General features: G+C 38.2%; 2 protein-coding genes across 2 annotated transcripts; both read right to left on the reverse strand.

The window, feature by feature from the left end:
• Window positions 1–24,924: 24,924 nt before the first annotated feature.
• Window positions 24,925–25,602, reverse strand: LOC127104707 (uncharacterized). The gene has a single exon (XM_051041876.1). The coding sequence runs from the start codon at window positions 25,600–25,602 to the stop codon at window positions 24,925–24,927; it is 678 nt and encodes a 225-aa protein (XP_050897833.1).
• Window positions 25,603–25,687: 85 nt separating this feature from the next.
• Window positions 25,688–114,929, reverse strand: LOC127104708 (uncharacterized). The gene is made up of 2 exons (XM_051041877.1): window positions 113,271–114,929; window positions 25,688–25,876 (listed from the first exon to the last, which is right to left on the reverse strand). Exons 1-2 carry the CDS (start codon window positions 114,927–114,929, stop codon window positions 25,688–25,690), a joined length of 1,848 nt encoding a protein of 615 aa, XP_050897834.1.
• Window positions 114,930–144,179: the final 29,250 nt, after the last annotated feature.

Raw genomic sequence — 144,179 nt, forward strand, 5'->3', positions numbered from 1 at the left:
TTAGGCGTCAAAAGTCTTTTGGAGAAACTTGGTTTTAAAGGAAAGTTTCATGAGGTATAAATCTAAAGAGTTGTGGCTTAAGGAGGGGGACCATAATTCCAGGTTTTTTCATAGGTCTATAAAGGATAGGTTCAGGAGGAATTTTATCAATGTTGTTGAGTTGCATAACGGTAGAGTCGAAGGAGTGAAAGAAGTCAAGGAAACTATTTTGAGTCATTTTGAGAACTTTTTCAAAGAATCCAACAACTCAAGACCTATTCCTGAAGACATTATCTTTTCTTACGTTTCTGACGAAGACAATAGGAATCTGGAAGAACCTTTTAGCGAGACCGAGATCAAGGATGCGGTTTGGAGCTGTGATGGGAGAAAGAGTGTGGGGCCGGATGGTTACACTTTTGATTTCCTAAAGAATATCTGGGAAGTGATTAAAGGAGATGTTTTTTGTTTTGTGAAATACTTTCATAGCAAGACCACTCTTACTAAGGCAAGTACTGCTTCTTTTCTCAAGCTTATTGCAAAAGTCAAGTATCCGCAATTTTTATCAGAGTATAGGCCAATTTGTCTAGTTGGATGTCTTTATAAAGTTCTTGCAAAGTTGCTGGTTTGTCAGTTGAAAAGCGTTTTAGGTAATCTCATATCCAAAAACCAAACATCGTTTATTCTAGGAACAAATATCTTGGATGGGGTGTTAGTAGTGAATGAATTTATTGATTTTTCTAAAAGGGAGAAGAAGAGTTGTTTTGTTCTGAAAGTAGATTACGAGAAGGCTTACGATAATGTTAATTAGAATTATTTGAGATTTTATCATAATAAGATGGGTTTTGGGAATAAGTGGAAATGATGGATGGAGGCGTGTGTTTTTAAAAGTTCTATGTCAGTTTTGGTCAATGGTAGTGTAACAAAGGATTTCAGGGTGGAGAGGGGTTTAAGGTAGGGCGATCCGTTATCTCCGTTCTTGTTTGTTATGGCAATGAAGGGGCTGACATGATTGATGAATAAAGCAATGGATATATAGGAGTACTCTGATTTTCATTTAAATGAGGAGGTTTTAGTCAATATTCTTCAATTTGCAAATGATACTGTCATCTTTGGAGATGGTAGATTGGAGAATTTATGGGGGGTTAAAAGCTATATTAAGAGGTTTTGAATTAGTTTCTGGTTTGAAGGTGAATTTCTTTAAAAGTAAAATCTATGGGATCAATATGAGTGAGAGGATCATGAATACAACTGTTTCTTTTTTATCTTGTTGTGAAGAATAATTTCCTTTTAAATTCTTAGAGGTGAAAGTAGGAGATAGCCCAAGAAGAGTGCATATATGGGAATAAGTTATCAACAATATTGCGTCTAAATTGGAAGATTGGAAAAACATATTTCTATTTATAGGAGGGAAAGTTGTGTTGATTAATTCTGTTTTGAATTCAATTCCCATTTATTCATTATCATTCTATAAAGCACCAATTAAGGTATTAAAATAAATAAGAAGGATTCAAGCTAATTTATTATGGGGTGGAGCAGAAGATAAAAAAATTTATTCATTGGGTCAAATGGGAATCGGTTTGCAAACCAAAAGATAAAGGGGGTTTGGGCATCAAGAATCTTAAACTCTTCTACAAAATTTTGCTTTATCAAATGGAAATGAAGGATAATTAAGGAAAAGGATGCACTATGGAGTGAGATATTAAGAGTTACATACATTAAATCCGGAGTTGAAAATGTTTACCGATGGTGGTAGTAAGACAAGGAGAGGAGAATATTTTTGGTGGAGGGATTTGTTAAGGGTGGAATTGAAGGATGAGGTTCACAAGATTTTTTTTTCTAACAATATTTTTTGCAGGTTGAAGAATGACAATGGTATTTCTTTTTGACATAGCAATTGGGCAGCAAATCAATCTTTGAGAGAAGCCTTTCCTGAAGCTTTTTCAAAGGCTAATGATCAGGTGTGTAGTATATCAGACGCAAGCTACTGGGAAAGGAACGTTTGGGTCTGAAATCTTCCTTGTAACATTGAGGATTCGAATTTTGAAGTAGCAGCGGAAATGGAAGGAATTTGCTGGATTTTGGATGATGTAGAACCACTGAAGGATGAAGAAGATGAACTCTGTTGGAAGGCGGATAAATTTGAATGATTTACCGTTAATTCTTGCTACATAAAGATGGATCCTTGCTTGACGGATCTTACACAAGATTGTTTGGCAGCTTTAGCTATTATTTGGAAGTTGAAGGTTCCACCAAAAATTCAAATTTTTGGATGGAGATTGACTCGTGATCGGTTATCGACAAGAGATCAACTCCTTAAGAGATGAATTTCTATTGTTTCTAGAGATAGTTGTTACTTTTTCTATTTGCAGGAATTAGAAGATTCTAATCATTTATTCAATTCATGTGCGAAGACTCCGAGGATTTGGGAAGCGGTGAAAAAGTGGACGGATATTCAATTTGGTTCAGTTTTTAAGGGAGTTCCTTTTCTATTATCAACAAACAACCAAGTGAAAAATGAGATTGGTAGAAACTTGTTACTCATTATTTGGTTTGCACCTATTTGGAGCATTTGGTCATCACTTTCAAAGATGGAGTGTTTAGCTTTGAGGATTGTTTAGCATCCATTAAGTTCATGTCTTGGAAATGGATGGGGTTGAGTAACAATTCTATTTTGTGGTGTAATTATTTGTACTCCAGTTTGCTTTTAATATATCATTGCTTATAAATTTTTTTTCCCTAAATTTGTTTATTCTTTTAAAATATCAATACAATTTTTGTTAATTATTTTTCTTAATAGGCAAAATAGAAAATTTTGCTCCCTTAACTATACTCTTGAATTCAGATTGATCCCTTAATTTTTTTTCGTGTCAGATTGATCTCTTAATTTTTTAAAATGTGTTATGTTAGTCCTTTTGATATAATTATCGATGAATTTAGCGATCGATTTTTGAATTTTTCCGTGATTAATTAGACGAAAAAGATTAACATGATAGATTTTGAAGGTTAAAAAACCAATCTGACACGAAAAAGTGATCAATCTGAACTCAATATCATTTTACTTAAATATTTCTCGCTCAACAAAACTCCAAAATAAAAATAAATAAAAAAGTAATTCATACATTTATTAGTATCTAGAGGAATTTCCTTGTGGAATGCTCGACCAGCGAAAGATTTGTTAGGCCAGTTGGAGCTCCATATGTAAAAGAAAGGAAGAGTTCCATCCAAAGTTCAAATATTTGGCTGGAAACTAATCTTGAACAACTTTCTGTAACACATTGTCTCTGAGAATAAATCCAAACAGCTGGGTCTGTGCATTGTGTAAGTCAGCCTCCAAAACATAAGTATTGTCTTTCTCGATAAATATTTGGAACTTTTAAATACTTCGCAGTGGTGGTTAGGAAAATTCTCTATATCTAGTATGCCATTTTGAAGGCACAATATCAATATCAATAGTAGAAGAAAAAGCTTTGAGTCACATATTTCTTTCATTCAAAATTATATATGAAGCTTTAACGATTCCGTACTCACTACGCCAAATAAGGGAAAAGAGGGCGCTTATTTTGGCCTATAACAGCGCTTTTAAGCGCCCTCTAAAGTGGCGCTGGCATAGGTAAAGACAGTGCTTTGTTTTCCTGGAGAAAGCGCTGTCTAAAGTGGCCCTTTAAGGGCCACATTATAGTGCGCTTTCAGAAAAAAGCGCCCTCTGGAGTGGTCCATAAAGGGACACCTTAGAGGGCGCTTTCTGGAAAAAGCGCCCTCTAAAGTTGTCAATGTAAAGTGTTTAGAGGGCGCTTTCTGTAACACCCTTCTACCCAAACGACATATTTATATATATTATCAGAGTACAACATGTAGAAGAGTTTACATTTCTTTAAAACATAACACTTATCGCATCACAACATAAAACATATTATTTAATTTATTAACACTTCGCAGCGGACAACAACACAAATATTATAATAATGTTTCAACATTATCTCAACAAAACATCTCAACATTTAATCAACATAAACAACGTAAATAATAATAATATGGCTATCGAATCCCATAATCCCCGGTGTCACATGACCAGAGCATTGACTCGACTCTGTAGAATGACTCTACTCTTATTCTTCGAACCTCAACAATAGCTACTCCACATTATCTGCACATTGCTCATCATAGATGAACAGAAACACATGCAGAAGGGGTGAGAATTACATTATTAAATAATAATATAACGACAGAAATATAAACATAAATATATATTTCACATAGGCACACACAACTCATCATCATCATCAAAATTAACAAACTCATGAACATCAACAAAGCAACACATCAAATGCAATGCGCAAACCCATGCATGACTCAACACGACTCGGTATACCCATTTTGTGATCAACTACAGGATCACCACTCCCAGATTCATCACCATAGAATCCGAGTCCCCCGTAAGGAACCAAGCCTCTCAACAAGCCCGGAGTCAACAACATCATTGGAACTCATGTCCGTTCATCACTAGGCATCGGCCTTCCATGAATGCATGCACACCAAACATGCATCGTAGTCAACATCGCAAAACACCGCAACAACAACATCATATGATCATGTTATCTTCATCATTAATAGCATGACATACAACTCAACAAAACAACAACAACATTACATCTTAACACATGGATTCATCACAATCAACCACAATAGGCCAAATCACCATTTCAACATAAAAATTAGTCATTTTTCAATACTGGAACAGTGTTAACCGGTTAACGCCACAGGTTAACCGGTTAACGCAGGCAAAACTCACTTCTGGGCAAAACGCAACAGTGTTAACCGGTTAACGCTATAGGTTAACCGGTTAACGCAGGCAAAACGCAACATTTTCACAATAACAACAGTGTTAACCGGTTAACACCCTGGGTTAACCGGTTAACGCAGACACAACAGCAGTTCCTGCGCTAACACAAGGCAGAATGCAGAGTTCTCCGCATTTTCCGCCGTCGGAGGACTTCCGGACCTCCGATTCAACTTCCGTAAAAGGCTACGCGTTCGGGAAAACGTGACTCACACAACTACGGATTCAATTTCAGCTTAATTCGACTTATTCATCATAGTACTAAACGACGGTAAACCCCAACTTCCCCAATCTTCCTAATTCCCCAAAATCCATCAACAATCCTACATAAATCATGAAAATGCTCGCATATTATCATTTAATAAGGTTCAGACCCCTTACCTGAGATAATTCGGCAACTCAATGCTTCCGCTTTTCCGCTCTTCAGCCTTTGCTCTACAGCTTCTCCCTTCTCTGCAGCTTCTCAACTTCCACGTAAAACTCTTCTGTTCCAAATGAGAAACTTTTTCTCTTATCCCAACTTATATATTTTCCAATTATTATTATTCCAAATAATAATAATAATAACAATAATAATAATAATAATAATAACCCAATTTATTTAATTAAATTAATAAAATAATATTATCAACTTAATTAAATAATTCTTTTACTTTATTTGGGGTGTTACAACTCTCCCCCACTTTAGAAGTTTTCGTCCTCGAAAACATACGTCAAGCAAATAGAGTCGGATACGACTCCTTCATCTGATCTTCACGCTCCCAAGTCAAGCTCTCACCAGCTGGACCTCCCCAAACAACTTTCACTAGAGCAATCTTCTTACCTCTCAGGGTCTTCTCTTCTCGGTCATCTATCCGAATTGGCAACACATCAACGGTCAAATTATCCCTCACCTGGATATCATCCAACTGAACAACATGCGAAGGATCCGCAATATATTTTCTCAACTGAGATACATGAAACACATCATGCAGATTAGAAAGCGACGGCGGTAAAGCTATCCGATACGCCACTTCCCCAACTCTCTTCAAAATCTGATACGGACCCACAAACCTCGGAGTAAGCTTTTTAGACTTTAAAGCTCTTCCCACACCTGTCGTCGGAGTAACTCTCAAGAACACATGATCTCCCTCTTGGAACTCAAGCGCCTTTCTCCTATTATCATGATAACTCTTCTGACGACTCTGAGAAATCTTCATTTTCTCCTGAATCATCTTAACCCTTTCAGTCGTCTGCTGTACAATCTCAGGTCCGAGTACAACACTCTCACCTGATTCATACCAACACAATGGAGTTCTACACCTCCTACCATACAATGCTTCATATGGAGCCATACCGATACTAGCATGAAAACTATTATTATAAGTAAACTCCACCAACGGCAAATAACTATCCCAAGAACCACTCTGCTCCAACACACAAGCTCTCAACAAATCCTCCAAGGATTGGATAGTTCTTTCAGTCTGACCATCAGTCTGAGGATGATAAGCTGAACTCAACCTCAACTTGGTCCCCAACGCTTTCTGCAAACTTTCCCAAAATCTAGAAGTAAATCTGGGATCTCTATCAGACACAATACTGGATGGAATACCATGCAGCCTCACTATCTCCTCAATATACAACTCTGCCAACTTCTCTAAAGAGTGATTAATCTTCATCGGCAAGAAATGCGCCGACTTAGTCAACCGATCCACAATCACCCAAATAGAATCATTACCTTTCACCGTCCTCGGCAATCCCGTCACAAAATCCATGGAAATGCTATCCCACTTCCATTCAGGAATCTTCAAAGGTTGCATCATACCTGCCGGTTTCTGATGTTCAATCTTTGACTTCTGACAAGTCAAACAGGCATACACAAACTTAGCAACATCTCTTTTCATACCAGCCCACCAAAACAACTTCTTCAAATCCTGATACATTTTAGTTGTACCTGGATGGATACTCAATCCACTCCTATGGCCCTCTTCAAGAATACTCTTTCTCAATTCAGACACCTCAGGAACACAAACTCTACCTTTAAATCGCAGGATGCCATTCTCATCAATCTCAAAATTACCACCATTACCCTGGTTAACCATAGTAATATGATCAACTAGAGCGACATCAACTTGCTGACCATTCCGAATATCTTCCAGAATTCCACTAGTCAACTTCAGCATACCCAACTTTACACTATCAGCGGAAACTTCACAACCCAAACTCATATCGCGGAACTGTTCAATTAACTCAAGTTCCCGAACCATCATCATAGACATATGTAGAGACTTTCGACTCAGTGCATCTGCAACTACATTAGCCTTACCGGGATGATAACTCAATTCAAAGTCAAAATCCTTCAGTAATTCTAACCACCTTCTCTGCCTCATATTTAACTCTTTCTGATCAAACAGATACTTCAGACTCTTGTGATCACTGAACACTTCGAATCTGGAACCATACAGATAATGCCTCCACATTTTCAGCACAAATACAACAGCTGCAAGTTCTAGATCATGCGTAGGATAATTCCTCTCATGAACCCTCAACTGTCTAGAAGCATAAGCTACAACTTTACCATTCTGCATCAAAACACCACCAAGACCCATCAAAGAAGCATCACAATAAACAACGAAGGACTCACCAGGATTAGGCAAGATCAACACTGGAGCACTGGTCAACCGCTTCTTCAACTCAACAAAACTCGCTTCACAAGCTGCATCCCACACATACACTTGACCCTTCTTAGTCAACTGCGTCAACGGCAATGCCAACTCAGAGAAGCCCTCAATAAATCTGCGATAATAACCAGCCAACCCCAGAAAACTGCGTATCTCAGTAGCAGACTTCGGAGTCTCCCACTGTAATACGGCATCAACTTTAGCAGGATCAACGGAAATTCCACCACTCGAAATCACATGGCCAAGGAAACTCACTTCCTTCAACCAGAACTCACATTTAGATAACTTTGCATATAACTTCCTTTCTCTTAACACCTGCAAGACAAGTCTCAGATGTCCTGCATGCTCTTCTTCAGTCTTAGAATATATCAATATATCATCTATGAACACCACAACAAAAGTATCGAGGTACGGATGAAATATGCGATTCATATATTCCATAAACACACCTGGAGCATTAGATACACCGAACGGCATCACAGTGTATTCATAATGACCATACCTCGTACGGAAAGCAGTCTTCGCAATATCATCTGACTTCACTCTGATCTGATGATAACCCGACCGCAAATCAATCTTACTGAAAACATGAGCTCCAACCAACTGGTCCATCAAATCATCAATCCTCGGCAATGGATACCGATTCTTGATAGTCACCTTATTCAACTGCCGATAGTCGACACACAACCTCATCGTACCTTCTTTCTTCTTCACTAACAATACTGGTGCACCCCAAGGAGAAACACTTGGACGCACAAACTTCTTCTCCAGCAATTCCTCAAGTTGCTTCTTCAGTTCAACTAATTCAGTTGCCGACATTCTATAAGGAGACATCGACACTGGACTCGTACCTGGTACTAAGTCAATGGCAAATTCGACTTCACGTTCTGGAGGTAAATCACTTACATCCCCCGGAAACACATCCTGAAATTCACAAACAACGGGCAAATCTACACTCACCACTTTCTTATCCGCTTGCAGAGACGCAAATAAAGCGAATATCTGAGCTTCATCTTTCACAAAATCCCCCACCTGCCTAGCAGATAGAAATCTTGCCTCATCATTCTCACCAACTTCAGAAAACCGCACCGTCTTCCTGTAGCAGTTGATAAACACGCCATAGAATTCTAGCCAATTCATTCCCAGAATAATATCAATTTGGTGCAAGGGTAAGCACACCAAATCAACCACGAACTCTCTTTCAAAGATCGTCAAATGACAACCTCGACAGACAACAGAAGTCTTCACAGAACCATTAGCAGGAGTATCTATCACCATACTTCCGCCTAGGGACGACATAGTCACACCAATCCTAGTTGCACACTCATATGAAATAAACGAATGAGTAGCACCAGTGTCAACAATAGCAAGCAATTCAACATTATTAATCAAGCAAGTACCTTTAATCAGATTATCTTCTTTAGGAGCTTCAACCCCACTCAGAGCAAACACCCTACCAGTAGTATGAGCTGCAGTAGCCGCCTTCTTCGGTTTCGAGCACTGCGAACTGATATGGCCTTTCTCGCCACAATTAAAACATGTCGGACCAGCATCCTTACATTCCGTAACTCTATGACCAGTCTGACCGCATCGGAAACATCTCAGCACTTTCTTGGTACAGCTATCAGCACGGTGGCCTGGCTCGCCACACTTGAAACATTTACCAGCTATGGAAGATCCTCCCCCACTTGGCTTCTTCTCATCTACCATTTTCGGCTTACCTTTACCATTCGGAGATGCATAAGGACTACCACGATCCTTATTCTTCTTCTCACTAAGACTTTTGTAATGAGCAGTCCTAGCCTTGCTATCTTCCTCAAATATCCTGCACTTATTAACCAATGTAGGAAACCTACGAATCTCCTGGTAACCAATGCCTTGTTTGATCTCGGGACGCAACCCGTTCTCAAACTTGACACACTTGGATCCCTCAGCATCAGCATTATTATAGTGAGGACAATACTGCACCAGCTCCTCAAACTTCGAAGCGTAGTCAGCAACAGACAGGTTACCCTGCTTCAGTTCTAGAAATTCCATCTCCTTCTTACATCGCACATCAGCAGGAAAATATTTCTCCAGAAAGGCCGTCGTGAACCTTTCCCAAGTCATCTCAGCACCTGGTACTTCAATTCTCTGGCGAGTGTTATCCCACCAGTTTTCAGCCTCTTCAGATAACATATGCGTACCAAACTGCACCTTCTGTGCTTCAGTACACGTCATCACCCGGAAAATCTTCTCAATCTCCTTCAGCCAAATCTGAGCACCATCTGGATCATAGCGCCCTTTGAATGTAGGAGGGTTATTCTTCAGAAACCTTCCCAAATTCTTAAACTCGTCGACCGGCGGATTCTGCTGCGCCTGCATAGCCTGCGCCATAGCAGCCAAAGCCTCAGCAATCGCACGGTCATTTTCTCCAGCCATACTCTGCACAACACAACCACAACCGTTAAATATCGACAGTGTCATTTACACTAATCGACCAACAGGGAAAACATCACATTACGACTCGACTGGACTGACCATGCTCTGATACCACTAATGTAACACCCTTCTACCCAAACGACATATTTATATATATTATCAGAGTACAACATGTAGAAGAGTTTACATTTCTTTAAAACATAACACTTATCGCATCACAACATAAAACATATTATTTAATTTATTAACACTTCGCAGCGGACAACAACACAAATATTATAATAATGTTTCAACATTATCTCAACAAAACATCTCAACATTTAATCAACATAAACAACGTAAATAATAATAATATGGCTATCGAATCCCATAATCCCCGGTGTCACATGACCAGAGCATTGACTCGACTCTGTAGAATGACTCTACTCTTATTCTTCGAACCTCAACAATAGCTACTCCACATTATCTGCACATTGCTCATCATAGATGAACAGAAACACATGCAGAAGGGGTGAGAATTACATTATTAAATAATAATATAACGACAGAAATATAAACATAAATATATATTTCACATAGGCACACACAACTCATCATCATCATCAAAATTAACAAACTCATGAACATCAACAAAGCAACACATCAAATGCAATGCGCAAACCCATGCATGACTCAACACGACTCGGTATACCCATTTTGTGATCAACTACAGGATCACCACTCCCAGATTCATCACCATAGAATCCGAGTCCCCCGTAAGGAACCAAGCCTCTCAACAAGCCCGGAGTCAACAACATCATTGGAACTCATGTCCGTTCATCACTAGGCATCGGCCTTCCATGAATGCATGCACACCAAACATGCATCGTAGTCAACATCGCAAAACACCGCAACAACAACATCATATGATCATGTTATCTTCATCATTAATAGCATGACATACAACTCAACAAAACAACAACAACATTACATCTTAACACATGGATTCATCACAATCAACCACAATAGGCCAAATCACCATTTCAACATAAAAATTAGTCATTTTTCAATACTGGAACAGTGTTAACCGGTTAACGCCACAGGTTAACCGGTTAACGCAGGCAAAACTCACTTCTGGGCAAAACGCAACAGTGTTAACCGGTTAACGCTATAGGTTAACCGGTTAACGCAGGCAAAACGCAACATTTTCACAATAACAACAGTGTTAACGGTTAACACCCTGGGTTAACCGGTTAACGCAGACACAACAGCAGTTCCTGCGCTAACACAAGGCAGAATGCAGAGTTCTCCGCATTTTCCGCCGTCGGAGGACTTCCGGACCTCCGATTCAACTTCCGTAAAAGGCTACGCGTTCGGGAAAACGTGACTCACACAACTACGGATTCAATTTCAGCTTAATTCGACTTATTCATCATAGTACTAAACGACGGTAAACCCCAACTTCCCCAATCTTCCTAATTCCCCAAAATCCATCAACAATCCTACATAAATCATGAAAATGCTCGCATATTATCATTTAATAAGGTTCAGACCCCTTACCTGAGATAATTCGGCAACTCAATGCTTCCGCTTTTCCGCTCTTCAGCCTTTGCTCTACAGCTTCTCCCTTCTCTGCAGCTTCTCAACTTCCACGTAAAACTCTTCTGTTCCAAATGAGAAACTTTTTCTCTTATCCCAACTTATATATTTTCCAATTATTATTATTCCAAATAATAATAATAATAACAATAATAATAATAATAATAATAACCCAATTTATTTAATTAAATTAATAAAATAATATTATCAACTTAATTAAATAATTCTTTTACTTTATTTGGGGTGTTACACTTTCTGGACAAAGCGCCCTCTAAAGTTGTCAATGTAAAGTGTTTAGAGGGCGCTTCCTACAGAAAGCGCCCTCTAAAGTGTTAGTTATTTTAAAAAAATTTGTTTGAAAAACAGTGGATATTTAATTGGTAACCTGTTCGCATGCTACAAAAGTGTAAAATTCATATTGATTTCATCCTTTAATCCAATGTTATACACCATTAATCCATTGATATATACAACATGAATCCATTTATATACAACATTAATCCTCCATATATACAACATTAATATATGATTCTTTGATCAACAATATACAACAACATATTCATGATTTAGTAAAAGTACAACAACAATATACAACATATATACAACAACAGCATACAACAACAATATTCCATACATATATGTACAACAATATACAACCTAGCTATATGATTCTTTGATCAACAATGAATTGACACAATTCATCCTTCATTTCATCCAAATGAGCTCTTGAGTAAGATTTGTATTCTTCAAAGTTCTACAATTAAGAGAATAAAACATATTCATGATTTAGTAATAAATTAGATGAAATATCCGATAATATTAAAATAAACCCTAAGTTATTATTCCATACCATTTTTGGGATGTCTATACGATTCAACGCAATGATATCTCTCATAAATCTCAATACAAAAAATCCGCAATCGACCGAATTGTTTTGCTGAGGACACTACACAGAAAAACAAACAATATATATATAGTTAATTTCTTACAAACACTATTATAAGCAAAAAAACAAACACTATTATAAGCAAAAATAAGATACTTAATATATACCTGAACTCTGACCCAGGTAATGTCCTTCCTATTACGGTAATTCTTTTTCGATCTAAATTTTAGTATTGCCCTAACAAAATAAAAACGTATATTGAGATCAATCTGACAGACATAATTAAATATACAAATACACACGAATATTTAGGGGAATTTCACTTACGCGTCAACCGTCTTCTTCATACTCGGATATTTACTCCAATCACCCGATAACGAATCGAGATAATACACCATTAGTCTCGAAAGATCCATAGCAACCAACACCCAGTGACCACTGTAAAATAAAACAAAAATTTAGATGCATGAAAATTTTCTACGTAAAAGATATACATAGATTAGAATGAAATTATTAGAAAGAAAATCTAACCCGTTGCCAGAATTAAACGGTAAAAAATACAAATTGGGTGTAGTATTATCGCCGGCCGCCATGAATCTATCGACTAGTTCATTCTTTACGGATGTTGGATTTTTCGTTATAAACATTGTGTTGATATGGAAAGCAGCAATAAAATTGAATCGGTTACACAATTCAGTTCCCCGCATCAATGTTACATACATATACCTTAAATAGAAACATAATAAACATTAGACCACTCATTGAAATGTGTAAATAAATTGTTCAACTAAGTAAATAATAGATTGATCGGAGTACCATATGTATGTATGAATGACAGCGATGCCCAATTCTTCGTGTTCGAAAAGTTGTTGCATGTCCTCCTTTGCAATTATTTCGGAATGAGCAATTCCGAGAACACCTTCATCAAAATCTACACTACGGATGCTACCGTGCATAATATCGGACTCTTCCACCATTTTCTCAAGACGCATCATAATTTGAGAGTTTGTCCCGGACGTCGTTGGAATATCGTTACCAGCTTTTTTCAACTTTCGACCGGGAACCTAAAAATTCATATAAATTAAATCATGACTTTTTGTGATGCAATAGAATCGTTGCGTATATAATTCAATGGGTATATATATTTGTACCTCTTTTTGAGATGCAACCGACTCGATGCGTCTTGAAATCCCTTTACCAGCTTTATGTGTGGGTCTTGTAGGAGTCTAACATTACCATGTAATAAGGATCGATTAAATATCATAATTGTAGCTGAATTGAAATGTGAATACTAAATATTCATAATCATTTAGTACATATATACCTCGGCATCTGGGAAAATTAGATCTGACGGCCATCCAACAAAGGATCCGACTGCATCTCGCATCAACGTTGTCTCTGAAACAACGTCAGGTAATGGTAGAAGCGCGTCGGTATCTAATACAAGGTCAACCGAAACTTTCATATATCCCACCGGGAGGGGATTATGGTGAAGTAATTCACCCGAAGTGTTGTGCACTTTTCCCTTGCCAACTATGCGATAAGTTGGTGACGATAGATACAGCTGACAAGGTGTAATGCCCTAAACCAATAATAAATGTTATTGTTAACGTGTATATGTGTCAAGTAAAAAAATGCTATTTTAATTTCATAATAACATATATAATTACCTCGGGAAATTTCGGTTGACAATTGATACTAGCTCGGTCACTAGTATCTTTTGGCTCGGAATCGCACCTTTCCTCTCTATACCTTGCATTCTCCTTTTACAGTTCGAGTACTTGTGCCCTTAACTCCGCCAAGGTCTCCATCACCTCTTTGTTGGTAGGATTTTTTGTTTTTGGTTTTTTATAAAATGACGACGGAGTCACACCAAAACCCTTACCCCTCACACGACCGGAATACTCAGGAACATTTAGTACTCGACTAAGTACGCTCCTGCAATCCTGGACCTCGGTTGAAGGTAAGGTTTGGGATAAAGTCTCCTGAAATATTATTAGAGGAGATTAAAAATGAATTATATGTCTAACAAAATTTTCGATATAATTAAAGAAATAATGTTACATATACTTACACATTCGTCATAAACATTTTGAACCGCTTCAACGACAGCCCCATCCTTCCCAACCCGAGCAGCCTTCCACAATACGTGCTCCGGAAGAGATGTTGCGTCACTTTTCTCCTCAGCTAGCTACAAATTGAATCAGATTATAAGATCATCAATTATAACATATTGTGACAATGTATAAGCTCATAGCATTTGAATATACTCACAATTCTTTGTTGTAACCGTGCATATCCCGTACGCCCTTTTTTGTACGGATACGCGGGTTTTGATGCCCTTTTCCGATTTTTGTCGCTTACTTCCTGGATAAAAAAGTTTAAGGCATATTAGAACCAAGTAACTTAACAATTGTATAATACCATAATTAATAGACATTACATGGAATTTTTCGTTTCTTCGTTTGGCGACAAAGTTATCCCATTCTTCGGCTGAAATAATCTCCGCATACTTCATTGGCCGTTCTGCTTCAACAAAGTTTCCTTCCTCATCCTTGAGAAATTTGTTGGACAAAAAGGATCGAAATCCTCGGAGTCTTTTTCCGGCCAATTGAATACAATATTTTTGCCAGCTTTCATCGATGTGAAAGGATCTCTAAAAATCATACAAATGGAGTGTGTTATTATAAGTAATATTATAATAATATATGGTCAACAAATAGTCAACAAAAAAAACATATAATAATATATGGTAAGTACCTGTATCTCGGACCATATTTTTTCTTTGCTAACCTTCAATTCCGGACTTCTCCAATTATCACATGTAATCGGAATATGTTGTCGAACAAGGGAACCAATGTAACTTGCCAACATTGAACCGTTAGGCTCAATTAGTTGGTCTTCAGCACTCCAATGTACTTCGAATTTTTCACCCTTGTCTCTTGCACGAATGATTGACTTCATAACAGTCAATCCTCGTTTGATTTCTTTTTCAACATTGTTACGTGATCCACTAGCGTCATGGATATCGTCTTGGTTAGCCATTTTATCTGTAATATAGAAATGATTCAATAAGACCCAAGTAAGACAATGACCATATTCGTGAAGCTACACAAAAAACACATTCATATACCTTCCATTTCTCTCATGTTACAACAATCTAAACTCTCTCTTTTTTTCATCATTATTGAATACAAACTCACACTCACCTACTGCATACAAAAGACCAATGCAAACTTATGGTGTTTGGAACATGAACAAACTTGCATCCATAATCATCAAACTTCCAAGCACAAGCTCAAACACACTCCAAATGACATCAGTTTTCAATCAGAAATAAAAAACCTTACAACAAGGTGCTCATGAACACCATATAATGCTCGTTTGCCCTAAACAACATTAATCAACATAATGCACAAAATGTAAAACTCAGTTTAGAAAATGCCCTAATCAAACACCTGAAGAAAGTGAACGGTAACGATGGAGAAGAGAAATACCTTCAAGGTGACGGTAACGATGGAGAAGAAAGTGAACAGCGACGGTGGACGCAGATAACTCAGTGAACGTGAACGCAACAGCAGAAAAAGGAGACGGCGACGACGACGGTGAGGGAGGGAGAACGAACGGAGGACGAGAGTAATCGCAGTAGAGAGTAATCGCAGTAGAGAGAAAACCCAGTTACGTAAACGAAATAGCATATAGAGAGGGAAAATAAAGAGACATGCAGTATATGTTATAATTTTAATGTTTACTAAAGGGGATCTTAGAGGGCGCTTTTGTAAAAAAAGCGCCCTCTAAAGGGGGCCTAAGAGGGCGCTTCTGAAAGCGCTCTCTAAGGCTTTCCAAAAGCGCCTTATAAACTGGAAATGTACATGGACTTAGAGAGCGCTTTTTTAAAAGCGCCCTCTAAGGGTACCCTTAGAGGGCGCTTTCATAAACGCGCCCTCTATTGGTGTCCCTCCATTTCCTCATTATTTTTCCCCTTCATTTTAGAGGGCGCTTTGTTACAAAAGCGCCCTCTAAAGTGCGTTGCCTATTCCAATTGTTCGCTCCTTATTTTTTCTCTTCACTTTAGAGTGCGCTTCTTTAAAAAAGCGCCTTCTAAAGGGGGCCTAAGAGGGCGCTTCTGAAAGCGCTCTCTAAGGCTTTCCAAAAGCGCCTTATAAACTGGAAATGTACATGGACTTAGAGAGCGCTTTTTTAAAAGCGCCCTCTAAGGGTACCCTTAGAGGGCGCTTTCATAAACGCGCCCTCTATTGGTGTCCCTCCATTTCCTCATTATTTTTTCGCTTCACTTTAGAGGGCGCTTTGTTACAAAAGCGCCCTCTAAAGTGCGCTGTCTATTCCAATTGTTCGCTCCTTATTTTTTCTCTTCACTTTAGAGTGCGCTTCTTTAAGAAAGCGCCCTCTAAGGTGCGTTGTCTATTCCAGTTTTTGGCGTAGTGACTCTTCATGAAATGTAGTCAATTTTGTATATAAAAAATATTATAATCGAAGTGGATGACATGGTTCTTGTAAAGTTAAAACCCTACCGCCAATATTATGTAGCTTTAAGACGTAATCACAAGCTTAGAATGTGCTACTTTGGACCTTTCTCTATTATGGAAAAGATTGGACAAATTGAATATAAGTTGATGTTGCCTCTGACTGCGAAAATACATATGGTGTTCCATATTTCCCTTTCAATTACAATAACTCTGCAGTATTTCCATTTCCAAAAACATGTTGAATGAATTAATCAATTCTTTCGTAGTAGCTTCATTGTATTTGTTTGTAATAATGAAGTTATATTGATTTCAATTATTTTTGGATATCGTTGCAATCGTTCTGTGAGTATTGTTACATTAAATTGGAGGAGTTTTTTTATCAGGGACTATTGAATAATGTGAGATTTTTTCTTTTCAGAGCAACACCTTTTTTAGAGACACACCACATATTCACCAAAAATCTTAAGTTGATAGGTGAGTGGGTTCTCTCACTTATTCACCAAAAATCTTAAGTTGATAGGTGAGTGGGTTCTTTCACTTATAAATACTCAAGTATTAACATTTCAAACCAATGTGAGACTATTACCCACACTACTCACACTTGCTACATTCTCAACACTCCCCCTCAAGTGTGAGTCCACAATGCTCTCCCTCCATTCGAAGTTCTTCTTACTTCCACAAATTATTGTACCGCACAAAACATTTTTTATTCACCACCCTGACACCGTTGACATTCTTCAACGAAATATATTTTACTCACCGCCCTTGTGGCGCCGTTGATTTTCGATACAAGTAAGTCGGTCCTTTCCTCGAATCAAAGGCTCATGATACTATTTGTCAGGGGAGTTTTTTATTATGGAGCATTAAACATTATGTGACTTCTTCTTTTTAGAGAAACACATTTTTTAGAGACACACCACATATTCATCCAAAACCTCAAGGTGATAGGTAGATGAGTTCTCTCACTTATAAATGCTCAAGTCTCCATATTTCCAACCAATGTGGGACTATTACCCACACTACTCGCACTTGCTATACTCTCAACAATTCGGTCATTCTTGTGGTTGTTGAATTATAATTCCTTGTGTCGAAGCAAGTAGTGCTCGTCAGAAACAAGGATGTGTCGAAACATGTAGTGTGTGTCAAGTTGTATTAGATATCGTAATGTCAAAGCAAGTTGCTTGACACAGGATTTCGACTTAGACTAAAATAGGTGTTTTGGGCCTTTGTAATTTTTTGGGCTTTAACTTAGGGAGCAAGCTAACTCAATTATAAATAGAGGGAGTAACCCATATTTTCATAACAATCTTGTAATAACCTGCAGTTGCAAAATTAACGAGATTTTCCACGTGCTGTGGGCAGAGAGAGACTCTATAGAAATCATCTTCTTCCCTAATTTCCGTCAAACACTAATATTCTTTTTATTCAATTTTCTTTTTGTGTTTTCATCATCATTGTGCAGCGATACAATCTTGCAACCAGGATTAGTTGATTCACTCGAGTGAAGAGTGAAGAACAAGAGAGAATTTGATTGGTTGATTGAATCTTGTTCATCAAGATTGACTCGGAATTACTCAAAGTTTTGGGTTTAATTCCAACATCTTGTATCTAGAGCACTGGCTGAGCGATTCGTGGGAAACACAACACGATGGTGATGAATCATCTGAACGGGTATTTTCTGACAAGTCTCCCAATTCTGAAGAATCAGAATTACGAGAATTGGTGCAAATAGATAAACTCTGATGAATCATCTGAACGGGTATTTTCCAACAAGTCTCCCAATTCTGAAGAATCAGAATTACGAGAATTGGTGCAAGTAGATAAACTCTGAATTGGTGCAAGTATACACTTCATCAAGGATGCAAGAAGCAAGTCGAATGCAATCCTTGAAGTCATATACTCTGATTTGTATGGTCCTATCCCGGTGGATTCGATTGGAGGTAACAAATAATTTGTCACATTCATAGATGATTTCAGTCAAAAACTGTGGACTTACCTGATCAAGAAGAAAAGTGAAGTGATTGAGGTATTTTCCAAGTTTAAATCTATGGTCGAAAGACAAAGTGGTCGAAAGCTCAAGATTCTGAGGGCTGATGATGGTGGAGAATATGCGTCGAAAGACTTTGATGCATTATGTGAGAAAGAAGGGATTGTGCATGCGGTGGTGCCACCCTACACTTCACAGGAGAATGGAACTTCAGAAAGGAAGAATAAAACCATCATGAATATGGTGAGAAGTATGTCGAAAGGCAAGCATCTATTCGAAGAGTTATGCGGAGAAGTTATGTCGATAGCAACATATATTTTGATTATATGCACGACAAAGAAGCTAGAAGGAATTACGCTAGAAGAATGTTGGTCTGGTGTTAAGCCTAACTTAAGTCATATGAAGGTATTTGGATCTATAGAACATAGACATGTTCCAGATCAATTGAGAAGAAAACTAGATGACAAATTGAGTTAGATGATCCTAATAGGATATCATTCGAATGGAGGTTACAAGTTGTTCAACCCAGTGAACAAGAAAGTAGTGATCAGAAGGGACGTGATCATAGATGAGCTTAAGGAATGGGATTGGACTGAAAATGTCAAGAAGGATTCAATGAGAGTCTTATTTAAAGAATCATCAATTGTAGTCGAAAGAGAAGTTCGACAAGAAGAAGTCAGAGGTCAAGCAAGCACAAGTAGACCTCAAAGAACAAGACACATGCCTGCAAGGTTGCAAGAATGTGTGATTATATCAGATGATGTGGTCGACGATGAAGGTGAGCCGGTATGATATGCTTTCTATGCAGATGTCGAACCAGTCAATGCAACTGAGGCATTGAAGGATTTGAAGTGGGTGAAAGCAATGAATGAGGAACTGAAGTCCATCGAAGTCAACAACACTTGGTCACTTGTCGAATTTACTCAAGGCAAGAATGTAAACGATGTGAAGTGGGTATACAAGGTGAAGTTGAATCCAAAATCTGAAGTAACTCGACACAAGGCAAGACTTGTGGCAAAAGGATTTCTTCGGAAGGAAGGAATCGACTTCGATGAAGTTTTTGCATCTATTGCTAGGATCGAAACAACCGGGTTGGTTGTTGGTCTAGCAGACATGAACATCTAGCACACGTGTCATATGGATGTGAAATGTTCATTCCTGAATGACCTCTTAGATGAAGAAGTTTATGTTGCACAACCAGCTGGGTTTGTGAAACATGGCAAAGAAATCAAGGTATACATGCTGCATAAAGCCCTATATGGACTTAAGCAAGCTCCAAGAGCTTGGAATAAGAAGATAGATAACTCTCTAAGGAAAAAGGAATTTATGAAGTGAACAACTGAGTATTGAGTATATGCAAGAAGAAGCAATAATGAATTGCTTATACTATATCTCTATGTCAATGACCTGTTGATAAAATGAAGTTGCAAGAAGGAGATCGAAGACTTCAAACATGACCTAAGTGAGGAGTTTGAAATGTATGACTTGGGAAATCTCTCATATTTTCTTGGCATCGGATTTTACAAGAGTAGTAGAGGTTTGATGATGCACAAAAGAAGATATACATGCAAAATACTCAAGAGATTTGAGATGCAAGATTACAAGAATCAGATTGCATACATCATGACGAAGGGAGTGCAGGTCGAAGTGTTTAAGAAGTTAATTTCTACGATGAATGAAGATGTCTTAGACACAATGAATTAAGTGGTTTGTTGAATTATAATTCCTTGTATCGAAGCAGGTAGTGCTCGACAGAAACAAGGATGTTTTGAAACATGTAGTATGCGTCGAGTTGTATTAGATGTCAAAGTGTTGAAGCAGGTTGCTTGACACAAGATTTCGACTTAGACCAAAATAGGTATTTTGGGCATTTGTAATTATTTGGGCTTTAACTTAGGGAAAAATCTAGCTCAATTATAAATAGAGGGAGTAACCTTTATTTTCATAGCAATCTTGTAATCACTTGCAATTGCAAAATTAACGAGATTTTCTACAGACTGTGGACAGAGAGAGACTCTGCAGAAATCATATTCTTCCCAAATTTCCGTCAAACCCTAATCTTCTTTCTTATTCAATTTTTTTTCCTTGTTTTCATCATCATTGTGCAACGATACAATCTTGCAATCAAGGTTGGTTGATTTATTTGAGTGAAGAACAAGAGAGAATTCGATTGGTTGATTGAATCTTGTTCATCAAGATTGACTCGGAATTTCTCAAAATTTTGGATTTAATTCCAACATGAATTACATTGAGTGAGATTCATAGATTATGCATAAAATGATTATTTTTCAATTGAAAAAAAATCATAACATAATTCAATTTAATTACACATATTTATAACACTTAAATGAGATGAAATATATCATATAATGTCTATTAAAATTCACTAATATGTCATAACACTTAATATTTAAGTTGCACATGATACAAAAACCAATAAACAACAATATTTAGTCCAAAAATTATATAAACTCGATGTATTAATGATGAATAAAAAATTAGGACAAAATAATGGTTTGTAGTCATATAATAATATTGTTTTTTATTTAAAATAATAATAAAAAAATTACTAACGTTCCTACAACGGATTGGGTAAATGAGTTTATAAGTTAAAAAAACTCAAATCAAAATACCAAACCTAGGCTTTTAGTATAGTCACGGGTTGAGTCAGATATATTCGTAAATAAATAGATTCAAAAAATTATTTAGTTAATTTAATTTGAGTCGGTAGATTCGCATGTTAGTCAACATTCATGAACACCTCTATCTCAAAAAAGTCAATCAACTTGTTTGATTATACAAGCTATTTAGTATATATTTCTTTATAAACAAAATAATATTTAAAAATATTATAAGAAATACTTCAACCCGATAACTATTAATATCTTTTATTTTTTGTTTTACTCTTCTTGTTTTACTTCTTGTTTTGGAGAAAATATTTTTTAGTCTTACAAACCTTTCACATACGTTATATATATATATATATATATATATATATATATATATATATATATATATATATATATATATATATATATATATATATATATATATATAATTATAAATTAAGGAGCATGTTTTTCGTGCACCATTCAAACTCTTTCTGTTAGATTAAAATCATGCGTTATCAGTTGCCTTGAAAATTAAGCAGTTCATCAAAGGGAGAAAATTGAGGGAGAAGAACTTTAGAATGAATTGTATTGTGATTGATATTATCTAATACAATAGAGAATATGGGTTTATATCTCAATTGTCACTTCCTAGCTGACTGACTTGTTGAGAAAGTAAATTCGTAAAGTTAGTTTCAACCCCTTAACCATATTGCCTAACAAACTAATAAGAACAAACACAATTATTTAGTTAGCTTATGAAATAAGCTTTGATGTAGATGTAGGATTATATTTATCAACACTCTTTTTTAATCTTAATCTAATCAAAGGTGAGCATTCAAATTTCTCGTCTAAGTTTTAGAAATTAGTCTGTTTTGACAATTCCGATGAATAAAAATGTCAATTTATCTTGAGTAATGCAATACTTAACTATAAGTTTAATTTTATTTACTTGAACTTTAAGGTAATGCAAATTACGAAGATCTTTCATATGAAACGGTGCTTGTAATTGTTGTTTAAGGCTTTGAATCGAAGCATGATCAGAATCAGTAATAATCATATCATCAACATACAGAAGAAGTAGGACGATTCCAGTAGAAGTTCAATGAATAAATAGAGAAGAATCATATTGACTCTGAGTAAGGGAGAACCCAAGTAGAGTTGAGCGGAAATTTTCATACCATGCTCTAGGCGCTTGTTTCAAACCATATAAGGAGCGTTTGAGCTTGCACACACCCTTAGATGACAAGAATAAACCTTGAGGAGGAGTCATATAAATATCTTTCGTCAGGTCACCATGAAGAAAAGCATTTTTCACATCCATTTGATGAAGAGACCACCCGTTAGAAGCAGCTATGGAGAGTATTGTACGAACAGATGTCATTTTGGCAACCGGTGCAAATGTCTCATCATAATCAATTCCATATTCCTGCTTATTTCCTAAGGCAACCAATCGAGTCTTGAAACGATTGAGAGACCCATCAGAATTCAGTTTCACAGAATACACCCATTTGCAACCTATGGGTTTGATATCAGGGGGACAAGAGACAATATCCCATGTAAAATTCTCTTGAAGAGCCTGATGTTCCTCATTCATTGCTTTTATCCAGCGCATGTCTTTAACAGCCTGCGCATAACAAGTAGGAATAAATATGCTAGACAGTGAGGCGGTCAGAGAAGTATGTGAGGAATCATACCTGTCTGGTGAATATCTATCTGGTGATTTAGATATTCGACTAGAACGTCGTTGTTTGACCGGTTCAGGATCAGGTGGCGGATATGTGTCGGGAGGGGCAACAGGAACCTGTTTTCTGCGTTGTCTAACATATGTGATTCCTGGTTTGTAACGTTCTATAGATCAAGGCATAACAGAAAAATTAGGAAGAATAGCAATTTCATTTGTGACAGGAGAAAGAGAATGAAACATAAATTGATTATCAAAAAATGTAACATTCCTAGAAACTCGAAAGCGGTGATTAGACACATCATAACACACAAATCCCTTATGAGAGTTGTTATACCCCATAAATGCACATTAAATAGACTATGCTCCAAGCTTATTTCGTTCAAACTGAGGTAAGTGAACAAAACACACACATCCAAAAGTATGTAAATAACTATAATCAGGCTGAGTTTTAAAAAGACGAAAGAAAGGAGAATCAAAATCAATAACCGTAGAAGGAAGACGATTGATCAAGAATACGACTGTGGAAAGTGCCTCTACCCAAAATTGGGATGGCACAGAAGCTTGAAGAAGTAAAGTGCGCGTTACATCAAGCAAATGACGATTCTTTCGCTCTGCCATCCCGTTTTGTTTGGGGGTATTGGGACATGATCGTTGAGATAAGATCCCTTTTTGTTGAAGGTACTCCTGAAACTCATGAGACATATACTCACCTCCAGAGTCAGATCGAAAAATTTTCACACTTGCTTGAAATTGAGTTTCAACATATGTCAAAAACTTCTGAAACATAGAAAACACTTCAGACTTAGATCGAAGAAAATATATCCAAGTAAAAAGACTGTAGTCATCAATAAATGTGACAAAATATTTATAGTGAGCATGAGATGTTGCAGGAGACATTCCCCACACATCACTATGAATCATCTCAAAACAAGTGGAGGCACGATGAGCACCTGATGGAAAAGGAAGTGTTTTACTTTTAGCCAATTTGCAAACAGAACATGAAATAGAAGCAGTACAAACATGTTTATTGCCCAACAAACCCATTTTAAAAATAAATGAGACAAAACAACAGAATTTGGATGACCCAATTTTCTATGCCAATCCTCATAAGAGTTCAAAACACTATTACTAGCAAAAGATAAATGACTAGAGCTAAACTGGAGCGGAAACAATCTTCCCACTTTAGGCCCCTTCGCGATCACCTTCCCTGACACCTGCTCCTGCACAAGACAACCAACACGAGAAAAATTAACATTATAATTGTTATCCACCAATTGACCAATTGACAATAAGTTGGAAGCAATTCCGGGTGATACAAGCACGTCACGAAAGTTAGAGTTTATGTCACCAACATCAGTGATAATGAGTTTATTACCATCAGCAATTTGAATTTGCTGATTTCCATTATAAGAATGTAAATTGTGCAAGTATTCAGAGGAGCCCGTCATGTGATTGGATGCGCCAGAATCAAGAAACCACGGTATAGAAACATTAGAAGACTTACCCTGAATTCCGAAGGCTGAAAGAGCAGAATGTACCATTTGTTGAATCATTTCAGGTTGTATAACACCGCCATTAGATGCACCAGTACTGAGAGGACCAACTGTAGAGTTGGTAGTGGCATGGAATGCTTGGGCTGGACGTTGTGTTGGTTGGGGAGGACACGTGGGATAGTCAGAGATGATATGACCCCGTTGTTTGCAATAGTTGCAAAACTTCTTACTGCAGCTGCGAGCAATATGTCCAAATTGTTTGCAAGAAAAACATTGGACTTGTCGCATATCACGACCCTTTCATCTGCTCTGAGCAGCATATGCAATTGCCACGGGTTCGGAACTGACAACATCATGAGACATAGCTCCTTGAGTAATCAGACGTTGTTCTTCCCTGAGAAGTTCACCAACACAAGTATCCAAAGAAGGAACAGGATTCCTATTTAGCAAAGCACCTCTGACAACCTCAAATTCTGAACGAAGTTTCATGAGAAATTGATCTTGCCCACTGGTGTTGTAAACTTCTTGAACAGCCGCGAGGGAGGTCTTGGGAACCTTAGCGTGTATAATAGCGGAGTGTTCTATCCAGAGATTTAGAAAACCAGAATAGTATTCTTGAATAGACAAGTCACCTTGTTTATAGTTGGCTATGTCTAGCTCTAACTGAAACCGTTTTTCCGAATTGTCCTGGTTATAAACGCGCTTCAAATAATTCCATATTTCTTGAGCAGTTGAAAAAGAGCGCAAATTATTGATCATCTGAGGATCAATACTGTTGAGAATCCAAGTGATGATTTGAGTATCTTTAGTTTCCCACACATCTAAAGCAGTTTTCTCCGTTGGTGCCTTAGAAACATCATCTAAGTGACTCCATAATCCCTTTCCTCTAACATACATCTTAAATTGAAATTCCCATGCCGAATAATTTTTGCTGGTAAAACGGACACAAAAATTATCTCTTTCTTTTTCGGAAGCCATCTAAGTTAGTATGCAACAAGATTCAACCTCACTAATTGATAAATTATTATAATAATAATAATTCTTATTATAATAATTATTATGATTATAATAATAATCTAGCAACAGTAAACAAACCAAATACTCCACGAAGAGTATAGTGTCCACAATCCACAAACAGTGCAACAAGAAGATAACCAAGATAATCCACGAACAGAACAATCCACAATCCACAAACAAAGCAAATGCGATTTTGAAGAAGTGGCAAAATCAAAAGATAATCACGATCAAGAATCTCAAACCAAGAACATCCAAGAACAAAAAAAATCAAAATTGCAACCGAAAAAAAAAACACGACCGAGAATCACGATTTGGGAAAAGAATCGCAAAACAAACCGAAGCCCTAACCCTAGAATCACGATGAAATCTCCGCGAAACAAATTCCACGTTGATCGATCAGAGACCAATAAACGATGTACAACAAAACTCGATCAGAACCAGAAAATCACAAGTTTGATCGTGAGGCTGATACCATGTCAGAAAAATAGGTTTGATCCCTCTCTCATTATTATTTCTGGTATATATAGAGATTACAGGGTTATACAAGTAATTACACTAATTAATTACATTTAATGAGAACAAATCAATTTCTGATTTGTTTCCCTTATTCTAGGAACAAACCCTATGAATAAACTAATTCCTATTAATACTGATTTGTTTCCCTTATTCTAGGAACAAACCCTTAATCTATGAATAAACTAATTCCTATTCACAGTCTGACCCCAATTCGAGGTTCTTCATCTGATAATGTGTCTTCATCACCACCCTCATGAATGTTTGCAGTGTTTGCAATTTTCCTTGCCACCCAAGTTAATTATGGACTTAGTGTTGGATGCATCACATTTCTTCCAACCCCAGGGTTCTTCCGCATTATCTTGACATCTTTGTTCATCTCAATATTATTCAACATGAGATTGTTCAATCTATATGCACCAATCATATGATAACCAACCAAAATCATTGGTTCACCTCTACTTTATAGCTTCTTTCTTCATGCATGAGGGATACATTTGAAGTATAGTGAGATAAACACTCTCAAATAAGTCACAATTAGTTTCGTTCCTGACCAAACATCCTCTTGTCCTTTTCCTTAAATATTTTGTAGGTATTTACTCAAGATATAAGCAGTTGTGATCACTACTTCTACCTATAGATTGTGAGTTAGCCCTTTATGTTTAAACATGCTTCTTGCCATTTTCAGTACACTTATGTTTCTTTCTTCAACTAGTTCATCATGTATTGGATTATATGGTGTTGTGAATTCATGTATGATTTCATGTTGACTGCAATAGTTTTCAAGTTCATTGGATGTATAATCTCCTCCTCTATTTATCCTCAAAGTCTTCACGGTCTTGCCACTATGTTTCTCAACTAATCTCTTAAATCTTTTGTACACCTACAAGGCATCACTCTTAGCCTTAATCAAATATAGACTCGTCATTCTCGAGAATTCATCTATAAATATGATTAATTATTTGTTTCCACCTAATGATAACACATCAAACGGGATACAATTTTTTGAATGAACCATATTTAAAATCTTGAGGGTTCTATATTTTGCACGTACTTATTTTAAAATTAGCCTCCTGTAGCATCATACTTAAGTGAATCATATTCTATGATTACTAAGTATACCATTTATACTATCAACACTTATTATATTACACTTCATCTCAGGGATATATAATACTGTTTATATTACTACTTTCTTGTAATATTGTAGATGAACAAGAACATCTATCATGCCTTATACTTCCAATTGGATTTCTATCAGCTAGGTTTGTCTTAGTTCTCTTTATTAAATCAAACTAACTGATCAAGTTATTGTTATCTATCATATGATTTGAGCACCTTATGTCAATGTACTAGGTCATTGAATTCATTTCATCTTCAATTGTTGTCACCATAAGAATCAATGGTTGAAAATCAAAACAAGAGCTTTAGTGTGCCAAAATTGCTTCTGCTTAATTGTTTTGAGGTTTATTTTCTTTCACAAACCAACATTCATCATCATAGTATCCAAATTTCTTATCAAAGGGATTTCTTCTTGGCATGATTATTTTCATTCCCTCAGCCTCTTATATGAAATGATTCCTTTTAAATTGGCTTGATTAGTCTTATTTTATTTCTTTTTCTAGATATCCTCAATGTTCTTGAATCTACTAATAATGTAAGTATTGAGAGCAACCTAAGAGGGGATGAATTAGGTTTTATGATTTTTTTTCTCATTTTTAAGCAACGGTTCTTCCCTTTTTATTATTGTTTTTCATAATCAAGTGTATGAACTTTGAATGAAAGTGCATAAAAAATAAAATGCAAAAAAATAAAAGACACAAGAGATTTATCCTAGTTCCCTTTTCCAACTTAAGGGTACATATAGTCCTTTCACACCTTGAAGGGATTTTCCACTATGTAATATTTTTATACAAGCCTCGCACCAAGACCTGTCTTAGAATCTTCTAACATAAACACCAAACTTATGGTGGAATTTGAATCAACTCTATTCAAAGAAACTTTTTACAAACTCCAACAATATGTTGGATTTTGAATCTCCCCAAATCAAAGAATTTTTTCCAACACAAACAGAAAATATACCATTTTCTATTTGCAAACACTTTTAGAAAGCATACACATTTTCTTTACAAATTAAGTCACCATACACTTGGTGATCAATTACAATACTTAAACAAATTTGAATATATGTAGTTGTTTTATAATCAATTTCAATAATATATGAACCTTAAGTGCTCACAAATTTGAATGAAACTTTTTCAATGATATGAAAGTTTATGCACAAAGTTTCTTGTTTTATGATGTATGAACACTTTAAAAAATATTTGAATTGTATTTGAATTTTGTATGGAAGAGGTTATTTGAAAACTAATGTATTTTATATTAAATACATGCTAAGAAACCTCTATGAATTTATGCTAACTGATGTATTTTACGATATATTTGCAAAATGTTTGAATTTGATGCTAACTTGTTTCTATTACCTTTATAAACACTCAAATTATTTCTAACAAAAACAATGTGAGACTATATTCTAACCAATTTGTGTTCACATTATTTTTCCAAGATTCTTGTTCCTCCCTCACAATATTCTCTTTCTACTCCAACTTCCCTCATTTCTTATATGTATTTTTAAACTTTCATATGATTTTTATATAGGTGTTGATACACCTTTAACTCATAGCCTTTTTTACATGTGGATCTTTAGCTTTGGTTTATGGAAGCATATTGCTTTATAGGCATCAAAAACCTATGGTATATGTATCTTCATTTCATTTTTTTTTCTTTTTGAGATTATGCATTGCACGTGTTCTTATATTTTATGCAAATTTTTTGGTATTGATATTTATTATTAGGTTTCGTGTTGATGCTCAAGGGTTTCAGTGCAGTTTGGTTTATTGTTTTAGCAGTGTAAAAAAGGATGATATTTGGATTTTAAGTTATGATTTTGTATGCAGTTATCAAATCATGTCAGTATAGTTCAATTACAAGTGTAACATTATTGGACTGTTGGACAGTGCCTTGGGTGATTCTACTCACATGAATCTTACTATTCTAATTTGGTTTTCCAATGGAAACCTAATACTACAAATTTAAATTGCTTTTTTGTCTTATAATTTAGTTTAGTTTCTTAACTTCATTATTTGACAGATCTGTTTTAGAATTAAAGACTTTGGAATCAATCAAATTGTCTGTAAATATTGTAAGTGGTCCATTCTCAAATCATTTTAAGGCATAATACAAAACACTGAAATTCATGTTTGCATAGTTGAATGTTTATACTAGATATATCTAAATTCCTTAACATGTACTCTTTTGCGGGCTATGGATATGGTGTGTCAAGCTTCGTATTTTACTCACTTGCTCCTTTAAAATATGTTGTCTTTCCGGTGTAGAAGAAATGAGGGATGCAGAGTAGAAGGAGAACATTGTGAGGGAGGAAAAAGAATCTTAAAAAAATAAGATGAACACAAATTGGTCAGAATATAGTCTCACATTATTTTTGTTAGAAATAATTTGAGTGTTTATAAAGGTAATAGAGATAAGTTAGAATGTAATATGTATATTAGGCCTTTCTTATAAAGGAATAAGTTTAAGCCTAAAAACTTTAATTGTAAATATTTTAATTAACTAATTAATTTAAAAACATATTAATTTAACTTATTAAATATTAATTCAAATAAAAACATATTAATTAATAATTATTCTAGTCATCCTTGCCACGTAGTTAATTTGTTTTATCTCAATCATCAATGTCTCCAAAAATGGAGGGGATAATAAAAATCCAAAGTCCATCAAAATTAAGGGACCAAAATCGCAGGTTTCGTAATAGGAGAATCAATTGTTTAAAACGCTCTAACTAGAGAGACCAAAAGTGAATTTAAGTCTATTATTTTTTTAGCATATAAAGTTTATACATAATGAATTGAAATTGAGTACCTTATGTAGCACCTCAAATTTGCACCTACCTTGTGTACATACATTTTCATCATTAGGTCATTAGCATAAAAAAGTCCATTGCATAGCATTGCATAGCCATTTGCCGAAGTGCAAATTCAGAAGAATTAGGTCAAACTGGTCAAGAGAATCAGTCAAAGAAGCAAGCATGTGCTATTTTCATTGAGACAAAGCCCTAGGGTTGATTTATCAAGTTCATATGGTCTAAGGATCATTATGAAGTGATTTGGGCCAAAGATTGGTTGATCAAAGCTCAACAGTCAAGCTGAATTTCAGCTGAAACCATAGAAAGTCAACTGTGGTCAACTATGGTCAACTGTGCCTGATTTTATGGATTTGAAGGTGTGAGATGGTTTGAAAGGCTTCATTCATGTCCATACAAGTCTCATTTGACATATCAAAGATCAAGGTTGAAGAAAATAAAGTCAGACAAGAAGTTTCCAAAATTGGCAGGTGACCTGTAATTTCAACTGCCCAAAATGGAAAGTTTTTCTCCTCAAAATTACTTCATCATACAAGCTTCAAATGGAATTTTGTCCAACATGAAAGTTGAAGATCTTGATCTCACCATTCCAAAAAGTCCAAGAACTTGAATTTCCCATGTGTGGTTGGCAAGATATGGTCCAATCATTTTCAGAAAATGCCCAAATTCAAAGTGGCATAACTTTCACATGGAATGGCCAATTTGGTTGATTTTTATTTGAGCAAACCACATTTCATATGATCTTTCATGGTGGATAATCAAATTTCATCAAAAACTCTCATGGCAAAATGGCATTTTTTAAGTGAACACATTTGCATTTTTGGCATGAAAAGGTGATTTTGAGAAATACAAGCCATATGCATATGAGACCTTTTGCAGCACATCACAAATGATATTTTGGACTTGTGTGAACTGGTTTTGAGCTGATATGTGGACTGGTTTGGAAAAGGGCATATTGGACCTAACACTTGAAAATGCACATTACACTAATCCTTTCCATTTGCTAATCTTGATTAATTTTTTGGATTAAGCCTTGGTATAAATGATCTAATCATAACAGAATGCTTAATCACATTCCATTTTTTCAGATCCAAAAGCAAAACACAAGAATTCTCTCATTTTTCTCCATTTTGCACTTTCACACTTCTTCACAATTCATCAAGATTCCCTCCATTTTTTCGTGTTTTCTCTTGTGATTCATCATCTGTAGGTGTGGTAGCAGTTCTGTTGAAGCTCACAGTGGAAGAACCTTGAAGATCCATGGCCATGGCATTTGCACCTTGTGTATAACAGTTGGAGATTTCCACCAATACAAGCTGCTTCGAGCTAGGATCTTGACTCCACATGCTTGTATACACCTTGCTGCGCATCTGTTTTTTGGATTTCAAGGCCTGAACTCAACAATTCCATAACTGCATTTCGATTAAGGTTGGAAATCAAACTCCATAATTGCTTCAATTAGGATAGGGATTTGATAGAATGTTCATTGTAGAGTAGCCTAAAGCTTGAATCGTGCGTTTTCATTGGACATTGGCTGAGAAATCTCGAATCAAAGTCTAGATGTTAAAACTTCTTTCAATCGATTCTCATTGTGTATGAATTTCTGGTAAATTTCATCATGATATTTGTAATCTACGTGCTTAGACGGTTCCAACCATATGCCATTTGTTGATTTTGGTTGAAGTTTTGTGCATTTGGATTTTCTGGAATTCGCTTGATGAACGCGGTGAAGAAGATGGTCCAAACGCGTGTTTGATCTTCATTGCCATGGCTTGCGTTCAAATTTCATGTTTAGCGCCAAACCGAGCCAATCACCATGCGCAACTGAATTACTGAAACGCACGCGTTTTGGCCAGGCGGTGAATAATTACAAGTTTGCCATCAGACTTAATTAAATCATTTAAAAAACTTCAATAAACATTTCAATATTTCAATTAACTTCAAAAAATCACAATAAATCCAATTTTTATCCAAATTGAATGGGAATTTTTGCATCCATCTCCAAATTGTCTCTAGTTTTTTTTAGGCATAGTAGTCAAAGTTGTGCCTGGTGAATTTTTGACTTTGCCTAGTGATCTTGTTCATGTATGCATTTGATGTATGTTTCACCATTTTTAACATGAAATCTTGATGCCTTAGCCAAAATGCATGAAATTTTATAGGCTTGTTCTTGACTCATTACTGGTGATTTTGATGTGTAGTTTGTTAATTTTGGATTTATGGTTTGCAAGATACGATGTGTTGAAGTTGAGTGTGACAATTTGTGTCACACTATGTTGTGTTGTGTTCTTGAATTTTGTTGCCATGCCTATGCTTTGCCAAATGCTTCCAATTTTTGCATGTGATATCATCTGTATGTCTAGTTTTGCCATGATTTTTTGTAGGAATTTTTGAACCATTTCCTATTTGATTGGGATTTTTGCTTGCTGTTTAGACATTTTAGGGTTTTGCTTGAGTGATTGTCTTATATGCTATGTGAAATGCTCATACCATATCATATGAATGTGAAATTTGATGGAGTGATTCATAACATGTTTGAGTTCACTTTGGCTTTGGTCCCATTCATTTATTAGTTGTTCTCACTGTTTTGCATTTGATTGAAGTTGATGCTTATTTTGCTACCATGTATGAGCTTGCTTGGATTTCTGTTGAGTTTATGATTTTAATTGACCTACTTCCTCTTGTCCAAATGGCATGAAAATTGATGTGTAGCTCATTGAATGTGTCCTGTTTAGGCTGGAATTTTTGTGGAATTTATTGAGCTGTTTAGGTATTTGTTTGAGTGTGACCATTCTGTTTGCTCATATATGGTTCACAATTGCCTAGTTTGACTTAAATTGTGCATGAAATGAATTTGGTGCATAGTTTTGATGTGAGACTAATCGGATTCTCTTTTTAATTGATTAATCTTGGTTTTGATCATGTGTCACTTGCTGTTTTTACTTTTTCACTTCCTTTTGACCCTAGGCTTGTCCTAGTGGTCTTGTATCTTATGTTTGAATGTGATTTTCAGGTTAAGAAGCAAAATACTTAAGGAGGTGGAGTCACATTTGATTGAGTTGTCTCATTTGATATTGTAAACTAACTTGGTTTATTTTGTAGGATGCTTGGCTCCTTTGAGTTGACTTGCACTTTGGTGCATCGGAGTGTGTTTGTCTGTGTATAGCTAATTGTGAACCATTTGCTGTTTAATTCTGTGATTGGTATACTGATGATATTTGATTGATTTCAGGTACATTAGTTGCTAAGATTGCTTTGCTTTGCTTGATAAGCAATTTGCACTGAGGTATAACATTCTTGTCTCCATGTAGTCTGGAAGACCTGGCCTGTTACTTGGCCAGGCACCTGTCTGAAGTCCTCCTTAAGAGGGCGATGTTTGTGCTTGTTTATTTTTGTCCCCAAGCAGGTAAAGACCTTTGTTAAGGCAATTGGCGGATAAAAGAGATAAGCAATCTATCTCCCGCTCTTCTGTTGAGTCATCCCTCTGCTCACACCACTGTGTTGATGCATTGGGATACAAACCCAAGATCTTGTACAGTGTACAGTCGTGTCAGTGTCTTAAGTGTAGAAGGGTTCCCACTTCCTGGACCCACACTTCTTTGTCTGAAGCTCTCCCTAGCCAGGGATAAGAGCTGTGAAGTCTTATCTTCACTCACCTTTCATCCGCTTCACCTTGGCTCTCAATGTCAAGGTTAAGAGCAAAACTCACCCTGTACAGTTGGCTTGCTCTTGCAGCCCCACCCTTGTTTGAGCCTCACTTGTGTGCATATAGTGTGTGCTGTTTGTGACTGTTTGCTATTGCTTGTGCTTTAGGATATGCTTGCTTCCTGTGCAAGTTAGCTAGAAACCTTAACTTAGGGATGATTTTGCATGATAACATCTAGGCTCGAGTCGTAGTCTCCCTAGTTATGTCTCCCTCTGTTATCTGGTTAGGCTAGTCCTGTGTCCCTCTGTAGGGGAACTACGTCGCCCTGATCCTCATACCAGATGAGGTACGTAGGCAGGAGATGAGCAGATCTCTCCGGGCGCCTGTGTCTTTGTTTTGTCTTGTTGTGTGCTTGGAAGCTGATGTAAGTCCATCGAGTGGCATTCGGGTTCTAGTGTGGGTTTGCTGGTTCGGATGCTGATGTAAGTCCAGTGATTGGCGTTCGGGCTCCACGTTTGCCTTCTTGTGTGTGTTTTGGTTCGGATGCTGATGTAAGTCCAGTAATTGGCATTCAGGCTCCATGTTTGCCTTTGCCTGTGTTTGTTTGCGTGCGTGTTAGCCGAGCTACGAATGCTCTGATTCTCCTTCGTCCAAAGGAGATACGTATGCATAGGATGCGATATCCTAGCGAGCATGTGTCGTTGCCCCAGTTCGAACTACTTCGACTCTGATGTCTATGCCTGATAGACTAAGTAGGCCCAGGACGCGATATCCTGCCAAGTCAGTTTCAGTCTGTTTTCTTGTGTCTCTTTCAGCCAGTGTGTGTGTGTGAGCAGTGTTTTAGCAACCATTTTCCTTCCTTTTGTGCGTGGATCCCGTCGAGTACGACGGATGCGTAGGGGTGCTAATACCTTCCCTTCGCATAACCGACTCCCGATCCCATTCTCTTTGGTCGCGAGACCATGTTCTTTCCAGGTTTACTCTGAGCGTTTCCTTTCCCTCCTTTGGGATAAATAACGCACGGTGGCGGCTCTGTTGTTCTTGTTTTCCCGCCGGTTTTTCGCGTAATGCGACACCTTAGCATCAAAATCAATTTCCTTTAATTCCAAAATATGAATAAACTTATACATTCTTGATTCTTGATTCTAAACTTTTTCTTATTTGATATTTCTTCTTTAATTAGTTTTTATCTTTGTCTAAAACTACACTAAGATACGTGATAAATAATCTTCTTAAACACCTTCGACATTAACACATTAGTGAATAAGGAACACAAACTTGTTATCTTTTGTTTTTACATTTTTGTGAATTATCAGTCCTACCTCTGATGGATTAACAGTTAATGATTCCACACTATTAATTTTTCAATTCATACACTCACGAACTAAAAATATCACATTCTTTTTGAAAAAGCTACATATTTTGATTCTTTCCATAAAAAGTAGGAAGGTTTGCATGAAATGTTACATTATCACCTGTCATTGTTTCTTTCACATGTCTTTCTCACTTCTTGATAAATTAAAACTTCCCTTGGATTGTATAAAGTTTTTAAATACCAATATGTTGGATTAAAACCAAATGTTGCTAGGTACCTTACAACTAAAGAAGCTTCTGAAGGGAGAAAATTGAGAGAATAATTGTAGAATGAATTGTCTTGTGATTAGCATGTTCTAATACAATTGAGAATGCCAATTTGTAAATCAATTGTCATTTCGTAACTTGTTTACAAACTTATAAACACCTAACCACCAAAATTTACAAGCTATTAACAAAAAACACAACTAATTAGATAAATTATATAATAAGTTGATGACAATTAGCAAGTGTACTGAACGTATTGAACGTATTGAAGTAATAAAATTTATAAGATCGTCTCCACGTGGATTGCGAATTTAAACAAGGTAACTACACGCTAATTAAATAATAACAACTGGGGGGTATTTTAATAAGCATTTGGTTACGAAAATAAGATGAGAAAATTGTCGGATTAAAGTACGATAATGAAAGGCGATTATATATTTATTTTGAATCCTTTTATTTTACCTGTTGATGAATTGTGTATTTATTAAGTTTCAATTAAATTATCATCTCACTGCGAACTAACAAGATCATTGCACTTAATTCTTTGATGTGTGGCTCACTAATTTATACGATAATTCCCTAATTCCTTAGGGAAATTCAAAGTTAAGTTAGACATTTTAAGTGCGTTAATTCAAAAGCACCGAATTCTAATTACCTATTCCTAGTTAATTACAAAGTCGAATAAATTTTCCTATATCAGATAAGTAGACTAACAATCATAAACTCCTACATATCTAGATCGATTTGTACGCTCGTAAGCGACAAAAAGCATTAAGCTCATGAATAACTTAAATAAATATAATAATAATAAAAGTCTCAATAAATCTCAAACAGACATATGATCCAACAGAGTAAAAATAAATTTCATCTTAACAAGACATAATCTAAGGAATCTAGTTATTCATAGTGCATATGTGTCGCATTACGCGAAAAACCGGCGGGAAAACAAGAACAACAGAGCCGCCACCGTGCGTTATTTATCCCAAAAGAGGGAAAGGAAACGCTCGAAGTAAACCTGGAAAGAACATGGTCTCGCGACCAAAGAGAATGGGATCGGGAGTCGGTTATGCGAAGGGAAGGTATTAGCACCCCTACGCATCCGTCGTATTCGACGGGATCCACGCACAAAAGGAAGGAAAATGGTTGCTAAAACACTGCTCATAAACAAACAAACACTGGCTGAAAGAGACACAAGAAAACAAACAAGACTGACTCGGCAGGATATCGCATCCTGGGCCTACTTAGTCTATCAAGCATAGACATCAGAGTCGAAGTAGTTCGGACCGGGGAAAACACATGCTCGCTAGGATGTCGCATCCTATGCATACGTATCTTCTTGGACAAAGAAGAATCAGAGCATTCGTAGCTCGGCTAACGCACGCCAAACAAAACCACGCAAACACGGGCAAACATGGAACCCGAATGCCAATCGCTGGACTTACATCAGCTTCCGAACCAAACACACCCACACTGGAACCCGAATGCCAATCGCTGGACTTATATCAGCTTCCAAGCACACAACAAGAGGATACAGAATGCCAATCGCTGGGCTTACATCCATCTCCTAACACACACAAAGACAAAACAAAAAGGGCGCCCGGAGAGATCAGCTCATCTCCTGCCTACGTACCTCATCTGGTATGAGGATCAGGGCGACGTAGTTCCCCTACGAAGGGACAAAGGACTAGCCTAACCAGATAACAGAGGGAGACACAACTAGGGAGACTACGACTCGAGCCTAGATGTTATCATGCAAAATCATCCCTAAGTTAAGGTTTCTAGCTAACTTGCACAGGGAGCAAGCTATCCTAAACATGACTTGCACAGGAAGCAAGCCAAACTAAACCTAACTTGCACAGGAAGCAAGCTAAAAAACAAACACATAAGCACAAATAGCACACACTATATGCAATCAATGGGCTCAATCAAGGTTAGGTTTTAGTCGAGGGGTCATATCAACCTCAACAAACAAACCACTGTAACAGGGTAATGTTAGCTCTTAACCCTAACATTGAGAGTTAGGGTGAAGTTGATGAAGGGTGAGTGAAGATGAGACTTCACAGCTCTTATCCATGGTCTGGGAGAGCTTAAGACAAGAATGTGTGGGTTCAGAAAGTGGGAACCCTTCTACACATATGACACTGACTCAATGTACAATGATCTTGGGTTAATATCTGCAATGCATCAACACAGTGGTGTGAGCAAAGCAGATGACACACATAATAGCAGGGGATGGATTACACATCCCTTATATCTGTCAATGCCTCTTCACTTAGGAGGTCTTTGAGTATATACAAGGACAAATGTAAACAAACACAAACATTGCCTCTTAAGGAGGACTTCAGACAGGTGCCTGGCCAAGTAACAGGCCAGGTCTTCCAGACTACATGGAGTTAGGATGTTATACCTCAATGCAAATGCTCTTAAGCAAAGCAAAGCAAGTTCTCAATAGAACTAAAGCAACTAATGTACCTGAAACCAATCAAATACAATCAGTACTCAGACAAACCAACATTAAACAGCAAAAGTCAACAGTTAGTCTATACAGTCAAACAACAATCACAATGCACGCAAGTGCAAGCCATGAGGCATAAGACCAAGTTTTAAAACCTACAAAACAAAGTCAAAGTTAGTCATGATAAACAATCAAACTCAATCAACTTGCATTAATCCCTTTGAAGCATTTGCTTTTTAACCTGAAAAACCAAACTTAAACATGAGCAACAAGACCACTAGAACAAGCCTAGGGTCTAAAGGAGATAAAAAATTTAAAACAGCAAGTGAAAAGTGTCCAAAGTCAAGATAAATCAATCAAGAAACAAGCCCAAGTGGTTTCACATTCATATCATTCATCATTATCATTTCACAAACAAAGTAGGTCAAAGCATGTCATATAGAACCTCAAAGAAGTCAAAGCATGATTTTTTGTAGGAATTGTTGAACCATTTCCTATTTGATTGGGATTTTTGCTTGCTGTTTAGACATTTTAGGGTTTTGCTTGAGTGATTGTCTTATATGCTATGTGAAATGCTCATACCATATCATATGAATGTGAAATTTGATGGAGTGATTCATAACATGTTTGAGTTCACTTTGGCTTTGGTCCCATTCATTTATTAGTTGTTCTCACTGTTTTGCATTTGATTGAAGTTGATGCTTATTTTGCTACCATGTATGAGCTTGCTTGGATTTCTGTTGAGTTTATGATTTTAATTGACCTACTTCCTCTTGTCCAAATGGCATGAAAATTGATGTGTAGCTCATTGAATGTGTCCTGTTTAGGCTGGAATTTTTGTGGAATTTATTGAGCTGTTTAGGTATTTGTTTGAGTGTGACCATTCTGTTTGCTCATATATGGTTCACAATTGCCTAGTTTGACTTAAATTGTGCATGAAATGAATTTGGTGCATAGTTTTGATGTGAGACTAATCGGATTCTCTTTTTAATTGATTAATCTTGGTTTTGATCATGTGTCACTTGCTGTTTTTACTTTTTCACTTCCTTTTGACCCTAGGCTTGTCCTAGTGGTCTTGTATCTTATGTTTGAATGTGATTTTCAGGTTAAGAAGCAAAATACTTAAGGAGGTGGAGTCACATTTGATTGAGTTGTCTCATTTGATATTGTAAACTAACTTGGTTTATGTTGTAGGATGCTTGGCTCCTTTGAGTTGACTTGCACTTTGGTGCATCGGAGTGTGTTTGTCTGTGTATAGCTAATTGTGAACCATTTGCTGTTTAATTCTGTGATTGGTATACTGATGATATTTGATTGATTTCAGGTACATTAGTTGCTAAGATTGCTTTGCTTTGCTTGATAAGCAATTTGCACTGAGGTATAACATTCTTGTCTCCATGTAGTCTGGAAGACCTGGCCTGTTACTTGGCCAGGCACCTGTCTGAAGTCCTCCTTAAGAGGCGATGTTTGTGCTTGTTTATTTTTGTCCCCAAGCAGGTAAAGACCTTTGTTAAGGCAATTGGCGGATAAAAGAGATAAGCAATCTATCTCCCGCTCTTCTGTTGAGTCATCCCTCTGCTCACACCATTGTGTTGATGCATTGGGATACAAACCCAAGATCTTGTACAGTGTATAGTCGTGTCAGTGTCTTAAGTGTAGAAGGGTTCCCACTTCCTGGACCCACACTTCTTTGTCTGAAGCTCTCCCTGGCCAGGGATAAGAGCTGTGAAGTCTTATCTTCACTCACCTTTCATCTGCTTCACCTTGGCTCTCAATGTCAAGGTTAAGAGCAAAACTCACCCTGTACAGTTGGCTTGCTCTTGCAGCCCCACCCTTGTTTGAGCCTCACTTGTGTGCATATAGTGTGTGCTGTTTGTGACTGTTTGCTATTGCTTGTGCTTTAGGATAGGCTTGCTTCCTGTGCAAGTTAGCTAGAAACCTTAACTTAGGGATGATTTTGCATGATAGCATCTAGGCTCGAGTCGTAGTCTCCCTAGTTGTGTCTCCCTCTGTTATCTGGTTAGGCTAGTCCTGTGTCCCTCCGTAGGGGAACTACGTCGCCCTGATCCTCATACCAGATGAGGTACGTAGGCAGGAGATGAGCAGATCTCTCCGGGCGCCTGTGTCTTTGTTTTGTCTTGTTGTGTGCTTGGAAGCTGATGTAAGTCCATCGAGTGGCATTCGGGTTCTAGTGTGGGTTTACTGGTTCGGATGCTGATGTAAGTCCAGTGATTGGCGTTCGGGCTCCACGTTTGCCTTCTTGTGTGTGTTTTGGTTCGGATGCTGATGTAAGTCCAGTAATTGGCATTCAGGCTCCATGTTTGCCTTTGCCTGTGTTTGTTTGCGTGCGTGTTAGCCGAGCTACGAATGCTCTGATTCTCCTTCGTCCAAAGGAGATACGTATGCATAGGATGCGATATCCTAGCGAGCATGTGTCGTTGCCCCAGTTCGAAATACTTCGACTCTGATGTCTATGCCTGATAGACTAAGTAGGCCCAGGACGCGATATCCTGCCGAGTTAGTTTCAGTCTGTTTTCTTGTGTCTCTTTCAGCCAGTGTGTGTGTGTGAGCAGTGTTTTAGCAACCATTTTCCTTCCTTTTGTGCGTGGATCCCGTCGAGTACGACGGATGCGTAGGGGTGCTAATACCTTCCCTTCGCATAACCGACTCCCGATCCCATTCTCTTTGGTCGCGAGACCATGTTCTTTCCAGGTTTACTCTGAGCGTTTCCTTTCCCTCCTTTGGGATAAATAACGCACGGTGGCGGCTCTGTTGTTCTTGTTTTCCCGCCGGTTTTTCGCGTAATGCGACAGCTGGCGACTCTGCTGGGGAAGAAAGTGAAGTTGACCTGTGCTGGTCCATCTTCCCTAAGCGAGTCTCTCCTAGCGCTCTCTAGGTTAGGGCTTTGGTTGCTTTGTGCTGTTATTTATTGCATTCATTTCATTTATTGTTTGCATTTATTGTGTGCATTAATGTTTGCATTCATTCATATTCGTCTGCTGGTTGTGCTGTGTCTCTTTGATTGGGGGTGGGAGTTCTACGAGGTAAAAGGCCCAATACCCAGGCTATGAGTGAAATCTAGGAAACCTAGGAATAGAGTGATTCATGGGAAGCGGGTGGTATGCGCCACTTAGCGGAACATTGATATCACGAGCAGTTTAGACCCTGGTAGGATATTATCGTTACATACTTCAGGTGTGTATATGATAGTATTCTGCGAAAGGTTATTTATGCTGCGTTTCTTTCGACCTTACCCTGGCCTAGATGACGCCCGTGAGTGGGGAGGGAATGATCATTTTAACAGGTGCAGATGGTGACTGTTGGTGACCGGTAGGTGACTTGATGGTGACTCAGGGTTCTGTTGGTGACTCAGTTTCTCAGATTGGGTTCAGATGACAGTTGACCAGTTGACTTTGGGTTTCAGATGATTGTGATCAGAATTCGAGCCGCAGTTTCGATCCGGTGTTCAGAGATGCACAGCTTGCCAGTCGTGTCTGCATCATGTGCATCATAGCATGTTTATTTTTCAAAAGAAACGCAATAGAAAAAAAATGAAAAGAAATTGAAAAAAAAAGAAAAAACTAATCCCTGCATGCATATCATTTCTCAGGTACATTCCAGAGCTTGATTCACTGATAGAGATGGCAACAGTCCCAGAGCCGAAGCGGAAGACCTGTTCTTATAGCTTTCACCGTGAGCCTTTGACATCTCTGATTGAGTTGAGCAGTTTCGTGACCAGGGATCATCAGAAGGGGTTCAGTGACCAGTATGGGGATCTGTTGACTTTGTTGAAGATGGCAGTCGATCCAGTGCCGTTGCAGACTCTCCTACAGTTCTATGACCCGGAGCTGAGATGCTTCACTTTCCAGGACTATCAGTTGGCGCCTACTCTCGAGGAGTATTCCATCCTGTTGGGTGTCCCGATTCCGCATCAGATTCCTTTCTTAGACGTACCAAAGGAAGTGGACTTCAGGGTTATTGCTAAGGCTCTTCATCTGAGTATTAGAGAGATCAGTGATAGTTGGAAGACCAGTGGGGATACAGTTGGGCTGCCTTTGAAGTTTCTGCTGAGAGTTGCTAGAGGAGAAGCAGAGAAGGGGAATTGGGAAGCTTTTTGTGCCCAGCTTGCTGTTATGATCTATGGGATCGTCCTGTTTCCGAGCATGCCCAACTTTGTTGACTATGCTGCAGTCTGCATCTTCATTGGAGGGAATCCAATTCCTACTCTGTTAGCTGACACTTACTATGCTATCCACAGTCGGCATGGTAAGGGTGGAGCTATCAGATGCTGTCTCCCACTTTTGCTCAGGTGGTTTATGTCTCTTCTGCCAGTCAGCGGACCGTTTGTTGACGCTCAGAGCACTTATAGGTGGACTCAGAGGGTGATGTCTCTCACTTCATATGATATCAGATCGCAGTCTTACCGGATGGACGTGCGGGATGTTATCATGAGTTGTGGAGGATTCCGGAACGTGCCACTTGTGGGGACCAAGGGTTGCATCAATTACAACCCAGTTCTTTCTCTTCGCCAGTTAGGGTTCGTGATGAGTGGAAAGCCACTTGAAGCTGAGATAGCTGAGAGTGTGTATTTTGAGAAGAAAGCTGACCCTGTTAGATTGGAGCAGATTGGGAGAGCTTGGAAGTCCATTAACGTCAGAGATGGATCTGTCTTAGGGAATAAGTTTGCCATTGCTATGCCTGATTACACCGATTGGGTCAAGAAGAGAGTGGAAACTTTGCTGCTACCCTATGATAGGATGAATCCGTTACAAGTGCAACCACCCTTGATCCTTGCTGATACTGTGCCTGTTGAGCAGTACAAGCAAGCCCTGATGGAGAATCGTCGGCTGAAGGAGAAAGAGCAGGATGTCCAGATGGAGTTGTATCAAGCCAAAGTTGATAGGCTGAGTTTGACTCATCAACTCAGAGATGTCCAGAGTGCAGATATTGGTGGGGTAAGGAGCAAGAAGAGATCTTATGCAGAGATGGAGACCTTGCTAGATGCGGAGCACAGAGAGTGTTTGAGATTGCAGAGAGCTGAAGCCAGTTATCTGAAGAAAATCAGAGACTTGGAGAAGCAACTCAGAGACAAAGATATCCAGATGAAGAAGGAAGTCGACCAGAGACTTGCATCAGAAACCCGGCTTGGGGCAGAAGTTGTCGAGCTTAGAAGACAGTTGAAGGAGAAGATCACTCCCTTGCCAGAATGTTCAGAGTGTGAACTATTGATAGACCAGTGTCACTACTTGAAGACGCTCATTCCTGGAAGTAACTTGTCTTAGCTTGTATCTCCTGATGTTTATGTTGTGAATCAACCCCAGGCTTGTTGGGTGGGATTCGTTCTTGTACTTTGTTGGATATTCGGATCTTTGTTGTATGATCCAGTTGCTCATTTATGGATGAGATTGTTGTTTCACTCTGTACCTATTGCTCAATTGTATGCTGTTTCTGTATCTCCTGTGTTGTTTTGCTGCAGGTTGCCATCTTTCGAAGATGGATCAGGCTCTTTGAATGCCTGAGAAATGATCATTATCATTTGCATCATATGCATTAGCATCATACTCATAACATTTGCATAACAGGTGTTCTTGTGCCGACTTCTCACTCTGGTTCCTGTGTCAGGCAGGATAGCTGATCAGCGACCACACCGGTATTCTACCAGACTTAATCAGCGCAGAAGCATGGATCAGGTTCAGAACGAATTGGCTGAGATGAGGGCGAACCTGGCCCAATTCATGACTATGATGCAAGGGGTTGCTCAAGGTCAGGAGGAGCTCCGCGCTTTGGTTCAGAGACAAGAAACGGTTATTCAGGCGTCTAACAGTGGTTCACCTGTTGCTCCACCTGTTCATGAGGCCGTCAATGTTGCTGCTGCTCCCGTTTATGGCTATGCTGTGGGAGATGAGCTCAGGGGTATAAGAGTGGATGGACAACCTCTTGCTGCAGAGGTCAATGTCAGAGCTACCCAGGTTCCGGTGCGTCATCCAGCTCCTATTGTCGACAGACAAGAGGACATGTTCACAATGCTGAGTGAAGATGATGGTGATGTTGCCAGAAGGGAGGATAGGGATCGTAAGGTCGATGCCCTGGCTGAGAAAATAAGAGCGATGGAATGTCAGAACTCTCTTGGGTTCGATGTCACAAATCTGGGGTTGGTGGAAGGTCTGAGAATTCCCCACAAATTCAAAGCGCCCACCTTTGACAAGTACAACGGTACTTCTTGCCCTCGCACTCATGTGCAGGCATACTATCGGAAGATCTCGGCATATACAGATGACGAGAAAATGTGGATGTATTTTTTCCAAGATAGCCTATCTGGGGCATCTTTGGATTGGTACATGGAGCTCAAACGAGATTCTATCCGATGTTGGAGGGATCTGGGAGAAGCTTTTCTCAGACAATACAAGCACAACATGGATATGGCACCGAGCCGGACTCAGCTGCAGAGTCTGTGCCAGAAGAATAATGAGAGCTTCAAAGAATACGCCCAGAGGTGGCGTGAACTTGCTGCAAGAGTTCAACCCCCTATGCTGGAAAGGGAGTTGACAGATATGTTCATCGGCACACTTCAGGGAGTGTTCATGGACCGAATGGGAAGTTGCCCATTCGGAAGCTTCTCTGATGTTGTAATATGTGGTGAAAGAACCGAGAGTTTAATCAAGGCCGGGAAGATTAATGATGTGGGTTCCTCTTCATCCAAGAAACCTTTGTCCGGGGCACCTTGCCGTAGAGAAGGTGAAACCAACGCTGTTCAGCACCGCCAAGGGCCGAACAGAAATCAAAATCAGTATAGACAAGTTGCTGCAGTGACCATCCCTGCACCTCAACAACGTCAACCTCCGCAACAACCGAGACAACAACAACAACAACAACAGCAGCAACGTCCATATCAGCCGAGGCAGAGGCTGCAACCTGATAGACGTTTTGATCCCTTGCCCATGACCTACGCTGAGCTATTGCCTGAATTGCTCAGATTGGGTTTTGTGGAATTGAGAACGATGGCTCCGCCGACTGTTTTGCCACCTGGGTACGATGCAAATGTCCGGTGCGATTTCCATTCTGGGGCACCAGGGCATAATATTGAGAAGTGTCGGGCTTTTCAGCATAAAGTCCAGGATCTGATCGATTCCAAGGCGATCAATTTCTCTCCAGTGCCCAACGTTGTGAATAATCCTATGCCCGCGCATGGTGCTCATAGGGTGAACTGTATCGAAGGGGTCGAATCTGAGGATTTGGTTGTCAGCATCGGTGAGATTCAGACTTCTTTGCTGGTTGTCAAAGACCGTCTGCTGGGTGGTGGTGTTCATCCGGGTTGTGATGAAGATTGTGCGGGCTGTGCAGAGTCAGCTAATGGGTGTGAACTGTTGTGGGCTGGTGTTCAGAGTCTGATTGATGAAGGCTGTGTGCAGTTTGGCCGGGCTGACAACAGAGATCGTGGGGCAGTGTCTACTGTCACAATCTTCTTCAAACCGTCTGAAGGACGGGCGCCTACAACAAGTGGTAATCCAGTTACCATTTCTGCACCAATTTCTGCCAACACTCCGAAGACAATCGTTGCTCCGGTAAGAAGGGCTGTGAACAATAATGTTGTGCCTTGTAAGTACGACAACGCCTACCGAAGCAATAGAAGGGCTGAGAACAGGGTCAAGCCTTCAAATCAAGCGCCCGTGACAATTGGTGTGCCTGTCAGTAAAGCTTCTGCGGTTGTGAGTCCAGCTGTGGACAATGTGGGCGGACCAGGAGGCTTTACTCGCAGTGGTCGGCTGTTTGCGCCTCAATCGTTGAGGGATGCCAATGCTGAGGCATCTACTAGAGCTAAGGGCAAACAGGCCATGGTTGATGAGACGCCTGCTCAAACGAATGTGCCTGGTGGCTCGTTTGAAAAGGACGTGGAGGAGTTCATGCGCATCATCAAGAAGAGTGACTACAAGATTGTGGATCAACTCAATCAAACTCCCTCCAAGATCTCTATCCTTTCCCTGCTGTTGTGCTCTGAGGCACATAGAGACGCCTTGTTGAAGATGTTAAATATGGCGTATGTACCTCAGGAGATTTCTGTCAATCAGCTTGAGGGTGTAATTGCTAACGTGAGTACCCGACACGGCGTGGGGTTTACAGATCTCGATTTGACACCCGAGGGTCGCAATCATAACAAGGCCTTGCACATCACCATGGAATGCAAGGGGGCTGTGCTGTCACATGTGTTGGTCGACACCGGATCTTCGTTGAATGTGCTGCCGAAGCAAATCTTGAAGAAGATCTCTGTTGAAGGGGTTGTTCTCACTCCTAGTGACTTGATCGTGAGGGCATTTGATGGATCCAAGCGTTCTGTCTTTGGTGAAGTCACTTTGCCTGTAAAGATAGGTCCTGAGGAGTTTGACATCGTCTTCTATGTCATGGACATCCAGCCTGCTTACAGTTGTCTTCAAGGACGTCCATGGATTCATGCAGCAGGGGCGGTCTCGTCGACTCTCCATCAGAAGCTCAAGTACGTCTGGAATGGTCAGATTGTGACCGTGTGTGGCGAAGAGGACATTCTGGTGAGTCATTTGTCCTCGTTCAAATATGTCGAGGTGGATGGCGAGATCCATGAGACTTTATGCCAGGCGTTCGAGACGGTGACTCTCGAGAAGGTAGCCTATGCTGAGCAGAGGAAGCCAAGTGCTTCAATTACTTCTTACAAGCAGGCTAAGGAAGTCGTTGATTCCGGTAAGGCTGAAGGCTGGGGCAAGATGGTGGACTTGCCTGTCAAGGAGGACAAGTTTGGCATTGGATATGAGCCTCTCCGAGTAGAGTGAGGTGCAGCAGGTCCTAGTACCTTTACCAGCGCAGGGCTGATGAATCATGGTGATGTCTTTGCTACTGAGGGTGAAGATGTTGACAATGATTGTGATCTCGACTGCTGGGTCCGCCCGAGTGCACCAGGGGAAGTGATCAACAACTGGACTGCGGAGGATATAGTCCAAGTTACTCTTCAGACAGAGTAATTTTCTTTTGTTTTTCATTCTGCACAAAACCCTACGTTCTGCCCAAGGCGTAGTGGTTCATTGTAGGGCCTCATGTTTTCAATTTTTATCATTAATAAAGGACGTTTTGCAAACAATTTTGTGATCCCTGTCTTTCTATTTTGGTATTTCATTTTTCAAAAAAAAAAAAAAATGGCAATGTTTTTGTTTTTGTGACTTTATTGAAATCTTTTTCTAAAACAAAGCATTAACATGCAGAGGTGACCTTATGGCATCCACTATGAACAAATCTGTTATGGCTCAGTATGATTTCGACAATCCCATCTACCAAGCCGAAGAGGAGAGTGATGAAGACAGTGAACTCCCGAAAGAATTGGCTAGATTGTTGAAGCAAGAGGAGAGGGTCATCCAACCTCATCAGGAGGAGTTGGAGATTGTAAATCTGGGTACTGAGGACGCCAGAAGGGACATCAAGATTGGGGCTGCTTTGAAACTAGAGGTCAAGAGCAGATTGATCGAGATGCTGAGAGAGTACATGGAGATATTCGCCTGGTCTTATCAAGATATGCCTGGGCTGAATACTGATATTGTGGTTCATAGGCTACCTCTCAGAGATGATTGTCCTTCGGTCAAGCAGAAGCTTCGTAGAACGAGTCCTGATATGGCAGTGAAAATCAAGGAAGAGGTTCAGAAGCAGTTCGATGCGGGTTTCTTGTCAGTAACAACTTACCCACCGTGGGTGGCCAACATCGTTCCTGTGCCGAAGAAGGATGGCAAAGTCAGAATGTGTGTCGATTACCGGGATCTGAACAGAGCGAGTCCGAAAGATGATTTCCCATTACCTCACATTGATGTATTGGTGGATAATACGGCTCAATCCTCGGTATTCTCTTTCATGGATGGTTTCTCAGGCTATAATCAGATTAAGATGGCGCCAGAGGACATGGAAAAGACGACATTCATTACACCTTGGGGCACGTTCTGCTATAAGGTGATGCCATTTGGGCTGAAGAATGCCGGTGCTACCTATCAGAGGGCAATGACGATTCTCTTTCATGACATGATGCACAAAGAGATTGAAGTGTACGTGGATGACATGATTGCGAAGTCGCAGACAGAAGAGGAGCACCTGGTTAACTTGCAGAAGCTGTTTGACAGATTGGTCAAGTTCAAACTGAGGCTGAATCCAAACAAGTGTACGTTTGGTGTGAGATCAGGGAAGCTGTTAGGCTTCATTGTCAGTGAGAAAGGGATTGAGATTGATCCAGCGAAAGTCAAAGCTATTCAGGAGATGCCTGAACCGAAAACAGAGAAGCAGGTTCGTGGGTTTTTAGGGAGATTGAATTACATTGCAAGGTTTGTATCTCACCTAACTGCCACGTGTGAACCAATATTCAAATTGCTCAGAAAGAATCAGGCAATCAAGTGGAATGATGACTGTCAGAAAGCTTTCGACAAGATAAAACAGTATTTACAGAAACCTCCAATCCTGATCCCTCCAGTTCCAGGGAGACCACTGATAATGTACCTGTCGGTCACCGAAAATTCGATGGGGTGTGTATTGGGACAGCATGACGAGTCTGGTCGAAAAGAGCATGCCATATACTACCTTAGCAAAAAGTTTACCGACTGTGAAATCAAATATTCACAGCTTGAGAAAACTTGCTGTGCTTTGGCCTGGGCTGCTCGCCGACGGAGGCAGTATATGTTGAACCATACTACCCTATTGATTTCTAAAATGGATCGAGTGAAATACATCTTTGAGAAGCCGACTCTCACCGGACGTGTTGCCCGTTGGCAGATGATTTTAACAGAATATGATATCCAGTACACGTCGCAGAAGGCTATCAAGGGTAGTGTTTTGTCAGACTATCTCGCCGAACAACCGATCGACGACTATCAGCCTATGATGTTTGAATTCCCTGATGAAGACATCATGTATCTTAAGATGAAAGATTGTGAAGAACCTCTTGTCGAGGAAGGACCGGATCCTGATGACAAGTGGACACTGATGTTTGATGGGGCCGTGAATGTGAACGGTAATGGTGTTGGTGCAGTGCTGATCAATCCGAAAGGTGCCCATATACCCTTTTCTGCCAGATTGACTTTTGATGTCACCAACAATGAAGCTGAGTATGAGGCTTGTATCATGGGGATAGAAGAAGCCATTGATTTGAGAATCAAAACGCTTGACATCTTTGGAGATTCCGCTCTAGTGATCAATCAGGTCAATGGAGATTGGAATACGAACCAGCCACATTTGATTCCGTATAGAGATTACACCAGAAGAATACTGACGTTCTTCAAGAAGGTGAAGTTGTACCATGTCCCCCGGGATGAGAATCAGATGGCTGATGCCTTGGCTACTTTATCTTCCATGATAAAGGTTCATTGGTGGGATCATGTGCCACATGTTGCGGTGAATCGACTCGAGAGGCCTGCGTATGTGTTTGCAGCCGAGTCTGTTGCGATTGATGAGAAGCCGTGGTATTATGACATCAAGAACTTCCTCAAGACTCAGGAGTATCCTAGAGGTGCGTCAAAGAATGATAAGAAAACCCTGAGAAGGCTAGCTGGAAGCTTTTATCTGAATCAGGATGACGTGTTGTATAAGAGGAATTTTGACATGGTCTTGCTCAGATGCGTGGATAGACACGAAGCAGACATGTTGATGCAGGAAGTGCACGAGGGTTCGTTTGGTACCCATGCTGGTGGTCATGCAATGTCGAAGAAACTGCTGAGAGCCGGATATTACTGGATGACTATGGAATCCGATTGCTTCAAGTACGCTCGGAGGTGCCATAAATGCCAAATTTATGCTGATAAGGTGCATGTACCACCAAGCCCGTTGAACGTCATGAACTCGCCTTGGCCGTTTGCCATGTGGGGCATCGACATGATTGGGAAGATTGAACCTACTGCTTCTAATGGACATCGCTTCATCTTGGTTGCGATTGACTACTTCACCAAATGGGTGGAAGCAGCTTCCTATGCTAATGTTACCAAACAAGTGGTTGCCCGGTTCATCAAGAAAGAAACCATCTGTCGTTATGGAGTTCCTGAGAGAATCATCACTAACAATGGTTCGAATCTCAATAACAAGATGATGAAAGAACATTGTAAAGATTTCAAGATCGAACATCACAATTCTTCTCCTTACAGACCAAAGATGAATGGTGCTGTAGAAGCGGCGAACAAGAATATCAAGAAGATTGTGCAGAAGATGGTCGTTACGTACAAGGATTGGCATGAGATGCTGCCTTTCGCTTTGCATGGGTACCGTACCTCAGTACGTACGTCGACCGGGGCAACCCCGTACTCCCTTGTGTATGGTATGGAAGCAGTCCTACCAGTTGAAGTGGAGATCCCTTCTCTGAGGGTATTATTGGATGTCAAGCTGGACGAAGCCGAGTGGATTCGCACAAGGTTTAATGAGTTAAGCCTTATCGAAGAGAGACGGCTAGCAGCTGTGTGCCATGGGCAGTTATATCAGAGAAGGATGAAGCGAGCCTTTGATCAGAAAGTGCGTCCTCAGACATTTCAGACTGGTGATCTAGTTTTGAAGAGGATCCTTCCTCCCGGTACAGATAACAGGGGCAAGTGGACTCCTAATTATGAAGGTCCATATGTTGTGAAGAAGGTCTTCTCCGGTGGAGCCTTGATGCTTACAACGATGGATGGTGAAGATTTCCCGTCCCCTGTTAACTCAGATGTAGTCAAAAAATACTTCGCATAAATTGACCTGCTGGACAAAAAGAATAAAAGAGTCCAGGCAAAAAAGGGCATCCCGGCGAACCAAAAAACAGAAAGAAAAGGTTCGGGCAAAAATTAGGGATAAAAATGAAAAGAATTTGTACACCCGGTAAGTCGAAAACCCGCAAGGGCGGCTTAGGCAAAAATGGGTATCCCGGTGGATTGAAAACCCGAAAGGGCGATCCAGCCAAAAGAGGGATTAAAGCGAAGACTACAGTCTGAAGTATCTGTACTTCATCGCGCTTCGTCATGTGCCATCTCAAAGGATGTGACTGGTCCAGTCATTCTTCTCAGAAAGCAAGGAAGTTGGGAGGAAAACTGATGATCTGTGAGTCATAACAGGATTGGGAAATAGTGGATGCCGTGTTCACATTGCCACTAGGATAGATTTTTCCTTTTGTGCGCAATTGCCTCTTTCTAGGAATTGCTTCCCAATTGTATTCGCCTTTTCAGGCACATTTTCAATCAATAAAAGTCGTTATTCAGATAAATAGCTCTCTTGTTTTTTTACTGTTTTGTTTGCAAAAACGTCCGAATTTTTGATAAACATCGCGTATAAAAACATGAAGGCTTAACAATAACTTGCAGAAAGATAAAACATTTGAAAATCATTTTGAATGTTGAGGACACTTGAGCGTATCTTGTCCATGTATCCTTGGGGCATGTTGATTGTGGTTGTTTTGCAGGTCATTATCTGTGAGCATCCCCAGCAGATATTTTCTCTCCAAGCAAATATTGAGAGCTATCAGAGTCTATTATCTCCCCAGCAGTCGGGTTTGAAATAGTATTGCCATCCCCAGCATGGTCGTGAGCGTTTGTTTCCCAGCAGGGTTGTGGATGTTTCTTCCCAACACAGGGTCTGATGTGTGTTTTCACCCGCCAGAATCTTGGTTCATCCTCAGCAGAGGGGTGTTTCATCCCCAACGGAGGTTTTCCCCAGCTAGTCCCCGAGTGGAGCGGGTTTCAATGAAATATTTCTCCAGCAGAGTTCATCCTACCAGCGGATTGGACGAGTTCCCGGAGCGGATTGATGTTTGCATCCCCAGCCGAGTCTATTCTACCTGTGGATGGCGTGGGTCGTCCCCAGTGGAGTAATAGTTATTCCCCAGAGCTATCCTACCTGTGGATTGGTTGGCTTTCCCCAGTGAAGTCGCCTGGTTATCCCTATCAAAGCTCTATGACTCCCCAGCAAGTAGTTTCCCAGAGAGTCGCCTGGTTTACTTTCCCCAGTGGAACAATATTGATTAATCCCCGAAGAGTTGCCTGGTTTGTCCCCTAGCGGAGTATCTGTTTGCTTCCCGAACGGAGTGGGCCCTGTGAAGGATGTTCCCCAGCGGTGTCTATCCTTTCCCCGGCAGCAGTTTTGCTTTTCCAGCAGGAGTGAGAAGTCGGTGCTTCCTCGGCAAAGCATTCCCCGATAAGGCTCTCCCTGCAGAGTATTCTCCAAGCAAAGACTCCCCGCAGAGTTGGAGTGTCTGATCTTGTGGCTCCCCAGCCGGAGTTCATTTTGCATCTAGCATGTAGCAATCATTGCATCTTCAAAGATGCGTAGCATTTCCATTCAAGATGGAGCATTACGCCATAGAAAAATTCAAACATATGCATTCATGTGTTCGAAACCCCATCAGACTGTATCCCTAGCAGAAGCGGATTTTTGTTCAACCTGTATGGCACGTTTGCTACAGTGGCTCCAGTCAACTGTTGATGTTGACAATCCCCCACAGAGGTTTATTTCCTCATCCGTTGGTGAAAGGAAAGCCTGTTTCTCCCGAGTGAGACCCCCTGCAAGTGTTCAACCTTGCCCCGTCATCTTGTAGATGTCAGTATCCCGTTAGCACCCGCGTGTGTTATTTCCTTGGTGTCGGTAAACACCATCTTTCGGTGCTTTCCTAGTCATGCGTAAGTGTCTGGTCTTCTTTGGTGTCGGTAAACACCATCTTTCGGTGATTTCCCAGTCATGCGTAAGTGTCTGGTCTTCTTTGGTGTCTGTAAACATCATATTTCGATGTTCGTCACGTCGTCCTCCTTCCCTAGTGAAGTAGATTCCTCCTCTCCGTTGGTGTCGATAAACGTCGAGTTTTTCCCGATCATTCGTTGATGATTTGGTTGTGTTCACTCTCCCCAGAAGAGTCCTCCTCTCCGTTGGTGTCGATAAACGTCGAGTTTTTCCTATGCGTCCATTGGCGTATAGTTGATATCTTTCCCCACAGGGTCGTCCCCAGTTGAATCTCCTCTCCGTTGGTGTCGATAAACGTCGAGTTTTTCCTATGCGTCCGATGACGTATAGTTGCTTATCCCTCGCAGATCATTCATTAATGACTGTTGATCCCCCTCAGAGTAGTTCCTCCTCTCCGTTGGTGTTGATAAACGTCGAGTTTTTCCTATTCGTCCTATGACGTCTAGTTGTACCCTTCCCTATGCGGATTTACCTCTCCGTTGGTTTCGATAAACGTTGAGTTTTTCTCATTCGTTCGTTGACGTCTGATTGTATACCCTGTTCCCAGTCATTCATTAATGTCTGGTTGATTCCCAGCCAGAATCCCCAGTAGACGTCCTATTCGGTTTCTGATTGTGGTGCCTTTCCCTCGTGAAGTGGCTTTCTCCTTCTCCGTTGGTGTCGATAAACGTCGAGCTTCTCCCTTTCGTCCTATGAAGTCTGGTCGAGTCTTCCCAGTTCATCCGTCGTCTGTTGATGTCTGGTTACCTCTCCGTTGGTCTCGGTAAACGTCGAGTTTTTCCTGGTCGTCCTCCAGTAGAGTTACCTCTCCGTTGGTTTTGGTAAACGTTGAGTTTTTCCCATGTCGTCCGTTGACGTATGGTGGTATCCCTTCCCAGTCATTCACTAATGCCTGGTTACCTCTCCGTTGGTCTTGGTAAACGTCGAGTTTTTCCTAGTTGTCCGTTGGCATCTAGTTGTGATTTCTGTTCCCATTCATCATCTTGAGATGTCTGGAGGTGGTTGTACCTTTGAGAAGAAAAAGAATCAGAAAAAATCAAGATCCCAGTGAATAAGTATCAGATCCCAGTGGACGTTTCCGTTGGTGATTCCCAGCAGTGTGCAAATTCTACGGTTCTTGGTATTCAATCCCTGTTTACCCTGAAAGTCTGACAGCCGTTGCTCTCATCCATTCGGGTTCCCAGTTGATTGAATAGGGGCAGCTGTAGCACCTCAAATTTGCACCTACCTTGTGTACATACATTTTCATCATTAGGTCATTAGCATAAAAAAGTCCATTGCATAGCATTGCATAGCCATTTGCCCAAGTGCAAATTCAGAAGAATTAGGTCAAACTGGTCAGGAGAATCAGTCAAACAAGCAAGCATGTGCTATTTTCATTGAGACAAAGCCCTAGGGTTGATTTATCAAGTTCATATGGTCTAAGGATCATTATGAAGTGATTTGGGCCAAAGATTGGTTGATCAAAGCTCAACAGTCAAGCTGAATTTCAGCTGAAACCATAGAAAGTCAAATGTGGTCAACTATGCCTGATTTTATGGATTTGAAGGTGTGAGATGGTTTGAAAGGCTTCATTCATGTCCATACAAGTCTCATTTGACGTATCAAAGATCAAGGTTGAAGAAAATAAAGTCAGACAAGAAGTTTCCAAATTGGCAGGTGACCTGTAATTTCAACTGCCCAAAATGGAAAGTTTTTCTCCTCAAACTTACTTCATCATACAAGATTCAAATGGAATTTTGTCCAACATGAAAGTTGAAGATCTTGATCTCACCATTCCAAAAAGTCCAAGAACTTGAATTTCCCATGTGTGGTTGGCAAGATATGGTCCAATCATTTTCAGAAAATGCCCAAATTCAAAGTGGCATAACTTTCACATGGAATGGCCAATTTGGTTGATTTTTCTTTGAGCAAACCACATTTCATATGATCTTTCATGGTGCATAATCAAATTTCATCAAAAACTCTCATGGAAAAATGGCATTTTTTAAGTGAACACATTTGCATTTTTGGCATGAAAAGGTGATTTTGAGAAATACAAGCCATATGCATATGAGACCTTTTGCAGCACATCACAAATGATATTTTGGACTTGTGCGAACTGGTTTTGAGCTGATATGTGGACTGGTTTGGAAAAGGGCATATTGGACCTAACACTTGAAAATGCACATTACACTAATCCTTTCCATTTGCTAATCTTGATTAATTTTTTGGATTAAGCCTTGGTATAAATGATCTAATCATAACAGAATGCTTAATCACATTCCATTTTTTCAGATCCAAAAGCAAAACACAAGAATTCTCTCATTTTTCTCCATTTTGCACTTTCACACTTCTTCACAATTCATCAAGATTCCCTCCATTTTTTCGTGTTTTCTCTTGTGATTCATCATCTGTAGGTGTGGTAGCAGTTCTGTTGAAGCTCACAGTGGAAGAACCTTAAAGATCCATGGCCATGGCATTTGCACCTTGTGTATAACAGTTGGAGATTTCCACCAATACAAGCTGCTTCGAGCTAGGATCTTGACTCCACATGCTTGTATACACCTTGCTGCGCATCTATTTTTTGGATTTCAAGGCCTGAACTCAACAACTCCATAACTGCATTTCGATTAAGGTTGGAAATCAAACTCCATAATTGCTTCAATTAGGATAGGGATTTGATAGAATGTTCATTGTAGAGTAGCCTAAAGCTTGAATCGTGCGTTTTCATTGGACATTGGCTGAGAAATCTCGAATCAAAGTCTAGATGTTAAAACTTCTTTCAATCGATTCTCATTGTGTATGAATTTCTGGACAATTTCATCATGATATTTGTAATCTACGTGCTTAGACGGTTCCAACCATATGCCATTTGTTGATTTTGGTTGAAGTTTTGTGCATTTGGATTTTTTGGAATTCGCTTGATGAACGCGGTGAAGAAGATGGTCCAAACGCGTGTTTGATCTTCATTGCCATGGCTTGCGTTCAAATTTCATGTTTAGCGCCAAACCGAGCCAATCACCATGCGCCACTGAATTACTGAAACGCACGCGTTTTGGCCAGGCGGTGAATAATTACAAGTTTGCCATCAGACTTAATTAAATCATTTAAAAAACTTCAATAAACATTTCAATATTTCAATTAACTTCAAAAAATCACAATAAATCCAATTTTTATCCAAATTGAATGGGAATTTTTGCATCCATCTCCAAATTGTCTCTAGTTTTTTTTAGGCATAGTAGTCAAAGTTGTGGCTGGTGAATTTTTGACTTTGCCTAGTGATCGTGTTCATGTATGCATTTGATGTATGTTTCACCATTTTTAACATGAAATCTTGATGCCTTAGCCAAAATGCATGAAATTTTATAGGCTTGTTCTTGACTCATTGCTGGTGATTTTGATGTGTAGTTTGTTAATTTTGGATTTATGGTTTGCAAGATATGATGTGTTGAAGTTGAGTGTGACAATTTGTGTCACACTATGTTGTGCTGTGTTCTTGAATTTTGTTGCCATGCCTATGCTTTGCCAAATGCTCCCAACTTTTGCATGTGATATCATCTGTATGTCTAGTTTTACCATGATTTTTTGTAGGAATTGTTGAACCATTTCCTATTTGATTGGGATTTTTGCTTGCTGTTTAGACATTTTAGGGTTTTGCTTGAGTGATTGTCTTATATGCTATGTGAAATGCTCATACCATATCATATGAATGTGAAATTTGATGGAGTGATTCATAACATGTTTGAGTTCACTTTGGCTTTGGTCCCATTCATTTCTTAGTTGTTCTCACTGTTTTGCATATTATTGAAGTTGATGCTTATTTTGCTACCATGTATGAGCTTGCTTGGATTTCTGTTGAGTTTATGATTTTCATTGACCTACTTCCTCTTGTCCAAATGGCATGAAAATTGATGTGTAGCTCATTGAATGTGTCCTGTTTAGGCTGGAATATTTGTGGAATTTATTGAGCTGTTTAGGTATTTGTTTGAGTGTGACCATTCTGTTTGCTCATATATGGTTCACAATTGCCTAGTTTGATTTAAATTGTGCATGAAATGAATTTGGTGCATAGTTTTGATGTGAGACTAATCGGATTCTCTTTTTAATTGATTAATCTTGGTTTTGATCATGTGTCACTTGCTGTTTTGACTTTTTCACTTCCTTTTGACCCTAGGCTTGTCCTAGTGGTCTTGTATCTTATGTTTGAATGTGATTTTCAGGTTAAGAAGCAAAATACTTAAGGAGGTGGATTCACATTTGATTGAGTTGTCTCATTTGATATTGTAAACTAACTTGGTTTATGTTGTAGGATGCTTGGCTCCTTTGAGTTGACTTGCACTTTGGTGCATTGGAGTGTGTTTGTCTGTGTATAGCTAATTGTGAACCATTTGCTGTTTAATTCTGTGATTGGTATACTAATGATATTTGATTGATTTCAGGTACATTAGTTGCTAAGATTGCTTTGCTTTGCTTGATAAGCAATTTGCACTGAGGTATAACATTCTTGTCTCCATGTAGTCTGGAAGACCTGGCCTGTTACTTGGCCAGGCACCTGTCTGAAGTCCTCCTTAAGAGGCGATGTTTGTGCTTGTTTATTTTTGTCCCCAAGCAGGTAAAGACCTTTGTTAAGGCAATTGGCGGATAAAAGAGATAAGCAATCTATCTCCCGCTCTTCTGTTGAGTCATCCCTCTGCTCACACCACTGTGTTGATGCATTGGGATACAAACCCAAGATCTTGTACAGTGTACAGTCGTGTCAGTGTCTTAAGTGTAGAAGGGTTCCCACTTCCTGGACCCACACTTCTTTGTCTGAAGCTCTCCCTGGCCAGGGATAAGAGCTGTGAAGTCTTATCTTCACTCACCTTTCATCTGCTTCACCTTGGCTCTCAATGTCAAGGTTAAGAGCAAAACTCACCCTGTACAGTTGGCTTGCTCTTGCAGCCCCACCCTTGTTTGAGCCTCACTTGTGTGCATATAGTGTGTGTTGTTTGTGACTGTTTGCTATTGCTTGTGCTTTAGGATAGGCTTGCTTCCTGTGCAAGTTAGCTAGAAACCTTAACTTAGGGATGATTTTGCATGATAACATCTAGGCTCGAGTCGTAGTCTCCCTAATTGTGTCTCCCTCTGTTATCTGGTTAGGCTAGTCCTGTGTCCCTCCGTAGGGGAACTACGTCCCCCTGATCCTCATACCAGATGAGGTACGTAGGCAGGAGATGAGCAGATCTCTCCGGGCGCCTGTGTCTTTGTTTTGTCTTGTTGTGTGCTTGGAAGCTGATGTAAGTCCATCGAGTGGCATTCGGGTTCTAGTGTGGGTTTGCTTGTTCGGATGCTGATGTAAGTCCAGTGATTGGCGTTCGGGCTCCACGTTTGCCTTCTTGTGTGTGTTTTGATTCGGATGCTGATGTAAGTCCAGTAATTAGCATTCAGGCTCCATGTTTGCCTTTGCCTGTGTTTGTTTGCGTGTGTGTTAGTCGAGCTACGAATGCTCTGATTCTCCTTCGTCCAAAGGAGATACGTATGCATAGGATGCGATATCCTAGCGAGCATGTGTCGTTGCCCCAGTTCGAACTACTTCGACTCTGATGTCTATGCCTGATAGACTAAGTAGGCCCAGGACGCGATATCCTGCCGAGTCAGTTTCAGTCTGTTTTCTTGTGTCTCTTTCAGCCAGTGTGTGTGTGTGTGTGAGCAGTGTTTTAGCAACCATTTTCCTTCCTTTTGTGCGTGGATCCCGTCGAGTACGACGGATGCGTAGGGGTGTTAATACCTTCCCTTCGCATAACTGACTCCCGATCCCATTCTCTTTGGTCGCGAGACCATGTTCTTTCCAGGTTTACTCTGAGCGTTTCCTTTCCCTCCTTTGGGATAAATAACGCACGGTGGCGGCTCTGTTGTTCTTGTTTTCCCGCCGGTTTTTCGCGTAATGCGACACCTTAGCATCAAAATCAATTTCCTTTAATTCCAAAATATCAATAAACTTATACATTCTTGATTCTTGATTCTAAACTTTTTCTTATTTGATATTTCTTCTTTAATTAGTTTTTATCTTTGTCTAAAACTACACTAAGATACGTGATAAATAATCTTCTCAAACACCTTCGACATTAACACATTAGTGAATAAGGAACACAAACTTGTTATCTTTTGTTTTTACATTTTTGTGAATTATCAGTCCTACCTCTGATGGATTAACAGTTAATGATTCCACACTATTAATTTTTCAATTCATACACTCACGAACTAAAAATATCACATTCTTTTTGAAAAAGCTACATATTTTGATTCTTTCCATAAAAAGTAGGAAGGTTTGCATGAAATGTTACATTATCACCTGTCATTGTTTCTTTCACATGTCTTTCTCACTTCTTGATAAATTAAAACTTCCCTTGGATTGTATAAAGTTTTTAAATACCAATATGTTGGATTAAAACCAAATGTTGCTAGGTACCTTACAACTAAAGAAGCTTCTGAAGGGAGAAAATTGAGAGAATAATTGTAGAATGAATTGTCTTGTGATTAGCATGTTCTAATACAATTGAGAATGCCAATTTGTAAATCAATTGTCATTTCGTAACTTGTTTACAAACTTATAAACACCTAACCACCAAAATTTACAAGCTATTAACAAAAAACACAACTAATTAGATAAATTATATAATAAGTTGATGACAATTAGCAAGTGTACTGAACGTATTGAACGTATTGAAGTAATAAAATTTATAAGATCGTCTCCACGTGGATTGCGAATTTAAACAAGGTAACTACACGCTAATTAAATAATAACAACTGGGGGGTATTTTAACAAGCATTTGGTTACGAAAATAAGATGAGAAAATTGTCGGATTAAAGTACGATAATGAAAGGCGATTATATATTTATTTTGAATCCTTTTATTTTACCTGTTGATGAATTGTGTATTTATTAAGTTTCAATTAAATTATCATCTCACTGCGAACTAACAAGATCATTGCACTTAATTCTTTGATGTGTGGCTCACTAATTTATACGATAATTCCCTAATTCCTTAGGGAAATTCAAAGTTAAGTTAGACATTTTAAGTGCGTTAATTCAAAAGCACCGAATTCTAATTACCTATTCCTAGTTAATTACAAAGTCGAATAAATTTTCCTATATCAGATAAGTAGACTAACAATCATAAACTCCTACATATCTAGATCGATTTGTACGCTCGTAAGCGACAAAAAGCATTAAGCTCATGAATAACTTAAATAAATATAATAATAATAAAAGTCTCAATAAATCTCAAACAGACATATGATCCAACAGAGTAAAAATAAATTTCATCTTAACAAGACATAATCTAAGGAATCTAGTTATTCATAGTGCATATGTGTCGCATTACGCGAAAAACCGGCGGGAAAACAAGAACAACAGAGCCGCCACCGTGCGTTATTTATCCCAAAAGAGGGAAAGGAAACGCTCGAAGTAAACCTGGAAAGAACATGGTCTCGCGACCAAAGAGAATGGGATCGGGAGTCGGTTATGCGAAGGGAAGGTATTAGCACCCCTACGCATCCGTCGTATTCGACGGGATCCACGCACAAAAGGAAGGAAAATGGTTGCTAAAACACTGCTCATAAACAAACAAACACTGGCTGAAAGAGACACAAGAAAACAAACAAGACTGACTCGGCAGGATATCGCATCCTGGGCCTACTTAGTCTATCAAGCATAGACATCAGAGTCGAAGTAGTTCGGACCGGGGAAAACACATGCTCGCTAGGATGTCGCATCCTATGCATACGTATCTTCTTGGACAAAGAAGAATCAGAGCATTCGTAGCTCGGCTAACGCACGCCAAACAAAACCACGCAAACACGGGCAAACATGGAACCCGAATGCCAATCGCTGGACTTACATCAGCTTCCGAACCAAACACACCCACACTGGAACCCGAATGCCAATCGCTGGACTTATATCAGCTTCCAAGCATACAACAAGAGGATACGGAATGCCAATCGCTGGGCTTACATCCATCTCCTAACACACACAAAGACAAAACAAAAAGGGCGCCCGGAGAGATCAGCTCATCTCCTGCCTACGTACCTCATCTGGTATGAGGATCAGGGCGACGTAGTTCCCCTACGAAGGGACAAAGGACTAGCCTAACCAGATAACAGAGGGAGACACAACTAGGGAGACTACGACTCGAGCCTAGATGTTATCATGCAAAATCATCCCTAAGTTAAGGTTTCTAGCTAACTTGCACAGGGAGCAAGCTATCCTAAACATGACTTGCACAGGAAGCAAGCCAAACTAAACCTAACTTGCACAGGAAGCAAGCTAAAAAACAAACACATAAGCACAAATAGCACACACTATATGCAATCAATGGGCTCAATCAAGGTTAGGTTTTAGTCGAGGGGTCATATCAACCTCAACAAACAAACCACTGTAACAGGGTAATGTTAGCTCTTAACCCTAACATTGAGAGTTAGGGTGAAGTTGATGAAGGGTGAGTGAAGATGAGACTTCACAGCTCTTATCCCTGGCCTGGGAGAGCTTAAGACAAGAATGTGTGGGTTCAGAAAGTGGGAACCCTTCTACACATATGACACTGACTCAATGTACAATGATCTTGGGTTAATATCTGCAATGCATCAACACAGTGGTATGAGCAAAGCAGATGACACACAGAATAGCAGGGGATGGATTGCACATCCCTTATATCTGCCAATGCCTCTTCACTTAGGAGGTCTTTGAGTATATACAAGGACAAATGTAAACAAACACAAACATTGCCTCTTAAGGAGGACTTCAGACAGGTGCCTAGCCAAGTAACAGGCCAGGTCTTCCAGACTACATGGAGTTAGGATGTTATACCTCAATGCAAATGCTCTTAAGCAAAGCAAAGCAAGTTCTCAATAGAACTAAAGCAACTAATGTACCTGAAACCAATCAAATACAATCAGTACTCAGACAAACCAACATTAAACAACAAAAGTCAACAGTTAGTCTATACAGTCAAACAACAATCACAATGCACGCAAGTGCAAGCCATGAGGCATAAGACCAAGTTTTAAAACCTACAAAACAAAGTCAAAGTTAGTCATGATAAACAATCAAACTCAATCAACTTGCATTAATCCCTTTGAAGCATTTGCTTTTTAACCTGAAAAACCAAACTTAAACATGAGCAACAAGACCACTAGGACAAGCCTAGGGTCTAAAGGAGATAAAAAAATTAAAACAGCAAGTGAAAAGCGTCCAAAGTCAAGATAAATCAATCAAGAAACAAGCCCAAGTGGTTTCACATTCATATCATTCATCATTATCATTTCACAAACAAATTAGGTCAAAGCATGTCATATAGAACCTCAAAGAAGTCAACAGAATGACTCAACTTAAGTCCAATCACAAACATTTCAAAAAATCTTCAAATAATTTATGATCAATCGTCATCCATAACATTATAAGCATACCAAATTTCAGCTCATTTGGATCAAGGGAAGTAGGTCAATAAAAATCATAAAGTCAAAGCAAGTTCAAGCAAACTCATACAAAGCACCAAAACATGCACCAACTTCATTTAATCATAAAACAGAAACAACACAGGATAAATGAATGGGACTAAAACCATGACAAACTTTAAGATGTCTACAATGCACATGCCAAATTTCAAGTCCATCCAATTAAGCATTAGAATTTCACAAATCAAATAAAATCATGTGTCACAAGAAGTCAACAATTTGGTCAAGCAGGGGAGAAATTATCAAACAAATAGGAAATGCATTCAAACATTCCAGAAAAATTCACAAACATTTTCAATATGCACAAGTATCTTCATGCAAAAATCCAGACCATTTTGAGTTCAATAAGCATGGTAATTAAAATCATGAAGTTGGACATGAATGGTGTGCAACAAATTGTCACACCCCTATTCAAAAAATCATATCTCAATAACCAGCAATGATAAAATTACAAACTCTATACGAAAATCACCATGAACATGTCTAGTTTAAGCACAAAAAATTGAGAGGCATTGGATTATGTATCATCATTTCACAAGCAAAATGGCAAAGCATACACAATTTGGACACGCATGAACAAACCCTAGCCCAATTAAACATCCACACGTGCAAAAAATCTGGAAAAATCACCATAATAAACTAGAGATCATGAGGAGCATTTCACAAAAAATCCCATGTTATTTGGCCAAGTAATGAGTGACTTATGAATTTTCTAAGATCAGCATACCAAATGAAATAAATATTGAAAAAAGGAAATGATTTAATTAAATATTAAACGGACAGTGGCATTTTTGTAAATACACGGCCACTTAAGTGAAACGCCGCGTTTCACTTAAGGGCGTGTCAGCTGGTCATTGGCTTCATGGTAAAGAAACGGGCAAACACATGCAGAATTCATTTCCAATGGATCAAACGCGGGTTTGGCTAGGGTTTAAGCATGTTCTTCATGGTTCTTCGCCCAGATTTCCAGCAAGAACATTTTGCAACCAAAATCAACAAACGATATGCCATTATGTTCATCTCACAGCGTACATCAACAATTCAACACTCAATAACCCTAATTCGAACTAGCATGGAAGAACTAAGCAAAACAACATTTGATAATCAAACTTCAAATCAGTGTATCTCCCTTAATACTCAACCATATTTCATGATTCAAAGTTCATTATACTCATGGCAACAAGATCTACAAGAAGCCTAGCACGATTTTAACAATGGCATGGTTCGAATTTTTACCTGATTTGAAGAACAGTGTGGATTCGTGGTTATTCAGCCTTGCCAAGTAGAAACAGAAGCACAATGATGCTCCAGGAGGTGAATGGAAGAGTATTGAAAGCTCAGTTGCCTTGATTCTAGCTCAAAAGCTCGACTGCCATGGGAGAGATTCAATGGAACAGTGCTGGTTCTTGGCTCTACAGTTGTGAAACAATGCTTGCAAAGGCTTCCAAGATGATGGTAGGTGATGAAACAATCAACAAAGGCACGAGCTCTTTTGGGAATTTTCAGAAAAAACCAAGATGAAGAAAATGGGAGAGTTTCTTTTTCTAGATCTAGATCTGAGTTTTAGTGAGTGATAATGTATTTTCTGTTTTGATTACCTATATGTATCTTCTGTTAATGCATTTCCTTAACCAAACTTAAGCCAAACCTTGGTAATTAGTAAAAATGCATATTTTGGACAAATTGCTAAAATCAACATTATGCATGGGGGTGCATGCTACAGTGCGAAAATGGGCCTAAGCACATCCCAAATGTGGTTTTTGAACACTTGCAATTGGTAGAAAGTGTAGGCAAGGCTTAATTTGAAAGTCAATTTTTCACCTCTCCCTTTTTTAATTCAATGCACTTGAAAAAGGCCATTTTGATTGGATGATTTTTGGTAAAATGTGATGAAGAATTTGGATAGAGCATGTCAAATGTGACTTGTAGCAAAAAACCTCACTCAATTTGGCCAAATGGTTTGTGAGATATGGTCCTTTGAAGTTCAACATTTTCTGAAAATGATTTGATCATAACTTGCCAACCACACATGAGAAATGAGTGTTCTTGGACTTTTTGGAAATGGGAGAACAAGGTCTTCAACTTTCATGTTGGACATAATTTCATTTGAAGCTTGTATGATGATGTAAATTTGAGGAGAAAAACTTTCCACTTTTGGCAGTTTCCAATTACAGGTCACCTGCTATTTTAGGAAACTTTTCATCTGACCTCAAATTCCTCAACCCTGATCTTTGATATGTCAAATGAGACTTGTATGGACATGAATGAAGCCTTTCAAACCATCTCCCACCTTCAAATCCTTGATTTCAAGCACAGTTGACTTCAGTTGACTTTCTAGGGTTTCTGGTGAACTGAACAATGACTGATGACTTCTGAGCACCCAATCCCTGACCAAATAACCTCAAAAGGACCCCTATGTCATGTAAACATGTTGAACCAACCCTAAGGCTTTGCTTCCTTGAGAAATGCATTTGCTTGCTTGCTTGACTGATCCTCATAACCAAATGACCTAATCTTGTCTGATGGCTTGCACTTGGGCAAAGGACAATGCAATGCTATGCAGTGGACTATGTTATGTTAATGACCTAATATGAAAATGTATGTACAAAATGGTAGGTGCAAATTTGAGGTGCTACAGCTGCCCCTATTCAATCAACTGGGAACCCGAATGGATGAGAGCAACGACTGTCAGACTTTCAAGGTAAACAGGGATTGAATACCAAGAACCGTAGAATTTGCACAATGCAGGGATCCACCAATGGAAACGTCCACTGGGATCTGATATTTATTACTGGGTATTTTTGGTTTTTCTTCTCAAAGGATACAGCCACATCCAGACATCACAACGACGATGAATGGGAATAGAAATCACAACTAGATGCCAACGGACAACTAGGAAAAACTCGACGTTTACCAAGACCAACGGAGAGGTAAATCTACCGGGGACGACCAGGAAGGGATACAACCATACGTCAGCGGGCGACATGGGAAAAACTCAACGTTTACCGAAACCAACGGAGAGGTAAATCAACTGGGGATGACCAGGAAAAACTCGACATTTACCAAAACCAACGGAGAGGTAAGCCAACTGGGGACGACCAGGAAAAACTCGACGTTTACCAAGACCAATGGAGAGGTAAGCCAGACATCAACGGATGAATGGAAAGACTCGACCAGACGTCAACGGACGAAGGGGAGAAGCTCGACGTTTATCGACACCAACGGAGAAGGAGAAGACTCGACCAGACGTCAACGGACGAACGGGAGAAGCTCGACGTTTATCGACACCAACGGAGAAGGAGACCAGACATCAACGGACGACGGATGAACTGGGAAGGAAGCAATACATCTAGATGTCAACGGACAACTAGGAAAAACTCGACGTTTATCGACACCAACGGAGAGGAGGACTACTGCTGGGGAAGATGCACAACTATACGTCAACGGACGAATAGGAAAAAACTCGACGTTTATCGACACCAACGGAGAGGAGACTCTTCTGGGGAGAGAGAACACAACCAAATCATCAACGGATGATTGGGAAAAACTCGACGTTTATCGACACCAACGGAGAGGAGACTCTTCTGGGGAGAGAGAACACAACCAAATCATCAACGGATGATTGGGAAAAACTCGACGTTTATCGACACCAACGGAGAGGAGGAAATCTTCTGGGGACGGCCCTGTGGGGAAAGATATCAACTATACGCCAACAGACGCATAGGAAAAACTCGACGTTTATCGACACCAACGGAGAGGAGGAAATCTTCACTAGGGAAGAAAAACGACGTTATGAACATCAAAGGATGATGTTTACCGACACCAAAAGAAGACCAGACACTACGCATGACTGGGAAATCACCGAAAGATGGTGTTTACCGACACCAAAGAAAACCAGACACTACGCATGACTGGGAAATCACCGAAAGATGGTGTTTACCGACACCAAAGAAAATAACACACGCGGGTGCTGACAGGATACTGACATCTACATGTGTCAAGGCAAGGCTACACACTTGCAGGGGATCTCACTGGGGATCAAGGTCACGACAGCGAGCAGACAGGAAAAAACACCAAGAATACCGGGTTGTAGGCATAAAACAGGTGGCCGACCAAAGCGTGAATTGGTTTGTGTTCCAAAACACTCAACATCCTGAAGAGGGCTAGAAAAGCAGACTTGTTAAAGGATGGACATCCGATTCCATAGGGAATATGAATCTTACTCTACTGGAGAAAACCATCAAAAGATTGACCAAAGAGTGCATGAGATATATCATCTATAGCCGTCAAAACGTAGATAATACCCTCGCATGGAAGATTACCCATAACCGGATTGGAGGTTGTCAGATGGATAGATCGACCGACATCATCCTGAAGAGAGCAAAGGCAAACTTGTTAAAGGATGGACATTCGATTCCGAACAAAGGAATACTAATCTTACTCAACTGGGGAGGACGACTTCGACCCAAGAGCGCATGAGATATATTATCTATAGCCGTCGAAACGTAGATAACATACTCGCATGGAAGATTATCCATAACCGGGTTGGAGGTTGTTAGATGGATAAATCAACCGACAAGAAAGGCATCGGGGCACCAGGACTAGGTATGCAAAGATGACCAATCAAAAGGACAGGGAAAGGCCCGCTGGGGATAAAGTTGCTTAAACAAAGCAGATATCCGAAAGGTGAACGGCATATCAATATCGAAGACTAGATAATGATAACCACACAGAGGGGATTACATCTACCGGCTAGTAGGTAGAAAACCACGGAAAAGCAACCGTCATCGACTAGGATGAGCACAAAGGGTTAACTCCAACAAGGGGAGAACAGAGGATTCACATCTGCCGGATAGTGGGTAGAAGACCGCAAAGGTAGGGCTTACAACTGCTGGTTTGTAGGCAGAGGCCAACAAACGGTCTGCTGAGAGACAGCCACAAGGACGCCAGTTTAGGATCGATCCAAAAAGGCAATACTTAATCAAGACTCATCCTAATGAGGAAAGAACTCAATAGGGAAAACCCATCCCGAGGGGAGGGAACGAAAACAACCGTCATCCACGAGGATAACTCAGTGGGGAAATGCAGAAGGAAATGACAGACACTTTCTGCCTAAGGGGTCAACTCTATATGGAGAGATCAGACACACCCACATCTGCTGGGGAAACAGATCCAAGCTGGCAAGATGCTACCAATTGGGGAGTAACAATGCTGGGGATACCCACTCGACTGAAGAGTCACTTGTTGGGGAAACACCCTCTCTCAACCCTGCTGGGGAACCCAATTCTGAAATCGATCCAAGCGATGCTAAACTCTTTCCAATGACCCAATCTTGGATGATCACCACGGCCTCGGGCTAATGGATGCGTTTGCAATGCTGATGCATGAGTTTTTTGTTTTACACAATGCCCCATGATCATGGAAATGCTATGCACTAATGATGCAATATGCTATGCTTGTCTACATGATGAATGCATAAAAACACATCTCCTCTAGAGACAACACCGGGGAACTCCAAGAACTGCGCTGAAGCTTTCAATACCACGTCCATTTCCACCCTACTGGGGAAAGACAACCTTTGCTGGGGATGACCTCCATCGAACCCGAACTGCATGGGATTACTCTGCTAGAGGAGGCAACCAATCCTTACCTCTACTGGGGATAGCCCCACCGAACCCGATCCTCTTGGGTACCTTGCTGGGGAGATAGCTTCAGACTTGGAAAACAATCACAACTATGGTAACCTTCAGGCTTGCCGAGGAGGCACCGATCTCGAATCTGCTAGGGAGATGACACTCTCAAACCCATTGGGAAAATACGGCCTATCGGACACGGGCCGCCCTTCGATTCGTCGAACACTGGTGTTCACCATCCTACCACAGTGTTGACTTTCCACTTTTGAGAACTCCCCGGCTCATCTGGACTTTTCTGATCCATCCCACGAAGATCGAATTCCTGGGATTCATACAAACTTTCCAGTCCTTAGACTTTGAAGAGTCTTCTTGATTAACTCCTTCCAGGATCGTCGTCCTTCTTTCGCCGTCTTTTACGTTCTTCTATCCCTTGCCCCTGGTTGGACTCTGTGGGGATTTCTTTTTTTCAAAAGGCTTCATATCACCACCTGTCAGCGAATAAAGATATCTAACAGCACCTGCACAAGAGATTGTTAGATAAAAGCGTGCCCCAGGCGTGCCAACACTTCAACATCTTGGTCGCTCAAACTTCCGAATAAGATTTCCAGATTTCAATCTTATAAGCAAGCATCGGAAGGGACCTCTATGTTTCAAAATGCAACTATTCTTATCAAAACAAACGGATGTTTTTGCAATCAAGGCGGTAATGAAGACAAAAACAAAATTATCTGACTGAACACGCATTTTATTGACTGAAAAAGATAGCTCAAAACCGAGCAACACACAGGAAGCAATCCCTGAAAAGAGGTGATTGCGCATAAAAGTGAAAAAATCTACCCTAATGGCAATGTGAAACCATGATTTCATCGGGTTCCAACTCGGTTACGCCCCATATGTTCTCAAGACTTTCCGCACTTTCTGTCTTCTGAACAAGACGCTTTCGATCGATCTCTGTCGGAGATTATCCAAGTCATATCTCAAGCACAAACGATCACGCTGGACGCAGTTGTTCGTTTCAATCCCTCTTTTGCCTGGACCGCCCTTTCGGGTTTCAGTCCACCGGGATACCCTTTTTTGCCCAAGCCGCCCTTGTGGGGTTTTCGACTTGCCGGGTGTACAGTTCTTTTCTTTTATTATCCCTAACTTTTGCCCGAACCTTTTCTCTTTTTTTTTTTGTTCCCCGGGATGCCCTTTTTTGCCTGGACTTTTTCTTTTTTGTCCAGCGGGTCAATTTTTCACGAAGTATCTTCTAACTGCGTCCGTATTCACAGGGGATGGAAAATCTTCGTCATCCGTGGTCGTCGACAACAAAACTTTGCCAGAGAACGCCTTCTTGACCACGAATGGACATCCATAACCGCGTGTCCACTTTGCCCCACGATCGCCTTGAGGAGGAAGAATCATCTTCAACATCATACTCACGATACCCACGAGGTCGCCCTTACTGGCTAACAACACGCTTCATTTACTGGGTACAACTGCCCCATGACAAGTAACTGCCAGTCTCTTTTCCTCAATCAGGCTCCATGCGTCATACCGAGTCCTTATCACCTCAGCCTTCACTAACTTCTCATCCATCAGGACTCTCCCCAATGGGATCTAGACTTCAGTAGATAATATCAGTAGGTAATATCACTTCCCCCATACTGAATGAGAAAGACGTTGCCCCAGTAGACGCACGCATCGCGGTTCGGTACCCAGGATGCCAACTTCGTACTCAGCCACCATCGTTAGTGCATTCAAATGTTATCGGGGAAGCACTAACTCATTCACTTTAAACTCTCCCCATCAGACATCAGAATCCGTTCGGATTCAGGGTCAGGCCCCTCCTCCGGGATCGGTTCCTCACAATCTTTCGATTGGAGCACCTCGAGATGTCCTCATCAGGGAACTCAAACTTCCTTGATTGATAATCCTCAATGGTATACCGTATACCACGAATCAGTTATAATTACTTTCCACCTCGCAACCCATCCAGTCGATGCTGGCTTATCAAGCACATACTCGATCAGGTCTATCTTGGAAATTCACGAAGTGGTATGAACCAGCATATACTGTCTCAGTCGGCGAGCAGCCTATGCCAAAGTACAGCGAGTTTTATCGAGCAGTGAATGTATTGTTTCACAGTCGGTAAACTCTTTGTTAAGGTAAATTGCATGCTCTTTTCGACCAGACTTGTCATGCTGACTTAGTACGCACCTCATAGACCCCTCGAGGACTGTCAAGTACCAGATTAACAGAATCAGAGGTTCCTGCAACTTATTCTTTTTCCAATGCCCCTTGGCAATCATTATCCTACCTGACCGTTTGATCTCTTTTTGTTTTCGGTTCAGGCATTTCTTGTATTGCTTTTCTTTTTCTTTCCTTTTCCTTTTTTTTTTTTTTTTTTTTTTTTGCAGGATCGACCTCGATTCCTCTTTCGTTCACAATAAGCCTCGGCAACTTACCGGACACCACTCCATAAGTGCACTGATTCGGACTCAACCTCAGTCTGAGTAGTTTCGATCCGGTCAAACAATTTGCCCCAGATCCACCGGATGCCCCTCTTCGGCTTGGGACTTTGCTATCATGTCATCAACATAGCATTCGATTCTACGATGAATCATACCATGAAACAAAGTCATTCTGATACGTGGCACCGGTGTCCTGCTCCTCTAGAGGACAGTCTTCTCTCCATTGTAGCTTGCGCACAAAGACAACAGTATCCGACCCTGGCATATCCTGATACGACCAGGCGAAAGTATCCACATGCTCCTACCATTCTGCCCTCAACTCGCCTCTGAAGCGGCCTCAATTTTCACTTTCTGACCTCGGCGGTGTCTGGAGTATCAATCTTGAATTGCTCCTCGTGCGATTGAATCACCCTCTCCTCTTGTCTTAACAACCTAGCTCCAACAGATCACGATCTTCTTCGCCTTTTTCTTCGGCATGATAAAGCGGATTGTCGAAGTCATACAAAGGTGTAACCGAATTGTTATCAATGAGATCAGGAGGATAACCACTTTTGAGGTCGGAACAAGACGAATCGAAAGGAAAGAAAAATGAAAATGAACATTGCCATTTTTTTATTTTTTTTTAAAACTGCAAAATAATTGAAAAACAGGGAACACCGCTTTTAATTACAAAAACATCCATTCATTACTGATGCAAAATGTTGCATAGTGAAACACATGAGATGGCCCTTACAATGGACCATTACGTTTCGGGCAAAACGTATGGCTTTCATGCAAACAAAAATTGAAAAACAGAAATACTACTCTTCAGGATGAGTGACAGTGATGCTTTTGGAGTCCTTCCAGTTTCCTGGTACGCACGACTTTATCCACAACTCGAGCTCGCGGTCACGGTCGATCTCTTCACTTACTGAGCAAGCATGATCAGGATCCAACATTCCTGCACTGACAAAGGGGTACGGTGGGCGACATCCTTTGTTTGGTCTAGACGACTCTTGATCCGGCTGATAACCGACTCCAAACATGTCTGCTTTTACCACGATGTCAATGATCCTTCCCCAGCCTTAGGCCTCTTTGTTCTTCACCACTTCCAGAGCTTGTTTATAAGAAGAAATGGACAGCTTTTTCTCTTTCTCAGCAACAAGGGCATTCCCTACCTGGACGGTTTCAACTGTCATACTGGGTGCTTTACATCTTACATCGTCCATTTCTACTTTCTTCATCTTCTGGGTCGTGTCTTTCATCAATACACACCCTTCTGTGGTGACGGTCGCACAACAAATATCAACAACAGGGAAAGCTCCATCTTGCATCAGAGATTTTGGGACTACAGACATTGGAACCTTTAACTGATTCTCCTTAGCCACTTCCATTCCTCTCTTGTTCTTTTTCACCATCTTTACCTTTACGGGACCCTGCCTGGGTACGGGGTTGACATCCTCATTCATTATCTGTGCCAAGCTGATAGTCTTGGAGTCCACCATATCTTGGACGATATGCTTAAAAGCTCTACAACCCTCAATGTTGTGTCCGGGTGCCCCAGAGTGAAACTCGCACTTGGCACTCTCATCATAGTGTGCGGACCTCCGCTGCTGTTCTATAGGAATCAAAATCCTCGGCCGAACTAATCCCAGATCCCTCAACCTCTTGAACAGAAGGGTATAAGTCACGGGTGGCTCCTCAAACTGACGATCCTCCTTCTTCTTCTTCACCTGGCTCTTAGCTCTCGGTGCCTTCTGTTGAGGTGGCAGTTGTTGCTGTTGAGCAGGTGGATTACTGACAGGAGTGGTTACAGTGGCAGCAAAAGGGTGATAACGGTCCTTACCGCGTCCCTTCTTTGCTGGCACACCACTTGACTCAACCTCCTTCTTGAGCAGACCACTGCCAGAGGGTTCCTTTACTACTGTGCCAGAGGGATTGTTTGCTTCGGGTGACGGATCCTTCCCCTGAACTTTCTCCACTATCAGCCACTTCTCAATCTTTTCCAATCTCTCAGCCATGGCTTTCTGCCCCAAGGCAAGCCCTTGCACAACACTGAAAAAATCCCTCACCATCTCTTTCAGTTCGAGGATGTCGGCGTTGGGAGGATCCATCAGTTTGGATTTGTTGCCCCTAGCAGGATATCTTAGCAGACGAGCTATGCGCACCGGTTGACACCTACAAAACAGCAAATGGGTTAGTATGACTCACGCATGCAATGTCTACCCGTACCAGGAATATCTGTCCTTTGATTCTAGCATCGCAGAGACAAATAATTTTTCATTAATAACACTATGACATTTGGATGGCTCTCAACCAGAATCTTAATCAAAAATGGACCCTGAGTACGGACAGACATGGGTTGAATGCAGATGAATGCGAAATGGGATGATGCAAATGCATGAATACAGGTCATTGTGCCACCAAGTCATCTGAAGACCCATTCTCTGAACCAGTCACAGTCAACTGAGTCACCATAAATCCAACTTGGGGAGTTCCGAAATAAACGGAACCGGAGATTACATCGCTATCACCACAGGAACATCCACTGAACGGATGACAGCCAGATCCTCTGAACAGATACTCTCAAATTCAACCCGGGGATCCGAAATAAACGGAACCCGCTGATAAACCACGGACAGAACTCTGGCGTCCCAGAAATAGATGTCCCTAATTCACAGTCACCATCAGTACCAAGAGTCACCAACAAGTCACCGACTGTACCTGTTAAAATGATCATTCCCTCCCCACTCACGGGTGTCATCTAGGCCAGGGTAAGGTCGAGAAAGAAACGCAGGATAAACAACCTTTCGCAGAATATCATCATATACACACCCGAAGTATGTAACGATAACATCCCACCAGGGTCTGAACTGCTCGTGATATCGATGTTCCGCTAGGTGGCGCATACCACCCGCTTCCCATGAATCACTCTATTCCTAGGTTTCCTAGATTTCACTCATAGCCTGGGTATTGGGCCTTTTACCTCGAGTAACTCCCACCTCCAAACAGAGAAACACAGCCAGCACAGCAGATGAATATGAATGAATACAAACATTAATGCAAACAATAAATGCAAACAATAAACAATGAATGCAATAAATAACAGCACAAAGCAACCAAAGCCCTAACTTAGAGAACGCTAGGAGAGACTCGCTTAGGGAAGATGGACCAGCAAGAGGTCAACTTCTCTGAGTCCCCAGCAGAGTCGCCAGCTGTCGCATTACGCGAAAAACCGGCGGGAAAACAAGAACAACAGAGCCGCCACCGTGCGTTATTTATCCCAAAAGAGGGAAAGGAAACGCTCGAAGTAAACCTGGAAAGAACATGGTCTCGCGACCAAAGAGAATGGGATCGGGAGTCGGTTATGCGAAGGGAAGGTATTAGCACCCCTACGCATCCGTCGTACTCGACGGGATCCACGCACAAAAGGAAGGAAAATGGTTGCTAAAACACTGCTCATAAACAAACAAACACTGGCTGAAAGAGACACAAGAAAACAAACAAGACTGACTCGGCAGGATATCGCATCCTGGGCCTACTTAGTCTATCAAGCATAGACATCAGAGTCGAAGTAGTTCGGACCGGGGAAAACACATGCTCGCTAGGATGTCGCATCCTATGCATACGTATCTTCTTGGACAAAGAAGAATCAGAGCATTCGTAGCTCGGCTAACGCACGCCAAACAAAACCACGCAAACACGGGCAAACATGGAACCCGAATGCCAATCGCTGGACTTACATCAGCTTCCGAACCAAACACACCCACACTGGAACCCGAATGCCAATCGCTGGACTTATATCAGCTTCCAAGCACACAACAAGAGGATACGGAATGCCAATCGCTGGGCTTACATCCATCTCCTAACACACACAAAGACAAAACAAAAAGGGCGCCCGGAGAGATCAGCTCATCTCCTGCCTACGTACCTCATCTGGTATGAGGATCAGGGCGACGTAGTTCCCCTACGAAGGGACAAAGGACTAGCCTAACCAGATAACAGAGGGAGACACAACTAGGGAGACTACGACTCGAGCCTAGATGTTATCATGCAAAATCATCCTTAAGTTAAGGTTTCTAGCTAACTTGCACAGGGAGCAAGCTATCCTAAACATGACTTGCACAGGAAGCAAGCCAAACTAAACCTAACTTGCACAGGAAGCAAGCTAAAAAACAAACACATAAGCACAAATAGCACACACTATATGCAATCAATGGGCTCAATCAAGGTTAGGTTTTAGTCGAGGGGTCATATCAACCTCAACAAACAAACCACTGTAACAGGGTAATGTTAGCTCTTAACCCTAACATTGAGAGTTAGGGTGAAGTTGATGAAGGGTGAGTGAAGATGAGACTTCACAGCTCTTATCCCTGGCCTGGGAGAGCTTAAGACAAGAATGTGTGGGTTCAGAAAGTGGGAACCCTTCTACACATATGACACTGACTCAATGTACAGTGATCTTGGGTTAATATCTGCAATGCATCAACACAGTGGTATGAGCAAAGCAGATGACACACAGAATAGCAGGGGATGGATTGCACATCCCTTATATCTGCCAATGCCTCTTCACTTAGGAGGTCTTTGAGTATATACAAGGACAAATGTAAACAAACACAAACATTGCCTCTTAAGGAGGACTTCAGACAGGTGCCTGGCCAAGTAACAGGCCAGGTCTTCCAGACTACATGGAGTTAGGATGTTATACCTCAATGCAAATGCTCTTAAGCAAAGCAAAGCAAGTTCTCAATAGAACTAAAGCAACTAATGTACCTGAAACCAATCAAATACAATCAGTACTCAGACAAACCAACATTAAACAACAAAAGTCAACAGTTAGTCTATACAGTCAAACAACAATCACAATGCACGCAAGTGCAAGCCATGAGGCATAAGACCAAGTTTTAAAACCTACAAAACAAAGTCAAAGTTAGTCATGATAAACAATCAAACTCAATCAACTTGCATTAATCCCTTTGAAGCATTTGCTTTTTAACCTGAAAAACCAAACTTAAACATGAGCAACAAGACCACTAGGACAAGCCTAGGGTCTAAAGGAGATAAAAAAATTAAAACAGCAAGTGAAAAGCGTCCAAAGTCAAGATAAATCAATCAAGAAACAAGCCCAAGTGGTTTCACATTCATATCATTCATCATTATCATTTCACAAACAAATTAGGTCAAAGCATGTCATATAGAACCTCAAAGAAGTCAACAGAATGACTCAACTTAAGTCCAATCACAAACATTTCAAAAAATATTCAAATAATTTATGATCAATCGTCATCCATAACATTATAAGCATACCAAATTTCAGCTCATTTGGATCAAGGGAAGTAGGTCAATAAAAATCATAAAGTCAAAGCAAGTTCAAGCAAACTCATACAAAGCACCAAAACATGCACCAACTTCATTTAATCATAAAACAGAAACAACACATGATAAATGAATGGGACTAAAACCATGACAAACTTTAAGATGTCTACAATGCACATGCCAAATTTCAAGTCCATCCAATTAAGCATTAGAATTTCACAAATCAAATAAAATCATGTGTCACAAGAAGTCAACAATTTGGTCAAGCAGGGGAGAAATTATCAAACAAATAGGAAATGCATTCAAACATTCCAGAAAAATTCACAAACATTTTCAATATGCACAAGTATCTTCATGCAAAAATCCAGACCATTTTGAGTTCAATAAGCATGGTAATTAAAATCATGAAGTTGGACATGAATGGTGTGCAACAAATTGTCACACCCCTATTCAAAAAATCATATCTCAATAACCAGCAATGATAAAATTACAAACTCTATACGAAAATCACCATGAACATGTCTAGTTTAAGCACAAAAAATTTGAGAGGCATTGGATTATGTATCATCATTTCACAAGCAAAATGGCAAAGCATACACAATTTGGACACGCATGAACAAACCCTAGCCCAATTAAACATCCACACGTGCAAAAAATCTGGAAAAATCACCATAATAAACTAGAGATCATGAGGAGCATTTCACAAAAAATCCCATGTTATTTGGCCAAGTAATGAGTGACTTATGAATTTTCTAAGATCAGCATACCAAATGAAATAAATATTGAAAAAAGGAAATGATTTAATTAAATATTAAACGGACAGTGGCATTTTTGTAAATACACGGCCACTTAAGTGAAACGCCGCGTTTCACTTAAGGGCGTGTCAGCTGGTCATTGGCTTCATGGTAAAGAAACGGGCAAACACATGCAGAATTCATTTCCAATGGATCAAACGCGGGTTTGGCTAGGGTTTAAGCATGTTCTTCATGGTTCTTCGCCCAGATTTCCAGCAAGAACATTTTGCAACCAAAATCAACAAACGATATGCCATTATGTTCATCTCACAGCGTACATCAACAATTCAACACTCAATAACCCTAATTCGAACTAGCATGGAAGAACTAAGCAAAACAACATTTGATAATCAAACTTTAAATCAGTGTATCTCCCTTAATACTCAACCATATTTCATGATTCAAAGTTCATTATACTCATGGCAACAGGATCTACAAGAAGCCTAGCACGATTTTAACAATGGCATGGTTCGAATTTTTACCTGATTTGAAGAACAGTGTGGATTCGTGGTTATTCAGCCTTGCCAAGTAGAAACAGAAGCACAATGATGCTCCAGGAGGTGAATGGAAGAGTATTGAAAGCTCAGTTGCCTTGATTCTAGCTCAAAAGCTCGACTGCCATGGGAGAGATTCAATGGAACAGTGCTGGTTCTTGGCTCTACAGTTGTGAAACAATGCTTGCAAAGGCTTCCAAGATGATGGTAGGTGATGAAACAATCAACAAAGGCACGAGCTCTTTTGGCAATTTTCACCTTCAAATCCTTGATTTCAAGCACAATTGACCACAGTTAACCACAATTGACTTCAGTTGACTTTCTAGGGTTTCTGGTGAACTGAACAATGACTGATGACTTCTGAGCACCCAATCCCTGACCAAATAACCTCAAAAGGACCCCTATGTCATGTAAACATGTTGAACCAACCCTAAGGCTTTGCTTCCTTGAGAAATGCATTTGCTTGCTTGCTTGACTGATCCTCCTAACCAAATGACCTAATCTTGTCTGATGGCTTGCACTTGGGCAAAGGACAATGCAATGCTATGCAGTGGACTATGTTATGTTAATGACCTAATATGAAAATGTATGTACAAAACGGTAGGTGCAAATTTGAGGTGCTACAATATGACAATTATCATGAGTGTAGATGAAGAAATCATAAAATACAATGAAGAAGGATGTCTTCAATGACTTCTAAAACCTCTAAATCCTCTTTTTAGAGCTCCAAGCTACCAGTTTATCACCCCAAATTCGTGAACTCCTCAAAATTAGCATAAAAGATCTTCTTTTAGCAATTATGTCACATCACCAAAAAGCAGCACCACGTCACAATGGAAATCATCGCCCTGCGATGGCTAGCTTCATGGCGCCACAATGAGTTACATCGCGCGCGTAAAAATTCCAGGGGCTGCAAGATCTCCTGTTTAGCTTTCTTTTGCCAAAAAAAAACTCATCTCAATCCGAGTAACGAAACTCCATATATGATCAAATTACTTGACATACGTCATGATGTAAATTATGCTGAAAAATGACCGTTTCTTCACAATTTATTCATTTTTTCTTCAAAATTATTCTAAGTCTCAATTCTTTTACTCTTTATAATTTTTTTTATGTTCTTCACACTTTGACATGACTTTTGCTCATTATTTCAACACTTTCATCCGAATTTGCTAGTAAAAATCACATTATGACAATTGTCATTAGAACCCCATACTTAATTTGTTGGTTGTCCTCATGTAACATGTCTGCCTAGTGAACATTTCGTCAATATTTAAATGCTTACCTTTACCAATCAATGTCCTCTTTATTTTTTTCTGATCAACACTTATGTTCTTTGCTTCAATCCAATCAACTCGGAAAAGTTCTTCCGAACATACGAGTACTTAACATGCATCTCATCTCACACATATGCACTTCATTTGATAGGGTAGTCACTAAATCAACTTACAAAAGTATTTAACAATGAGTTTGAAAATTTTCTAATCGAAACAATAAAAGTCATATTTAAACACACACTTTTTTAATCTTTTATAGGTTGTAACTTGCAACCAGTATTAGTTGATTCACTCGAGTGAAGAGTGAAGAACAAGAGAGAATTTGATTTGTCGATTGAATCTTGTTCATCAAGATTGACTCAGATTTACTCAAAGTTTTGGGTTTAGTTCCAACATCTTGTATCTAGAGCACTGGTTGAGCGATTCGTGGGAAACACAACACGATGGTGATGAATCATCTGAACGGGTATTTTTTGACAAGTCTCCCAATTCTAAAGAATCAGAATTACGAGAATTGGTGCAAATAGATAAACTCTGATGAATCATCTGAACGGGTATTTTCCAACAAGTCTCCCAATTCTGAAGAATCAGAATTACGAGAATTGGTGCAAGTAGATAAACTCTGAATTGGTGCAAGTAGATACTTCATCAAGGATGCAAGAAGCAAGTCGAATACAATCCTTCAAGTCATATACTCTTATTTGTGTAGTCCTATCCCGGTGGATTTGATTGGAGGTAACAAATAATTTGTCACATTCATAGATGATTTCAGTCAAAAACTGTGGACTTACCTGATCAAGAAGAAAAGTGAAGTGATTGAGGTATTTTCCAAGTTTAAATTTATGGTCAAAAGACAAAGTGGTCGAAAGCTCAAGATTCTGAGGACTGATGATGGTGGAGAATATGCGTCGAAATACTTTGATGCATTATGTGAGAAAGAAGGGATTATGCATGTGGTGGTGCCACCCTACACTTCACAGGAGAATGGAACTTCAGAAAGGAAGAATAAAACCATCATGAATATGGTGAGAAGTATGTTGAAAGGAAAGCATCTATCCAAAGAGTTATGCGGAGAAGTTGTGTCGATAGCAACATATATTTTGATTAGATGCACGACGAAGAAGCTAGAAGGAATTATGCTAGAAGAATGTTGGTCTGGTGTTAAGCCTAACTTAAGTCATATGAAGGTATTTGGATCTATAGAACATAGACATGTTCCAGATCAATTGAAAAGAAAACTAGATGACAAATTGAGTTAGACGATCCTAATAAGATATCATTCAACTGGAGGTTACAAGTTGTTCGACCCATTGAACAAGAAAGTAGTGATCAGAAGGAACGTGATCATAGATGAGCTTAAGGAATGGGATTGGACTGAAAATGTCAAGAAGGATTCAGTGAGAATCTTATTTAAAGAATCATCAATTGAAGTCGAAAGAGAAGTTCGACAAGAAGAAGTCAGAGGTCAAGCAAGCACAAGTAGACCTCAAAGAACAAGACACATGCCTGCAAGGTTGCAAGAATGTGTGATTATATCACATGATGTGGTCGACGATGAAGGTGATCCGGTATGATATGCTTTCTATGCAGATGTCGAACCAGTCAATGCAACTGAGGCATTGAAGGATTCGAAGTGGGTGAAAGAAATGAATGAGGAACTGAAGTCCATCGAAGTCAATAACACTTGGTCACTTGTCGAATTTACTCAAAGTAAGAATGTAATCGATGTGAAGTGGGTATACAAGGTGAAGTTGAATCCAAAATATGAAGCAACTTGACACAAGGCAAGACTTGTGGCAAAAGGATTTCTTCGGAAGGAAGGAATCGACTTCGATGAAGTTTTTGCATCTATTGCTAGGATCGAAATAACCGGGTTGGTTGTTGGTCTAGCAGACATGAGCATCTAGCACATGTGTCATATGGATGTGAAATGTTCATTCCTGAATGGCCTCTTAGATGAAGAAGTTTATGTTGCACAACCAGCTGGGTTTGTAAAACATGGCAAAGAAATCAAGGTATACATGCTGCATAAAGCCCTGTATGGACTTAAGCAAGCTCCAAGAGCTTGGAATAAGAAGATAGATAACTCTCTAAGGAAAAAGGAATTTATGAAATGCACAACTGAGCATTGAGTATATGCAAGAAAAAGCAATAGTGAATTGCTTATACTATATCTCTATGTGAATGACCTGTTGATAAAATGAAGTTGTAAGAAGGAGATCGAAAACTTCAAACATGACCTAAGTGAGGAGTTTTAAATGTATGACTTGGGAAATCTCTCATATTTTCTTGGCATCGGATTTTACAAGAGTAGTAGAGGTTTGATGGTGCACAAAAGAAGATATACATGCAAAATACTCAAGAGATTTGAGATGCAAGATTACAAGAATCAGATTGCATACATCATGACGAAGGGAGTGCAGGTCGAAGTGTTTCAGATGTTAAGTTCTACGATGAATGTAGATGTCTTAGACACAATGAATTGGGTGGTGTGTTGAATTATAATTCCATGTATCGAAGCAGATAGTGCTCGACAGAAACAAGGATGTTTTGAAACATGTAGTATGGATCGAGTTGTATTAGATGTCAAAGTGTTGAAGCATGTTGCTTGACATAAGATTTCGACTTAGACCAAAATAGGTATTTTGGGCCTTTGTAATTTTTTGGGCTTTAACTTAGGGAAAAATCTAGCTCAATTATAAATAGAGGGAGTAACCTTTATTTTTAGAGCAATCTTGTAATCACTTGCAATTGCAAAATTAACGAGATTTTCTACAGGCTGTGGACCGAGAGAGACTCTGCAGAAATCATATTCTTCCCAAATTTCTGTCAAGCCCTAATCTTCTTTCTTATTCAATTTTCTTTCCTTGTTTTCATCATCATTGTGCAACGATACAATCTTGCAATCAAGATTGGTTGATTTATTTGAGTGAAGAACAAGAGAGAATTCGATTGGTTGATTGAATCTTGTTCATCAAGATTGACTCGGAATTTCTCAAAGTTTTGAGTTTAATTCCAACATGAATTACATTGAGTGAGATTCATATATTATGCATAAAATGATTATTTTTCAATTAAAAAATATCATAGCATAATTCAATTCAATTACACATATTTATAACAGTTAAATGAGATGAAATATATCATATAATGTCTATTAAAATTCACTAATATGTCATAACACTTAATATTTAAGTTGCACATGATACAAAAACCAATAAACAACAATATTTAGTCCAAAAATTATATAAACTCATCAGTCCAATAATTGTCTAGTAGATGTATTAATGATGAATAAAAAATTAGGACAAAATAATGGTTTGTAGTCATATAATAATATTGTTTTTTATTTAAAATAATAATAAAGAAATTACTAATGTTCCTATAAGGGTGAATGGGTTTATAAGTTAAAAAAACTCAAATCAAAATATCAAATCAAGGCTTTTAGGATAGTCACAGATTAAGTCAGATATAATCGTAAATAAATAGATTCAAAAAATTACTTGGTTAATTTAGTTTGAATTGGTAGATTCGCATGTTAATCAACATTCATGAACACATCTATCTCAAAAAAGTCAATCAACTTGTTTGATTTACAAGCTATTTAGTATATATTTCTTTATAAACAAAATAATATTTAAAAATATTATAAGAAATACTTCAACCCGATAAGTATTAATATCTTTTATTTTTTGTTTTACTCTTCTTGTTTTACTTCTTGTCCTGAATCATGTTTGCAAAGCAGCCAACCTTCAATGTAATGATTAAGATCTTGAGGGTTCTATATTTTGCACGTACTTATTTTAAAATTAGCCTCCTGTAGCTTCATACTTAAGTGAATCATATTCTATGATTACTAAGCATACCATTTATACTATCAACACTTATTATATTACACTTCATCTCAGGGATATATAAAACTGTTTATATCACTACTTTCTGCTTAATTGTTTTGAGGTTTATTTTCTTTCACAAACCAACATTCATCATCATAGTATCCAAATTTATTATCAAAGGGATTTCTTCTTGGCATGATTATTTTCATTCCCTCAGCCTCTTATATGAAATGATTCCTTTTAAATTGGCTTGATTAGTCTTATTTTATTGCTTTTTCTAGATAGCCTCAATGTTTTTGAATATACTAATAATGTAAGTACTGAGGGCAACCTAAGAGGGGATGAATTAGGTTTTATGATTTTTTTTCTCATTTTTAAGCAACGGTTCTTCCCTTTTTATTATTATTTTTCATAATCAAGTGTATGAACTTTGAATGAAAGTGCATAAAAAATAAAATGCAAGAAAATAAAAGACACAAGAGATTTATCCTAACATAAACACCAATTTAAGGGTACATATAGTCCTTTCACACCTTGAAGGGATTTTTCACTATGTTATATTTATATTTTTATACAAGCCTCACACCGAGACCTGTCTTAGAATCTTCTAACATAAACACCAAACTTATGGTGGATTTTGAATCAATTCAATTCAAAGAACCTTTTTACAAACTCCAACAATATGTTGGATTTTGAATCTCCCCAAATCAAAGAACTTTTTCCAACACAAATAGAAAATATACCATTTTCTATTTGCAAACACTTTTAGAAAGCATACACATTTTCTTTACAAATTAAGTCACCATACACTTGGTGATCAATTACAATACTTGAACAAATTTGAATATATGTAGTTGTTTTATAATCAATTTCAATAATATATGAACCTTAAGTGCTCACAAATTTAAATGAAACTTTTTCAATGATATGAAAGTTTATGCACAAAGTTTCTTGTTTTATGATGTATGAATACTTTGAAAAATATTTGAATTGTATTTGAATTTTGTATGGAAGAGGTTATTTGAAAACCGATGTATTTTATATTAAATACATGCTAAGAAACCTCTATGAATTTATGCTAACTGATGTATTTTATGATATATTTGCAAAATGTTTGAATTTGATGCTAACTTGTTTCTATTACCTTTATAAACACTCAAATTATTTCTAACAAAAATAATGTGAGACTATATTCTAACCAATTTGTGTTCACCTTATTTTTTCAAGATTCTTGTTCCTCCCTCACAATGTTCTCTTTCTACTTAAACTTTCCTCATTTCTTGTATGTATTTTTAAACTTTCATATGATTTTTATATAGGTGTTGATACACCTTTAACTCATAGCCTTTTTTACATGTGGATCTTTAGCTTTGGTTTATGGAAGCATATTGCTTTATAGGCATCAAAAACCTATGGTATATGTATCTTCATTTCATTTCTTTTTTTTTTCTTTTTTCTTTTTGAGATTATGCATTGCATGTGTTCTTATATTTTATGCAAATTTTTTGGTATTGATATTTATTATTAGGTTCCGTTGATGCTCAAGGGTTTCAGTGCAGTTTGGTTTATTGTTTTAGCAGTGTAAAAAAGGATGATATTTGGATTTTAAGTTATGATTTTGTATGCAGTTATCAAATCATGTCAGTATAGTTCAATTACAAGTGTAACATTATTGGACTGTTGGACAGTGCCTTGGGTGATTCTACTCACATGAATCTTACTATTCTAATTTGGTTTTCCAATGGAAACCTAATACTACAAATTTTTAAAATGCTTTTTTTGTCTTATAATTTGGTTTAGTTTTTTAACTTCATTATTTGACGGATCTGTTTTAGAATTAAAGACTTTTGAATCAATCAAATTGTCAAATATTGTAAGTGGTCCATTCTCAAATATTTTAGGCATAATACAAAACACTGAAATTCATGTTTGCATAGTTGAATGTTTATACTAGATATATCTAAATTCCTTAACATGTACTCTTTTGCGGGTTATGGATATGGTGTGTCAAGCTTCGTGTTTTACTCACTTGCTCCTTTAAAATATGTTGTCTTTCCGGTGTAGAAGAAATGAGGGATGCGGAGTAGAAGGAGAACATTGTGAGGGAGGAAAAAGAATCTTGAAAAAATAAAATGAACACAAATTGGTTAGAATATAGTCCCACGTTGTTTTTGTTAGAAATAATTTGAGTGTTTATAAAGGTAATAGACATAAGTTAGAATGTAATATGTATATTAGGTCTTCCTTATAAAGGAATAAGTTTAAGCCCCAAAACTTTAATTGTAAATCTTTTAATTAATTAATTAATTTAAAAACATATTAATTCAACTTATTAAATATTAATTCAAATAAAAACATATTAATTAATAATTACCCTAGTCATCCTTGCCACCTAATTAATTTTTTTTTATCTCAATCATCAATGTCTGCAAAAATGGAGGGGATCACAAAAATCCAAAGTCCATCAAAATTAAGGGATCAAAATCCCAGGTTTCGTAATAGGGGAATCAATTGTTTAAAACGCTCTAACTAGAGAGACCAAAAGTGAATTTAAGTCTATTATTTTTTTAGCATCTAAAGTTTATACATAATGAATTGAAATTGAGTACCTTAGCATCAAGATCAATTTCCTTTAATTCTAAAATATCAATAAACTTGTGCATTCTTGATTCTTGATTCTAAACTTTTTCTTCTTTGATATTTCTTCTTTAATTAGTTTTTATCTTTGTCTAAAACTACACTAAGATACGTGATAAATAATCTTCTCAAACACCTTGACATCAACACATTGGTGAATAAGGAACACAAACTTGCTATCTTTTGTTTTTACATCCTTGTGAATTATCGATCCTACATCTGATTGATTAGCAGTTAATGATTCCACACTATTAATTTTTAAATTCATACACTCACGAACTACAAATATCACATTCTTTTTGAAAAACCTACATATTTTGATTCTTTACATAAAAAGTAGGAAGGTTTACCTGAAATGTTACATTATCACCTGTCATTGTTTCTTTCACATGTCTTCCTCACTTCTTGATAAATTAAAACTTCCCTTGGATTGTATAAAGTTTTTAAATACCAATATGTTGGATTAAAACCAAGTGTTGCTAAGTACCTTACAACTAAAGAAACTTCTGAAAGGGAGAAAATTGAGACAATAATTGTAGAATGAATTGTCTTGTGATTAGCATGTTCTAATACAATTGAGAATGCCAATTTGTAAATCAATTGTCATTTCGTAACTGGTTTACAAACTTATAAACACCTAACCACCAAAATTTATAAACTATTAATGAAAAACACAACTAATTAGATAAATTATATAATAAGTTGATGACAATTAGCAAGTGTTCTGAACGTATTGAAGTAATAAAATTTATAAGATCGTCTTCACGGGGATTGCGAATTTAAAAAGGTAACTACACGCTAATTAAATAATAACAACAGGGGGTATTTTAATAAGCATTTGGTTACGAAAATAAGACGAGAAAATTGCTAGATTAAAGTACGATAATGAAAGACGATTAGATCTTTATTTTGAATCCTTTTATTTTACCTGTTGATGAGTTGTGTATTTATTAAGTTTCAATTAAATTATTATCTCACTGCGAACTAACAAGATCATTGCACTTAATTCCTTGATGTGTGGCTCACTAATTTATACGGTAATTCCCTAATTCCTTAGGGCAATTCAAAGTTAAGTTAGGCATTTTAAGTGCGTTAATTCAAAAGCACCGAATTCTAATTACATATTCCTAGTTAATTACAAAGTCGAATAAATTTTCCTAAATAAAATAAGTAGACTAACAATCATAAACTCCTACATATCTAGATCGATTTGTACGCTCGTAAGTGATAAAAAGCATTAAGCTCATGAATAACTTAAATAAATATAATAACAATAAAAGTCTCAATAAATCTCAAACAGACATATGATCCAACAGAGTAAAAATAAATTTCATCTTAACAAGACATAATCTAAGGAATCTAGTTATTCATAGTGCATATGACAATTATCATGAGTGTAGATGAAGAAATCATGAAATATAATAAAGAAGGATGTCTTCAATGACGTCTAAAACCTCTAAATCCTCTTTTTAGAGCTCCAAGCTGCTAGTTTATCACCCCAAATTCGTGAACTCCTCAAAATTAGCATAAAAGATCTTCTTTTAGCAATTATGTCACGTCACCAAAAAGTAGCACCATGTCACAATGGAAATCATCGCCCCGCGATGGCAAGCTTCATGGCGCCACGATGAGTTACATCGCGCGCGTAAAAATTCCAGGGGCTGCAAGATCACCTGTTTAGCTTTCTTTTGCAAAAAAAAACTCATCTCAATCCGAGTAACGAAACTTCAGATATGATCAAATTACTTGACATACGTCATGATGTAAATTGTGCTGAAAAATGATCGTTTCTTTACAATTTATTCATTTTTTCTTCAAAATTATTCTAAGTCTCAATTCTTTTACTCTTTATAATTGTTGTTATATTCTTCACACTTTGACATGACTTTTGCTCATTATTTCAACACTTTCATCCGAATTTGCTAGTAAAAATCACATAATGACAATTGTCATTAGAACCCCAAACTTAATTTGTTGGTTGTCCTCATGTAACATGTCTGCCTAGTGAACATTTCGTCAGAATTTAAATGCTTACCTTTACCAATCAATGTCCCCTTTATTTTTTTTCTGATCAACACTTATGTTATTTGCTTCAATCCAATCAACTCGGAAAAGTTCTTCCGAACATACGAGTACTTAACATGTATCTCATCTCACACATATGCACTTCATTTGATAGGGTAGTCACTCAATCAACTTACAAAAGTATTTAAAAATGAGTTTGAAAATTTTCTAATCGAAACAATAAAAATCATATTTAAAGACACACTTTTAAAATCTTTTATAGGTTGTAACTTGCCTTATGTCATAGTAGGATAATTTAGGATATTAGGCTTAAATTTTTGGAGTTAGGTAGCTAGTTTTTTTCGATGTTATCAAATTCCTTCCATATCACTCTTTTTTAATTCACTTGGTACTAGATAATTTCATATTGTTGGTCCTATTTTTTCATAATTTTTTTAAGAAGCTATTTTAACTTCTTATTTTTCTTTCTTTTTTGACCAATTTCTCTAATACCCCAACCCCAAATTTATTCGTTGCTAACTTCTAAGAGCAATCCCAAAATTTTCTTTTGCATCAGACAAGTAAAAAAATTATTTCCATCTAACTCTAAAAGGGTGGAAAGAATTTATCTTTCAAGTCAACGGTTATATAATAAGGTTATGTCATCGAAAGAATGGTTTAGAATTGTTCCTTCAGATTGACTGTATTATATAAAACAACATATGTATAAGATGTATTATGTATTGAGACAACATGTAGAATAAGACGTTTCAGCATGTGTTCCAGCATCTGGCCTCAGTCTGTTAGCTAGATCTCATGAAGAAATCTAAGAAGATTTGTTCAGCCCAATGGTCTGCTGAAGGAGTTTGACTTTAACAGGTGCGCTCACCTTCATATGTCTTGGCTTCAGATTAGGTACGAGGAACATGTTACGGCACAGAGGTATGAGGCTTCCGCTAAGGTGTGCGTGTTAAATCTAGTAGCATGTACTCTCTTTACGAAAAATTAGGTGTTTATATCGACGCCCGATACATGTGCTTGTTCAGTAGCCTTGATGTTACCAATTGGGCTTGGGGGTGCGTTGCGTTTACCATTTATCTGCTGTCGTACACGGGTCAAAAACGAGTTTAAATTTTTTTTAGTAAACAGGAAGCGACACCTCGAGTCATATCGTAAGGACTCTTGGAGAAATTAACCAAAAAAGAAAACAAAATAGAGGGTTTAGATTCGATTGAGAGTAAGTGCTTATAAAAAGCGATTATGAAATAAGTGATTAAGAAATAAGTTGATCTACTAATTTGGTTTCCTAACTTATCATTGGTTAATATAATTTTCATTCCCTAAGAGGATTCTAATCCATTTTCGATTACAGTAACAATAACAAGCGCATTGATACTAATATATGATATGTGTTCCTAATTTCTGAATTAAGTAAACAAATTTCGGATTAAGCAAACGGATTAGGCAAACACAAACTAAGCAAACGCGGTTATGGAACATATATCAATCGAAATCAATCAACACATATTCTATAGAACTGGAATAAAGTATACAAGACATAGAACAAAATATTGAAAAGGAAAATAAATTTGATTGAAAATTAAATAACCGTAAAGTATCGGCGGAAACCGATTACAGCAGATCAAACTTAGGTGATTAGTTCTCCATGAATTCGTCTAAAGCTTCTAATTTTCGTGAATACAGAAAAATAGGATTACTGTAGCAGCGAAAATCCTAATATAACAAAAGGGAAATTCGGGCCCTTATGGAAACCGACCCGAAAATCACAAAAACCAACCCAAACTAACTATTTTAATTAAGTCTGGAAATTCAATAAATTATTCTACCATCCTTTACTCCGAATAAAATTTTGACTTCAACATAAAACTTGTAGCTCTTTCTCTTGGATTTCTAACTTATATCAGAATGCATCAATCTGATTCTCGAAACTCAATTTATAGTCTGCACAGTGACAAGGTATCAAATAACTATTTAAGCTGAAAATAACATACGAAAATAAAATAAAGTCATAAATAAACTTAAATATAAAACCACACTAAAATAGTAAAAATAATAGAATAAATTATAGAGTTTCCTAAGTACAATGGTAGAAGAAAATGCATCAAAATGCACTGATCAAATTTCCCCACACTTGAACTTTAGCACTCCGAGCAAAATTATAAATTCAAAACTCAAAGGAAAGAAAACAAGAACAATCAAAACATGCAATTCCAAAGGTTCTCAAGATACAAAGTGCAAGCAAAATTCTAAGTCTAAGCTTCAAGAAAATGGAATTAGTAAGCAACTCTTTTTTGACATTAAAAAAAAATACGAAAAACAGATTACCAAAGAGTACATCAAAAGCAGCAAGATCTTCACAAGATATAATTCACTCAACTCTCAGGTATTTAGGTTGACTGTTTACACTCAAAGCATAACATGAAAATTAGCACTACCATAAACTTGAAAAGACTCTAACATCCACAATTGAAATACATGTACACAAAGATCAAAAGGACATTTATTTGGTTGTAACTTGCTCAGGGTACGGGTGAGATAAATCCTAAGGGACATTTATTGTGGGAGTTGAACTACATTCATCCACTTTCAAACAATAATTTTTCCGCTATTTTTCTTCTATTTTATTTTTTTATTCTTTTTTTCTTATTTTTCAGAAGGAATATGTAATGACATCCTTCTTTTCTTTTTCTATTTTTATTCATTTTTATTTATTTATTTTCTTTTGCTGTCAACTTTTTGAATCAAATATCACAATTATAATTATTCAACCCCACACAACTCCAAACAAAACTCTTTCAATCCTATGAATGAGTGATAACATTGTTTTTTTACTTTCAGGCTTATAATAAGTTTAAACAAAGAATGAGATAATAGACTGAAGGGGTTTTCAAACAAGGGGATGATATTATTCAGGGTTGACTTTTTGGCTACTGGCTAAAAAATAAACAAAACAAAAATAAGTTTCATTTATCATATCAGTGTGCACAAGTAAACACAAAACTTCAACAAGAGTCAATTCAAGTTCTAGAGACTAACAAACATGAGCGAAACACACAAGAAAGAAAAGATGGATTTTTGAATGTTATCCATTATTAGACTCAAAATCTCACAAGGTAAATGATCTACCCCAAATTATGTACAATTTAGAGTTTAGTCCTACATATCATACTAAGAATATACAAAAAGAATCAATCACACCACACCACAAGTCTTTAATCAAGAGAACAAAGAAAATGCTCATAATTGTAACTCAAAAACCAAAAGAAAAAACAAACAAAAACAAAGAAACTGAATGAAATAAAACAAGGTAAAATGTTCCCTCCCCCCCCACTAAAACACACATTATCCTCAATGAAAGGACATAAATATATAATAAGAGTGAGAGAAAGAAAAAAATGCTCCTTGTCAAGTTGTAGTGTCGGTGGGATTTTCCAAGGAAAGATCTTCTATGGTTGCATTTTCATGCACCAAACTTTCATGGAGTAGCTTCAAGCGCTGCCCATTAACCTTAAAGGCTTTGTTAGTGCCTGCACTTTTAATTTCTATTGCACCATGAGGGAAAACATTAGTAACAACAAAAGGGTCAATCCACTTCGATCGAAGTTTCCCAGTCATAATTTTAAGGTAGGAGTTAAACAATAAAACTTTATGGCCTATGGAGAATTCCTTCCTATAAATCATCTTATCATGGAAGTTCTTAGTTTTCTCCTTATAAATCCTAGAGATTTCATAATCTTCTAGCCTAACCTCTTCAAGCTATTGTAATTGGAGTTTTCTTTCCATATCTTCTTGTTGCATCTCCAAATTACAACTTTTTACCGCCCAGTAAGCACGATGCTCTATCTCTATAGGGAGGTGACATGCCTTACCAAACACAAGTCCATAGGGAGACATACCTATTGGTGTCTTGAAATCTGTTCTTTGAGCCCAAAGTGCGTCTTCTAGACAGCGACTCCAGTCTTTCTATTTGGCTGCACCATTTTTCCCAAGATCTGCTTGATTTCCCTCTTTGAGATCTCAACTTGCCCATTAGTTTGTAGGTGATATGCAGTAGAGACCTTATGCATAACTCCATACTTTTGGAGCAAAGCTTCCATGGTGCGGTTACAGAAATGAGTGCCTTGGTCACTTATGATAGCTCAGGGTATTCAAAACCTATAAAAAAATATTGGACCTGAAAAAATATGTAACAAATCTAGAATCATTAGTCTTAGTAGGGATATCTTCTACCCATGTTGAAACATAATCAACAACAAGTAAAATATAGAGAAAACCAAAAGATATAGGAAAATCACCCATAAAGTCAATTCCCCATTGTCGCGGCGGGATTTTTCACGAGATTAAGTATTGATTGAACTTAACCCGTTTGAAAAATATTTTAAATGCAAGAGTCGCCACCGTCTTTTATTTTATCCAAAAAGAGGAATAGAAAAATAACGATAAATCCCTTTAGAGTTACGGGTTCGGGGGTTGGTTATGCAAAGGGAAGGTATTAGCACCCTCTACATCTGTGGTACTCCACAGGAACCTTTTTGCTTATGTTTATGTGAATGCTTTGCTTTTTTCGCTTTGATCGTTTGATTGGGGAGATGAGAAAAGAACTTGATTTTATTGCTTTTGGACTCGATAAAGTCGTAGACTTCATGCCTACGTATCTCCAAGGCGCAATGGAGAAATCAGAATCCACGTAGTTCTCCCAAAAGAAAAGGGGAAAGTCTGTTTTGTTGATTTTAGATTTGAACGAGCCTAAACCCTAAAGAAATAAATAAATGGGCTCATTACAGGAAAGCCCAAGAGTAAGCTTATGAGTGTGTGAAAAGGGTTTCTTAAACGGCGACCGTTGGAATCGCATCGGGTTTCTCTTTTTTTGGTTTTTTCGATTTTTTAACATAAAACGTGAACAATACGATTAAACACACAATACAGAAAATAAAAAATGCGAGAAAGTAAATTATTACAACACAGTTAGCTATGAATAGTTAGTATTACGAATAGTTAGTGGAGTTAATCGAGCTGAAACTGAAACGAAACGGTTAGTAAACAACATAAACAAATATAAAAAAACAATATAAACATTTACTTTAGACAAAATAAACATTTGATATAATAATTTTAATTAAAATAAACATTTAAACAAATAATTAATTTAACTAACATTTAAATAAAACATATATGCAAAATAATAATAAAAGATAAACAATATTTAGTAAACAAGTAATAATATATATATATATATATATATATATATAATATATATATATATTATATATCTATATATATATATATATATATATCATATACATATACCTATATATAGATATATATATATATATCGATATATATATAATATAGCTATATATATATACTCTAATATAATATATTTATATTATAGATTTATTAGACAATAAAATATTGTAGACAAAAATAATATATATGTACATTTAGACAAATAATATATATATATATATATATAATATTATATATATATATATATTTAGATATATAATAGACAAAAATAATATATATCTAATATATATATATATATAGATATATAATATATATATTATATATATATATATATCTATACTATATATTTAGATAACTATATATTAAACACATGTCGGCAAGCCGGAACTTTGCCGATTTCAGAGATAAGTGAAGAATATTACCTTGTGTGAAGAGGATGAACTTCTGATCGTCCAAATGATCGACCGAAAGCTGGAAACCGTCACCGACGCAGTGCTGGCTGTAACACCCCGATAAAAAAATGATAATTATTTAATTTAAGTTTAATAGTATATTATGATGACAATATGAATGAGAGGGTATTATTTTTCAAAATAAAAGATAAATCATTCATATATATTATTATTAGTATATTTATTAATTTAATTAAATAATTGGAATATTATTGGATTATTATTATTGGAATAATAAAGTTGGAATTGGAACGATTTTTGGAATCAGTAAAGAGTCCCATTTAGTAAAAAGGGTTTTTCACGTGAAAACAGAGAAGCGACTAAAAAGTGGAAAAAGGGCAAAAAGGAAGAGCAAGAGAAAAAGGGTTGAAGAAGGGAAAAACTTGAAGTTAAAGGATTTGCCGGATTAACTCAGGTAAGGGGGGTTTATCGTCGTTTAATGGGCATTATAGGTTAACATGTAATGGATAGTAATAAGCCATTGAATTGACTCTAATTAGGATGATGAATGCTGCAAATTGTAAACTTATGGATGAATGAGATATGGGTTTATAATTGAAGAAAATTCGTAGGAATTAGATGTAATAAGGTTAGAAATTGTGATGAATAAATTATGTTAAAACTGTGAATGAATTTATATTTGGGTGAGTCGTAATTTCCTGGACGTATAGCTTTTTACGGAATCGAAATCGGAGGTCCGGAAGTCCTCCAACGGCGAAAAATGCGGGTAATTCTGCATTCTATTCGTTGTTAGCGCAGAAACAGCTTTCTGTTTTGCGTTAACCGGTTAACCCAGGGTGTTAACCGGTTAACACTGTTGAAAAACTGTTAAAATTGTATTCTGTCTTGCGTTAACGGGTTAACCCAGGGCGTTAACCGGTTAACACTGTTGAAAAACTGTTAAATTTGTATTCTGTCTTGCGTTAACGGGTTAACCCAGGGCGTTAACCGGTTAACACTGTTGAAATACTGTAAAAATTGTACTCTGTCTTGCGTTAACAGGTTAACCAAATGCGTTAACAGGTTAACACTGTTTGAAAAGTGAAAAATTGATATTTAAATATTGTGTACGTTTTGGAATGGAATTATGTGTACATATTTGATGATTGGCCTATATTGGTGAATGATATATTGCATGTATGATATAGTAGGGATCATTTCCCGTGGTTTTGAGCAGTATAGGTATTAGTAGAGTGTGCTAATACTGTGATTTATTATTTGGCACGACATGATAGGATTCTGTGATAAATATGTTGATGATGTATGATGGTATGCATAATGCTGTGAATATATCTATTATGTATGCAATTGTGGATGGACTGTTTATGGCTTAGAGTGTGAGCATATGTCCATTGTGGATTGTCGTTGATGTTTGCATGCTAGGTGATTTAGCGTGCATAGCATAGCCTTTATGGTGGTAGCTAATTCCCATGGTGAGGAATTAGTGAGTGAGTCACTAGGTCTCAAATGAGTGGGACTAGTGAGCTTGGTAGCCGTATCTGGGTTTGATCGGTGAGGTTGAACTATGTGTTCACGAATAGTCGGTACCGCATGCATGGAGGTAGAGACGATGCTGCGATTGCTGAGGCTCTGGGTATGCTAGCTGGAGTACTTGGAGGGAATCCGAATGTTGTGGGATTGGGAGCTGCTCGTCAACTGAGTGAGTTCCAGAAGAACAATCCTCCAATGTTCAAGGGAGCATACGATCCAGATGGTGCTCAGAAGTGGTTGAAGGAGATCGAGAGGATCTTCCGAGTGACTGAGGGTGCCGATAACCAGAAGGTCAGGTTCGGTACGCATATGTTGTCAGAGGAAGCAGATGATTGGTGGGTTGCTGCCCGCACTGAGTTGGAAGCTGCTGGGAGTGCTGAGATCACTTGGGCGGTGTTCAGAGAGAGATTCCTGAGGAAGTACTTTCCAGAGGATGTCAGAGGAAAGAAAGAGATAGAGTTCTTAGAATTGAAGCAGGGCAACCGGTCTGTTACTGAGTATGCTGCTAAGTTCACAGATTTGTCGAAGTATTACACTCCCTATGATGAGGCAGTAGCATGATGGGGTAGAGTTGTTTATGCTGTTAGCGACTTTGGAGGCTAAAGATAAACTGGTGATTTGCGATCTAGCCGTGGTGTGTGATTTTCCTGATGTGTTTCCTGAAGAAGTGAATGAATTACCGCCAGAGCGTGAAGTTGAGTTCTCGATTGATTTGGTACCTGGTACTAGGCCGATATCGATGGCTCCGTACCGTATGTCTGCTGTTGAGTTAACTGAATTGAAGAGTCAGCTGGAAGATCTGTTGGATAAGAAATTTATTCGTCCGAGTGTGTCACCGTGGGGCGCACCAGTGTTATTGGTTAAGAAGAAAGAAGGTACTATGAGGTTGTGTGTGGACTACAGGCAACTGAATAAAGTGACGATCAAGAATCGGTATCCTTTGCCGAGGATTGATGATTTGATGGATCAGTTGGTTGGTGCGAGTGTGTTCAGCAAAATAGATTGGAGATCGGGGTATCATCAGATACGTGTGAAAACTGAGGATATTCAGAAGACTGCTTTCAGAACAAGGTATGGACATTATGAGTATTCTGTAATGCCTTTTGGTGTGACTAATGCGCCTGGGGTATTTATGGAGTATATGAATAGGATTTTCCATCCGTACCTAGACAAGTTTGTTGTGGTGTTTATTGACGATATTTTGGTGTATTCGAAATCTCAAGAGGAGCATGCTGAACATTTGAGAGTGGTTTTAGGAGTTCTACGAGAAAAGAAGTTATTTGCTAAACTGTCCAAGTGTGAATTTTGGTTAGAAGAGGTTAGTTTTCTTGGTCATGTGGTTTCAAGAGGTGGTGTTGCTGTTGATCCTTCTAAGATAGAAGCGGTATCTAAGTGGGAAGCTCCGAAGTCAGTTTCTGAGATAAGGAGGTTTCTTGGACTTGCAGGTTATTATAGGAAATTCATTGATGGATTTTCTAAGTTGGCGTTACCATTGACGATGTTGACTAGAAAGGGGCAAGCGTTTGTTTGGAACTCAAAATGTGAAGAAGGTTTCCAAGAGTTAAAGAGAAGGTTAACTACTGCTCCTATTCTGATATTACCAAGTCCGTCGGAACCATTTGAGGTTTACTGTGATGCTTCATTGTTGGGTTTGGGTGGTGTTTTGATGCAGAATAAGCAGGTTGTAGCTTATGCTTCGAGACAACTGAAGGTTCATGAGAGGAACTATCCGACACACGATTTAGAGTTGGCAGCTGTGGTATTTGTTCTGAAGTTATGGAGGCATTACTTGTACGGGTCAAGATCTGAGGTTTTCAGTGACCATAAAAGTTTAAAGTATTTGTTTGATCAGAAAGAGCTGAATATGAGACAGAGGAGATGGTTAGAGTTTCTGAAGGATTATGACTTTGGTTTGAATTACCATCCGGGTAAAGCAAACGTAGTGGCTGATGCATTGAGTCGGAAATCATTGCATATGTCTATGTTAATGGTTAAGGAATTGGATTTAATTGAGCAGTTTAGAGACTTGAGTTTGGTGTGTGAGAGTACTCACAATAGTGTTAAATTGGGAATGTTGAAGTTAACGAGTATTATTCTGGATGAGATTAGAGAGGGTCAGAAATCCGATGTGCTTTTGGTTGATAAGTTGACTCTAGTGAATCAAGGTCAAGGTGGTGAATTCAGAGTTGATGAGAATGGTGTTTTGAAATTTGGTAATCGGGTGTGTATTCCGGATGTTACCGAACTTAAGAAGAGTATTCTTGAGGAAGGACATCGTAGTGGCCTGAGTATTCATCCTGGGGCTACGAAGATGTATCATGATTTGAAAAAGTTATTTTGGTGGTCGGGAATGAAAAGAGAAATTGCGAGTTTTGTTTATTCTTGTTTGACTTGTCAGAAGTCAAAGATTGAGCATCAGAAGCCGTCTGGGCTAATGCAACCGTTGGCTATTCCAGAGTGGAAGTGGGATAGTATCAGTATGGATTTTGTTTCTGGTTTACCGAGGACAATTAAGAATTTTGAAGCTATTTGGGTGATTGTTGACAGATTGACAAAATCGGCTCATTTCATTCCGATCAGAATGGATTATCCGTTAGAGAGATTAATTGAGTTGTATATTGAGAAAATTGTAAGTTTGCATGGTATTCCGTCGAGTATTGTTTCGGACAGAGATCCTAGATTTACATCGAAGTTCTGGGAAGGTTTGCAGAGGGCTTTGGGAACTAAGCTGAGATTGAGTTCTGCATATCATCCGCAGACTGATGGTCAGACTGAGAGGACGATTCAGTCACTAGAGGATCTTTTGAGGGCTTGTGTTTTGGAAAAGGGAGGTGCTTGGGATTGTTATTTACCTTTGATTGAGTTTACCTACAACAATAGTTTTCATTCGAGCATTGGTATGGCACCGTTTGAAGCTTTGTATGGTAGGAGATGTCGGACACCTTTATGTTGGTATGAGTCCGGTGAGAGTGCTGTGGTTGGACCGGAGATTGTTCAACAAACTACGGAAAAGATTAAGATGATTCAGGAGAAGATGAGGATTGCTCAGAGTCGTCAGAAGAGTTATCACGACAAGAGGAGGAAGTCACTTGAGTTTCAAGAGGGAGATCATGTGTTTCTTCGTGTTACTCCGATAACTGGGGTTGGTCGAGCTTTGAAGTCGAAGAAGTTGACACCTCGATTTATTGGTCCTTATCATATTTTGGAGAGGATAGGGGAGGTAGCCTATCGTGTCGCTTTACCGCCGTCACTTGTGAATTTGCATGAGGTTTTTCATGTGTCTCAGTTGAGGAGGTACATTCCTGATCCGTCGCATGTGGTCCAAGTAGATGATGTACAGGTGAGAGATAACCTGACTGTTGAAACATCACCTATGAGGATCGAGGATCGAGAGTTGAAGCAGTTGCGGGGTAAAGAGATTGCTTTGGTAAAGGTAGCTTGGGGAGGACCAGCAGGTGGCAATGTGACTTGGGAACTTGAGAGTCACATGAAGGAGTCTTATCCAGAGTTATTCGCTTGAGGTATGTTTTCGAGGACGAAAACTCTTTTAGTGGGGGAGAGTTGTAACACCCCGATAAAAAATGATAATTATTTAATTTAAGTTTAATAGTATATTATGATGACAAATGAATGAGAGGGTATTATTTTTCAAAATAAAAGATAAACCATTCATATATATTATTATTAGTATATTTATTATTTAATTAAATAATTGGAATATTATTGGATTATTATTATTGGAATAATAAAGTTGGAATTGGAACGATTTTTGGAATCAGTAAAGAGTCCCATTTAGTAAAAAGGGTTTTTCACGTGAAAACAGAGAAGCGACTAAAAAGTGGAAAAAGGGCAAAAAGGAAGAGCAAGAGAAAAAGGGTTGAAGAAGGGAAAAGCTTGAAGTTAAAGGATTTGCCGGATTAACTCAGGTAAGGGGGTTTATCGTCGTTTAATGGGCATTATGGGTTAACATGTAATGGGTAGTAATAAGCCATTGAATTGACTCTAATTAGGATGATGAATGCTGCAAATTGTAAACTTATGGATGAATGAGATATGGGTTTATAATTGAAGAAAATTCGTAGGAATTAGATGTAATAAGGTTAGAAATTGTGATGAATAAATTATGTTAAAACTGTGAATGAATCTATATTTGGGTGAGTCGTAATTTCCTAGACGTATAGCTTTTTACGGAATCGAAATCAGAGGTCCGGAAGTCCTCCAACGGCGAAAAATGCGGGTAATTCTGCATTCTGTTCGTTGTTAGCGCAGAAACAGCTTTCTGTTTTGCGTTAACCGGTTAACCCAGGGTGTTAACCGGTTAACACTGTTGAAAAACTGTTAAAATTGTATTCTGTCTTGCGTTAACGGGTTAACCCAGGGCGTTAACCGGTTAACACTGTTGAAAAACTGTTAAATTTGTATTCTGTCTTGCGTTAAGGGTTAACCCAGGGCGTTAACCGGTTAACACTGTTGAAATACTGTAAAAATTGTACTCTGTCTTGCGTTAACAGGTTAACCAAATGCGTTAACAGGTTAACACTGTTTGAAAAGTGAAAAATTGATATTTAAATATTGTGTACGTTTTGGAATGGAATTATGTGTACATATTTGATGATTGGCCTATATTGGTGAATGATATATTGCATGTATGATATAGTAGGGATCATTTCCCGTGGTTTTGAGCAGTATAGGTATTAGTAGAGTGTGCTAATACTGTGATTTATTATTTGGCATGACATGATAGGATTCTGTGATAAATATGCTGATGATGTATGATGGTATGCATAATGCTGTGAATATATCTATTATGTATGCAATTGTGGATGGACTGTTTATGGCTTAGAGTGTGAGCATATGTCCATTGTGGATTGCCGTTGATGTTTGCATGCTAGGTGATTTAGCGTGCATAGCATAGCCTTTATGGTGGTAGCTAATTCCCATGGTGAGGAATTAGTGAGTGAGTCACTAGGTCTCAAATGAGTGGGACTAGTGAGCTTGGTAGCCGTATCTGGGTTTGATCGGTGAGGTTGAACTATGTGTTCACGAATAGTCGGTACCGCATGCATGGAGTCTCATTTCATAATGTATGTATGGCGTATAATATGAATGGATGTATTCCAATATTATACGTGTGTTTTGTGTTGGTGTTAAGTATGATTATGAGTTGATGTTGCCGTTGCTGAATGTGTGATATGATTAGGGTGATGAATGTGTTAATTTACTTAACATTACATGATATTTTATAATGCTTATTATATCGATTGAGGAACTCACCCTTACAACTATGTTTCAGGTAACGAGCAGTGATTGAGTAGAAGGTAGTGCTTGGAGTCTAGTGTAGTTCCTTAGTGGGTCATGCTCTGGTATATGTAACATCGGGACGGGATGTTTTACTTTGTTTTCATTTTTGGTTGTTGAACGATTTTACATGTAATGTGTTACATGGTTTGCATGTTGTTAGATTTCTATCCGCTGCGAATTATGCAATGTTTTATTTTGATGAATAAATGAGCATGACAAGTTATTTTGGTGAATGGTGTGAAGTGTCAAGTGTGACACCCTGAAATTGCATATCTACTCTGATTCATATTTTGTTGTTTTAATTAATTATTGGGGTATTTTAGAAGGGTGTTACATTAGTGATATCAGAGCATAGTCGGTCGAGTCGAGTCGTAATTATTCTGTTTCCCTGTATGTGATAGGTGTTGTGTAACCCTATCAGTACTTATTGCTTTAGCTTGTTGGATTAACTCAGAATAGAGATGGCTGGAAGAGGTAGAGACGATGCTGCGATTGCTGAGGCTCTGGGTATGCTAGCTGGAGTACTTGGAGGGAATCCGAATGTTGTGGGATTGGGAGCTGCTCGTCAACTGAGTGAGTTCCAGAAGAACAATCCTCCAATGTTCAAGGGAGCATACGATCCAGATGGTGCTCAGAAGTGGTTGAAGGAGATCGAGAGGATCTTCCGAGTGACTGAGGGTGCCGATAACCAGAAGGTCAGGTTCGGTACGCATATGTTGTCAGAGGAAGCAGATGATTGGTGGGTTGCTGCCCGCACTGAGTTGGAAGCTGCTGGGAGTGCTGAGATCACTTGGGCGGTGTTCAGAGAGAGATTCCTGAGGAAGTACTTTCCAGAGGATGTCAGAGGAAAGAAAGAGATAGAGTTCTTAGAATTGAAGCAGGGCAACCGGTCTGTTACTGAGTATGCTGCTAAGTTCACAGAGTTGTCGAAGTATTACACTCCCTATGATGAGGCAGTAGCAGATGGGGTAGAGTTGTTTATGCTGTTAGCGACTTTGGAGGCTAAAGATAAACTGGTGATTTGCGATCTAGCCGTGGTGTGTGATTTTCCTGATGTGTTTCCTGAAGAAGTGAATGAATTACCGCCAGAGCGTGAAGTTGAGTTCTCGATTGATTTGGTACCTGGTACTAGGCCGATATCGATGGCTCCGTACCGTATGTCTGCTGTTGAGTTAACTGAATTGAAGAGTCAGCTGGAAGATCTGTTGGATAAGAAATTTATTCGTCCGAGTGTGTCACCGTGGGGCGCACCAGTGTTATTGGTTAAGAAGAAAGAAGGTACTATGAGGTTGTGTGTGGACTACAGGCAACTGAATAAAGTGACGATCAAGAATCGGTATCCTTTGCCGAGGATTGATGATTTGATGGATCAGTTGGTTGGTGCGAGTGTGTTCAGCAAAATAGATTGGAGATCGGGGTATCATCAGATACGTGTGAAAACTGAGGATATTCAGAAGACTGCTTTCAGAACAAGGTATGGACATTATGAGTATTCTGTAATGCCTTTTGGTGTGACTAATGCGCCTGGGGTATTTATGGAGTATATGAATAGGATTTTCCATCCGTACCTAGACAAGTTTGTTGTGGTGTTTATTGACGATATTTTGGTGTATTCGAAATCTCAAGAGGAGCATGCTGAACATTTGAGAGTGGTTTTAGGAGTTCTACGAGAAAAGAAGTTATTTGCTAAACTGTCCAAGTGTGAATTTTGGTTAGAAGAGGTTAGTTTTCTTGGTCATGTGGTTTCAAGAGGTGGTGTTGTTGTTGATCCTTCTAAGATAGAAGCGGTATCTAAGTGGGAAGCTCCGAAGTCAGTTTCTGAGATAAGGAGTTTTCTTGGACTTGCAGGTTATTATAGGAAATTCATTGATGGATTTTCTAAGTTAGCGTTACCATTGACGATGTTGACTAGAAAGGGGCAAGCGTTTGTTTGGGACTCAAAATGTGAAGAAGGTTTCCAAGAGTTAAAGAGAAGGTTAACTATTGCTCCTATTCTGATATTACCAAGTCCGTCGGAACCATTTGAGGTTTACTGTGATGCTTCATTGTTGGGTTTGGGTGGTGTTTTGATGCAGAATAAGCAGGTTGTAGCTTATGCTTCGAGACAACTGAAGGTTCATGAGAGGAACTATCCGACACACGATTTAGAGTTGGCAGCTGTGGTATTTGTTCTGAAGTTATGGAGGCATTACTTGTACGGGTCAAGATCTGAGGTTTTCAGTGACCATAAAAGTTTAAAGTATTTGTTTGATCAGAAAGAGCTGAATATGAGACAGAGGAGATGGTTAGAGTTTCTGAAGGATTATGACTTTGGTTTGAATTACCATCCGGGTAAAGCAAACGTAGTGGCTGATGCATTGAGTCGGAAATCATTGCATATGTCTATGTTAATGGTTAAGGAATTGGATTTAATTGAGCAGTTTAGAGACTTGAGTTTGGTGCGTGAGAGTACTCACAATAGTGTTAAATTGGGAATGTTGAAGTTAACGAGTATTATTCTGGATGAGATTAGAGAGGGTCAGAAATCCGATGTGCTTTTGGTTGATAAGTTGACTCTAGTGAATCAAGGTCAAGGTGGTGAATTCAGAGTTGATGAGAATGGTGTTTTGAAATTTGGTAATCGGGTGTGTATTCCGGATGTTACCGAACTTAAGAAGAGTATTCTTGAGGAAGGACATCGTAGTGGCCTGAGTATTCATCCTGGGGCTACGAAGATGTATCATGATTTGAAAAAGTTATTTTGGTGGTCGGGAATGAAAAGAGAAATTGCGAGTTTTGTTTATTCTTGTTTGACTTGTCAGAAGTCAAAGATTGAGCATCAGAAGCCGTCTGGGCTAATGCAACCGTTGGCTATTCCAGAGTGGAAGTGGGATAGTATCAGTATGGATTTTGTTTCTGGTTTACCGAGGACAATTAAGAATTTTGAAGCTATTTGGGTGATTGTTGACAGATTGACAAAATCGGCTCATTTCATTCCGATCAGAATGGATTATCCGTTAGAGAGATTAGTTGAGTTGTATATTGAGAAAATTGTAAGTTTGCATGGTATTCCGTCGAGTATTGTTTCGGACAGAGATCCTAGATTTACATCGAAGTTCTGGGAAGGTTTGCAGAGGGCTTTGGGAACTAAGCTGAGATTGAGTTCTGCATATCATCCGCAGACTGATGGTCAGACTGAGAGGACGATTCAGTCACTAGAGGATCTTTTGAGGGCTTGTGTTTGGAAAAGGGAGGTGCTTGGGATTGTTATTTACCTTTGATTGAGTTTACCTACAACAATAGTTTTCATTCGAGCATTGGTATGGCACCGTTTGAAGCTTTGTATGGTAGGAGATGTCGGACACCTTTATGTTGGTATGAGTCCGGTGAGAGTGCTGTGGTTGGACCGGAGATTGTTCAACAAACTACGGAAAAGATTAAGATGATTCAGGAGAAGATGAGGATTGCTCAGAGTCGTCAGAAGAGTTATCACGACAAGAGGAGGAAGTCACTTGAGTTTCAAGAGGGAGATCATGTGTTTCTTCGTGTTACTCCGATAACTGGGGTTGGTCGAGCTTTGAAGTCGAAGAAGTTGACACCTCGATTTATTGGTCCTTATCAGATTTTGGAGAGGATAGGGGAGGTAGCCTATCGTGTCGCTTTACCGCCGTCACTTGCGAATTTGCATGAGGTTTTTCATGTGTCTCAGTTGAGGAGGTACATTCCTGATCCGTCGCATGTGGTCCAAGTAGATGATGTACAGGTGAGAGATAACCTGACTGTTGAAACATCACCTATGAGGATCGAGGATCGAGAGTTGAAGCAGTTGCGGGGTAAAGAGATTGCTTTGATAAAGGTAGCTTGGGGAGGACCAGCAGGTGGCAATGTGACTTGGGAACTTGAGAGTCAAATGAAGGAGTCTTATCCAGAGTTATTCGCTTGAGGTATGTTTTCGAGGACGAAAACTCTTTTAGTGGGGGAGAGTTGTAACACCCCGATAAAAAAATGATAATTATTTAATTTAAGTTTAATAGTATATTATGATGACAATATGAATGAGAGGGTATTATTTTTCAAAATAAAAGATAAACCATTCATATATATTATTATTAGTATATTTATTAATTTAATTAAATAATTGGAATATTATTGGATTATTATTATTGGAATAATAAAGTTGGAATTGGAACGATTTTTGGAATCAGTAAAGAGTCCCATTTAGTAAAAAGGGTTTTTCACGTGAAAACAGAGAAGCGACTAAAAAGTGGAAAAAGGGCAAAAAGGAAGAGCAAGAGAAAAAGGGTTGAAGAAGGGAAAAGCTTGAAGTTAAAGGATTTGCCGGATTAACTCAGGTAAGGGGGGTTTATCGTCGTTTAATGGGCATTATGGGTTAACATGTAATGGGTAGTAATAAGCCATTGAATTGACTCTAATTAGGATGATGAATGCTGCAAATTGTAAACTTATGGATGAATGAGATATGGGTTTATAATTGAAGAAAATTCGTAGGAATTAGATGTAATAAGGTTAGAAATTGTGATGAATAAATTATGTTAAAACTGTGAATGAATCTATATTTGGGTGAGTCGTAATTTCCTAGACGTATAGCTTTTTACGGAATCGAAATCAGAGGTCCGGAAGTCCTCCAACGGCGAAAAATGCGGGTAATTCTGCATTCTGTTTGTTGTTAGCGCAGAAACAGCTTTCTGTTTTGCGTTAACCGGTTAACCCAGGGTGTTAACCGGTTAACACTGTTGAAAAACTGTTAAAATTGTATTCTGTCTTGCGTTAACGGGTTAACCCAGGGCGTTAACCGGTTAACACTGTTGAAAAACTGTTAAATTTGTATTCTGTCTTGCGTTAACGGGTTAACCCAGGGCGTTAACCGGTTAACACTGTTGAAATACTGTAAAAATTGTACTCTGTCTTGCGTTAACAGGTTAACCAAATGCGTTAACAGGTTAACACTGTTTGAAAAGTGAAAAATTGATATTTAAATATTGTGTACGTTTTGGAATGGAATTATGTGTACATATTTGATGATTGGCCTATATTGGTGAATGATATATTGCATGTATGATATAGTAGGGATCATTTCCCGTGGTTTTGAGCAGTATAGGTATTAGTAGAGTGTGCTAATACTGTGATTTATTATTTGGCATGACATGATAGGATTCTGTGATAAATATGCTGATGATGTATGATGGTATGCATAATGCTGTGAATATATCTATATGTATGCAATTGTGGATGGACTGTTTATGGCTTAGAGTGTGAGCATATGTCCATTGTGGATTGTCGTTGATGTTTGCATGCTAGGTGATTTAGCGTGCATAGCATAGCCTTTATGGTGGTAGCTAATTCCCATGGTGAGGAATTAGTGAGTGAGTCACTAGGTCTCAAATGAGTGGGACTAGTGAGCTTGGTAGCCGTATCTGGGTTTGATCGGTGAGGTTGAACTATGTGTTCACGAATAGTCGGTACCGCATGCATGGAGTCTCATTTCATAATGTATGTATGGCGTATAATATGAATGGATGTATTCCAATATTATACGTGTGTTTTGTGTTGGTGTTAAGTATGATTATGAGTTGATGTTGCCGTTGCTGAATGTGTGATATGATTAGGGTGATGAATGTGTTAATTTACTTAACATTACATGATATTTTATAATGCTTATTATATCGATTGAGGAACTCACCCTTACAACTATGTTTCAGGTAACGAGCAGTGATTGAGTAGAAGCTAGTGCTTGGAGTCTAGTGTAGTTCCTTAGTGGGCCATGCTCTGGTATATGTAACATCGGGACGGGATGTTTTACTTTGTTTTCATTTTTGGTTGTTGAACGATTTTACATGTAATGTGTTACATGGTTTGCATGTTGTTAGATTTCTATCCGCTGCGAATTATGCAATGTTTTATTTTGATGAATAAATGAGCATGACAAGTTATTTTGGTGAAAGGTGTGAAGTGTCAAGTGTGACACCCTGAAATTGCATATCTACTCTGATTCATATTTTGTTGTTTTAATTAATTATTGGGGTATTTTAGAAGGGTGTTACACTGGCTGCCTTCGTGAGTACCTGACTTCAACGTCGCTTTTGATCGGTGAAACGACGCCGGAATGAAATGAACCTTGGATATTTGTGATCTGGACTCAACGAACTTCAAAGATATGAAATCGGTTTTGTGTTTCGGTGAATAATCGGGACGATTTTGGGTTACCGAAAATGAAGAACAAGTGAAATACGGTAATGCTTTTGGAAAAATATTTCTTTTCAATTCTCTGTTTCTCTCACCATACGTTTTTTCTTACTGATCCACCACTTCTTTTCTTACTAACAACATCTATATATATATATATTTAGATTACTTAAACAATAGGAAACCTAAAAAATATCTAACATAAATTAATAATATATATTTAGATTACTTAAACAATAGGAAACCTAAAAAATATCTAACATAAATTAATAATATATATTTAGATTACTTAAACAATAGAAAACCTAAAAAAATATCTAACATAAATTAATAATATATATTTAGATTACTTAAACAATAGGAAACCTAAAAAAATATCTAACATAAATTAATAATATAATTTATATATTATATAATAATAATAATAATAAACTAATATAATATTAATCCTAATTAAATAAACTAATTAACTAAACACAATTAATATTAAGCACAAATAATATTAAACGGCACACGATTAAAATACGATAAAATCGAGCGACACGAACGCGATAAAAATGATGACAATTTGCACAGCAAAACAGACAAATTGATAAAACTAATAAACCAGTAAACCGGTAAACCAGTAAAATCAACAACACGACTCAAACAGACTCGATTAAATCACACGGCACAACACGTAATTAAATAAACAACCCTAGGCAATAATAAAATCAACACGACATCACGAAAACGCTGACAAACACAATCACAAATAATCGGACAATACGAAAACTCTAATATATTCGAAATACAGTCAAAATATCGACAAACAAACAATTAAATAGATAAAAACGCACAAAACCTAATCGAAGCGATGCCACGCACAAAAGAGATAAGCGAGATAAATACGAGGCAACGATATCGGCCAGGTTTTGCTAAAACAACGAAATACAACACGGTAAGCAACGAAAACACACAAAACCTAATCAAACTAGTTGTCACGCGAAGTTTAAGAAATTGAGATGAATACGAGACAACGAGATTAATCAAGATGTGGTCAACAAAGCCAAAGTCAAATTTTGGGGTGCGACAGATGCCCCTATTTAATTAACTTAGGCCAGATAGCCGGAGGCTATCGAATGGCGTAAGGTAATTAAATATGACAAACGCCACAAAATTTGACCGCAAATGCATGTATGCATGATGCAAAAGACAGACAGACACAGAGACACAGGAGTGCAAACTCTACTGGGGAAGGACATACACCGACTCAATGCATGAAGGTAAACACTGAGAATACTCAGCTGGGGAAGATTCACTACCTATTCATAGATGGAAAATAGGAGGAAAAGAGATATCGACTCAATGCTGACGATACATCACTATCTCATAGATGAAAGTGGGAAAAGATCAATATAACAAGAGTACTGATGTGACAGTACATTACCAACTCAAAGATGGAGGTAACAGAAAAGATGAATACCAACTCAAGGATGAAGGTATAACAAGGGCATAATAAGAATCGAACTGCGTTAACTCATGGTTGACAGCTCACTACCCACTCATTGATGAGGTAAACAGGACATGCCAACTCAAAGTTGAAGGCAAGCTTCAAAAGATTGATAATAACACTGCTAGGGAAATCAAATTCCAACTCATTGATGATGGTGTAGATGAAGAATCAGATCTAAGGATCATTGTGCAGACTTACAGTTGAATGCACACTACCAACTCATTGATGAGGTAGACAGAGAAATGCCGACTCAAAGTTGAAGGCAACCACCGATTCATTGACAAAGGTGTTTAAAAGAATTTAGAACATATTCTCCTGGAGATGTTTATCATTACCGACTCAAAGATGACGGTGGAAGGACAAAATGTACCTAACTCATAGATGAAGGTACTCCATCAACTCAAAGACGAATATGGAATCAGAAGTTATCTGTGCAGACTCAAAGATGAAAGCACACTATCAGTTCAACAAGGATCAAACATACCCTACTCATAGATGAAGGTACTCCATCAACTCGAAGACGAAGATGGAATCACAGAAAAAAATGTGCGAACTCAAAGATGAATGCATATTACCAGCTCAAAGTTGCAGGTACTTCACCAACTCAAAGACGAAGGTGGAATCAAAAGGAATCTGTGCTAAACTCAAAGACGAAAGCACGCTACCAGCTCAAAGTTGCAGGTAGAACCATGGAACTTTCTGTGAGGATGTTATCAACTCATAGATGGAGATAGTAATTAATTTATCTGAGGGATAACAAAGGTTACCACTCATGGATGTAGGTAACTCAAGTTTGTAACGGGTACCAACTCAAAGATGAAGGTATAAAGGACTTGGACACAATATCTGTCATGTCTGTTTTACTGAATGAGAGTCACAAAGACTATATTGTTGCCTTCTTTTACTGGCAATTTCTGAATATTATCTGGAGATACGAAGTTCAAACTAGGATAGAACTAGAATGAATCGGTCAAACAAGACTTCAACTGAAGAGGAATGAACTCATCAGGATTTACAACTGAAACAACCATCATCCACGAGGCATAGATCTCTGTGGGGAACAAGATTAATAAAAGGTATTTTGCTGCTTATGGGGATACTCTACATGGAGAGATTGACCCAACCCACGACATAAAAAAGCAAAAGGGTGCATATGAATGCAAGCATGATATGTCACAGATATGTATGAATATTTAGTAATGAATGCATGATAGACAGACAAAACTAGGAATAACTGGAAATGTTAACAGTTGCACAAGGATTCGCTGAGGAGTTATACAGGAACTTGTTGGAGATTTGTACTGAGATTCGCTGAGGAGTAGTACAAAGACTTGCTGGGGAGTTGTATTTGAGCATAACAATCAGGCTTCTTATGAAAAGTTCGTCTCTGCTGAGGTTTCTGTAGAAGAATGGAGATGCCTTCTACTTCAAAAATACAGGAGATTCCCTGTGGTTTTTTGAATTCATGAGGTATATGAGGATTGGACCTTTCTGAGGACTCCGCTGGGGATACAAGGTGTTATCCTCTGGAAATAAGATGATATTGTAAGAGAAGTCCTGCAATTCTTGAATTTGTTGATAATGCAGAAGGGATCATTCTTCTGGAAGACTCCGCTGGGGATAAAGTTCGCTGGGGATAGGTGGCATCTTTCCAGGGAATAAGAATATAGGGGAAATCCATCCTTGATTTTTTTGCTTTAATTATCATGGAGACTTTCTGTATCTGAAGACTCTGCAGGGGATTATGGTGTCTGATATCTGGTTACGAGATCTTTCCTCTAGGAGACTCTTCCGGGGAACAGTGATGTCTGACCTTTGAATGTAAATGAGAATTCAGGAGGAATCCTGTAATTCTTGAATTTGCTTAAAATGCAACACACTCTTCTTTACTACAAAACATTACTAAGGAGGAGACATATCCTTCTATTGAATGGACAGAGAACAACAGGAGATTCCCTGTAGTTTCTGAATATCAACTTTCTTCACTCGCTGAGGGATGGAGACCTCTGTATTACTCCTGCTCGGGGAAATCAAAGCTTCCTTCTCATCCTCTGCTGGGGACATTGCTGATCCCTCCTTAATAAATTACTGGGGAAATACCTGTAGTAATCCCATAGGCCAAATCTGTAACTTAAAACCTGGATCAAAGTCTTCATGATCAATTAACCGGGGAGTCTTCATGCTCCAAGTGAAGGGAACAATATTCTTGAAATATTTCTTGCATGATCTCTTGAGGAAAACTAGGAAGCAAAACTGGGGATATCCAGAATCACAACCTCTGCTGGAGAAATATTACTGCCAAGACACCTGTGGAGATCTTTTCATCATATACATATGAGGATAGTAACATGAACATGTCTAGTTGGAATCACATGATTTTAGAATTACTGGGACCGCATGTCTCAATCCTTTTATTGATGTCCACAAATCAAGTAAATAATCTTTATAGTTTTCAAAAACTGTTTTTAATTCAAACTTTTGTTTCAAAACATATCTGTCAAAGTAAAAGAACTTTCGTAAATTGAAATGAAAATTAAGAGTGCCAAGAAATATAGAAAGGCTCAAATTGATTTGATAGGATGGTAATCAGCCAACAACATGATTCCATATATCTTTACAAATTGGAAAATGGTAATTTCGTGGAAAAAGGGTACGTTGAACTACAATGACATCATTCTCTCTTCCACTTTTGAAACCTGTATTGCAGCCTTAAGAAAGTTGGAGAACTGTTGAAAATATTCTGATACTTCAATGATCTTGTCTCTGTTATGCAGTTACTTCCCTGAAATCCCTAACTTTTGCCTAGATTGCCCTTTCGGGTTTTCAATCTACCGGGATAATATTTTCTTTGTTTTTTATGTCTCTAATTTTTGCCTGGACCGCCCTTTCAGGTTTTCAGTCCACCGAGACGCTCATTTTTGCCTAAGCCGCCCTTTCGGGTTTTCAACTTAGCGAGCTGTTCTTTTCATTTTTTAGGCGAAGTATTTCTTGACTGCATCTATATTCACGGGACGTGGAAGCTCTTCACCATCCATGTTTGTAAGAATTAAAGCACCGCCTGAGAAGGCTTTCTTGACAACATAGGGTCCTTCATAGTTAGGAGTCCACTTTCCCCTAGAATCATTGTGAAATAGTATCATCTTCTTGAGTACAAGGTCACCCTCTTTGAATTCTCTCGGCTTAACCTTCCTATCAAATGCCTGCTTCATTCTCTTTTGATATAACTGTCCATGGCACAAGGCAGTCATTCTTTTTTCTTCAATCAAATTCAACTGATCGTATCTGCTTTGACACCATTCAGCCTCTGACAACTGAGTTTCCATTAGTATCCTCATTGATGGAATTTCAACCTCTATCAGTAACACAGCTTCCATACCGTATACAAGTGAAAATGGGGTTTCCCCAGTTGAAGTACGGACTGATGTTCTATATCCGTGTAGTGCAAAAGGCAGCATTTCATGCCAATCTTTGTAGGTAACAACCATCTTTTGAATGATCTTCTTGATATTCTTATTTGCAGCTTCAACTACCCCATTCATCTTGGGACGGTAAGGAGAAGAGTTGTGATGCTCGATCTTGAAACTTTCACATAATTCATCCATCATTTTGTTGTTCAGATTGGAGCCATTGTCAGTGATGATCTTGTTTGGAATGCCATATCGGAAAATGAGATTATTTTTGATGAATCTGACCACCACTTGCTTTGTCACCTTTGCATACGAAGCTGCTTCCACCCATTTGGTGAAGTAATCAATTGCCATGAGAATGAAACGGTGTCCGTTGGAAGCTTTGGGTTCAATCATACCGATCATGTCAATGCCCCACATTGAGAATGGCCAAGGAGCAGAAATCACATTCAAAAAGGTTGGTGGTACATGAACCTTATCAGCGTAGATCTGACATTTGTGACACTTCTTTACAAATTTGTAGCAATCTGATTCCATGGTCAACCAGTAGTAACCAGCTCTCAACATCTTTCTTGACATAGAGTGGCCATTTGCATGAGTACCAAAGGACCCTTCGTGAACTTCCTTCATCAACATTTCTGCTTCCTTTTTGTCAACACATCTGAGTAAGACCATGTCATAATTCCTCTTATAGAGCACATTCTGATTAAGGAAGAAACTGCCTGACAATCTTCTCAAAGTCTTTTTATCTTTTTCTGTTCCTCCAAGAGGATACTCCTGAGTCTGAAGGAAATGCTTGATATCGTGGTACCATGGTTTATCATCGAAACTGGCCTCAGCTGTAAACACATGTGATGGTCTATCAAGTCGCTTGATCACAATTCTGGGTACTTCGTTTGGAAAACCCACTTGATACATTGAAGACAACGTAGCTAGAGCATCCGCCATATGATTCTCATCCCGAGGAATGTGATGCAATTCAACCTTGGTGAAGAAAGTCAACAATCTTCTTGCATAGTCTTTGTATGGGATCAAGCCAGGGTGGCGTGTTTCCCATTCTCCTTTGATCTGATTGATAACTAACGCTGAGTCACCATAAACAGTAAGATTTTTGATGCGGAGGTCAATGGCTTCTTCAAGACCCATGATACAGGCTTCATATTCAGCAATGTTGTTTGTACATTCAAAGCAAATTCTTGCCGTGAAAGGAATATGAGAACCTTCTGGAGTGATAATGACTGCACCTACTCCATGTCCATAAACGTTGGAAGCTCCATCAAATACTAAACCCCATTGAGAATCTGGTTCAGGTCCTTCTTCAGGAAGTGGCTCTTTACAATCTCTGGATTTTAGGAACATGACATCTTCATCAGGAAACTCATCCTCATTATCATCGTGATCTTCAACGGGTTGGTGAGCAAGGTACTCAGCCAACACACTGCTCTTGATAGCTTTCTGGGTATGATACTCAATGTCGTATTCTGATAACAGCATCTGCCATCTTGCAATCTTACCAGTGAGTGCAGGCTTCTCAAAAATGTACTTGATTGGATCCATTTTGGATATCAACCAAGTGGTGTGACTTAACATATACTGCCTTAATCTCTTAGCAGCCCAAGCCAATGCACAACATGTCTTCTCGAGTAAGGAGTATCGTGATTCACAGTCAGTAAATTTCTTGCTTAAGTAGTAAATGGCATGCTCTTTCTTTCCAGTTTCGTCTTGTTGACCCAGAATACAGCCCATAGAATTCTCAAGCACTGTCAAATACATAACCAACGGTCTTCCAGCAACAGGTGGTAACAAGATAGGAGGCTCCATGAGGTACTCTTTGATACTGTCAAATGCTTTCTGACAATCCTCTGTCCAAACACAATTCTGACTCTTTCTCAGCAATTTGAAGATAGGTTCACAAGTGGCAGTCATGTGAGAAATAAACCGGGATATGTAATTCAATCGTCCTAGAAAACCTCTCACTTGCCTTTGGTTTTGGTGCGGGCATCTCTTGGATAGCTTTTACTTTATCTGGATCAACTTCAATGCCTTTTTGGCTGACAATGAAGCCCAAGAGTTTACCTGACCTGACGCCAAATGTGCATTTGTTCGGATTGAGGCAAAGACGGAACTTCCTCAATCATTGAAAAAACTTCAATAGATCTACTAAGTGACCTTCTTCTGAACGAGACTTCGCGATCATGTCATCCACATAAACCTCAATCTCTTTGTGCATCATGTCGTGAAAGAGCGTTGCCATGGCTCGCTGGTAAGTAGCACCTGCGTTCTTCAACCCAAACGGCATTACTTGATAACAGAATGTTCCCCATGGTGTTATGAAGGTAGTTTTTTCCATGTCTTCGGGAGCCATTTTGATCTGGTTATACCCGGAGAATCCGTCCATGAAGGAGAATATGTCAAACTTTGATGTATTGTCTACCAACATGTCAATGTGAGGCAGGGGGAAATCATCCTTTGGGCTTGCTCTATTTAAGTCACGATAGTCGACACACATTCGTACCTTCCCGTCCTTCTTAGGAACTGGCACAATATTTGCTATCCACTCTGGATACACTGAAGTGGCAAGAAAACCAGCATCTATTTGCTTCAGAACTTCTTCTTTAATTTTGACGGCCATATCTGGATGTGTTCTTCTTAATTTCTGTTTGACCGGTGGACATTCTGGCTTCAAAGGTAGCTTGTGCTCTACGATGTCAGTGTCGAGACCAGGCATATCTTGATAAGACCAAGCAAACACATCTACATACTCTTTCAACAGGCTGATCAATTGCTCCTTGACCTGTGGGGATAACAATGCTCCAATTTTGACTTCTTTCACATTTTCTTCCGAACCCAAGTTGACTGTTTCCAAAGGCTCCTTGTATGGCTGAATAGTGTCTTCTTCATTTTCAAGCTGGCGGGCGACCTCTTCTGGAATCTCATCCCACTCTTCCTCTTCAGCTTCGAATACAGAATGTTCAAAGTTGGGAGAGGGCATGATGTCATTGTGTTCAACGGGTTTAAGTAACCTGTACAAACAATTGTTTTTAGAGGACTGACCATGACATGCAAAAATGTGTTCTTTTTAAGGTTTTTTTTTTTGTGTTACCATTTTCCGAAAAAGCTGAAAAGATAAAAGGACACAAGTGTATAGGAACACAAAAGATCTTTTTCATGGATAGTACGTTTTTGACAAAAGTGCCCATTTTACAAAATTAATGCTTCGCGCTTTGGGCTAAAGCGGAAGATTTTTGAAAACTGAAAAGCTTAATTACTTTGATATGTGGACACAATGTGGGATGTCAACTGCGGTCCAGTTCTTCATAACTACTCCTGGTGTCACAAATCTGGGGCCTTCGTCTTCTGTCTTTCCCTCAAAAGTATCCTCCTCAACTGCTACCATGTTGATAAACCCACCGCTGTGAAAGATATCTTTGAAAGGTCGCACCACTGAAGTCTGCACTTGTTTTCCATCAACAAAGCCTAATCCTGCATGGTTAACGTTTTCTGGCAACTCTATCACCTTGCCCCACATTTCTGTAGGACCTGTCTTGACAATCTGCTGGGCGTCTTTGAATGACGCGATTGAACCTTCACTTTTCTTGTAATCATCGATGGTCAGGGCCTGAAATGGAGTTTGAACAGCCGTTTCGTCTGCTTCTATCACACTAAACGATGAAAGGTGGCTAATCAGCATAGCCTGCTCCCCATTAACCGTCACTATTTGCCCATTCTTGAAAATTTTTAACTTCTGGTGTAACGTGGATGTAATGGCACCCGCCTCATGAATCCATGGGCGTCCGAGCAGACAGCTATAAGCTGGCACTATATCCATAACCTGGAAAGTGATCTGGAATACATGTGGTCCAATACCAATAGGCAAATCAACTTCTCCAATGACTGATTTTCTTGATCCACCGAACGCTTTCACAATAATTCCACTGTGCCGCATTTGCCCCCCTTTGTACTTTAGCTTCACCAAGGTAGACTTGGGCATGACATTCAGAGATGAACCGGTGTCAATTAGGATATTAGACAAAGAATCCCCTTGACAATTGGTTGAGATATGGAGAGCGAAGTTGTGATTCTTTCCTTCTTCTGGCAGTTCTTCATCATAAAAGCCTAAGCCATTGCACGAAGTGATGCTGCCTACAACATTGTTGAACTGCTCTGCTGTTATATCCTGTTCTACAAAGGCTTGATCAAGCACCTTCAGTAGTGCTTCTCTGTGGACAGCTGAATTCAATAATAAGGACAGAATCGAGATTTTTGACGGTGTCTGTAGCAACTGATCTACCACTTTGTAGTCACTGAGCTTGATAATTCTAAGTAGTTCATCTGTTTCTTTATCAAGGGTTGAATTGCTTGTTTTCCCTTCTGCTTCTCTTGTCACTGGTACCACGACTACTGGATCTTTCTCAACATTTCTACTTGGGATAACCGGCGGAGCGAACACGCGGCCACTGCGCGTCATTCGGCTATTTGCTGCGATATTGGTAACTGAGGCTAAGGTTTTAATCTCGACCTCTTTACCGTTCTCAATAATAGTTGCTGCATAGCGGTAGGGGACCGCTTTATCTGAAGTGTAAGGCATTGGGCCCGGAGGGCAAATCACCACTGGCTCCCTCGGATGATAAGTTATCTCTACTTTCTCTGGAATGTTGAAGCAAGGAATGATGACATTCACCTCTTGTTCTTGTGATTCTGGAGAACTCACTTGTCTAGAAATCTGAATCAAACCCTGATCAAGGACGCCTTGCAAATCATCTTGAATCTTTCTACAACCTCTTGAATTGACTGAACATGTACCACAGATCTGGTGGTCATGTTGGAATAGACCATGAGCACATAAAACAAAATGAATTTCAACCAAAGACTGTCGAATCTCCTCTATCTTCGTAACACGTTGTTCATTGAGACAAACTTCTATATTGTTCACTGATGAAGGACCATGACTTGGCATTGGATTGTCCTTCACATTGGGACCCATGCTCTTGAAGGTCAGGATACCTGCTCTTGTCAACTTTTGTACTTCCAACTTTAAATCAAAACAGTTGTCTAAGTCATGACCTGGAGCATTCTGATGAAAGGGACAAGATACCTCTGGCTTGTACCACCAAGGTAGCACTTCTGGTACAGGAGGTCGTGGTTGTGGTTGCACAAGGTTTTTAGTGATCAAAGCTGGATACAATTCTGCATATGACATCGGAATTGGATCAAAATTGGTTCTTCTTTGTTGCTGTGGTGGACGTTGTTGTAACTGATGTTGATGTTGTTGAGGTTGATGTTGTTGCTGATACTGAGTATTCTGTTGGAAGCGGTTGGTACGCTGCTGAGGGTATTGGACTTGAACTGGAGCGGATGGTAAGGATAATTGATCCTTCTTGGATGATTATAGGACACAGCATTAGTTTCTTGTTCCTTCTTTTTCATAAAACCGCCGTACCTCTTTGCCTCGCTTGAAGATGAACTTCCTTCTCTGACTAGACGCCCTTCTCGAACTGCTTCCTCTAAACGGACTCCCATGTTTACCATGTCAGTAAAGTTTGTAGGAGCGCTTGCAATCATCCTCTCGTAATAAAAAGTATCAAGAGTCTTTAAGAACACTTTCGTCATCTCCTTTTCTTCCATAGGTGGAACAACCTGTGCTGCAATTTCGCGCCACCTTTGCGCGTATTCACGGAATGTCTCCTTTTCTCTTTGTTGCATGGACCTCAACTGATCTCGGTCTGGCACATTATCAAGGTTGTATTTGTAATGTTTGATAAAGGCCTCGCCTAAATTGTTGAAAGTCTTGATCTGAGAACTGTCTAATCCCATATACCAGCGTAAAGCTGCACCGGTAAGGCTGTCTTAAAAACAATGAATGAGCATCCTTTGGTCGTTGGTGTACATTGACATCTTTCGCACGTACATAACCAAATGGGTCTGTGGACAAGAACTTCCTTTGTACTTTTCAAATTCTGGTAGTTTAAATTTTGCTGGCATCCTTACGTCTGGAACCAAACACATATCATTTACATCTCTGCCAAACAGTTCTTTCCCACGAAGAGCTTTTATCTCTTTTTGTAATTCCGCAAACTGATCCTGGAATTCATCCATTCTATCATTGAGACCAGGATCCTCACTTGGGGTAGGGCCGTGATAGACAGGTTCTCTTAGGTGAGGAGTATAGTGAACAACGGGAGGCACATTAGTGAAGACAGGAGCATTTGGTGGAACGAACTCTTGTTGATATCTATCTTGACTAAGATCCCTGGGTATTTCCCAAGGACGGGATGCTGTGATGGTAACAGAAGTGACTGGGACAGCGTTGATTTCTGAAGCGATGACTGTAGTGACGGGTGCTGCTGTTGTCTGATTCTGAATTTGAGGTTGATTCTGTGCCGAAGTCTGTCCTGAATTATGAACTTGAGCCCTAGCCTGGGCTTCCTCTGCTTGTAGACGGGCGGTTAACATTTGGTTGCGCATCTCTGCTGCCTGTGCTTGCGCCTGGATCTGTGCATCTTGTGCTTCGGCAACCTGAGCTTGTGCTGTTTGAAGTTGAGCAGCTTGGGCTGCTTGATTTTCTATCAATGTCTCGACCATAGCAGAAAGGCGGTCAACCTGAGCTTTCAATTCTCGGTTCTCGTTATCTGTTATCTCCATTCTTCTTTTGTAGTTGGCTCTTGTGTTGTAATTATGCGTCAGCTTGAAATGGATCTGCTGGCGGGAAGCAACTGTTAGAAGACTGGACCAAGACAGACAACCTGTATGCACGTGATGCATGGATATGCAAAATGAATGATTTTTCAAGGAACTCTAAGTGAAGGAAAAGATAGAATTGCAAACATTTTTGATAACAAAACAAAAATTTTCATTTTTAGCATTTTTATCAAAATATACAAAGTTATCAACCCAAAATACAACCAAGAAAACCATTTAAGGACATATGTCATCAGGACGAGCATAAACAAGTAGGAGTTGTCCTTCAAGTCTCTCAATTCTTTCTTCATAGGCCTTCTGCATAAAAGCTTTCTCCTTCACCAAACTGTCTACAAGACCTTTCCATGCACCTGAGGACTGTGGAATCTGGGAGTAATCTGTTGTGCCTGAGGAAAATAAATCCTCTTGCACCCTTGGACGTTTACCTGCACGATCTTCTCCACTCTGCTCCTTTAACTGTCTCTGAAGTTCTTCATTTTCCATTTCGAGCACCTGGGCCTTATCCTTCCAAGCGTCTCTCTCTTTCTTGACCCTCTCCAAGGTGGCTTGGAGTTCTTCTTTTTCATCTAGCGGAAGGTAGGGGGTCTTCAACGGAGCGGGTTTGATAGGATCATGATGTGGGTATGGCATTTTCAACTGTATAGCTTTGGCTCTGATCCACTGGAGGTACGGCTCATAGGAGGTACAATCTTTCTTACCCAATTCAAGTCTCCCTTTGCGACAAACACGATGCCAAGCTCTTACTACTCTCTCTTTCATAGTAGGGTCCTCCTCGTTATCCCTCAAGAAAATACCTTCTAAAAGAATGTTAGGAGGCTTGTCCTTTATAGGGTAACCGAGTTGTCTCCTAGCAAGTACTGGATTATAAGAAATGATTCCCTTTGTGCCCATGAGGGGCACATTGGGGAACTCCCCGCAACTATCAATGATCTACACATCGTCTAAAACTCTACTATACCATGCAGATTTCTGACTAGGTAAGAGACATAATCCTCTGTGACCACTGAAGTCCTGACTTGCGATCCCAAAAAGTAGCTGACTTAGGAAGATGAGAGACAAACCATTTGTAGAGTAACGGTATACAGCAGACTATGGTTCCTCCTCCTTTCAAAGTACGGTAATGGATGGAATGATAGGTGTCTCCGAGCAAAGTTGGAACAGGATTACCACTTAGGAAGATGCGTATAGCATATGAATCCACAAAACCTTCAATATTAGGAAATAGTAACAAACCGTAGATCAACAAGGCGAACAGATGCTCCACAATAATATCACAACCTTGACTGGCAAAATAAGAAACCTTCCCCATTAAGAACTTGGCAGTGAAACCTGGAAGTCCTCCTTTGGTGGTGAAGTTATTCTTGAATTCTGACTTCTTCATGTACAACACTTTTGCAAGAGAACTGTGCTCGGGTAAATTTTCTGAACCAGAGAAAGGTACTGTATCAGCAACTGGGATGTGAAGCAATTGGGCATACTCTTCCAATGTAGGCATGAGTTGATAGTCTGGGAATGTGAAACAGTGATAGACTGGATCATAGAACTGTACTAATGTCTGCAATAACCCTTCTTCCATCCTAAGTGTCAATAAAGATATAAGTGCCCCATATCTGTCTCTGAAACCAATAGGATCTGCGATCGAAGAAACCAGTTTCTTTAGTTCATCTATCTTTGGATTGATGAGATTGTACTTTTTCACACTTCTCCGTCCAAAATCCATGTTTCCTGCAATATTTGCAATCCTCACTTTAAGTTCCTTGGACAAAGGTTGAAATGATGGGAATGAATGCATGTCATGCATGAATGCAACAAACACAAACATGGTCAAACAATACAAGGCTCAAAGTTCATCACCAGCATGGAGTTTAGGACAAAGCCCCAAGATAAGTTCTAAGATTCACCTGCCAAACGGGTTCTAAAAGTTCCCAAGGTTATGGATCCTTCTTCGGATAATACCGGGTTAAGCAACTGCTCGCTTTCCAATATTATTCTCAAAAGAATCTCGCTTGAGTGTGATATCGTGTATCAACCAAACCAGACTTTTGGTCCGAAGTGGTCACCGCATCACATCCTAAGTAAGGCCAAGATGGGGTAAAGGTAAACTAAGGTCCTTGGCTTCACGGGCCCGTCGAAAGCAACAATGCCCCACAAATGACTTGTTTAGCACTATCACCCTCAAAGAGGCCTCCACCAAGCGGACAAAGGCTCAAGTCAACTCGGTAAGGATTGTCTCCTATCAAGTCAACCTGAATTATCATCCATCCTATCTCAAATGTGCCCTAAATCCGGGTATAGGATTTATCACAAGTATCCCCCAAAACCCAAAATAACAAACATTACAAACAATACAATTTAGCAAATATTCACAAAGCAAACATATAAATAAGCAAAGATAGGCTAAACCCTCAAATAAGTTTAATCATGTAAGTCCCCAGCAGAGTCGCCATTCTGTCGCGGCGGGATTTTTCACGAGATTAAGTATTGATTGAACTTAACCCGTTTGAAAAATATTTTAAATGCAAGAGTCGCCACCGTCTTTTATTTTATCCAAAAAGAGGAAGGGAAAAATAACGATAAATCCCTTTAGAGTTACGGGTTCGGGGGTTGGTTATGCAAAGGGAAGGTATTAGCACCCTCTACATCTGTGGTACTCCACAGGAACCTTTTTGCTTATGTTTATGTGAATGCTTTGCTTTTTTCACTTTGATCGTTTGATTGGGGAGATGAGAAAAGAACTTGATTTTATTGTTTTTGGACTCGATAAAGTCGTAGACTTCATGCCTACGTATCTCCAAGGCGCAATGGAGAAATCAGAATCCACGTAGTTCTCCCAAAAGAAAAGGGGAAAGTCTGTTTTGTTGATTTTAGATTTGAACGAGCCTAAACCCTAAAGAAATAAATAAATGGGCTCATTACAGGAAAGCCCAAGAGTAAGCTTATGAGTGTGTGAAAAGGGTTTCTTAAACGGCGACCGTTGGAATCGCATCGGGTTTCTCTTTTTTGGATTTTTCGATTTTTTAACATAAAACGTGAACAATACGATTAAACACACAATATAGAAAATAAAAAATGCGAGAAAGTAAATTATTACAACACAGTTAGCTATGAATAGTTAGTATTACGAATAGTTAGTGGAGTTAATCGAGCTGAAACTGAAACGAAACGGTTAGTAACAACATAAACAATATAAAAAAAACAATATACACATTTACTTTAGACAAAATAAACATTTGATATAAATAAACATTTAATTAAAATAAACATTTAAACAAATGATTAATTTAACTAACATTTAAATAAAACATATATGCAAAATAATAATAAAAGATAAACAATATTTAGTAAACAAAAGTAATATATATATATTATATATAATATATATATATATATATATATATTCTATATATATATATATATATATAATATATATATATATTTATATTTTAGACAATAAATATATAGTAGACAAAAATAATATATATGTACATTTAGACAAATAATATATAATAGACAAAAAATATATATATATATATATATATATATATATATATATATACAAGATAATATATATATATATATATATTATATATATATAATATTATATATATTTATTTATTTGATATATAATAGACAAAAATAATATATATTATATATATATATATATATATATATATATATATATATATATATATATATAGATAAATAATATATTAAAACACATGTCGGCAAGCCGGAACTTTGCCGATTTCAGAGATAAGTGAAGAATATTACCTTGTGTGAAGAGGATGAACTTCTGATCGTCCAAATGATCGACCGAAAGCTGGAAACCGTCACCGACGCAGTGCTGGCTGCCTTCGTGAGTACCTGACTTCAACGTCGCTTTTGATCGGTGAAACGACGCCGGAATGAAATGAACCTTGGATATTTGTGATCTGGACTCAACGAACTTCAAAGATATGAAATCGGTTTTGTGTTTCGGTGAATAATCGGGACGATTTTGGGTTACCGAAAATGAAGAACAAGTGAAATACGGTAATGCTTTTGGAAAAATATTTCTTTTCAATTCTCTGTTTCTCTCACCACACATTTTTTCTTACTGATCCACCTCCTTTTTTCCTTTTCTTACTAACAACATCTATTTATATATATTTAGATTACTTAAACAATAGGAAACCTAAAAAATATCTAACATAAATTAATAATATATATTTAGATTACTTAAACAATAGGAAACCTAAAAAAAATATCTAACATAAATTAATAATATATATTTAGATTACTTAAACAATAGGAAATCTAAAAAATATCTAACATAAATTAATAATATATATTTAGATTACTTAAACAATAGGAAACCTAAAAAAATATCTAACATAAATTAATAATATAATTTATATATTATATAATAATAATAATAATAAACTAATATAATATTAATCCTAATTAAATAAACTAATTAACAACTAAACATAATTAATATTAAGCACAAATAATATTAAACGACACACGATTAAAATACGATAAAATCGAGCGACACGAACGCGATAAAAATGATGACAATTTGCACAGCAAAATAGACAAATTGATAAAACCAATAAACCAGTAAAATCAACAACACGACTCAAACAGACTCGATTAAATCACACGGCACAACACGTAATTAAATAAACAACCCTAGGCAATAATAAAATCAACACGACATCACGAAAACACTGACAAACACAATCACAAATAATCGGACAATACGAAAACTCTAATATATTCGAAATACAGTCAAAATACCGACAAACAAGCAATTAAATAGATAAAAACGCACAAAACCTAATCGAAGCGATGCCACGCACAAAAGAGATAAGCGAGATAAATACGAGGCAACGATATCGGCCAGGTTTTGCTAAAACAACGAAATACAACACGGTAAACAACGAAAACACACAAAACCTAATCAAACCAGTTGTCACGCGAAGTTTAAGAAATTGAGATGAATACGAGACAACGAGATTAATCAAGATGTGGTCAACAAAGCCAAAGTCAAATTTTGGGGTGCGACACCCATACATCAGACACCTCACATAAAAGCATAGGTTGCAAAGGCATTTCACTCTTACAAGTGATGGTTGTATCTGCTATCTGACACTCTTTACAAGTGTGATAAGTCTCATAAGCATCTTTAAAAATAGTGGGCCAATAGAAACTTGAGTCTATGACTTTTCTTGTAGTCCTTTGAGGACCAAAATGTCCCCCTACTTGAGAAGCATGAAAAAGATGCAAAATAGATTCAATCTCATAGTCGGGGACACACCTCCTAATAACTTAATTGCTGCCAAATTTCCATAGATATGGATCATCCCACACATAATATTTTGCATCACTCTTGAGTTTGTGAATTTGTGTCCTAGATGCACCTGCAGGAAAAACACCAACAACAAGATAATTAACAATATCAGCAAACCAAGGAGTTACTCCATGCAACTGTAAAAGATGCTCATATGGAAAATCATTCTGAATGGGAGAAGGATCTTCATCCCTCTCTATTCTTCTTAAGTGATCAACCACTAGATTCTCAGCTCCACTTTTATCTTTAATCTCAACACTAAACTCTTGGAGCAACAATATCCACCGAATTAATCTCGATTTTGCTTCTGGTTTCTTTAAAAGATACTTCAAAGCTACAGGATCAGTAAAAACAACAACTTGGCACCTAGCAAATATGATCTAAAATTATCAAGAGCAAAAATGATAGTTAAAAGTTCCTTTTCAGTAGTGATGTAATTAGACTGTGCAAAATCTAAAGTCCTAGAAGCATAATAAATGACATGGGCAGCCTTCTCCACCCTTTGTGCAAGGATCGCTCCCACTGCATAGTTAGATGTTTATATCTCAAAAGGGAAGGTCTAGTCAGGAGGTTGGATGATGGGAGTAGAGGTCAATGCTTTCTTCAAGAAATCAAACGCCTTTTTGCATTTGTCATCAAAGTTGAAAGTGACATTATTCTTCAACAAGTTTGACACCAGAAGAGTTATGTTGTTGAAATCCTTTATGAAACACCTATAAAAACCTACATGGCCAAGAAAAAAATGAATCTCGCGATTACAAGATGGGTAAGGCATTGTAGAAATCACATCAATCTTAGCAGGATCTACTACAATTACTTTTTCAAAGATTATATGGCCTAAAACAATTCCCTGCTCAACCATAAAATGGAATTTTTTATAATTCAAAACAATGTTAGTTTCAATGCATCTCTTTAGAATCAACTCCAAACTATTCAAGCATGCATCAAATGAAGAACCATAAACAGTGAAATCATCCATAAACACTTCCATGCAGTTTTCAATAAATTCAGAAAAATGCTAATCATGCATCGCTGGAATGTGCCAGGAGCATTGCAATGGCCAAATGGCATCCTCCTGTAAGTAAATGTACCAAAAAGGTACATAAAAGTTATCTTTTCTTGATCCTCTGGTGCAATATGGATATGAAAGTAACCTGAAAAACCATCAAGAAAACAATTGTGTGATTTACCAGCTACTCGTTCAAGCATTTGATGAATGAATGGCAAAGGAAAGTGATCCTTACTAGTGGTCTGGTTCAATCTCATATAATCAATATAGACTCAAGAAATTCTGAACTCTAGTGGTAACAAGTTCATTCTTTTCATTTTTTACCACTGTGAGTCCATATTTCTTAGGTACAACCTGCACTAGACTTACCCAATTACTGTCAGAAATAGGATATATGATACCTGCTTGCAAGAGTTTGGTTACCTATTTTTTCACTACATCAAGGATCAAAGGATTAAGCCTCTTTTAGGGCTGCCTTACTACCTTATCTCCCTCTTCAAGCAAAAGCATACACATACACATGGATGGGCTAATACCTGGTATGTCGGCCAAGGTCCACCCAATCGCCTTCTTATGCTTCTTCAAAACTTGTAAAATCTTATTTTCTTGAACAAGATCAAGGTTAGACGAAATTATAACCATGAGTTTTTTATTCCTCTCTAAATAAGCATATTTCAGATTTTCAGGAAGTGGGTTCAACTCTAAGAAAGGTGGTTACTCAATGGACGGTATGTTTGGGGAAGACGGGTTGTCAAGAGCTTCAACTGCATAAACAATTGTGTTTACACTGTCACCCTGGAAGGCAAAATCAATCTCAACACAAACAACAAAAAGGTTAGTGTTAGTACAATCATCATATGAGTAAATATTGAAATTCTGGTATCAGATATAAGATGTCGAAGGTAATGTCACGACACTAATATCTGTTAATACACAATGGATAATAAACAGAATTGTAAAGCAATCGACACAAGCAATTGTTAACCCAGTTCGGTGCAACTCACCTACGCCTGAGGGCTACCAAGCCATGAAGGAAATCCACTAAAATAGAATTAGTTCAAAGACTATCCGTACACTTCAACAAGTTACAGTCTTTCTCACCTAATCTCTACCCGTGCAATTTCTACCTAAGCACTCTTAGATATGAGAACCCACTCACTTCCCTTACAATCACAAACTCGTGATCTTAAACAACAATCCCTTGTGAAAAGAAAATACTTTTCAATTACAATATTCTTGATTTTACTTCACAGTTTCAATCAAGAAGACACACTCTTGATCTTGCTTCAAAGCTTTGATCAAGAAGATAAATCAGTCTAATTAAATCATCTATGGATGACTTGAATGACCTACAGACACAAACCCCAGCTCTCTCTCTAAATGTCGCTCAGTCTTGGTTGTGTGTTCAATCAGGTTTTCTGAGTCCCTTTTTATAGAAACATTGGACAGCTTGAAAACCCTAAATATATTTTCCAATTAAATCTTTTCATATCAGCTGTAAAGATCTCCTTGGAAAATAAACAAATCTGGTTGATATCCCTGATAGATTGCGCCAGCTAGCCATATCTTCAATCAACCAATGATTGCCACCAATTGTGCAATCACAAAACACCGGACATTCATACTGAATGTTTTGTGTACAGGATGTCATGACATCGGGTCTGACATCTGGAAAAATCCTGCATAATCCAGTTTCCTTTCATAGCAGGTACAGCCATATCAGTTACCATGACAATGAGTATGTCAACTGAAACAATCCTGCAGCATATGTCTTCCAATTTAGCTCCAGCAGGTACATCCAATATCAGAAGCCTTGGCATTGTAAGTGGCATTCTGAAACAATCCTGCTTGCATATCTTCTTTAACTCCAGCAGGTACATAAGATATCTCATGTTAAGACATCCCACATGACATCTTGTGAACACCCTTTGTTTTACCAAAATTGCTGCCAACTCTTAGAATCAACAAACTCCCCCTTTGGCAAATTTTGGCTAAAACATATATCTGTCCTTTTTGTTCACAAGGCAAACTATCAGCAGTTAAACCACATAACAATAGTTTAATCAGCCGCAGAAGCAAAACAATTACTAGCTATGGCTACTAGTAATACACATATGCACAAGGGTACTTCTCCTCCCCCTAAATCTGTGTAACAATCAGAATTACTAGTTATGGATGCAACTAGTAAGACACACAAATGCACAATGCACCAGGGTACTTCTTCTCCCCTTAAATCTGTGCATTCACCAAAAACAGCTACTGTAACTCCAGCATCTGTACCAGCCAGAATGTCACACTGACATCTGCTATAACATCAACACCTGTGCACCTTTTCATCAGCACCTATGCACCTCTTCCAATAATAGTTGTACTTCTGTTCAGCCACAACCAACTTCCACATCAAGCACTTCTCCCCCTTTTTAGTCAAAATTGACCAAAGGTGACCAATCAGACAAAATAAATGTCTATTAGTCTAGCAGAGAAAGTTTAAAACAAATGTTATAACATTAAGCATGTTAAAACAAAAATTCAGGAAGTACACAACATCATTATACACAGCAGACAGCTGAGATAATGAACAAATCCAAGGAACTCATTAAGAGCCCTAAATATTATATAACAGGCATCATAAGGACTGCCACAAAATACAAAAAACAGAAGGAACATCAGCTTTCCCAACAGCAGCAACTTCCACCATCCCTTCCAGCACCCCTAGGTCTTTAATACAGGCAGGAACCATTAATCAGAAGAAGAAGTATCTTCTTCACCTTCATCTTCATCTTCAAAATCTTCTGAGCTTCCAGAACTGGACTGAGATTTAGGTCTTGCATTTGAGTCCTTTCCAGCTTTCTCTAACTCCTCCTTTTCAAGGCTACCGATAAGAGCTTCCAAAGCTTCTTTTCTTGTCTTGGCCACCTTCATACCTTCCTCAAATTCCTTGCAGGTATCTTTTAATTGCTTAATTAGGCTCCCTTGAGATGCAGGTTCCCTTCTGGCAGATGTTATAACAACATCATTGACATGACTACCCTCGAAAAGCTTATAGTGAATTGATAGAGGGGTCTTTCTCCTGCTTGGAATATCACTTGTACTCAGGATTCCTGGTTGTTGACTCAGGATGATGCCACAAATGATAGATGGGAATGCAATGGGCAACTTTACAGCATTGGTGGAGGCATGTTTGATGGTTTGATCAAACACAAACTTTCCAAAATTGTAGTTTATCTTAGTTCCAATGGCATGAATGATCCTCCCAAGAGCAATGGAGATGGTAGATATGTGATTAGTAGGTACCCAATTTGCTGAACCAATCTTATGCAGAATGGCATATTTCACAATGAGCTTACTAGCTGATAGGTGTTTCCTACTAGGCCATTCCTTAACTTGGCCAACTGTAATAATTCTACAGACCTCATTGTCTGTGGTCTCTAGATCTACTCCTTCATCAGTTCCTCTCCCTAGGAACTTGTTGATAATAGTAGGTGAAAGTTTCACACACTTACCCCTAACAAAAACTTTACAGCCCTCCCTGCTGCTACTTTCAGATAGCTCCTCAGGAATATTCACAATGAATTCTTTGACCAACCCCTCATAGCACTGAGGCAGAGCAGTCACAGTTTTCATAAGACCAACTGTCTTAATTAACTCCATGACTTCCTTTACTTCACTTGCTTCTTTTCCCAATTCTCTTTCAACTGCTACCCTTCTTTGAGTCACAAACTTCCATTTGGAAGCACCACCTTTCACGTGAAACGAGATATTGTCAAGGTGAACAGCAACCACTTTGTTTGGAGACTTCTTTATAGGCTTCCTTTTAACAGAGGAGATGTCTGGAACATCGTCTTCAACATCCTCATTAGATTCAGAACTTTCACTGTCTTTCTTCTTCCTGACCTCTACTTTACTCCAAGATTTGGAGGGACCTATACCAGTAACCCTTTTCTCTTTCCTAGTTGTCCTTACCTCAGCCATACTCTTCCTCTTTCTCAGTCTATTAGCTACACTTGTTTTCACAAAACTGACCAACGTGTCATCTTCTTCCTCAGACCCTTCTTCCTCAATGTTCTGAGCAGTATCAGGGGACATACTAGGTAAGCTTTTTCCAAGAGAACACAGACCCTCAGCAGCTGCTTCCTTTGCAGTTTTAGATGAGTTTTCATCTTTCTCAGCTTGGCTTTCTACCTCAGGTGAGGGTTCCCTTCTGGACAGAGGGGTAAAAGTGTCCTTAACTCCATGCTCTTCGTTCAGTATGCTAGTAACTAGGTTTCTTATGATGCGATCAGTAGAGTGTATGTCCTCTTTATCAGGTGATTTTTCAGGAGTGTTACCTTGCTTAGCTTTAGCCATGGAAGGTGAGCTTGGAACGTTACCTGGTATCATACGCAGAGGAGTTACTTCCATCAAATCTTCATCTAAAAATTCTATGGAGGAAGTTCTAGTATGAAAGGATTTTGAGCTAGATGTTGACGGATGTTGAGATATGTTGTTGAACTTTTGAGAAAACTTTCTTTGCCCTAGCAGAGGTTCTTTGAGGAGTTTGATTGTGTTCAGGAAGAGTGTGCTATTTCCAATACTAAGAGATGGTTCATTAGTAATGTGGCTTTTTCTTTTTATTGGGCAGCCAATATTCTTGTTGCCTTTTCCACTCCTCATTAATTGCCATATTTTCTCAAGAAAACACGCCCATAATTTTCCCTTTTCCTCATGCAAGTCCTTTGCAGTCAGGTTGTCATAATACAATGTCATAGCATCGAGTGTGACATTGTAAATAATTCTCAGCAATTTCATCCACCCTGGTTGAGCATTGTTGTTTTCAACTGACATAGTTCCTTGTGTCTTAGTTCCAGCAACGCTCTTACTGACTTCAGTCTTCATACCACCAGTCATGTGTTCAGGTGTTTGTGCCATCAAGACCTTTTCTTCCTTGGGGTTAGCTATTAGCATCCTTACCTGACACTTTTCTTTTCCCTTGATGATTCTTCTTGCAACTGTACTCATCTTAGAGGGATTATCCATTTGAGAGCTCCACATGTAGCAGTTGTTGTTGGTTCTGATTCCTTTCATAATTACTTCACTGTCTTTGTTCATAATCAGACATTCAGTTTTAGTGAAGATGATACTCAGACCTTGATCCCCTAGCTGACTGATGCTTATTAGATTTGAAGTCAAGCCCTTGACCAGAAGAATATTGTCAAGTTTAGGAGCTCCAGGACATTCAAGCTTGCATATCCCCTTTATTTCACCTTTAGCTCCATCACCAAAGGTAACATAGCTTAAGTCATGAGGGTGAAGATCAGTTATCAAGTCTGAGTTCCCAGTCATGTGTCTAGAGCATCCACTATCAAAATATCATTCTTCTTTGAGAGCCATTAGACTTGTGACATTAGTCTTAGGAACCCATTGCTTCTTGTTGATAGGCCTGTAACATTTGGGTCTGGGATGATAGTGGATCTGTTGATGCCCATGGCTAGGATAACCATACAGCTTATAACAGGAAGACTTAGAGTGTCCAGCTTTCCCACAGTGATGGCATCTCCATCTTTGGTGTCTGCCATACTGATGTCTTCTCTTCTGATGGTGTTGATGAAGGTGGGTAGGGTAACCATATAGCTTATAGCAGAAGGCCCTTGAGTGTCCAAATTTCCCACAGTAATGACATCTCCATCTTTGGTGTTTATATTTTTGCTGTTCTTTCTTCTGATGGTGTGACATATGATGTGACATCTTGGAACTCCTCTTACTATTGCTGCATTTAGGTTTAGCTTGAGGTTTGCAGCCAGTGTAGCTACTTTCAGCGTTGGTTTTATGGTACCCTAATCCAGATTTGACTCCTGTGACTTGTCCAGTCTGAAGAATCTTGTCTAAGGAGTCAGATCCATTGTTCAGCATCCTTACATACTTGGTTGTTTCTTCTAGTCTTGAGTTTAAGAGCACAACTTCAGTCTTTAGCTTGAGGATAGTTTCCACATGTTCTGCTTTTTCTTTCTCCAGTTGGACTATCTTCTGGCTCTCAACTTGTTGATCTTCTTCTAGCTTGACCTTTAGAGCCACAGCTTATGTTTTCAATTTGGAGATGGTTTCCAAGAATTCTACCTTCTCATTCTCAGGTTGAGTTATGTCCTTTTCTTAATTTAAAGAATGTTTATTCAGTTCAACACTTTTCTGACACAGTTCTCTGTAGGTAGAGGCCAATTCCTCGAAGGTTACTTCACCATCACTTGACTCTTCATCAGATTCACATCTTCCTGTCAAAGCAGTCACAAGATTTGCAGCCTCTTCAGTGTCACTCTCATCAGACCATGTGGCAGCAAGGCTCATCTTCTGTTTCTTAAGGTAGGTCCCACATTCAGACCTGATGTGTCCATACCCATCACATTCATATCACTGAACCTCTTTTCCTTCTTTGGGCTTCTCATCTGCTCTTGCTTTTCTTCCAGCATTGTTGGATTTACTGATGTCAGACGAGATGTTCTTGACATTTGCCTTGGATCTGACATCCATTTTCTTTAACAATCTGTTAAACTGTCTCCCCAGTATTGCAACTTCATTGGCCCATTCTTTATCCATATCTTGACTGTTTTCCTCTTCTGTGTTGGAAACAAAGGCAATGCTCTTGGTTTTCTTTTCAGTTCCCTCAATCAATCCCATCTCAATGGTTTGGAGGGAGCCAATTAACTCATCTACCCTCATGTTGGAGATGTCTTGAGACTCTTCTATGGCAGTTACCTTCATAGCAAATCTCTTGGGGAGTGACCTGAGAATTTTTCTTACCAGTTTTTCATCTGTCATCTTTTCTCCCAGGGCTCCTGAGGCATTAGCAATTTCAAGGATACTCATGTGAAATTCATGAATATTCTCTTCTTCTTTCATCCTTAAGTTTTCAAACTTGGAGGTGAGTAGCTGTAGTCTAGACATCTTCACCCTGGATGTGCCTTCATAAGTGGTCTTGAGAATGTCCCAAGCATCTTTAGCTATTTCACAATTATTTACCAATCTGAAGATGTTCTTGTCCACTCCATTGAAGATGGCATTCAAAGCTTTAGAATTCCCAAGGGCTAGGTCATCCTCCTCCTTGGACCATTGTTCCTCAGGCTTTTTCTCAGTGGTGGCTTCTCCTTCTTTAGTAACAACAGGATGCACCCAGCCTGTCAAGACAGTTTTCCACGCCTTGTTATCAAGGGATTTTAAAAAAGCAATCATTCTTGGTTTCCAATAGTCATAGTTAGAACCATCCAAAATTGGTGGCCTATGAACACATCCTCCATCCCTATCCATTGTACCAGAAAGTATTCTCCCTAGATCTCACCCAGAGCCAGAGCAGGATGCCTGCTCTGATACCAATTGAAATTCTGATATCAGATATAAGATGTCGAAGGTAATGTCACAACACTAATATCTGTTAATACACAATGGATAATAAACAGAATTGTAAAGCAATCAACACAAGCAATTGTTAACCCAGTTCGGTGCAACTCACCTACGCCTGGGGGCTACCAAGCCAGGAAGGAAATCCACTAAAATAGAATTAGTTCAAAGACTATCCGTACACTTCAACAAGTTACAGTCTTTCTCACCTAATCTCTACCCGTGCAATTTCTACCTAAGCACTCTTAGATATGAGAACCCACTCACTTCCCTTACAATCACAAACCCGTGATCTTAAACAACAATCCCTTGTGAAAAGAAAATACTTTTCAATTACAATATTCTTGATTTTACTTCAGAGTTTCAATCAAGAAGACACACTCTTGATCTTGCTTCAAAGCTTTGATCAAGAAGACAAATCAGTCTAATTCAATCATCTATGGATGACTTGAATGACCTACAGACACAAACCCTAGCTCTCTCTCTAAATTTCGCTCAGTCTTGGTTGTGTGTTCAATCAGGTTTTCTGAGTCCCTTTTTATAGAAACATTGGACAGCTTGAAAACCCTAAATATATTTTCCAATTAAATCTTTTCATATCAGCTGTAAAGATCTCCTTGGAAAATAAACAAATCTGGTTGATATCCCTGATAGATTGCGCCAGCTAGCCATATCTTCAATCAACCAATGATTGCCACCAATTGTGCAATCACAAAACACCAGACATTCATACTGAATGTTCTGTGTACAGGATGTCATGACATCGGGTTTGACATCTGGAAAAATCCTGCATAATCCAGTTTCCTTTCATATCCGGTACAGCCATATCAGTTACCATGACAATGAGTATGTCAACTGAAACAATCCTGCATCATATGTCTTCCAATTTAGCTCCAGCAGGTACATCCAATATCAGAAGCCTTGGCATTGTAAGTGGCATTCTGAAACAATCCTGCTTGCATATCTTCTTTAACTCCAGCAGGTACATAAGATATCTCATGTTAAGACATCCCACATGACATCTTGTGAACACCCTTTGTTTTACCAAAATTGCTGCCAACTCTTAGAATCAACGAATATCATCAAAACCAGATAAAATTGGAAAATTAGCTGAAACCAAATCAGAATAAGTTTCATCAACAACTTCAGAAATAAATTCTATTTGCAAAACTGAATGCTCTTCCAAGGGATGTTTCATAGCATAAATTTTTTTGACTTTCACGTCAACATCACCAAATTCCATAGACATGGTTCCATCGTCTACATCAACTTTTATTTCGTTGTTTTCCTGAACGTTCTGCCCAAAATGGTTGGTGATCTTCTTGAATTTATTTCTCCATACATGTCCAGAACGTAAAAATCAACAGGAAAAATTAAGTCATTAACTTAAACAAGCACATCTTTCACTACTCCAATAGGGCAAGCATTGCTCCTGTTTGCCAACTGAATAGTAAGACTTGTATGCTGCAAAGGAACAAGATCAAGATTGTTAAAAAAAGAAGTAGGCATAAAATTAATAGAAGCTCCAAAATCTAACATGCAATTTTCGAATTTACTATTTCCAAGGGTACATGGAATAGAAAAAATTTCTGGGTCCTTGCATTTATGTGGCATGGCCTGATTGAGGGCTGAACCGGTAGGTAAAAGTTTAGACTTAATAAGGGCCGAAACATTTTGTTCAATTATATCTTTTTCAATTGCTTTAGGCTGAATGAAGGCAGAAACATTTCTTCCCATATTCACTCTCTCATTCCCTTTCAATCTCCTCTTGTGAGTACATAAGTCTTTAAGAAATTTAGCATATTTTAGAATTTGCTTAATCATATCAAGAAGCGAAATGTTCACCGCCACCTTTTTTAATATGTCCAATATCTATTTATCCTTATCTTCCTCATCCAACTTTTTATTTTTCACAACTCTCAGCGGGAAAGGAATTAGTGATACATACTATTTCTCAATAACAACTTCAGAATCAAGCATGAGCTAAACATCATTTTTACTTTTTTCTGGGACTGGCTTAATCGATTTAACACTTTTTTCCAGATCTCAAGGAAATTTCACTCACATTAGGGCCTTTTGGATTCACTACTGTTTAGGCAGGTAGCTGGTTCGACCCTTGAACTTGCTGCATGGAATTCATTGAAGTGGCAAGATGTCCAATCCGTGTTTGTGAATTCTGAATGCTATATTTTTTTGTTGCTAAAATTGGATATTATTTACATTCATTTGCTTGACAAAGTCCTCTAGTGAAGGTCCAGAACTAGTTACTACTAGTGGAGTGTTTTGTGTTGGTGATAATGGTAACATCAACTATTGTTGGCTAGGTTATGGATTCCCATATTGAAGGTTTGGATTGTTCATCCAATTGGGATGGTACTTGTTAGTGGATAGGTCAGGAATGTTTTACATGTTTTGATTGTTGCCTTGATTGTAAAGGTTTGTTGTGGATGCTTAAGGCAACTCAGTGATCGACTCATCTTGCAGAACAGGACATGTATTGGTCGGGTGTTCAGGAGAAGTACAAATACCACACAACGTTGTTGTTTAAGCTTTAGCCACTACCAATTGTTTCATTAAATAAGTAAGCTCATCAAGTCTGGTTTCTAAATCCATGTTGAAGAAGAAGCCTAAATCTTATTCATATCCTTTGTTTGGACCCCATAATTATTTCTAGTTATGAACTGTTAGGAGTTGAGTGACATGTTCTCAATCAAGGCTTTGGAAACAACTAGAGTCTTATCAACAAGTGCTCCATCACGAGCATCATATAAAATGTTTCTATCCATTGGTAGAAATCCCTCATAGAAGTATCGAATTAGCAATTGTTCAAAAATCTGGTGTTGAGGGAAACTCGACACTAACTATTTGAATCTCCCCAAATATTCGGTCAATGACTCCATGTCAACATGTATAATACCATATATATCTTTTATGATTGAATCAGATCTTGAGGCATGGAAAAATCTATCTAGGAAAACTCTTTTTAGTTCATTCCAGCTTGTGACAGATTTCGACTCAAGATAATACAACCAATCTTTTGCAGCTCCTTGAAGTGAGAACGAGAATGCTCTGAGCTTGATATGATCCTCTGTGATTCCTTCAGGTCTCAAAGGTATAGAGCACACAACCTGGAATTATTTCATATGCTTATGCGGATCCTCACCTGCAAGACCATTAAACCTTGGCAACAAGTGTATTAAACTAGATTTCAATTTGAAAGGTATAACAACAACAGGATATTAAATACATAAAGAATTATAATTAATATCAAGGGAAACAAGTTGTTTCAGAGTTATTTGATCAACTGTGTTAAACTCAAAATCAGAGTCAACAAAGAATGAGAAAACACACATCTAATTCAACAATGCAACAACAACTAAGAAAATATCGACAATATCCCTAATAAGCAAAAACAATTGAAATAAGGAAAAACGATTAAAATAAAATAAAATAAAATCTAGAAATATCACTATAAATCAAATAAAATCAAAATAGTACTCCACAAAGTTTTTCGGATTTTAAAAAAAATATTAAAACGGAAAATAAAGAGAAAAATAAGGAATTTCATATTTTTATTGGGGCGCCCTTAATTTAGTTTCTAAATAGAGGCTTTTGATCCTTGATTTTTCTCCTAATGAATCGGAAAAAAATCCGACTAATCTGAGACGATTTTCCAAAAAACTGATTTTTTTAACACTAAAACGCGAAAATGGCATAACGCAAGAATGCTAGGGCAAGAATGCTGAAACACAACACCTATGACTCTAGTATTGGTTAAAATTGACAAGAGTTCCCGACAACGGCGCCAATTTAACTCGCTGTCGTACATGGGTCAAAAACGAGTTTAGAAAAAATGTAGTAAACAAGAAGCGACACCTCGAGTTGTATCGCAAAGACTCTTGGCAAAATTAACCAAATAATAAAACGAAATAGGGGGTTTAGATTCGATTGAGAATAAATGCTTATAAAACGTGATAATGAAATAAGTGATTATGAAATAAGTGATTATGAAATAAGTTGATCTACTAATTCAGTTTCCTAACTTATCATTGGTTATTATAATTTTCATGCCCTAAGCAGATTCTAATCCCTTTTCGATTATACTAATAATAACAAGCGCATTGATACTAATATATGATATGTGTTCCTAATTCATGAATTAAGCAAAAAAAATCCGAATTAAGCAAACGGATTAGGCAAACGTGAATTAAGCAAACGTGGTTACGGAATATATATCAATCAAAATTAATCAACACATATTCTATAGAACTTGAATAACGAATACAAGATATAGAACAAAATATTGAAAGGGAAAAGAAAATTTATTGAAAATTAAATAACCTCAAAGTATCAGTAAAAATCGATTACAACAGATCAACCTTAGGTGATTAGTTCTCCATGAATTCGTCTAAAGCTTCTAATTTTCGTGAATGCAGAAAAATAGGATTACTGTAGCTGCGAAAATCTGAATTAGCTTTTGACTTCAACGAATTATTTGATCCTTCTGCACTCCGAATCAGCTTTTGACTTCAACATAAAACTTGTAGCTCTTTCTCCTAGCTTTCAAAATCATATTGAAACGCATCAATCTGATTCTCAAAACTCAAGTTATGGTCTGCACAATGACAATGTATCAATTAGCTGTTTAAGCTGAAAATAAAGTACGAAAATAAAATAAAGGCAGAAATAAACTTAAATATAAAAACACATTAAAATAGTAAAAAAAATTAGAATAAACTATAGAGTTTTCTAAGTATAATGGTATAAGAAAGTGCATCAAAATGCACTGGTTAACCATCCTATATACAACATTTAGAGTGGCAATAACATTTGAGACCAAACAGTTTGCTGGTTATTTGAGTCTATTACAAGTATTCTTTGAAATTATTTTTTGTTGTTGAGTTCTTATTTAATTTTTATGAACAACATTTCTTAATTATTATTTGTTTTGTCTGTGTTATGATATCAGTGCTGAATATATGAGCATTTCCTCACCATTTATGATAGGAGGGTGCATCATTCCCTTGTGTGGGCCCATGGGCGAGGAGATGGAGGGCCAAACAGTCACATCTTGGTGGCGTTGTGGAATACAAGAGGAGGCTTGATGTAATTAGTGTAGATGATGTTATCTAGATAACATACACTAATCACAGAGTCCACCGCGAGTTTGATGACTCTTCTTTATATTCAGGTTATATGTGGTGGTCAATAGACACTTGTCTAAGTAGTATACGAAAATATGGTTATGTTTAGAGTATCCCATGATCATATATGTATATTCCATCTTCGAAAATTGACAGGTGGTTTTAGAGTAACATCATCAGCTTTGGTCGTGCCATTAGAGGTTGAGCAGTTAGGGTTCAACATGCCTCGTAGTGCGAGGATGGTTACTTGGAGTGGTATCTCTTTGTATCACACCCTCGCATCATCCCACGTGTTGAGCATACAAATGATGTTGGGCCTTATGATTTTAGGGTACCTATCGATGACGTTCCACCGTCGTAAACACCTCCAGTCGTGGCTGATGACCAGCAACACCTCCAGATGATTACAATTATTATGGATAACCTCATGGGTTTGGTAAACCCAAATGGAAAGGTTTTTACTGGATTATCTCGGGTTGCACACATAGCTCGTGGGGCACCTATTTAGACATTATTATTATCTTTATGTATTATTTGTATATTAGATGTAACATTACTCAAACATCTTTATCATAACTTTTTATTAGATAATATATTTTATCTTCCATTGATGTAACATGAACATAAATTAACATTTCACAATGGATTACATAACTTAAGAAAACTGTAATAAATAAGAAAACCTATACACTACGAGATGATTCTAGACGTTTCATCATCTTAATTAAGTCGTCGATAGACCTTAAAATCTTAGCATTTGTCTCGATCGGCCCCTTTGTTAACATACGGCAAAATGACCTCCACATGTCTTTCACATCTTCAATGGTCTTCAACTAAATAAGATTTTATTTCACTCTTCCATCAATATCAATCAAATCTTCACGAAACTCGATCTTTTCACATTTCTGTTTTCGGTATTATGCAACAATTCATTCAATTTAGATGTCAAGGCGGCGAGAGATGTGGTGTCATCCGAAAGTCGAAACTCTATAGGAGGTGAAGCTCCGTTGAAGTACACTTCTGTCTTAATCAAAATTTAGGAAGAGACATTTAAAGATATTTTTCTCAAACAACAGGTGACCCTTATTAATACAATTTGTAATTCATTATGGACCACATAAAACGGTTTATGCAATCATAGTCGTCCAAAATTATCGGTAAAATCCTGAGCATTTAAAATTTTAAACAAATTAACATACCGTAAGTTTCACTTTGGTTGAAATTTCCGGTATAACATGGTACTTTTGGAATTTTTGGTAATATTGCAAATTCACGGAAATTTCAAAATTTTCGATATACCAAAAATTATAAATACATTATCGAAAATTTAGTTTGTAGAAAAAAATTTAATTTGCCTATCATATATTTTGTACGGAAACTTGTTTTAAATTTTTGCCAAAAACAATTATGAAATTATGAAACTATAGGATCCCATATTCAAATATGGGGTGGCAAGTCAAAACCTCAAATAATAGGTCCAATCAAAAGTCCAAAAGAAAACAACACGAAGCTATGTATATGGGCTCTACTTCTCCAATACAATCTCGGCTCATGTTTTTCCTTGGCAGATATAAATCTCTAGTCTTTTTATTTTTTAATGGTATATTATATTTTAATTTTTTTGGACAATTTTTGTTTGGGTTACAATCTATGATTTCTTTTGATTTAACGTTTAAATTTTTATTTTTTAAGATTACATACTGGCTGCTTAAGCAAGTATTAGTTTTGGGCCTTTATGTTATTCTAACTCTATCAAGAACAAATTTGATTGGTACAGATACATCAAATAAACAACTTCATTTGGAATTTTTGTTAATTTTATTAGCAACCAACCATTTTGATCGTAAATATATGAAACTATGTTAATACAGTCGTTAGATTCATACGAATTCTTTATGATCATCTTGTCAATAATTTAAAAGACTAAATTGATCAAAAATATTTTTGAGAATTCAATTGATTATCTAATAAACCACCGTCTTAACCGTCTTAAAATAGTGTTATATTTTTTTTAAAAATAATCTACCCTAAAATAAATATTATATTTATCCTTTAGTATAATTTTAAATTTTATTTTCTAATTTCATCATTTAATTAATATTTTTAATTTATTATTTTTATATTAAATTAATGATATTATGGTTGAATTATATCATGTTATATAACCAATAAATAAATCAACAAAAGACCTATCTATTAAAAGCCCAGCTAAATAATATTCAAAAAGTTTAATTAATAATCTTTTAAGAGGATTTCACTATATCTATATATCTATATGCTTCCTACGGGAAATACTAAAATATTTCTTAATTTTCGAAGATATATTTTCGGACGCATCCTAACATACACATAACATACATGACACAAAGTCATTATGAGTGATGCTCTATAAATTGAATTTATCTTATTTTAGATATGCATTTTCAGAATATTTTAAATAATATATTCATAATTAATCAGTTCAATAGAAATTCTGGAGTCACATTTCCGGAAGTTTGAGCAGAATTTTGAAATATTCTATCACTTATGTATGTCAGATATTTTCGGAGATGTATCTTCGAAATAATCCGATAAAAGACAAATATGCATAATCACACAATCATTGTTGTCTTCCGACACAAACCCTTACCAAAAATTCCTGAATTCTCAATCCATTTTTTCACTTCAAATCTTCAATCTTGTGGTTCATCACATCGACCGGAACAAAAGAAGATAAAATTTCAGGTAAAAATCATTTTATTTCATACTGTATTGCTTACACTGCATTGCGAAGATGTTGAAGCATCAACCTGGATATCGAAGTAATGTTGCATTTTATGTTGAAATGATCAATGTATTTCTAATTTTATTTTATTTAATGAATCTTAATTTTATTTTGGAAAATTACATGTTTTTTGTTCTGCTACCGATATGTTTGTGTTACGGAAATGTAATTGTGAAAATATTTCGAAGATATATCTTCAGAATAAAACTGGAATAAAAGAATTAAATAATAAAGTGTCACTTCGAATAATCTATATTGATTATGTATTAGGATGTGTTTGGAGATGCATTTCCAAATATTAAAATTCATTTTTAAAGTTTTGGATGTTTTCTAAAATTATATATGATATCTTTTAAAAAAGACCTTTCATTATTAAATAGTGGCACATCAAACAAAGGCTGATTTCAATTAAAAAAAAGCCTTTAATTGTTAAAACGTATAAAAGTTGCAAGGTGCAAGGTAGGTTTGGTTTTTTTATTATTATTATTTTTATTTATTTATTTATTTATTTTATCTTATGTCCATTAAATGTTGCATATGGATAAGGTGATTTTTGATAAAATATAAAATATAATATTATCAAAAAATAAAATAAAATATAAAATATAAGATACAATATTACAAAAAAATAAAAATAAAATATAAGATACAATATAATTCTTTCTCTTTCTCCTTATTTTTTTTAAATAATTTAATAACTAAAATTTATCTTTTAAAAATAAATGGAATATTGAAAGTTCAAACTAACATAACTTTTTTTCAACGCTTCACTTTTTCTATTACATATACATGTTTCTTTGCATAGAAATCTAAATAAAATAAAATAATAAAAAAGACTTTTAAAAAGTTACTGTAAATGACGATAATTGGTCTGATGGTTTTGATGGTGGCCATAACTATAGTATATTGATTGATGGTAGAGATCAATATTTTAAAAACCGATTGCAGTTGCATAAAGATTTTTATAGTTTCAAAGAGTATAGGTGTCTCAATACTGACTGAAGTCGTCGCGATGTAAATTAACTATATTTGTTCGCAACATAAAAATAGTGATAGCGGTATAGGTATGTATCGCAACATAAAAATAGTGATAGCGGTATAGGTATCTACCAATACCGTTTTACTGCGGTCATTTTCGCGGTCACAGACTATTTTTTTAACCTTGGTAGTGACGAAGGTGGTACATATGGTGTTCCGGTAATGGATTTAGTGGTTTCCGTAGCAAGTTTGGTGGTTCCGATGATATATCATATGTGCCACAGGTGTATGGAATTTTAAATCACAAAGGTGTTGCTTGATTGAATGACTTCGGTAGAGATATTAAAGTCTGAGATGAAGGCATAACTTGTTAGATATTTTAGTAAGATTAAATGGATCCAGATTGAATCGTGAACGAAGTCACTTTCCTTAACAGTATTTCAAGCACTCTCTTTGATGTCTTAGAGTTGGAAAGCAAAGAATATTCAGGATAACTCAGCCTCTTAATTGAGTCTTCACAAGACAGGTGAAGAACTCGAATGTAAGGAAGCGTGTTTGAAATATTTAAGAGGATGTATAGATTTTGAGTGAATATTTTCGAATTCATAATCATGTATTTATAGGTCATGCATGTGTTGTTTCATAAGTTTGCAACTCTTGATGAAACAACACATTTTCAACATATGTTGCAATGGTTCACCTATAACAATACAATGCACTACTTCATGAAGTGTTGTATATTTTGAATTTGAAATCAAATTGTAAGCAACGACCAAAATCCTGGAGCAATGATAATTAATTCGCAGCATGTCGGCCGAAGGCCGACCACCGGAGCGCCACCTCATTAACGTCACGAATAGCCCGATTGCTCAAATGCGTCGTGCCTAAGTTCTCAAGTTCCGCCTACAAACCGTTACTAGCGCCTCTATGGTCACGCCCTCGGACCCGGTCTCAGAGATGGAGCAGGTGCCGCCGGTGGCGACACTAGCGAGGAGTTGTTTGGATGTGACAAGTGGCATAGTGCTTGCGACCGTCACATATGTCCATGTGACACCTTATCCTCTTTGGCTCATTTGGTGAGTTTAATGTTTCAAGGTCTTTATAAATGCTTTTAAAGTTAGCTCCACTTTCTATGTGAGACTATTTGCAAGCATTTATTGCCATTAACTCACTTGCCTATTTTTGTCATATTGAAATACACCCATGACAATTATTGTTCATAATTTCCAACATCCCCCACTTGTTTTAATAATGACAAAACTAATTTCAAAAAATGAGATATAAAGAGTGTTAATATAGTTGGCTATCTTTCGATTTAAAACTTAACCTTAGTAAGGATAATGCAAAGTTTAATCTGAATATTAGGTAAAAATGCTTTTAAACCATCTCCATGTGGCAATGCTTTTAAACCATGTGGCACCTTATCCTCTTTGCCTTCTTTGGTGAGTTTAATATTTCAAGATATTTATAAATGCTTTTAAATTTAGCTCCACTTTCTATGTGGGACTATTTGCAAGCATTTATTGCCATTAACTCGCTTGCCCATTTTTGTCATATTGAAACACACTCATGACAATTATTGTTCATAGTTTCCAACATTCCCCCACTTATTCTAATAATGACAAAACTAATTCCAGAAAATGAGATATAAAGAGTGTTAATACAGTTGGATATCTTTCGTTTTAAAACTTAACCTTAGTAAGGATAATGCAAAGTTTAATCAGAATATTAGGTAGTAATGCTTTTAAACCATTAATCCATATGATTAGACTGACGTTACCTTACACACACTCTTTAAAGGTTCTTCCTCTACATATCTCGCTTAACACTTATTTATGGCCAATGCTATCCTGTTTCATGAATTTTCCATGAGAGAAACTCCAACTCTCACTTTGAGACGACGCCATCTCGAAATTCACATAGGTGAAGTTCATTTTGTATCCTTTTCCACGAGATACTTTTCCTCGGTTATGAACTTCATTAAGAGGTTTTGAAAACCTCAACCCTCTATTTAAAATAGTCAACATTATTACCCAATGCCTGACTTACATCCAAATCAATGACTTATTGTTACCTATTGAATCTTGAAGTTAATGTTTTGTTAACATAAGATTGGGTTATCACCGCTGTTGGAACTCTTATTCAAGGAATTTAACCCCATGCCTCTCAAGGTTGTTTTTACTGAGTCTCTGGCCAGTGGCCTAGTAAATGGATCGGCGACATTATAACTTGTTCGTATATAGGTGAGTGAAATGATTCCATCCTTAATCAATTTTCTCACGAACGAATGTCTAAGTCCTATATGCCTAGACTTTCCATTATACACTTTGCTGAATGCTCTAGCTAAAGTGGCTTGGCTATCTCAGTGTATCATCACCTTTGGAACATTGTCTTTAGCCAATGGAACTTCCAACAGAAGATCCCTCAACCATTCTGCTTCTTGACCAGTGGAAGCGAGAGCCACGAACTCTAATTCCATGGTCGAAAGAGTAATGCACGTTTGTTTCTTGCTCTTCCAAGAAATTGCTCCTTCAGCTAGTGTAAATATCCATCCAGTTGTAGATTTATGATCTCCAACGTTAGATATCCAACTCGCATTGGTATATCCTTCTAGTATGGTAGGGAAACTACCATAATGAAGGCCTTTTAATATAATTGCCAATGCCGCTTAAACCTACAGGATCACACGCAAAAGGTCGGATTGATGAGAGATAGAGTAACTAAGGAACACCGTAAGGTACGGTGCACTTAAGTGAATTGTAGAACATCGTAAGGTATGGTGTACTTAAGTAGAATACGAAATATGGTAAGGTACCACGTGCTTAAGTAATTTTTGGCATATTATAAAATATGGGCCACATACACTTAAGTGGGCTTTTTAGCTTGCAGCCCACACAAGTGGTTCTATAAATAGAACCCTTATGCAGAAGCATTAGGTGCAGTTGGAATTTAGTTTTCTCTCTCTCTCTCTCTCTCTCACTCAAAGCCTTCATTCGCAACACCTAGCACTGAGATTGAAGGAATCCGTTCGTGTGGACTGAGTAGAGGCGTTGTCATCGTTCAACGTTCGTGATCGCTCCGTAGATCTGCATCAAAGGTTTCAATCGTCACAAGAGGTAACGATTTTATCACTTATCATGCCCATTCATAAGGATCACTAAAGGAGAAAATTTTAAATTCCGCTGCATTTTGGATCGTCCATCTCCTTCAGTGGTATTAGAGCCACTTACGAAACCATGCATCTGATAGCTGTTTATTTTCTGTATTGATATGATTAAAAGACAGAATGAATCAAAGAATAAACGAGTAATTAAATTTGGCATCATGTGTGTACGATTTGGATGATTGATGTTGATTATGCTTCGGAACCAACATTAGTATGGTGAAGCAGCGATACATCGATCGTCCATAGGTTACACAATTGAGATCGATCAAGTTATATATATGATATAAGTAATCCTAATGCAAAATATGGTATATATGATATACTGTTTTTGTTTCGTTCATTCAAACACTTAATGGTTGTTTTCCTTTGAGCGATCAATGGTCATTTGCTTCGGAATCCGACATTAGTATGGTGAAGCAATGACCTGTTGATCAATCATACTGAATCAACAATCGAGGTGTGTTTGACGGTCTGATATTGGTGCATTAGGGTTAGTGACGGCACAAGGGTTGTGCTGTCAAAGAGTTGTGAATTGAGGGCTTGTTGGATCACGTCTGTTGACTGTTTCAAAGCGCTGATTTTGGCCGCGTGACGTTTGTCATGGGCCTGAGACGGTCGTCACAAGCTGGACGTGACGGTCGTAACATGCTTTGTGACGGTCGTCACATTCACAGAGTCATAATTCTCGGTGTTTCTGTTTTGTGACCGGGCAGCGGACCCCGACTAACTCTGCATAGTGTGATCGGTCGCCAAAATTTAATTTGGTTTTAATTAATCAAAGAATTAAAATTAATAGTAATAATGTGTTTATTATTATTGTCTTGTGATCGGTTATGGCCTTAGTTTTCCTTTATTCTGTTTTGGGATTTTAAAATACGACCTGCGTGTCGTGCCTCCTTTTTCTCTTAATGTAACTTCTTTTCTCATCTCACTCCCTCGTATGTAAAACGAGTTTCTTTTATGTAATGTAATGTTATGAAGAAAAAGAAGAATTCAATATCAAAGGAGGACAACCTTGAAGATCTTGCTTAGAGAAGCTTAGATCGTTATTAGGTTAGCTTAGGTTCTCTCATTGGCTTGGGAGAACAATTGCGCTAGGGGCCATAACTATTTCATTATGTATGTTGATGCATGTGAATGTATGTTGATGCATGTGAGAGACGATTTATATGATAAATAAGCCAGTGAAATTAGAATAATTGCAAATTCCCTCAAATTAAATATTAAGTTTATGCTTTCCAAGTTTTAGCACTCATCAAGACTAGTATCAGATAATGTAGGTTTCGCCTACGCGAGGTGCATGTTCTATATTAGTAAGGTGCGATGGGATAATTGTAATATCCAATTGCTAAAACAATGGATCAAACTTAACTAAACAAATTATAATAAGATTATATGTGTTTAGAAACAAGAGTTGGAAATGATCCATGTGATGGATTGGAATAAGGAGTTATTCACCAAACTAAAATATTCGAGAGTTGTATTAGATACAATTGGAAGGAGTTCCTACCTAAATAACCTAGTTTTGTGTAATCCGCCTACGCGGACTTAAAACAAAGTGAAATGTGGATCTCGACCCACTAGAAAATCTTCCAACGGGATTTTCCGAATCAAATGGTGAGGATCATTTGTTTTGAGTAAAATAGTGGGAGCATATTTAATTAAAGGCCTAATTAAATATGTTAGTGATACTTATATTTTCATTAATTTCATGTAGATTACCATGACAACAAACACCTCTAACAACATTTTGCGATCAATCCTTGACAAGGAA

This window comes from Lathyrus oleraceus, chromosome 7 (genome assembly GCF_024323335.1).
Source record: "Lathyrus oleraceus cultivar Zhongwan6 chromosome 7, CAAS_Psat_ZW6_1.0, whole genome shotgun sequence".
NCBI lineage: Eukaryota > Viridiplantae > Streptophyta > Magnoliopsida > Fabales > Fabaceae > Lathyrus > Lathyrus oleraceus.

Bases quoted from the DNA above. Each gene is read 5' to 3' on its own strand.
- LOC127104707 (XM_051041876.1), bottom strand. From the start codon at position 25,602: ATGGCTTCCGAAAAAGAAAGAGATAATTTTTGTGTCCGTTTTACCAGC.
- LOC127104708 (XM_051041877.1), bottom strand. From the start codon at position 114,929: ATGGGTCCCAATGTGAAGGACAATCCAATGCCAAGTCATGGTCCTTCA. The intron at 25,877-113,270 runs GTAGTTATGAAG...TCTTGGTTTGAG, and splicing joins CCAGATTTGTGACACCAGGA to ATTCTTGATCGTGATTATCT.